We start from the raw sequence: 144,179 nt of genomic DNA, 5'->3' as shown, positions 1-144,179 counted from the left end.
GCATTTGGACACTTAAAGGCACGCTGGCACAGTCTGCTCACTAGGTTAGACCTGAGTGAAAGAAACATCTCCATAGTTATCTCTGTCTGCTGTGTGCTCCATGTCTGTGAGACAAAGGGGGAGAAGCTCCCATTGGGTTGGGTCATGAAGGCAGATAGGCTGGCTGCAAATTTTGAGCAGCCAGATACCAGTGCAACGCTGAGAGCCAACTGAGCACTGCACCTCAGGGAAGCATTGAAAACCGTTCTTTCAATGAGACACAGTAACAGTAAAGTACGTCACTTATCTGTGCTGTGCCTTCCCTTCCCATCCCCCACCCATCCTGCAACAATCGCAGCACTGTGACAACCCCCCTTTCCCCACCACTAATCCCTGTGCTCTCAATAAATAAAGAATAATGAATTTTAAAGCAGTACATTTTTATTGGTGATCCTTAATAGTGGAGGGAAAGGCAGACAATTTAACTGTTCGCTTGCATTGTCATTGGACTGTGAGGGAATACAGAACCAAATTTGACTGTGCAAACAGCAAACAACACACATTCCAGTTTTTAAAGAGGCCGGCACCTCTTTCTGTTCCCCTCAACTGGCGTCAAGTGGAGCACATACTGCACCCTGCTCAACCTCCTCCTAGACTGCTTTGAGAAGGGGACTAGGAAAAAGTGCATTTGTTGAGAGTTCTTCAGGGGTTGCAGAGGGAGTCTATCCTGCTGCTGCTCTTCCTGAAACTCAACCAGATGCCTCAAGATGTCTGACTGATCCCTCATTATACTAAGCATATCATCTTGCGTTGCACGCTCATGCTCCTGGGCTGCTTGCCTGTTTTCCATGACCATGTTCAGTTTCTCTGATAATAAAATCCTCCAGACTCTTAGCTCTTGGTCAGCAGACATAGAGGCGTTCATTATTTCATTGAACATGTTATCCTGAGGGGTTTTTTTCCGCCTTCTAATCTGCAACAGGCGCTCAGCAGAAGTAGTAAAGACTGCGCTTAAGGCCACGGTGTCCACTGAAAGTCAAGCAAAGCACCAGGTATCCATTGTTATCTGGTCCCATAGATGAAAAGCAATGTTACAATGTAAAAAGAACTCTCCTTTATATGCCTAAGGGAACATTAGACCTGCATACCAGTCTCTACCTATTGCATGGGTCGGAGTGCCGTTCCAGCCATGGTAAGTAAGGGGCTGGTGCATCCATTTTAGGGAAATCTCCATAGCACATGCTTCATAAGTCATGCTTCCCCAAGCAGCAGGATTGTTGGGCTCCCCTTGCCCTCCCAAAAATTGGATTTGGAAGAGCAGTCCAGAGGGTGTGGTGTGGATAGGGCTGAAGTGTCCCTGGTGAAAATGTATGGGCATCCGTTTCCTGATCCCTAAGACCCATAACAACATCCTGTCTAGGGCCTTGCAGTTTACAGACCCAAGAAACCATCCATAGCAGGGGAATAACAGACACTGAGTGTATTGGGTGGGTACTGTAAACTTACACCATCTTCCCTAGGTGGCCATGAGTGATATCAGTCTCTTGAGGGTAACACAGGCTGAAACGGAGGATTTGCTGCAAGCATCTGGGTATAGGCCTGGCCCTTATGCTGCTATGCTGTCTTCTGTGATGATGCCTGCACAATTAATAACAGAGTGGTGGGGGAAAGCGTCCTGTCGCAGTGAAAGAAATAAGGCTGCCCTCCCAAGAAACCTTCTGCAAAGGATTGCAGAGTAACTACATGAAAGTTTCTTGGAGATATCCATGGAAGATTCTCGGAGCATCCCTGTGCACATAAATATTCTTTTCGGGGGGGAACCCTATGCTTAAGTGGACCAACAACAAGGAAGCCCATCCACACCACCACACACAGTATTTTTTCCACTGTAACAAGAAGCTGGACTGGGGATATAAACACAGAAATGAGATTTGCAGTACAGATGTGCCTTCCCCAGCATCTCGGTCAGTCATGCTTTCCTGCACCTGGCTGGGCTGCTCCGGGGTAGCAAACAGCTTGTGGCTTTCAGGGAGAAGGGATACGCCACTTGCCTGCCCCTGTTCTCCTCATCCTCTTCCTCCTCCTCATCCACAGACTCATTCTCATTCATCCTGAACTCGGATTCCCCTGAGGTATATATGCTGCATGGTGGTACAATGGTGGGATCATTGCCAAGAATCACATGCAGCTCTTTGTAAAAGCACGTCTTTGGTGACGAGCCAGAATGATTGTTTGCCACCCTAGTTTTCTGATATGCCTGCTTCAGTTCTTTGATTTTTAACACGGCACTGCTGCGCATCCCTCTTGTGGCCCTTCTCCAACATGCCACGCTATATTTTCTTGTAGATATCCAGATTTCTTTCGCTGGCTCAGAGCTGAGCCAGAACAGACTGTTCACCCCATAGACTGATGAGATCCAAGACCTCAGGTCAACTCCAGGCTGGAGAGCGTTTGGGACATGCAATCACCATGATCAGTTCTGCTGCCAAGCTCTCTCCATGCTGACCAAAGAGGAAATGGAAATTCAAAATTTCCCAGGGCTTGAAGGGAGGGGCTGTTTCCTGGGTACGTGGCTGGGGTGCAGCGAAGTGCGAACGTCCAGAGCAGTCACAGCAGAGCATTGTGGGATAACCCCCTTCCCAGAGGCCAATTACGTCGATTTATGCAACGCTCCGCTTACAGTGCCATTCATTCAACCCATACAATTCAACTTCAGCATTACGCCTCTTGCAGAGGTGGCGTTATTAAGTCAAACTTTCCTGTGATTTAGGTTGGCAGAACAGACAGTGGAGATACATATATTATGTGGTTCACGGAAGCCACATTCCGTCAACCTACCTTCGAAGTGTAGACCACTCCTCAGTCTCTGGCTCCCAGTCAGCAAGTAGATCTAGTAAAGAGAGAAGTTATTTAAAACGCTATTCCCTTTACCAAAATGTTTTCCTGACCCCAAAGGGTCAGCCATATTTGCCAGATCAATATAAGTTTGGATCTTACCCAAAATATCATGCTGCCAGCCAATCGTTTAGTAACGAAACTAAAGGTTTATTATACAAGGAAAGAAACAGATGTGAGCAAGGTCTGAGTGTCTGAATGGCACTCCCCTGCTCAGTCAGCTGAAAGGGGGGACACTTTATTTGCATGGGCTTTGTATTTGCATGAGTACAATTAAGTACTTAGCATGATTTCACTGTATCTGAATAAGCACAACTAGGTGCTGAGCATGATGGGAAATGGTCAGTCTGGCTGGTATTGGGTTACAAATCATTTTTGTGTTAACTGCAGGGGTAAAGAAATGTTGTCCTTCAATTGTATGAACAAATGGCAGCAGAAATCTGTTTATGTAAGCAGGGGAATGGGCCCGCTATTGTGGGGTTCTTTCCTTGATTGTACAATACCCCGGTAGAGTTGGTTAGGAAAAGGATCTGAGTCCCTGCTCCCACTCCCTTTACCCAGAGGCCCCACTTGACCTTGAGGGCTCCTCTCCCACTCCCCTGTGTGGTGGGGTGCCTGTAACCCCAACAAGGCTGGGCCCAGGATTTCTGGGGCTCGACCTCCAATCTTGCAGTGGTCCCTTAGGGCAGGGATTCGGGTGTCCCCACTCCGAGGTACTAACTCTGCACTGGGCACTTCCCTGACCCACTGATCATTGCATACAATACAAAGCAATACAATTTATTAAACAAATAGCAATCAAATTAATTAAAAAAATAAGAAAAGAGTAAAAAGGTTAAAGGGAAACATCCCAACACTGCCCCCTGGCCTGGGGCACCACAAACAGCGTCTCTGGGGTTCACAGTCTGTGTCACACATTGCAGGCCCACTATCCAGGCCCTGGCTATGCTGCAGGAATGCAGAGTCAGCCCCCTGCTCTGCCAGTAGCCACACACTCCCAAAGTCCCTTTTGTTCTCCCCAGCTGCTCACCACACCCAGCTCCAGAAGGCTCCTGCCCCAGCTCGCTCTGCTCCATGCAGCTGTGTTTTGCTTTCTGGGATGCCCCTCTGTTCTGCTGCTGTGGGTCGGGTCAGTTTGGCTCCATTCAGTTTTTCTGTGCTCCTCTTCCAGCTGCTGGCTGCTTTTTCCTTAGCTCCTGGGTCAGTTCTGCCCCTGCAGGCCTCAGTAGGCAGCTGCAGCTCACATGGAGGGCTGGGCTCCCCCCACCCTCCTGGCTCTCTCATTAGCCTGCCCGACCTGTCAATCAGGCTGACCTGAGTTGGCCTCTCTCCACTGGCCCTGGGGGCTGTCCACTCCAGGGTCCTGTTTCCTCCAGAGATGGCCAATCAAAAAGACCCACTAAGTTTCAGTAAGGGGCTAATAGACCCCTTACATTTAGCCTGTTCTGATGAAAAAATTCACTCTCATCTAAACAGAGTTCAACAAGAGTGGTGGATGGATTCTCAAGCATTGTAAGGAGAGCAGGGAAATCTCTTGCTGAGACTGTACTAGTCCTGGCAAAGGACTACCCTCAGGCATGGAGTAACTATCCCCTCCCATTCTTAAAAGGTAGAATTAATGATTCCTCTGGGAGTCTTTTGTTTTGTTAAAAGCAGGGACATTGCTCCTGTGTCAGTAGAAGGTTTTCCCACAAATGAAAGCTGAAATCACTAAAGGAACTGGGAAACCTTGACTGATAACCAGCAGAGAGGACCCAGTAGGGTCTGCAGATGGTGAGAGCCAGCAATGATTGGCACCTGTAGATGGTGGGAGCCAGCAGATGGAGGCTTGGTGAGACCTGCAAATGGTGGGAGCCAGCAGCGGTCAGTGCCTCCAGACAGCAGGCGCCAGCAGCTGTTGGCACCTGCAGATGTCGGGAGCCAGCAGACAGTGAGAGCCAGCAGAGGTCGGTGTCTGCAGATAGTGGGAGACAGCAGTGGGGGACTCAGCGAGGCCCGCAAACTGCAGGAGACAGCAGTGGAGGGGACTGGTCAAGTCCGTATCCGGCAGGAGCCTGGAAAGGTGACTGACTGAGCCCACGACTGAAAGGAGGTGTGACTACGATGGTCAGTAGGGCAGGGGAAAGCGAGAAGGGAGAAGCGAAGGACATGCCCCACGCACTCTGGAATGGGGTGGGTTTGGCTCATTGTGTTCATGAATTCTGGTTGCACTGTTTTCCCAAACCAGTGCTGTTACTTCCTTCCCTTTATTACAAGGTTTACTTCTACACTCAGACTCTGCTTGCGAGAGGGGAAATATTGCCTTTTGGGGGCACCCAGGGATAGTGTGTGATTTCCCAAGTGACTGAGTGGCGGCTCGAGCTGGTTTGGTGTTTATCATTGACAGGAACCCCTAGATAAAGAACCCGGCCCTTTGCTGCTGCAGACTCAAGGGTTACATGAACTATAAGAGAAATGTTAAATGGTCAAAGCAATCAGATACATAGGAATGACTAATGTCCATATATATCAGATTCTCAGTAGAACTGTGGAGTTTGCAGACTTGTACAGTTCCTCTGGTGTACATCCAGTACCTGGATGGGTCTCAGTCCTTTGTTTCACAGCTTCAATTACAGGTTAGTTGATCCAGAGGTAAGAAGCAGGAATAATGAAGACCAGTGGTTCTCAACCTTTTTTTCCCGAGTACCACTCCGGTCAGGTACAGTCAGGTCAAGTACCGCTTCACCTGACTGTACCTGGCCCAAACTCGGGAAATAAGCGGGGAGAACATTATGCCCTCCGCCGAAGCCCTGCTGCCATTTGACCATTTTCGGCGGCGGCAAGGTGAGGAGGATTCAGCGGCTGCAGGGTTTCCTCGGCGGCACTGGGGGGGGAAGATTTCGCGGTGGCAGGGTTTTCTTGGTGGCGCTGGGGGGAGGGGGGGAGGATTCGGTGGTGGCACTGTTTCTCGGCGGCGCTGGGGGGGGGGGGGGATTCGGCGGCAGCACTGTTTCTCAGCGGCGCTGGGGGGGGGGGGATTCGGTGGCGGCACTGTTTCTCGGCGGCACTGGGGGGGGGATTCGGCGGCGGCACTGTTTCTCGGCAGTGCTGGGGGGGGGATTCGGCGGCGGCACTGTTTCTCGGCGGCGCTGGGGGGGGGATTCGGCAGCGGAATCGGTGGCGAGTTTTGCCTCGCGTACCACCGAGCCGTCTTCCGCGTACCACTAGTGGTACGCGTACCACCGGTTGAGAACCGCTGATGAAGACAATATATGGATGGTGCTGCTCGCTTTTATGTCCCTTTGTCATGTGACTTGTCTCAGACACAGCCACGCAGCACATGCCATGGAAAAGACTTAGAGTCCCCTATCCCTAGGCATGTTCTTACATGCCCTACTGACTCATAAGGTGTAGACCTTAGGTTCTCTCACTGGATTAATTGTACCTGTGAGTTCTCTTGATAAGCCATTAAGCAGGCTTAGTGATGCTGCCATCCTGTCTGGGGTGTCACCCAGAAACATAGCACAAGTGTTTGGATACAGATATATCATACATATTTAGAACTCAATACAACACTGATATATACATACATATAAACGTGCTTATCAATCTTAGTGAATTTTAACTTTTCCATTAGTATCTAACATGCATATCTCATATGAACTATTGTAATTTTGCAATATTGATATCAATAATATTATAAATGGTCACCCCTAATCCAGACAGCATCACAAGGGGCTTGCCTTATACCTACAGTAAACCATGCCATGTACTCATACACTACACATTAAAATCTTTGCAATGCATGGCATGCAATTTAATATGTCCTTTAGTTCCTTTGTGGCAAGGAGAGCAGTTGCTGTGATAATTAGGATTATGAGTTCTGGGCAGGAGGCAAAATCTTTCATCCAAATCACTCAGGTGTATTTTTTTTTTTAAAGAAATTTTGCCCTTAATGATATTTTTTCCCTTTTGTTTTGGAGTTTGCACCTAGAAGCTGCAGTTCATCCTTAACAAGTAAAAGTAGTTTTATTTGAAATAAAAGGGCACTGTGATATGAGATGCCAAGCTGAAGGAAGTGCAAATAGTAAACAAGCAACATAAATGTTTTTGCTTTCTCACGACCAAATTCTGTTCTCAGTATAACATCTGGCTTAAATTCCTGGTGTGAGAGAACTTTGTGTATAGCACCTGGAAATACAGAATCATGTGATTTAATTAAAACATTGGGGTAGATTCTTAACACAGTTACACTGGTGCATAGCTAGAGTAAGTTGTAGATTTACATTCATCTAAATGGGATCACAGTTTGACCCAATACTTTAAAATGCAGAACGATCACATCTTAGTTATCAATGGCATGTAACTGAGCCTTACATAAGCAGTTTAGTATCTAGTGTATCCTATATATAACCCTTTCTATGACTGCCTTCTGGATGAAATGGCAAGTCTAGAGGTGTATTCCCTGAGTTTGCAAGAGCCCCTTAAAGTCCCACCACCAAATGGAAGGCGTGGTTTCCTCTGAAGGTGTCAGACTCTCTCTGGGTACTGTTAGCTCCCTCCTACGAGAGACAATTAATGTGCAGGATTCATACATTTCTTTGAAGAGCACTATTTTTGCTTTGGAACATACCAAGTGACAGGTATTTTCAAAACAAAATTAGGTTTCCATTCAAGGTTAAAAATACTCACTAGTCCCCTCCCCTATGTCAAACTGCAAAGCTGAATACTGCTATGGTATCAATACAGCGAGTATATTTTTCAGAAACAAAGTATAAACATGTAGCTAATGCACTTTGTTAAAGTCTTTTGTTTCCTTTCTTGGTTATGGTTATGAGAAAGTGTTTGTTTAAATGGGAGGCGGGAAGGTGGATGAATAGATTCCCCAGACTCCTCTCCTCTGCCAGCACAGCCACTCCTCTCTGCATGTTGTGTAACACAGGGTGAAAAGGAAAATAAATGTGGATCCTCTTTTTAAAATATTGGCAGCATATCACTGCTTCTGCCTCCTGTAAATGTACACTTAAGGCATGATCAACAGGAGTTTTGCCACTGACTTCAGCAGAAGTCAGAATTAGGCTCTCAAAACAATCAGAAAAGTCTTTGATCTTAATTTTGCTCTCACACATGAATCCAATGTAACTCCACTGTGTCTCTCCTAGTACTTTCATATAAATGTTGAATAGATGGTGGAGAGGATGATAATCTGTGGAACTTCACAGATGAGAGCTCTGGTGGTAGAGGTAGAGTTGTCCACCACAAGCCACTGGCATTATTAAGATTGGAATGGTCTGAGCCATTCTAGTGTGCTGCTGATACCCCCTGCTGGGTCTCTGATGTGCTCCAGCAGGAACTTATGGTTGGCAGTATCTGATGCTTCAGAATGATCCAGTACAATGAATATGGACGTCGCCTCTTGTCCATGGCTAATGAGAGATCATGCAACAGTGTGAAAAGCAGCACCATCTCTTTGGTGCCTCTACATTGCCAGTGTGAATCCAGGTTGGTAGTAATTAAAACTTGTTATCATCTGAAAGCTGTTTGGTAGCATATGGGAAATGAGTTTTGTGATCTCCGTTCAATTTCCAGTGGATAAGTGCCCACATAAAAAAGCCACCCCCATAACTGTCATTAATTGGCAAACTTATTGAGAGTCTCTAGGGACACCAAGGATTTGAATAGACATGGAGACTGAACTATCCTTTCACTAATATAATTAGTACATCCAGACCACTGTTATGGACGTTGGATACATCTATACTTCAAAAACAAAACAAAAAACAAAAAAACCCTGGCAGTGAGTCTCAGAGCCCAGTTCAATTCATGCAAGGTAAATGTGGCTTTTGCTATGGGGCTAAAAACCAGAGCATAGATGGGTTATGAGACCTAACCCCCACCTCCAGATTTCAGAGCCAGAGCACCCACCTGAGCAGAATGTCCACACTGCTATTTTTAGCCCTGTAGTACAAGCCCCTTGAGCCCAAATCAGCTGACCCAGGCTCTGAGACTCACTGCCACAGGGGAGTGTTTTTTTATTTTGGGGGGGGGGGGAGGAGAGGGTTGTGTGGTGTAGACATCCCCACTGACACTAGAGTGCACTGTGGAGAGGGACCCACACAACTTGCTGTTTCTGCTCTGAAGGTAAGTTGAGTGCTTCATTCTCTAGCCATGTAAAACCAGCATTCTTCACAAGCACTAAAAATTCACACACAAACAAAGTAGCAGACTTGATGTTGATCTACTCCCTTTCCACTTGTCTCCGGTTTCCAGCCCTTAGGTCTCTCACGAAAGATCTTCTAGTTACATTAGGGAGTGCAAAATAGACAAATTACTTTCTAACAGCCACATGGGTGCCATCGCCAGATCCCCATCAGTCTGATTCAGAAAATAAGACAACTGTATTTCTAAGTTCTGGATCCCTTTGAACTGAACTTTATTTCAGCTCTGTCAAACATCTGTGGATGATTCCTCAAAAGCTCTGGCAGCTGGCTAGAAAGCAGATGCAACTGAATGCAACTGTGTTCCAAATAGCTCATTTGTATGAGTGACTCTGCTGATCTGTCTACACACTATATGCCTGCTGTTTGCCAGGATGAATTGGAAGGGAGATCCAGGAGAGAGTGTTCGAGGAAGGCCATGGCACAATTCAAAAGCATTTTTTCTTGCCACTCCTCTCTTTTTATATAATTGCTCATATTGCTTGAGTTATTTCTCCTTCGCCATGTGAGGGCAGTGCTGGTGAAAATTAACAAAACAGTAGGCACAGCCCCAAGTATTGATTTTTTGAATAATTTCTTTAGTACTGAATATACAATCACACACTTTTTCAGGTATCATGAAAGTCAGATTATCTAACTACCCCTGAGTATTAATCCATGAGTATTCATACAGATAAATTCCAGAAGGGTAGCCGTGTTAGTCTGCACACAGCAAAAGCAATGAGAGTTCTGTGGCATTTTAAAGACTAACAAATTTAATTTCAGCAGGCATAAGCTTTCGTGAGCCTCAGCTCACTTCCTCAGATGCAATAGGTAAAAATGATACAGCAAATAGGTAACATATAGGAGGCATCATATACATATACAAGCACATAGAGAACAAGGGGTAGATGGATAAAAGCTGGGTACTTGAGGCCTAATGGCAACCATTGAGTAGGAGGTGAGAATGGGTGATCAAAGCAATTTGCTTCTTGTAATGATAGAGCCATTCCAAATCTCTGTTTAAATCCAGTTTGAATGTGTCAAGTTTGCAGATAATTTCTAACTCAGCAGTTTCTCTTTGAAGTCTGTTTTTGAAGGTTTTTTTGGAGAAGTATGGCAACTTTCAGGTCAGCGACAGAGTGCCCTGGGAGATTGAAGTGTTCTCCGACTGATTTATGGATGTTATTATTTTTTATGTTTGATTTGTGTCCATTTATCCTTTTGCGTAGTGATAGTCCAGTTTGGCCAATGTACATGGCAGAGGGGCATTGCTGGCACATGATGGCATATATAACATTAGTGGATGTGCAAGTGAATGAGCCCCTTATGGTGTGATTGATGTGGTTAGGGCCAGTGATGCTGTCACTAGAGTCGATGTGTAGGCAGAGCCGGCAACAGGGTTTGTTGCAGGGATAGGTTCCTGGGTTGGACTTTTTGTAGAGTGTATGGTTGCTGGTGAGTATTTGCTTCAGGTTGGGGGGCTGTCTGTAAGCCAGGATGGGTCTGCCACCCACTGCCTGAGCAAGTGAGGGATCATCTGCTAGGATAGGTTGTAGATCCTTAATGATGTGTTGGAGAGATTTTAGCTGGGGGCTGTAGGTGATGGCCAGTGGTGTTCTGTTGTTTTCTTTGTTGGGTCTGTCTTGTAGTAGGTGACTTCTGGGTACCTGTCTGGCTCTGTCAATTTGTTTCTTCCTCTCCAAGTGGGTATTGTAGTTTAAGGAATGTTTCATAGAAATCCTATAGGTGTTTGTTTCTGTCTGAGGGATCGGAGCAAATCTGGTTGTATCTTAAGGCTTGGCTGTAGACAATGGATCGTGTAATGTGTCCAGGGTGAAAGCTGGAGGCATGAAGATACGTATTGCGGTCAGTTGGTTTTCGGTATAGGGTGGTATTAATGTGACCATCCTTTATTTGTATTGTAGTGTCCAGGAAGTGGATTTCTTGTGTGGACTGGTCCAGGCTGAGGTTGATAGTGGGATGGAAATTATTAAAATTCCAGTGAAATTCTTCCAGGGACTCTTTCCCGTGGGTCCAGATGATGAAAATGTCATCAATGTAGCGTAGGTAAAGAGGTGTTAGGGGACAAGTTTTGAGGAAGCGTTGTTCTAGGTCAACCATAAAAATGTTGGCATACTGCGGGTGCCCATAGCTGTGCCACTGACCCAGGGCACTCTGTCGCTGACCTGAAAGTTGCCATACTTCTCCAAAAAGACTCCAAAAACAGACTTCAAAGAGAAACTGCTGAGTTAGAAATTATCTGCAAACTTGACACATTCAAATTGGGTTTAAACAGGGATTTGGAAAGGCTCTCTCATTACAAGAAGTAAATTGCTTTGATCACCCATTCTCACCTCCTACTCAATGGTTGCCATTAGGCCTCAAGTACCCGGCTTTTATCCGCCTACCCCATTGTTCTCTATGCGCTTGTATATGTATATGATATCTCCTATATGTTACCTATTTGCTGTATCATTTCTACGTATTGCATCTGAGGAAGTGAGCTGAGGCTCACGAAAGCTTATGCCTGCTGAAATTAAATTTGTTAGTCTTTAAAGTGCCACAGAACTCTTGTTGTTCATACAGATAAAGTATTTCTATTCTGCTCTGGTACTGATTTATAAGCAGTATGATCTGCATTGCAACTGGCTTGTCTATGACCAATGACATCTTTTCCAGAAGAGAACGTTGTTTATTTTAGAGATGTTCTTTTCTTGAATTATTTTCTTTAAACTGTTTTGTTTCATTTTGTTATATTGATCTTGGTAACCAATCTACCCTACTGGGGAATAAAACATCAGCAATATTTTTCTTTCCATTTTTGAGCTAAATCCAGGGTAACCTGAAACCCAATTGCCTTTTTAGATAGCAACAAAGAAGGGCAAATAGTCACAAATAATTCTCATTATATCTAATGCTTTTGCATTTGTGTTTGCAGTTCTTTTTATTTCACTTTCATGGACATTTGTGTGAGCAAAGTTCGGTAGGCATGAATGATAATGTAGAATGAATTTCAGGCCCATAGCAGAGATTTATTATCTCCAGATTTGTTTCTTGCTTAATGAAATTCATTCTGACTGAATCAGAGATTTTTTAAAGGTCAAGTCATTCAAGTAGTAAACAGAAACATTACCATGTACATAACAAAAAGGCACAGTCCCTGCCCCAACGATCTTACAATGTAAGAGACAGACAATAGCTGACAAGAACACACTGTGAGATCAGGAGACTAGTGATAACTTAGAACTACTAGTATTAGTATTAGGATGCTGATGATATATTGATGTTAGTGTTTGTTAACCTAATAGAAGAAGTGTTTTTTCAAGAGGAATTTGAATGAGAGAGGATAGGACCTGGTGTACTGGAATACGAGACTTTTTCAAGCATCAGAAGTAAATGATGAATAAGAGTAGGAGAAGGAAGTGGAGGAGATGTTGAAGCTGGCACCATTGGTAAAGTAAAGGAATGTGGTGAGGTGTGATAAGAAGCAACAGTAGAGAAGTAACAGGGTGGAGTTGTGCAGAACCTTGAAGTGGCAGATAAGAACTTTAATATTAATTTAGCAGATGGAGGGATTTGACATTGTAGGAGTGTTGGGCAGGAAGAAAAATTTTGGCTGCTTCTTTCTGGAAGGGACCAAAATGGGGAAGAGGGAGGCTAGTTGAGATATCTGGAGTCTGAGATATGGGGCCATGGGAGAAAGAAGTGAGTGATTTTGGAGTGGCAGGTGTAAAATAATTGAGAGCAGTGCTAGCAGAGGGAGAGAAACTGAACTTCATCTTGAAAAAAAAAAGGGCATTTTACTTCTATTTCTTTTTGCTAGCATATCAAAATATTCTAGAAACTATTGTTCTGCTCCATACTCTAGCGCAGGTCTTCAAAAGCAGCAGGAGTCGTGGGAAGCTCAAATAAAACTTTATTTTCTGTGTACGACAAAGGCTACTGTGATCTGAAGTTTCCCTGCTGTGACAGAAAGGAATCCAACTGTCCTAATGTCTTAGGCCACTTTCAGTGAGAAACAACATGAACCCCCAGGCAGGGACTAGCAATTCAGTGCAGCTAGAGAAGAAAAACAGCAGCACTGTATTTTGGCTGAGAGCTCAGTAGAACTATACCGGTGCACAATCCATATTCTAAAATAAGGAACAAGGGCGCTGTGAGCTTTCTTGTAGCTTTCTCTACAACTTTACTGACAGGTCAAAAAAATGCTCTTTTTCTGTACTTTCTCTTGTCCCCTGGCCTTTTTCTTTTAGTTTTTGAAATATTCTTTAATTCCATTCCCTGATCCTTTTGTGTGTGTAAAAACTCCTTTCAGATGAATTATCTACTCTGTTACGTTAACTGCAGCCATCAATAGGGCTGCAGGTTTGCAACTAAGAGGAGAATTTGACTCAGTCGCTTTAAAAGTGCCATTCCTCAAGGTAACATTAACGCATGACCCATTTAAGCTAAGAATGGACAACAAAGTGGACTGACTAAAATAATAGACCCATCTTTCACATACACTCCTAAATTCAGACTGTTCCTTTTCAGAACTTTCAACAAAGTCTGGTTGATTTTTCTTTTTTTGTTTTGGCTATTTTTCATTTTGACATCCTTCTGTGCTCCTGCTTCCAGCCATGCTGTTGTGATATTTAAGGGGGAAAATTCTGCTCTCGTGAGATTTTTCAGTTCATTTTGACAAACCAAGAGGTTTAGATTAAGATTGTCTTGTACAAAAGCATGCTGTGAGATGCAAGAAATTCAGGTACATTTCCTGGCTCTGCTATCGATGTTTGATATAAGCTTTGGCAAATTAGATTTCTCTTGCATCAGTTTTCCCAATCTATAAACTATATTCAGCTGTCAAGAAAGAGACAAATTCAATCAAATTTTGGGGGTGTTTATTAATTTAAAAAACAAACAAACATTAACTTAAATGCAAACTAAGTAGCTTTTGGCAAGTTACCAAGAAAGTCCTAGGTATTGCAACATTTCCATTACATATTGTAAATGTACCTAAAATCTATCTTTCCAAACCTTCTTCTGAATATGCTCTTAATCATTCCTTTATATCAATGTAAAATGTCTATCTGGAGTTCTAGATGCCATAACATCTTAATTAAACACACACACACACACATCCATTTAGATCTATTATTTTAAAAGTACCACAAAAGATATCTCACAATCCAGCACAAATAAACCCCTTCCCTTCAGCCCACCCTCCACCTCAAACACGCTATGCCGTAGGAGAAAGGGTGGGGAGAAAGAGAGTGTGTGAGTTATTCAGCTGTTCAGTGGCAGGAGAGCTGATTAGTTAGGTCTTCAGTTTCTAAGTATTATGCTGACATCAGTTCTTTACATGAATTGTGACATAGAATCATAGAGTTGAAAGGGACCTCAGGAGGTCATCTAGTCCAACCCCCTGCTCAAAGCAGGACTAACTTCAGCTATATCATCCCAGCCAGGGCTTTGTCAAGCCTCAGCTTAAAAACCTCTAAAGATGGAGATTCCACCACCTCTCTAGGTAATCCATTCCAGTGCTTCACCACCCTCCTAGTGAAAAACTTTTTCCTAATGTCCAATCTAGACCTCCCGCCCTGCAACTTGAGACCATTGCTCCTTGTTCTGTCATCAGCCACCACCGAGAACAGCCTAGCCCCATCCTCCCTGGAACCCCCTTTCAGGTAGTTAAAGGCCGCTATCAAATCCCCCTCATTCTTCTCTTTTGCAGACTAAACAAGCCCAGTTCCCTCAGCCTCTCCTCATAAGTCCTGTGCTCCAGCCCCCTAATCATTTTTGTTGCCCTCCGCTGGACTCTCTCCAACTTCTCCACATCCTTTTTGTAGTGGGGGGCCCAGAACTCGACACAATACTCCAAATGTAGCCTCACCAATGCCGAATAGAGGGGAATGCTCCTACTAAAGCAACCCAATATGCTATTAGCCTTCTTGGCAACCGGGACACACTGATGACTCATATCCAGCTTCTTATCCACTATTACCCGCAGGTCCTTTTCTGCAGAACTGCTGCCTAACTCGTTGGTCCCCAGTCTGTAGCTGTGCATGGGATTCTTCTGTCCTAAGTGCAGGACTCTGCACTTGTCCTTGTTGAACCTCATCAGATTTCTTTTGGCCCAATCCTCCAGTTTGTTTAGGTCCTTCTGTATCCTATCCCTATCTTCCAGGGTATCTACCACTCCCCCCAGCTTAGTGTCATCTGCAAACTTGCTGAGGGTGCAATCTACCCCATCTTCCAGATCATTGATGAAGACGTTGAACAAAACCGTCCCCAGGACTGACCCCTGGGGCACTCCGCTTATGACCGGCTGCCAGCTAGACATGGAGCCATTGATCACTACTCATTGAGCCCTATGCTCTAGCGTGTTCTCTATCCATTTTATAGTCCATTCATCCAACCCATACTTCCTTAACTTGCTGATAAGAATACTGTGAGAGACTGTATCCAAAGCTTTGCTAAAGTCAAGGTATATCACGTTCACCGCTTTCCCCACATCCACAGAGCCAGTCACCTCTTCGTAGAAAGCAATTAGGTTGGTCAGGCATGACTTTCCCTTGGTGAATCCGTGTTGACTGTTCCTGATCATCTTCCTCTCTACCAAGTGCCTTAAAATGGATTCCTTGAGGACCTGCTCCATGATTTTTCCAGGGATTGAGGTGAGGCTGACTCACCGGTCTGTAGTTCCCTGGATCCTCTTTCCTCCCTTTTTTGAAGATGGGCACTATATTTGCTTTTTTCCAGTCATCAGGGACCTCCCCCAATTGCCATGAGCTTTCAAAGATAATAGTCAATGGTTCTGAAATCACATCACCCTCAACACCCTTGGGTGCATTGCATCCGGCCCCATGGACTTGTGTATGTCCAATCTTTCTAAATAATCTTGGACCTGTTCCTTTAGCACTGCAGAATGTTCACCTCCTTCCTATTCTGTGCTGCCCAGCGCAGCAGTCTGGGAGCTGACTTTGTCTGTGAAGACAGAGGCAAAAAAGACATTGAGTACCTCAGCTTTCTCCACATCCTCTGTCACTAGGTTGCCTCCCCCATTCTGTAAGGGGCCCACACTTTCCCTAATCTTCCTCTTGTTGGTAACATATCTGTAGAAACCCTTCTTGTTCCCCTTCATGTCTCTTGCTAGCTACAACTCTAACTGTGCTTTGGCCTTCCTGATTTCATTCCTGCACGTTTGAGCAGTATTTTTATAATCCTCCCTAGTCATCTGACCAAGCTTCCACTTCTTGTAAGCTTCTTTTTTGTGTTTAAGTTCACCAAAGACTTCTTTGTTAAGCCAAGCTGGACGCCTACCATATTTGCTATTCTTTCTGCAAATCGGGATGGTGACATATTGTGTCACATTTTATTTTTTCACTGGTGCTCATGAAACTACTGAAACAAGTTGGGCACAGCATGCAATCCTGTTTGCAAAGGACTCACAGCTACTTTCTTGCTTTAGATTTAGTTAAAACAAAAATTTAAATACTTTTTTTTCCAACCAAATTTCAGGCTAAAAGGGAAAAAAACTCTGCAGATGTTTTCCTACAAACAATTGTCTGACATAGCCAGCATCTTCTGTGCAGCTGGGGGGAATTCTAGGCTTATGAAGAGTTGTCTTGACATCCTAACTGATTCAAAATGCCAGCTTCAATGAAAATACATGCTTCTTGCCGTATCACTGTTCAAGAGTACCCATTTCTTTCTGACTGATTTGCTCTCCTTGGGTCTGATTCAGCTCTCATACTATTAGAACTGTCTAGATTTACTATTTGTAGTACAGTATTACCTAGAGGCCCCATCTGTGATTGGGGCCCCAGTGTGCTAGGCACTGTACATGCACATGGTAAGAGACAGTACCACTAGTTATACATGTGTGTAACTCCATTGATTTCAGTGGAATCAGGGGCATGCATGAGAGGGGATAAGCAGGTGGGCAGAGCTTCTCCAGCCCAGGGGTTGCAGAGGGAGTTGACAGATCCTCTGACCCAGGGCTGCCACAGAGGGGAAAGCGAGTTCCTTCAGTCCCAGAGCAGTTCAGTGCCCCCTCCACAGCCCTGGGGCTGCAGAACTCCCTCTCCCTGCTGCTGTTTAGGGGCCAGAGGAGCTCTGTGTCCCCCCCCACCCCCCAAAGGGATCAAATTTAAATTCCTGTGCACGCCCCTGCAGTGGAATTACTTCTGATTAACACCAGAATTATTGTCTTTCCGTCTTTGGTGACTATGCACTGGGTCCATGTTTCCTTTAGCCATAGAACAAACCCTTTTCCTGCACATTTATTCACCCTGCACACACAAGTAAATGTTTCTGTGTCGATCTGTGACTTTTTCTTTTGAAAATTTATTCCCATATTCATCCTGCTAAAGGGTATGCGTGCTGGAGGGCATGATTCAAAGCACAAAATTCCACCTGCACCAAAGTGCCAACTACAGAAGTTCTTCTTCTCTCACTTTCCTAACAAACAGTTGTGCATTGTTTCTGCTGCAGAATGGCAGCTCTGTTTTCTCATCAAAAGCAGTTTCATTTCACATGTCGGTGAATGATTTCTATATATCGGGACCTGAATGCCCTTAACCCCTGCTAAAGTGAATGGGATCTGAGGGAGCTCATTATTTCTCCTAAAGCCCTTAACATCTCTCAGGTTCAGGTCCACAGTCTGGGGAGTCTTTGGGAGTCCTATGGACACTATGGCCCACTCCTCAAAAGTATTTCAGTTCCTTATTCTCATTGATTAAAAATCAGTTGGAATTAGCAGCCTTTGAGGATCTGGTCCTATATAAATATCAATTGTTAATGTAATTTGTTGTGATTGGTCTAACAATAACTTCTAGACCACTTCATTTCTGCTTTGTTCTCGAATAGACTTTGCCCTTCTGAGCTTTGCTTCTTGTGGATGTGTGCAGTTCATTCTGAATAACATTACTATTGCTTGCTTCCTGTGTCGGATACTACGCTGGCTCATTCATGAAAAGCATTTTCAGCCCAGATGAAAGGCTTCTTCACAGGTCTCTTGACATAACAGCTTTCCACATGTTTTTCTGCTACATTTCTTGCAGGTATTATTGGTTTGCTTTAATGCAGCCAGGCCAAACTGTGCCCTTTAAGCCATTTACTGCAGCTACTGCTAAACCTGTGCCCATCTGATAAAGTTGCAGAGCTATCAACATTGATAAAATTAAATTAAAAAGGAAATGATTTCAGCTTTCAGCACTGAGTCCCATCTGATCAATGTATAATACAAGTTGTTATAATATATAAACCATTAGAGTGTTTCACTTAACAAATACATCTTTATGCCAGATTTCAAATTAGTTGTAATACTTCAGTGAGGAAGTGTTTTACATTAAATAATATATTATATGCTAACGTTAAGAAGCAGGACCAGATTTTAGCTGGTGTAAATCACTGTAGCTTCATTGAAATTAAGGAAGCTATGGTGATTTATGCCAACTGAGGTCTGGCTAGTAATGTGCTAGGAAGAAGATGTGTAGTTATCTTAATTACAATATAGTTAATTTCATCATTGTAAGAGATGGCTGATTTATTTTCTTACAGATCAAAGGTATCACAGAGACAGTGCTATAAAGTATTGAGTTATCTTAATTCCCAGTGCAGTCAGTGAGAGTTGAGCATGCTCTTCATCTGACAGGATCAGGCCCTAAATAACAGTATCAGTCATAGATTCCCTTGAATCCCACATCATTTTATTGATCATCAATTGTTTCTTCTGTATTGGGTACATGTTAATTGTTTATTCAAGCTATCATTGTTATATGTAATATTGTTGTAGCCATATTGGTGCCAGGATTTTAGAGAGACAAGGTGGGTGAGATAATATCTTTTATTCATACAATAAAACATATTACCTCACCCACCTTGTCTCTCTTCAAGCTCCTGACTGTTGCTTAAAACTGAATTAGATTTCTCATGAATCAAGTTGACCTAATTTGAGCTGACCAGTATTTCATCCTACAAACAACCAGAAGTTCACATAAAAATGCTTAAGGCATACCTCAGTCTATAAAGTCAACTCAGATTTTAGATGGAGACTAATTATATTAAGTCATTGGTACAGTCTCTTCCTTGTACCGGTGCTTGTGGTTAACTGGAAAGGTGTACTTATAAGTCTTGTGTAAAGTTCTGGTTTAAGTGAGATGGGACACAGCAGCTAGTGTAGAAGGAGTATCCTGTTATCTGACATTTGGTACAGGTTGCCACAGGGAATCACCATCCCTACGGATGCCCTAAACTAGGCTTGAAATCAGTCCAGCCACAGTTTAGGAGATTAAGCAGGTCTGGCAGCAAGTGTTATAATCCCAGCTCTGACAGATTCTTTCTGTAGCATTGGTCAAATCACTTAAAATTTCTACTTTAATTCACCCATCTGTAAAATAGGACTAATAATAGCTACTTACCTTTCTCATAGAGATATTGTAATTTGAAAGTATTTATATTACAGCATTCAAAGACCCCAATCAGATTGGGGCCTCATTGTGTTATACACTGTAGAAACACACATCAAGCCCCTGCCCCAAAGATCTAACAAACTAGAATGGGTCAGAGATGGAAGGTAAATAGGAAATCAAAGAATGGAAGAAGAGAATAAGCATGGAAAGACACACACAGCCTTTTGCTAAATTAATGTAATGTATCTCTGTGTCTTTATTTTATTGTACTTCCCTGGCAGACATCCTACATCTCTGTTACATTTAGGGAATGACTATTTTGAGCATTTACATTGTACTAGTATTGCCAGCTCCTCTGGATTCTATACCTAAATAACTGTAGAAAAATTCAGGAGGGCCAAACTCAGCAGGAGCTCAGCACCTATTGAATTTGTCCCAAAGAGTACAATCTAAAATTACAAACATACATAGAAAACTCACTGGCAACTGGAGCCTGTTTGCCCCAAAATACTGGCTTAACTGAGAATTATTCCTTGAAAAATGTTTCTAAATGTCAGTAACTATGCATGGATCCCAACACAAGCCTCTCAGTTTCAGTTCTTCTGCAGTAAGAGAGACTGGTGGCGGTCCAAGTTATTTGATGGGAGAGCCCAAAGATCCACCACACTAACCCTCTCCAAAATCATAATGCCAGCAATTTTTGCCCCTGACCCAGAGTGGTTTTAACTAGTAACCTAATAGTGAAAGGCTTTGTTGCCCACTACAATGCCTTGAATCATTCAGGCTCTGGATTCCCACTCCCTAGGTCAGCCAAAGCTGAAAAAAGAATGAAGAGGCAGAATGCACAGCCACTGTGGGGAACACCTCTCATCAGCTTGCAGTTGATCTAGGAACAGCAATGGTGGGCTCTGAATAGTCACATTCAGACTCCCTTGGCTGAACAAATGTCTACACCACAGAAGTCTTTAGGGATGGGACACAAAAACTGAAGAGGAAAATGGAAGGATCCTGAACAGAGTATGCCATACCCTTCCCAAAAAATCAAATAGGATCCAGAAGTAGACAACTTTAGTAGGTAACAACCTCTTTCGATATTAACTATTCTTGTAAATTTTGTTGCTGATTATAATTAAAAATGCCATCCAACCCCAATATATACAGCTAGCAGTGCTGTAGCAAGTATTACCTGGAAAATAATATCTAAAATAATTTGCCTATACTGCTTCAGAATAGTGGAGATTAATGTTCAAAACCAGTCATTCTCTTAATTTATCCATCATAATGTTATGATTAAGTAATCTGGCTGTTCACTTTGTTTACTGTTTTATTTCCATTGCTAAGGGATAGGTAAATTGGAAGTGCTTTCACTGGCCTTTCAGAATCACAGATTAGTATATTACTTATTTATCTGAGTCTGTCACTCCATGCTGAAAACTTGATAACAATTTTCACCTCCACTGCATCATACTTGTGTGGTGTATCGTGTGTTTAATTTTAAACTCCAGGTGTTTTTTTCCACTTTGCTTAAGAAGATGCTTGAGTAGTTGATATTGTGCCCACATAAGCAAAAAGTATTTCATGGTACAACTTCCAGCATAATTGCAGGACCCTTTACACAGTATTGTAATAATTATTATTAATTATTATTTCCCCAGAATCAGTGACCCACATTACAGAAACATTATTTATTGACCTTACCAAACCTGAATGTTATTTTACTGACAATGGCTTAACCAAATAAATTGAAACCTTTTTTAAATTTAAGTACAGTGCAGGTTTGGTCAAGGGAACACCTCATCTTTCAAAACTATCTTCTAGAAATATCTATAGAAAATGTTCAACTGTTTATTACTTAGGAATCTGAACAAGATCAAGTCTCAGTTCTGAGTCCCACAGTACACCATGCATAAACATTATCAGGCAAAGAATATAATTTTAGATTTATAAATGTATAAAAGCTGGGATAATGATTAAGTGTCACTTATTGTTATCAGTGGTGGACTACAGTATAATACCCTGAGTAGGATGACATCTACAAATCCTCTAGGCAGGTTTGAGAGTGTACAGCAATATGCTTTATACAGATATTTTACAGTGCAATCATTAAGTAGCAGCTTCACTCCAAATGGTAAAAGGAGAAGAAACCAAAATAAATGTATACAAATATTTAGGCATCTCATGTATTGTATTATGAAGATTTCAAATTCATTTTAAGATAGAGATAGGCCACCCTTGAAATGCTTGCCTGACCTGGTACCACACAAATACATCTCAGGTAATCCACCGAAGTGTAGATGCAGAAGTTTGTTGCAAAACCCAAAAGTGCCAATGGGTGGATTAATTACCTTTTTATTAGCTCTAAGCCTAAATACAATAAAATTAAAGGGAACAGAAAGCTCAAAGTCAGAGAAACATTGCTTTGAGAGAATCTTAAAATACTGGGGAAGTTCCATAGGACTGGATAAAAAGTAATGTGTCAGTATATAAAAAAGGGTAAATGGCATGACCCAGGTAACTTCAAGCTGATAAACTTACATCAGTCTCCAGCAAAATCATGGGGAGAACGAGATGGGATGCAATCAGCAAAGAATTAAAGGATGTTAGTATAATTAATGCCAATCCAAATGGCTAAATGAAAAATAGGTCTTGTGAAACAACCTTCGTATCCTTGTTGTAGCCATGTTGGTTTGGCATATTAGAGAGATAAATGGGTGAGGTAATATTTTTAATTGGATCAATATTTTTAATTGTTGGTGGAAGATAAGATTTCAAGCTTACTCTTCTCCAGGTCTGGGTAAGGTACTCAGCATATGTCTATACTTAAAATGCTACAGCAGCACTCCTGTAGCACTTCAGCATAGACACTACATACACTGATTGGAAGGATTCTCCTGTTGGTATAGGTAATCCACCTCCCAGAGAGGCAATAGTTAGGCGAAGGAAGAATGCTTCTGTCAATCTAGTGCTGTCTACATGGGGATTTAGGTTGGATTAAATATACTGCTCAGGGATGTGTATTCTTCACACCCTGTATTCCAGCTAAATACAAGGTGAACCAGACTGTTTGTTTAGTAAAAGGAGTGAACACATATTGTAAAAGACCATGCAAGGTGAAGTGAGCAATTAACATCTCTGCAGTCATAGGACAAAGGAGGGTTAGTGGGTCGTAGATTGTTGTAATGAGCCATAATTCAGTTTCTTGATTGAGTCCATGATTTTTTAGTGTCTAACAAAGTTATGAATTTAAGTCCCAGGCTCATCTTTTGAAAGTGTTGTGCAAGTTTCCTTTGAGGATGAGAACTGACTGGCATGATCATTTTGTGAAAAGTGTTTGCCAATGGGTGATACAGAAAAATGATAAAAGACAAAAACACTGTATCAGTTCATTCAAACACATAGTGATTGTCTCATTTCATCCACACAGTTGTTATTGGGACATTTAGTGCACTGAATAAGGTGGTACACATGTTGTGACATGCATGTGTAGGACCGAGGGATCTTGAAAGGTGTGTTGGGTGGGTACTGATCATTGTAGCTGTGGAGATGCGTCTGCATGTTTTGCATCTGTTATGGCAAGCTCTGGTGTCACTTTGAGTTGGTATATCATGGCCTGGGAGGAACTTGCTTCTGATGATGACCTTGGTGAGATTTGGGGTTGTTTGATGACCAAAAAGGGGGTTTGGAAAAGATTTATTTCCAGATGGGGTCCCCGTTAAATATGGGTTGTAATTGTTTGATAATACCTTGTATGGATTCCAGTGTGGGATGGTAGGTGGCAACTAGGAGTGTGCAGTCCGTCCCCTGTTCCTCCATACACACATCTTGAGTGAAAATCTACCTCATTGAGTCCCATGGGAGTTTTTCCATTGATTTCAATGACTCAGTATTTGAGCTCTTTTTTTATTCCCAGGTGGGCAGTGCAATCCTGATTCCATATTCAGAATGATCTAAATTGCAACAGTAACTGGTGGAATCAGTGCATACTGACTGTAGCTTTTTGACAGGGATATTGACCTTTTGTATCTCTGACCCATGTCAGGAGATTAGGACCAAGAAATAAAGTCTCTCTTGCCAGAATTCCTGTGTGTCACACTATGGAGTGGCTGGATCATTTGCCTCATCCCTCTAATTCTGCATATGCTGTAGAGGCTTAATTTACAGCACAGCATATGTAGGTTATAGTCTCATCATTTAGAATGGACAGTGATGAGGGACACCTACATGAAAGACAAACATACCAAATTAGGTCATTGCCAGAACAGGTGTAGTAAGTCACTTATGACCCAACAGCTGTGGCAGAGCCAGCTGATAATCTGTGTATTACAAACCATTTGAAAAGCTGCTAGTTTCCTGAGGGTCAGAGAAATGTTGGATGTTGCTTTGATGGAGGCAAAATACTGTATCGTGTTCAAATCAAAACAGGAGGAAGCTACTACTTTGCATGGCTTCCTGTAAGATATATGCAATGTTATCCCAAAGGAGAAAGCAGTGTGCGTAGCGAGGTACCAGCTCTGTGAAGTTGTGTTTATTTGGGAAGCATTTCCAGTAATTATTAGGAAAGGGTTGGAGGAATAAACTTGCAAGACATTCTCATGACTCATGAGGTTATAAAATTAAAAATGTGCTCTTTAATTGCATGGAGTCAGATTCTGCCCCTCCCCCACCCTTTGTATCACTCCAACAATGAAAGGGGCTAGAAAGCTTGCTTAAGCAGCCAGCTAGGGATTCTCCCAGTGTGTGGGAAACCTATGGCTAGTGTAGAGCCAGCATAGCTTGCTGCACTCCATTTCATCCCAGTCCCTCTGGTAGTTTAGAAACCCTTAGGTTACTCTTAGTTGTGCTGGGAGCCAAAACAAACCGATCACTGACCAGTCCCAGAATCAAAAAATGGCAGAAAAGGTGGTGAAAATCTCCCTTGCCCTCAACTCCCAGCTTTGCCAAACTCTGCTCCAGTGCATCTGAGGAGTGAGTCCAGGAATGCCATAGCTATCAATGAAATTGATTTAATTCCGTAAAACAGCTGTTTATGACTTTATAAACAGAAACAAATAATGACACAATCTCTAAACCAGTCTCTTCTCTACCATAGCACTCGTGAGGGTAAGAAACATAATAAGGGGTTTCAAGAGTAGGTAGCTACCTTCATGATTGCTGGTACACTAACCTGAATACTTAGTACATCTCAAAATTAACTTTTAAGTGTTTTATCTGTTTCTAGGTGCATCTCCTTTAGAGATTTGAATTTGGGTTGGAAATAAAAACTTCATAGAATCATAGAATCATAGAATATTAGAGTTGGAAGGGACCTCAGGAGGTCATCTAGTCCAACCCCCTGCTCAAAGCAGGACTAACCTCAGCTATATCATCCCAACCAGGGCTTTGTCAAGCCTCACCTTAAAAACCTCTAAGGATGGAGATTCCACCACCTCTCTAGGTAACCCATTCCAGTGCTTCACCACCCTCCTAGTAAAAAACTTTTTCCTAATGTCCAACTTAGACCTCCTGCCCTGCAACTTGAGACCGTTGCTCCTTGTTCGGTCATCTGCCACCACCGAGAACAGCCTAGCCCCATCCTCCCTGGAACCCCCTTTCAGGTAGTTAAAGGCCGCTATCAAATCCCCCCTCACTCTTCTCTTTTGCAGACTAAACAAGCCCAGTTCCCTCAGCCTCTCCTCATAAGTCCTGTGCTCCAGCCCCTAATCATTTTGGTTGCCCTCCGCTGCACTCTCTCCAACTTGTCCACATCCTTTTTGTAGTGGGGGACCCAAAACTGGACACAATATTCTAAATGCGGCCTCACCAATGCCGAATAGAGGGGAATAATCACTTCCCGTGACCTGCTGGCAATGCCCCTCCTAATGCAGCCCAATATGCCATTAGCCTTCTTGACAACCAGGGCACACTGCTGACTCATATCCAGCTTTTTATCCACCGTTACCCCCAGGTCCTTTTCTGCAGAGCTGCTGCCCAGCTCGTCGGTCCCCAGTCTATAGCTGTGCATGGGATTCTTCCTTCCTAAGTGGAGGACTCTGCACTTGTCCTTGTTGAACCTCATTAGATTTCTTTTGGCCCAATCCTCCAGTTTGTTTAGGTCACTCTGTATCCTATCCCTACCCTCCAGGGTATCTACCACTCCCCCCAGCTTAGTGTCGTCCGCAAACTTGCTGAGGGTGCAATCTACCCCATCCTCCAGATCATTAATAAAGATGTTGAACAAAACCGGCCCCAGGACTGACCCCTGGGGCACTCCGCTTGTGACCGGTTGCCAGCTAGACATGGAGCCATTGATCACTACTCGTTGAGCCCTATGCTCTAGCCAGTTCTCTATCCATTTTATAATCCATTCATCCAACAGTATCAAAAGCTTTGCTAAAGTCAAGGTATATCACATCCACGGCCTTCCCTACATCCACAGAGCCAGTCACCTCATCATAGAAAGCAATCAGGTTGGTCAGGCATGACTTTCCCTTAGTGAATCCGTGTTGACTGTTCCTGATCACTTTCCTCTCCTCCAAGTGCCTTAAAATGGATTCCTTAAGGACCTGCTCCATGATTTTTCCAGGGATTGAGGTGAGGCTGACCGGTCTGTAGTTCCCTGGATCCTCTTTCCTCCCTTTTTTGAAGATGGCACTATATTTGCTTTTTTTCCAGTCGTCAGGGACCTCCCCCTGTTCCCACGAGCTTTCAAAGATAATAGCCAACGGCTCTGAAATCACCTCAGCCAACTCCCTCAGCACCCTCGGGTGCATTGCATCCGGCCCCATGGACTTGTGAATGTCCAATCCTTCTAAATAGTCTTGGACCCGTTCCTTCAGCACTGTGGGATGTTCGCCTCCTTCCCATTCTGTGCCACCCAGTGCAGCAGTCTGAGAGCTGATCTTGTCTGTGAAGACAGAGGCAAAAAAGACATTGAGTACCTCAGCTTTCTCCACATCCTCCGTCACTAGGTCGCCTCCCTCATTCTCTAAGGGGCCCACACTTTCTCTAATCTTCCTCTTGTTGGCAACATGCCTGTAGAAACCCTTCTTGTTCCCCTTCACGTCCCTTGCTAGCTGCAACTCCAATTGTGCTTTGGCCTTCCTGATTTCATTCCTGCACGTTCGAGCAGTGTTTATATAATCCTCCCTGGTCATCTGACCAAGCTTCCACTTCTTGTAAGCTTCTTTTTTGCGTTTAAGTTCGCCAAGGACATCTTTGTTAAGCCAAGCTGGACGCCTACCATATTTGCTATTCTTTCTGCACATCGGGATGGTTTGCTCTTGTGCCCTCAATAAGGTCTCTTTAAAATACAGCCAGCTCTCTTGGGTTCCTTTCCCCCTCATATTAGCCTCCCAGGGAATCCTGCCCATCAGTTCCCTGAGGGAGTCAAAGTCCGCTTTTCTGAAGTCCATGGTCCGTATCCTGCTGCTCTCCTTTCTTCCTTTTGTCAGGATCCTGAACTCGACCATCTCATGGTCACTGCTGCCTAGGTTGCCACCCACTTGTACTTCCCCTACCAAATCTTCCCTGATTGTGAGCAGCAGGTCAAGAAAAGCACGGCCCCTAGTTGGTTGCTCCAGCACTTGCACCAGGAAATTGTCTGCGACACTCTCCAAAAACTTCCTGGATTGTTTGTGCTCTGCTGTATTGCTCTTCCAGCAGATGTCAGGGTGATTGAAGTCTCCCATGAGAATCAGGCCCTGTGAACTGGAAACACATTACAATGTTTTTTTAGGAGAATAAAATTCCTTCCTTTAAGAAGACCTTGCAGAATTCAAGGAATGTGGGTCTGTGTCCAAGCAAGTTGACTGACACACCAAAAATAAAGTAACACACACAAAAATGAAGCCCAAATAATTCAGATTCTCAAAAATGCAAAAACTTTCCTGAGTTTTTAATTCTTGCCTGATTTTTAAGAGAATCAATTTAATCTGGCTTAGTTCTGCTCTAACATTTTCCAGGTGTGTGGCTGTACTGACATTGCACATGTTTCCCATTGTAAGTTAAATAAATAAATGGAACACTATGAAAAAAATAGTCAGCATAAATATTCTGGGCTGGATTTTCAGATAGATTTTTGACACAGGTGAGGGAAGGGAAGCAAAGGTGACTAGCCACTTTTACTCCTCCACTGATGCTGGGGGCTGGAAACAGATTTAGAACCAGCTCCCTACCCAAGTTAGAGCAGCCATACAGCTGCTCTGACTTACAACACAGATAGAATCCTGTGGGGTTCCACCACCCATGACATGAGAGTGCATAGTGTTCCAGCTTTGCCCCTGGTGCCTCCACATGACCCCTCTTCATGGGTAGGGAGATTGAGTGGCATAATCCTGACTTTATACATTCCCCTGCCCTGCACTATTAAAGCAGTTTTAAGTCTGCAATGCACCAGGAGAGCAATGCAAAGTGCGCTTAGCCAGGGTTGAGGATATGGCTTTGTGTGAAGTACAATATCAGTAATGGAGAGTGATGAAGAAGAGTGGCGGCTGAGTTTTCCAACAGAAACTCAGGTCTTTATGTGCCAAAATCAGAGAATAGCACTGTCTGAACGTTGATAAATGACTGCATGTGTTACTGCACATGGAAGCAGAACTTCATTTTGGTAGTGACGTTGACAAGTGTACAGATCATCTCAGTACATGGATTTTAGATGGCAAATTTCAGCATTTTGCAATGGGAAAAGAATCCTACTGGTGCTCCAAACAAAGAACTAAGGTTGTCATTCCCATATTTACAGTGCGGACAGTGTATCCTTTAAACACTCATTGCTGCCTGTGCTATAGTTCAGGTGGCAAACAGTTTCTGAAAAGCAGATTTTCAGAAAGTGAGGTCACTGGATGACTTGCCAATTCTGTAGCTAAAGCAAAAGATTAAAATACACAGAAGAAAATATTGTTTATTCCCTTTTATGGGGAAATATATAGGAATTACTTATTTTAAATGAGAATGAATAAACATAGGCTCCCTTTATGCATAAAATAGCACATGAATAGATCAGTCTCTAAACTATATACTTCCCTATTTGTTGTTACTGACAAAGATGAGTTATCACACTCTCTAATTTATACATGTCAGAGAGGTAAAATCATATTCTTATCTTCTAATTGTCTCCTTGCTTTGTGTTATGTGCAAAGCATACAAAGCAAGAATTCAGTACACTTCAGTACCCAATGCACTCTGAAGCCGTACTATGTCTCCCGAAATCAAGCATTAGCACTTCTGCACAATAACTTTGTGCTAGAAAAGCATTCTGGCTGTTATACTGAATGTGACAGATATTGCAACCCCACATAATACCTTTGGGGACCATAGTATTACATTTATGAATATTTTATGTATGATCATGTTTGACTCCATGGAGTAGGATTACCACATTCTTCTAGGATCTAACACAGAATGGGGTGATTACCCCTGTGATTGTAAACAACTCCAGAGACGTTCCACCCTCTGGGGTGGTTTGCATAGATTGGTTCAGGCTGCATTTTCCAGAGACTAAGAAACAAAGAAAGGGCTTTTCATATAAAAAGATAAGCTTGAACTGACTCATGACTTTCTTTCTGATCCAACAAATGGACAGACCCTTCTGTCTAGGGCCCAACCATTGCAGAAAGGTCAGAAAGACTTTGGCCTATTAGAATGATGCGTGGGTGACTCCTGATATGTTTAGTGTGCATTTAAATCTGTTTATTATTTTTATTATATTTTTTCTGTAGTACTTTTACCTTACAAATAAATGTCCTTCCTTAGAAAGAGCTGCATGGTAACTTGTAATACAAGTTACAGTTAATACAATACTGGCAATACACACTTCATAGCCCTCGAAGAGAAGGCAACACATTGGCACTGGCCATTAGCTAGACTGGTTTGCTGGGGGAATATCAGTATAAGGCAGGGGCAGTGCAGCCTTTAAACCCCTGGAAAGGAGCAGGACATGGGTCCCTGCCCAGAGACAGGTGATGCCCAGAGTCCTGGAACCTGACTGGGGACCCCTGGAGTGGACCATGAATGAGGAATACAAGTGCAGATACCCTGACAGAATACACAAACATCCTGCTTTGCCACATGTAGCTTTTGAACTTGAATAGGGTTTACTTATTCATATATCATTACTAAGAATCCTTTCCAAGCTCACAGCTCATATATATTAGTGTGGTCATCTGAGCTCTGGGAACAAACTGAAAAGCCTGAGTGTGAGCTGAGATGCAGAGTTTTTTCCTGTATGCTTTGCAAGCCAGAGTTATGGGAGGCTTTTTCCACTTTTAGCCTTCACATCTCTGTTGTGTTTGGCTTTTATATCCACTTGTCACCTTAAAAATGAAAACAGCATGTTCAAGATAGCACAAATAGTATATTCATGAAAATATATAGTGACAATATCCTTCCCTACCCCACCAGCAGTTCTATTTGTACTTATTGTGGGAAAGGGTATTCTAGTCTCTGTTTGGATAGCATTCTTCTCAGCCACTAATGTTTTACCACTGTAAATTAAGGAAGATAATCTCTTGTACTAGCTATATTGTCTCTTATCTATGGGCTAAGTCATGGCTTTGCAACAAGCCGGAACCACAAGCTGCCTCCTGGATTTCCCCTTGCTTTGTGTATGGAAAAATATACTCTGTCAGGTATATACCTGGTGCAACGTATGCTCTCCTACCTGGTACAGCTACCCATGATATGGGTAGTCTGATCATTCCAATTTATACCCTGTTGCTCCCCTGTATGGCTGTGCAAGCTGGGCCATGATTTAGCTCTCAATTTCCATAGTGCCCAAACAATGGGGACCCATTCTCTACTGGGACCTTTGTGGGCTGCTACTATAATATAAATGTTTATTACTATCAGTGCTACTGCTACTAATAATAATCTAAAATGTGGAATAGCATTTGTTGCAATTGACATGCACAACACACTGAGGAGCCTTTTGATTTAGAGGCAGATTGTAAGAAACATTTCATATTGGAGAGTGAAACATCTTAAGGAGACCCGTGACAGTCTCTGTAAGTGTTTGTGTGTTGTCTGATTATTTACAATGGCACTATATTTCTTTTGTAGTACTAACTTGATAGTCCACCCAAATAAAGCAAATCAGCTAATACAAATACTCCACATTCATGTTATCCTACACATATTCTGAAATATCACCCTGGATTTGACTTAGCCAGAAAAAATAGGTCACTGTGAAGCCCTGACACTCTTCCCCTCGGAGGGAAATTTCCCCTAGATTTTAAAATCAGCAAAATTTGTGAAAAAAAGTTTTAAAAAATCATTATTTGCACAGTAGGAAGAAAACTGAAGGAAAAATACAGAGAAGATAAAAATATCAATACTTTAATGTATTTTGAGTTTGTTTTGTGAAATAAATCCAAAATATTTAAACAGAAAATGTAAGTGAATGCTCATGCTTATCAGATGACAGACTGGAAATATATGTGCAGACATCATAGGAACATAGGAATTGCCATACTGGACCAGACCTGATGTCAAGCTAGTCCAGCGTCCTGTCTCTGGCAGTAGTCAGTGCCAGATTCTTCTGAAGCAAGTGTAAGAATCTTGCAGTGGATAAATATGAGATAATCTCATCCTGATCTAATAGCTAGAGATTGGCTTAACCCTTGAATCATCATTCTTTCCAAAATGTGTTAGTGTTTAACTATGATAACTTTAGATATTCTTATTACCCCTGTAACTGCCTAATCACTTTTTTGAATCACATTAAGTTCTTAGCCTCAATGATTTCCTCCGGTGATGAGTTCCACAGTCGAATTGTGAGTTGTGTGGAAAAATATTTCCCCATTTATCAGTTTTGAATTTGCTACCTTTTAATTGACCCCTTGTTCTTGAGTTATGAGACAGGCAGAAGTTCCTGACCTGCCTTTTCCATATTATTCATTATTTTATGTTTTTTTCACACTCCCTTTTATTTGACTTCTTCCAATCCTCTGGACTAGTGGCTGTTTTTAATGAGATTACATATTTTTGTTAGCAATTCAGCAACCTCATCCCTGAGCAGCTTCAGAACTCTTTGGGGTATGACAGATGGGCCTGGTAACTTACTGCTTTAAATTATCAATTTGTTTCAGTGCTTCTTCCTCCCAATCTGAATGTCTGAGAGTACTTCATTTTTATTATCAGAAGATAGCAAGCATGGGGTAAGTATCTCCTTACAGGCAGACTGATGCAAAATTATCTTTTAGCTTTTCGGCAATGTCCTTATCTTCCTTGATTGCTTCCTTCAACCCCTGATAATACGGCAGCCCTGCTGATTCTTTCCCAGGCTTTCTGCTTCTGGTGTACTTAAAGTATCACTTGTTGTCCATTTTACACCATTAGCTATTTGCTCAGTCCATTCTGGCCCTTCTAATTTCCCTCCAACATATTGCCTGCCGTAATTTATGCTCCTGTTTATTGGCTTCACTAGCCTGGTTAGATTTCCAAATTTTGAAGGATTTCTCTTTAGGTTGAATAGCCAGTTGCATCTTCCTATTTAACTATATTGGCTTACTCCTCACTTTCTTGGTTCCCTTTTTCTGTAGACATGCCTTCTGTGACTATTATAAAACAAAATAGGGAAGTTAATGTTGTTTCCCTTTCTGGATGCCCCACTTCATTATAACAAATAATTATAGGTGAAATTCATGAATCCTGCATAAACTCAAAGCATTTGGGTTTTCTGCACACATTACCTGAAGGTTACAGAGAATAGAATCTATTCCCCCAGATTACATAGTGGTTAAACCAGCCTATGAGCAGGTCCAGTCACCACTACCTCAGTCCACTCTCCCAAACTCTGCATCAAGTTGTTTGGAACAGCACTGGAGTCCCAATAACCATCACACAAGAACTGCAGCGGCATGCATGATTATCTGCTCTATCTGCAGTCCTCCAACCTCCACAGCAAGTTTAAATGGGTCTGAAAATACTGTACTGGTCTTCTGCAGTGAGATGAATTCCACCTGGTATGAACATCTCTCAATACTACTTAATTACAAAGTAGGCCATTCCTTTTAAACTTGTTTGCCCTATCTATGGAAACCTGTTGCTCTGTGAGATGTTGCCATCACAAATGTTGAAATGGAGGACAGACAACTATGCATGTTAATAATTGCACTTCATCTCCAGTCTCCTGTGCTACAATATTTGTTGCTGCCCATTCTTAAGTCTTTGTCACAAATTTAAAGCCCCTAAATATCACATTTATCCCTGTTGAAAAGTCTAGCCTTCAGTATGATGAAGGCTCTCTATAGATAATCTGGGATTGGAAGGGTGTGATTTCTTGCATCTGGGTCATACTGGGGACAGGCACTTAGCTGACAATTTTCAAACCTGGGTTCCTAAAGTTAGAAAAAACGAGCTGTGAGTGCTTGGCACTTTTGAAAACCAAGCCACCGCTGTTTCAGTCTCCACGTATGGACCGAGGAACCTAAGGTTAGGCACCTACAGCCATGTTCCAGACAGCCATCCTGGAAAGGGACTTCAATCTGCCACCTCTTATACGGGGGGATGAAACCTGCTACTCCTTTTAAAAAACTGTGGAAAACCCCAAGGCCCTGTAGGCACACTCAGGATGCACAATATGTTTTTCCAATTTACTTTTTTCTCTTGCTAGGGCCTGACTGGGACATCTGCTCCACCAAGCTTCCCCTTCCAAACAAGCACCAGTTCCAGCATGCTGCTCACCAACAAATCCCATTTTTTCCTTCCTTCACTTAATCAAGGGCTCTTCTGGCACTGCCATGGGCTGCGGGGGGATTCGTTGTGCCCGGCGTGGGCTCGCTCCGGGGCGTTTCCCCCTCCCCCAGCAGAATCCTTCTGGGAAGCCAGGTAGTCCCTCGCGCCTTTCCCCTGGTTTGAAGCAGGGCAATCAGCTGGCTCCCCTGCCTTGCACCTGGAGGTAGAGAAGCGGCAAAGGCGGCGAGAGCCGGGGCTTGTCTGCAGCCGCAGCGGGAGGTTTTGGGGCTAGCGGCTCCTAGGTGAGCGGGGTTTGCAGGACAGCAGGGGAGCTAGAGATGTGTTGAGGAGTCGGAGCAGGGCTAGCGGCAGGCTGGGCATGGCAAACACCTGGGAGCAGGAGAGAGGCAGAGCGTGGGGGTGGGGACTGGGAGGTGGCTGGGTGGCGGCTCCAAGCTACGAGAGGAGGAGGGTCTCCTGAGCGCTCCTGTCTCGGATTAGACAAGAGGCCGAAGGAGGGCGGAGGGGGGAAGTGAAATCCACAACAACAACAGGCACAGCGTAGCGAGCAGCAGTCCGCAGTCCGGGCGGGCCAGGGCAGGGACCGGCTCCCGCTCCAGCTGGGCCGGAGCATGGAGCGCAGCGGCACCCTTGTGCCGCAGCAGGAAGCGGTGGAAGCCTGGCTGGACGATCACGGAGACTTTACCCGCTCTTACTTTGTTAGGAAAGCGACAAGGTGAGAGCGGCGGGGGGCGAGGCGAAGGCAGCGCCTGCTCTCCCGTATCCGCGCCCTCGGATTGCCTCCCTCCTGCCCTTTTAAAAAAGACCTTCCCTTCCTCCTTCCCTCCCTCCCTCCACCCCCTCCTCCTCACCCGCCCAGCCGCTGGCAGAACTGAAACCAACACACAGCCAGCTCTGTTCCGCTGCCACCGCAGGGCACGGGCGAGCGCTCCCCACTCTGACCCCGGGACTTGCTGTGCCGGTCCGAGCGCTTCGCTTTCCATCGCGCCGCGCTGGCTTGGCGGCGATCCGCGAGGCCAGGCGGCCCAGGTCCCGGTCCCGGCCCCGGCCCCGGGGGACTCGTCATGCAGGGCCCCGGGAGGTTTATGGCTCGGCCTCACGCTGAAACCCGAGCTGTGCCCTACGTCCCCCGCGCTGTATCTCTATGCACCTATATCAGGAGTTCCCAGCTTTATTTTATTTATTTTTTTGCTGGGACCCCCTTTGAAAATGTTTCAGGCTGTGACAGCCCCACCCCTACAAAAGTGATGATCCCCCACGCCATGCCATCCTCACCAGCATGCATGGGGGCTGACAGCTCGTCACCCTCCCCCACGGGTCATGCCCCCCAGTTTGAGATCCCCTGACCTACATAGTTCGCTTTGCAGGAGCATCCAAAAGGGACGTTCCCTGCCTCCCTTCAGAACTAGACAGCAAAAGGCCGGGACCCCCGGCAACATCTTTTTGGGGCTGAGGGGTGGGGGGGAGGACTGTCACTCGCTAATTTCAAAGGGTCCGCAGAGGGGGCAGGTTTTGACATCTCAGCGCGGCAGTGCACAGAAAGGCGAGGCAGGGGAGGGGGTGAGTACCGGGTTAAGTGCCAAGCGGGTTGTGATGGCTCGTCAGCCTAGTTCTCCGCGCTGGCTGCGTTTGGGGCAAGAGCTAGGGCGGGGGCTGTCAAGGGAGGAGAATGGTCGGGGGTCTCTCTCCAGTGGGGAGAGTGCGGCTGGGAGTGGGGAACGAGGGCACAGGATCTAGAGGTGCTACTGCATTTGGGGAGGGAAGTAGGGGCAAGAGAGAGTGGTGCTCTGTGAAGGAAAGGGGTTGCACGGCGCAACCTTTGGGGAGGGGCGCAAAGACCGAACATGTGGGGGTATCTGCAGCTGGCTGGAGGGTTTTGCAGGGTGCGCATAGAGGGAGCGGGAGGGATTGAAGGGCCTGGGGGTATCAGTGGCAATTAAGGAGGGGGTGGGGAGTCAGGGGGCCTAAGTGGTGCTCAGTCGTTTCAGGCCAGGTGGTATCTCCACATGGACCTCGAACTCAGTGTGATGGGGAAGGAGGGGGAGCGGGGTGGCTGACGGAGAAGCTCAGCATGGTGCAGGCACTGGAGAGAAGTTCCTAGTGAGACTTGGATGCTGCAGGCTGGGGAGTCCTAAGCAAGGACGGCAGGGATATTCCCCGCCAGGGGGCAGTGCTGCGCTGAACACCGCAGGGAAGCCGGGCGGCTGGGACAGCGCTGGCGCTCAGAAGTTTTCCTATGAACTCTTGTAGGAGCGTGGCTTTGATTTTGTTTGTTTATATTTTTGCAAAGATTTAATGTAGCGATCGGAGGCGCTCATCTGAGCTTACATCCCTCTGCCTTGCCATGTTGCCTTTTGGAGATAAGACGAGGTATAACTGCTCCTCATTGTCACTGACACCTCCGCGGCGGGATTGCTGGTTGAAACGGAGTAAATTCAACTATTTTTAGAAGTGGGAGTCGGGTTTCCATTTTGAATATTTTCACCATAAACAAAGCCGCGGGGATGCAGGGTGCAGGCGGTTTGCAGCTCCAACGATATGTCGGAGTGCAGGGCTGGTTAGTCAATCCTGTCAGTAGGTCTTTTTGACTGCACGCACCATCTCTGAGGATTCATTCCTGTTCCTGAGCTGCTTGCACCATCTGCTATCGCTGCTGGTTTACTTACCTCCCAAGTCACTTAACGGGAATGGATGGGTTTTGAACGAGTTTTGCTGCTGCTCCTCTCTACATGGGATGGGGCGGTAAGAAGAGAGATCCTCATTAATTATTGACTTGCAGCTAGGGAGAAGGTTTCAGGGGTCAGTCACCTGCTTCCCTGTGACCATCTGTGCGAGGTCCCTTCTCCTCCCCTCCTGCTGCTTTCATATCAGACAGGCTGTCAGCAATAAAAAATGTGCTACCTTAAAAAAACAAAACAAAACCCTAAAAATGAGTTTTTTAAAAAGCTATTTAACTAATATCTTCATGGGGATAATTGGTTGGTATGTGTGTTTAACTTTTATATTTTGCAGAATACTAGTATATGAGTGAAAGAGAGTTTATCGATGAAATATAGGGTGGTAGCATTTTAACTAGCTTTGAGAAGTAGCATTTTATCTGTTCAGCCTGCCACACTTCCTTTGGAAACTGGAAGTAGCACTGAACAAATACAAATGCTAATTAATAGTAACCTTGTGTCGATTTTGTTTTCCCCATGGAGTAGGGCTGTTTTTTTGTTTTTTTTTTAACGGTCAGAAACAGCTATATGTTCGTAAAGGTCTGAAACAGGTAGTGGTTCACAAAATACAAATCAGTCAGGTACCTGTGACTAACTGAAATACCCCTACATTTTACAGAAAACTCTGCTTCAAATGCTTGTTTGGAAATTATCATGTGGGTTTTTTTAATAGGGATGAAAACTTCAAATTATTTTCTGAACTGTCTGCCAGTTTGACTTGAATGTAATAGCTTTTTTTTTTTTTGTCCTGAGCTTACTTTATAAGTAGGCGTCTATAAAACTATATAATGGAGTCCATGTCAGTTTGTAGTTGAAAAGGCAAGTTTACAATTTATTTGATGGCCTGGCTGGTTCTCTTTGTATACCCTCAAATTGTGCTTCATAAACCTTAAGAGTTTGAAGCAATCAGTATATTTGATAAGAGGTATAACTTTCTATATTGTGGAGTTATTTTGGAATATGGCATGATAGAAAACCCTGAACTTGATTCCATGTTTTGTTGTTTTTAAAAAATGGCATCATTTGTGCTATAATAATAATTACATTGAACAGAGGTGATTTCAGTTTACTTTTCACGTTTTGTTTGCTTAACGTTATGCATGTTCTGTTTGGTAAATGGGATTTCTCTGAGAGCATTTATAAACTGTACTTTTAAAATCTAATCTAGTCCTGCACCTTTTTTGTTTGTTTAATCAGTATTATATGGACCTTAAGTTAATTTGATAACTCATGAAACACAGGCACATCATGCTTTAGTCTGAATTCATATTGCTATGTATAATTAACTTTATTTTGCTGAATGTGGAGGAGTTTTTTTTATATTTTCAAATATGAATACAATTAGCAAAAACAGAGAATTCAGCTCCATTGTTTGTTGCAAGGTTAAGAATAAAAATTGTGAGAATAAACATTGAGAGTGTGGTTCAAAACCCACTGAAATCAGTGGGACTCTTTCCATTAATTTCAATGGGCTTGGATTAGGATCTAATTTAGCAAGTATTTGTGACATTAAAATCAATTATAAAATATTTTACTCTCCCGTCATGGATTAATTTGTGTAATCCCTTACTCATAGGGAAAAAAGATGAGTTTAGGTGGTTCTATCCCAAGTATGCTATAAATTAGAGCCACAATATCATACGTATTTTCTAAATTACGGGGGATATTTGTCTATTTTGTATAGATCACATTGCCATTAATGAATTTCTGTGCATGATTTATGGAGAAAACACTCTTTCTAGAGAGCAACATTTTAAAATAAAATATGTATTTCAGTTGATAATTATTTTTAATCTACATGGTTATATTCATAAACTGGGAACTACTAAAATGGCAGTTGGAAGCTTTGTCAGTCAGTATTCTGGGCCCACATGAGTATGGGCTGCAGGACTGGGCCACCTATGTGCTAAATTGGTAGAGCATTGTTATCCTTTTTATGAAAGTTAATTGTATAGTAACAGTTTAAACCTTATATCAGTTATGGCTGTAGGCTATGGATCTAATCCTGCAAGGTGCTGAGCCATCTTCTGCTAGGCTGCTCAATTCTTTTCAGGAGGTGCTCAGTGACTTGCGTTCCACAGTCCACACTGATTAGGTGGATGGATGAATTCTGTAATGCAATATGTTACATTCTGATTTGAAAGTATACAACCTGGGGCCTTATCCTGCAAACACTTATTCAAATCAGACGCTTTTACCCACACAGGCATTTCCATTGACTACATGTGAATAAAAACTAGTCACTTGATAATGTTTTACGGTATCACGTACTCACAGGTATTTTATTACTTTGTTTTGTACCAGGAAGCAGAGGTATACAGGAAGTGTATGAATAAACAAATATTAAATGTGAGTTTTTATGGTACTTCTGATCAAGGTTCAGAACAATGGTTCAAATTTGTCCCTCGCACACTTAATGAAGCTACATCGGGACAAATGTGGCTGTTTGTTTAGGCCTGTTTAATTTTGGCTTACTCAAACACACAATTTTTAGTGATTCGTACTGTACATCTGTCAGTTTGTTGTGCTACTTCTGCAAGTTCCTATGTCCCTATTAAAATTAAGCTTCTTTTGTGACTTTTTTTTCCCCCCTTTCAAAATTTTAGAATTTTATTTGTAAAATGGCTTTTCAAAAAGTGGAGGAAATAGTTTTCAAATTAAAATGAACTCTTTTCATTCACATGCTATGCTAGAAGTTTCTTTTGATGACCCCTTTGTTGTAGCCTTTTCATAATTAATATTCAAAATTATTCTTCAGATGTTAGGCATGGTATATTGAATGGTATACAAGTTTGAATGGTTGATTGGACTAATTTGCATTCCTTGTAACCACAAACCTGCTTTATAGTTAGGGATGAGTCATTAATGGTATCATCTTCCTGATGTTATGCTTTTTGTATTGCATAAAACTATTATTCAAGTGGTTTGTCATACCACTTTTGTCCCTCAAACTGCACACTTAAAACTCTCTTTGAGAAACCAATATACTACGTTCAATATTTCTGGTTTCCTTTATTGTTCCTCTTAAAAAGACTGAAGTGACTTTTCTTTCTCTTTTCACTCTCTCAGGCAGTGCACCATTGAATCAGTTCAGGGAAAAATGGTGCTCCAGCTATGGGCATCTTTATTGGTCCATACAGGGTTTTTTTTTTCTTTTTTTCTGGCTTCATAAAAGTATGGCATGAATGATAAATGAAAATTATTAAACTAAGTTTTGCATTTGTCCTAGTGAAAATGAGGCTCTTTACTATAAATACTTCTTGGGTTATTAGACATGGCTGGAAACCATTTACAGATTAATTAAGGGAGAGTTTTAGGAACAATACATTTCCTTAGTAATATGGTAGTTTATTGCTCTTTGCTGAGGATTCCAGAAGAAAGGACAGCCTGTTGAGAATTCAGAGATAACACAGGTTGCATATATCTGTGATATGTGAAAGGGAAAGCACAGTTTACTTCTCTGAATGACAGCTTCAAGTATTCCATTGGGGTTGGTTTCTCAGTTCAGAAGTCTTCAATCTCCATGTTCAGGGAGGTATTGGAAAATGTCTTTCATCTCGAGCCATCTATTTGGTGTTTTAGCTTTCTAAGCTTATGTTATATATCTTGTTTATTGTATGTCTATGATTAATTTGTTTCTGTATAAGAGAAAATTTATGCATTTTTATAAAAAGTGTACAGAAGTTCAGACTGTCAAACAGATTCTGAATGTGTGTTTGGCAAATGTATTTTTGAATGACCAAATTTAAAAATACTTTAGTAGTGCATTCTGAAAAAAATAAATCCTAAGAATAGAGAACATTTTTACCGGAATGTGTCAAATAAATCCCTGGAGTAACCTTCTTGACGTTAGTCATATGATACCATTCTGATCACAGTATATTTTCTCCCATTTGCACGTTGTTCTCATTATAGGTATTTACAGAATTTTGCCTGAGAAAAGAGTGAAGGATGGGGCTCTTTTCTGTAAAAACCATGAAATTTGTTTCCTTGTAAAACTAATGATCTTAAAATTCCTTTCCTCTAAGTAGCCCACACATCCTTACGCACTTATCTGGAACCTCCTCTCCTCAAAGAAATGTATGCACTATGCCTTAAGACCATTGCAAAATGTCAAGGCCCCTATCCAACAAACGCTTAGGCATATGTGGAAAGTTACTCATATGAGCCAAGTTACACAAATATGCAAATAAGTTACACTTGTGCCTACTTATTTGTAAAAAAGGGGTTTAAAAAAGCAGAAGATCAATGCAGTTTCAAAACTTCCTATAACTTCAGAGGAAACAGGGTTGACAGATCCCCCGCCCCCCCCTTTTTTTGTTTAAAAAAAAAGGGGGGGGGGTTGTGGGGTGGGGGGAAAGTGCGCTTCTGCAATGCAGGTACAGGCAATTCCCTCTTTGTTTTTGCTGGAAGTTTTGTTTGCATTAGGGCCAGAGGATCAGACCCTGACTTTTTGGTACAAGTAAATAAAATGGGGGGAGGAGGGAGTATAAATTCAATTTGAAGGAGATGGGAAAATGGGATGGATAGTCAGAGAATCTGTACCATTGGGCTAATGTTTCTCAGGTGTAGGAGTTCACAAATTTTTGCTACTGGCTTCTACTGAAGAATCCGCCCAGATGTCAGCTACTGATGGTGAATGAAGTCAACTCCTGTGCAGCAGGCTAGCACAAAGCTATGCACTACTTAAATCACACTTAAGTCTGACTGTGGGACTTGACTTAAGTGGTGCATAGACATTGTGTTGGCCCTCTGAACAGGGTGAAATTTAGACTGTGTGCTCAGAATGTTTTCCTTTTGTATGTTCATATTTCATAGGGTATTTGCATGTTTTTGAATGTTTGTCTAAAGGTGAATTGTGTGGAGAATGTAGGATCCAGCTCAAGTACTGCAAACAATGCAGCCCAACTTTATACAATATGTTTCCTGAGTTAGACTAATACTGTACAATGTATATTCATTTTGAACATTAAATTAAAGAGAAGGTATTTTGCTGTCATAGATAAATATAATTACCGAAGTCACACAATGTAAGTTTCCCTCTTCTTTATTGTCCAAGAAACACACATAAATTTACATGAATAATTTGTGATTTATATGAATTGTTCAAAAAAGAGCACTAGGTGCAAAAGACTTCATTTACATAGTGCCAGAAAAGAAATCTTGTTCAAATGGCTGTGTGAGTAATTCAATGGTTGTCATTTCGCATTAGGCCTGGCACCAGCCACAAAATGTTTACTTAGTTAAATAAATGGGATTTTTTTTTTTGTTTATGGGCTAAGGGTGAATTTATCCTGTACAGAGAGCCAGCCCAAAGCCTCTGTACCACTTAAATCCTATGCAAGTGGGACTTAAGTAGTACATGGGGTAAATTTCACCTTTAAAATTTAAACTTTTCCACTAGAGTCAGTAGCAAAGCTCTTGTCGTCATAGGAGAGTGAATGGATCCCATAGTTATTTCGAGTCTGGAACAAGAAACAAAACACATTAGCAGGAAAAATAAAAGGTTCCATATTATTATTTAAAACCTTGACCTTTGTATTGCTGCAGTTTTGCTGTGCCTTTTTTGTATTGTGAATAGAAAGTCCCTTCTAGGGCTGGATTGCTATTTTTTTGGGGAAAAAAAAAGGTTGGGCCTATAGTTTAGTTGTAAAAGATAATAAATGATCACGAAGACTTACGCTTTTTAGTATTCTTATTTCAACCAACAAATCAAACTGTATGTATGGGTTAAAAATAATACCAGCATCAGGAAAGATGTAAATTATTCTCCAAACCTGAAAAATCATTAATTTCAGCTCTAACATGAATACTGTATCTGAATCAGGAGCCAGAGTTCTTCAATTACATTCATATTTGGCAAAGCACTTAAACGTGTGTTTAATTTGAAGCCCATGAGTTGTCCAATTCACTACTCACACGTTTAAAGTTAAGCATATGTATAGGAACTTTGCTGAGTTGGGCATATAAATGGACGCTATCATCTTTAAGATCAGACTTCCATCTTAGTAAGCAAACTTTTTTGTTGTCGTTGTTACAAGTATCACTGAATGGATTAGAACAAAATACTTTTCTCTGTTGTTTTTAATATACATTTGTGAGCACTTTGCATATTATTTTCATTATTTACCCTATCTAGTCATAGTTTTTCCTGTCTTTCACAAAGCAAGAGGGGTGAGGAAAACATTTTTTAAAAGTATGAAAATATAAAAAATGCAACTGTTGGCCAGGGAACATGGGCAGGTTTAGTACCAGAAACTACATTAAACTATTTTGTTAAAAGTCAACTAGATTTCAAGTTGATGGTGATCCTTGAAATGATTTCCATATCTAAGTTACATCAAGAAACTTTCTATCCTTGTCTATTTAACTTCTAAGCTATTTGGTACAGGGGCAGTCTCTCATTACTGTACAGCACCTAACAGAATGGGGCCCTGATTTCAGCTGAGACCTCTAGATGCTGCTGTAATACAAATAATAAATAATGAGAGCTTGGGTTATATAGTCTGTAAAAATGAACATACATATATAGAAGGATACAGGGATACAGTTTTTCCCTCTAATATTTTATTCTCCATTTTCAAAAGTAACCCCCATTTCCCCTAAATTCCTTCATTCCCCACAAAATCCTCTCAAAATGTTTTGTGTTGAAAGATGTTATCTGGCAAATTCAATTCTTACCGTACTCTGACATTCAACATTTTATAACAAGAGGGAGGAGTGGATGTGACTAAATGCAAAGGACTGCTTTTATTTATTTATTTATTTATTTATTTTAACAGTCAACTATTCCCCTTCGTGAACTCTGGGATCAGTTATGGCTGCCATGGTTCAGGCTCACTGGAAGGAAAGGATGTAGGCCATCAGTAGAGAGTGCGTGTGGCTGTAGATGCATGCCAAACAATATTTAAAGGTCTACGCTGGGGTGAGAGCATATTTTTAAAGGGTTTATAGTAAGCATGCTTCTTGTAGCACCTAGTATTAGTATTTGCTCTTGTTAATACAAACCTAATCTCTGCTGTCACTGCTGCAACTTCTCCTCCTAAGAACCGAATTCTGCAAACACCTATGCCTATTGAAGACATCTTGAAAACACTACTTATTCATACAAGTATTGACCCTTAATTCAGTCCATTTCTCATCACATTTGTCTCATAAATAGTGATTTTCGTTTATTTCCATTAATCTCCCTTGTAGTTCAATAGGTGTCTGGTATTGATGGACCTTACTTATATGGCTTATTGTAGGCTGAGAAAATAATTGTTTTACTTGTCATGCATGGCTAAATGGGAAATGGTACTGCAAAAACAAGGCAAGTCAATCCTCTGATTTTTTTAAAAATAGATTAAAAAGAGTACGTTTTGCATTTCATCCAAAATGAAACATTTGTTCTTCCACACTTGCTTACAGCTGTGTGAGAAAACGAAGCTGAATAATGTCCTTATGACAAGAGTTATTCAGAGTAGGTGAATAAAAATTGTTCTTATTCCAGTTTAATTTAAACAGATTTATTGTTGCCTAAATTCTCCAAATGCCTAATCAGTTTTAAAGTGTAAGAAGAACATATTTTAGGAGAACTATAGTTGCAAATTTTTCTCTCCTTAATCCACACAATTTTGTAAAAATCACACACTAACTTGTTAGCAGGTTACTAGACCACCGTCAAAGAGACAGTTAGGGGGGAAGGTATATGTTTATCTAATTATGCATTTCTACAATCAAGCTAACAGAATGTATAATTTGTAGTCTCTTTCAATTTCAAAGTGCTTTACAAACATAGGGCCTAGTACTTCAAGCTTTCATTCCAATCAGGATCGGTCCTTATTCAAAGGCAGTGTGAATACTTGCATGAGAAAGGGCTTGCAGAGTCAGGTTCTAAATCCTCCCACAACTCCCATGAGAGAGGTTTGAAATCCCTATTTTACAGATGGAGAAGACGAAATGGAAAGGTTAAATTACTCCAGGGCCATGGGGTTAGAGCTGGGATTAGAGGTTTTTGTTTGGTGGTGGTGGTTATTACATTAGTAAACTTGTGCTATGGCTCTTTACAAACAAACAAAGTGACCGGTCTGTTCCCTGAAAAACCAAATCCCTGCTGTAACCAATACACTGCACCTGATTCTCCACTGCTTTACACCTGTGCAAATTGGGTGTGAAACACTACCAAGTCAGAATGATAACATTTTATGCTTCCTTTCATCACATTTTAATGATCACACAGATGCAAAGCAGTAGAGAATCAGGGTCAGTGTGCCTCCTCTAATAAACTGTGGCTGTTCAGTAGGTGAGTACAAATTTATCATAGACTTACAGATGTATTGAGTTCAAATATATGAGTACATGTGGCTGACTAATGAGCAGATTAGGAAGGCTTTCCACCTTGTTCTTTGCTTGTATAAATGCTTTTAAAATCTGATTTTACAGTATTTCTAACCCCAAATGTTCAAAAATCACGAGTCAGGTCCCACTCAATCTGAGACTGGATTAAAAATCATGAGGTTTTTAACAAAATAATAAATTGTTTTTTTTATGCCTTCTAGTTTCTGAGCCTTCAGGGTGTACTCAAATCACATTTTCAAACTTTTCTTTGCAACCAGCAGGGCTATAAACTTATTTTTGTTAATGAAAGCTGAGGTTTTCAGGTAATCACTTCTCTTCAGGAGCTAAGGCTTAAAGAAAAACATGAACTATCACAAGATTCATGCTAAAATCACAAGAGCTAGGAACACTGAATCCAGGAGAGCTCTGAGTCATCTTATACAACTATTTATTTATTTAATCACCTGTTTATTTCCTCAGGGTATATTTTTGGCCATTTCCATCATTCTTTTTCTTTAAAAAAAAAAAAATCCATTTCCTCCTCTGTTGAAGAGAACGATTAGATAGATGTTGGCTTCTTCTTTGGTCTCTTCCTGAAACAGCTTGCAGTGTAAGTTTGCTGACACGCCCCTACCAAAGTATGATTTCATGTATTACTGTAGTACAAAGTCTTCCCTCCCACATTTTATTGTCATCTGTGGGAGCAGAGCTCAGCATTTTAAGTGCCATAAAGAAGTCCTTCTTAAAATCAGAGTTATGATAATATATTAATCATTCCTCCTCTTGATGTAGTTTTTCATATGAAACTGTCATTTCATGGGCCATTTGGGTGAAGTCAAAACTCTTGTTTAAAGAGAAATTATGATGACACTGTAATGAAAACAGATAATTGAGAATAGTTATTAATAGAGTAAATAAACTCGGAGTGTACTTCCTTTTAATTTTTAAAAATAATTAACCACAACCCTCTCTTTCTTTCACAACAGCAATGGAATCATTTATTGGTCATTATTATCTGACATCATTTTTCCAGTAATCAGACTGGTTTAATATTCATGGGTGCTTTAAAATAGATGTTGATGTACACAATAATAATAATTTAATAATTACACCCAAAAGTGTGCTAGGCATTTCACAGAGGAAGTAAAAACACATGGAATGAAACTCTGTCCCCACTGAACTCAATGGCAACACTCCCATTGATTTAATGGGGCCAGCATTTCATCCAAGGTACCTGCCCAAAAGGGCATGCAGTCTAAGGCCCTGATTCTGCAAAAGATTTACAATTGTGCTTAACTGTATGGACTGTTAGTCCCATTGACCTTGATGGGATTATCTCACAGTGCATGAATATTAAGCACATGTGTAAGTCTTTGTAGTGGCAGGACCAAAATACTTAATTAGGAGCCCAGATAAAGACTATCAGATTCTACTTTGTTATATTGGTTCAATTCTATTTATATGGAGTTACATTGGTGTGGTTAAGAACAGAATTTGGCCCAGCAGCTCTATTAGGTAACTTTTAACCAACCACAGCCCTGAGGACAAAATATATTATTCTCTCATATATGACATTGAAATCCTTACTGATGTGTATTTTCTGCTATCACATAGCTCCTTTTTCCCAGAAAAGTATTCACTACATAGATCCTCCACATTTTAAATCTACCCTCATTCAGTGAATCAGTTTTTAACACATCTGTGTAGTTCTTAGTCCCACTCAGGACTTCAAGTCATATGTGACTGCAGTAAGTCTACACCGCAAAATTAAGTCGACTTAACTTACGTCGACATACTGCTACCACAGTATTTAAATCACATTTGCATGTTCACACTATGCTCCTTGTGTTGGTGGTTTGTGTCCTCACCTGGAGCGCTTACACTAATTTAACTCTGTGTGGGGCATTGTGGAATGGCTTCTGAAAGGCATCAACAGTCGATGTAAGCAATGCAGTGTCTACACTGACACTTCATCTACCTAACTACATCAATCTAAGTGCTATGCCTCTCGTGGAGGTGGAGTTAAGTCGGTGTAGTGAGCAAGTTACATCAGTGGGAGCTACATTTTGGTGTAGATGCTTAGAGAGGTCAATATAAGCTGCCTTACATTGACATAACTCTGTAGTATAGACCAGAGCTGGGAAAGAGGCAGCACGACTCTTTCAAACCATCACAAGGGAAGACAAATACGCTGCTTTTTCAGGTTATGGCTTATCGTATAAAAGCAATAATATCTATGGCTTAGAAGTATATTTGATATAAATGACTTTAGAGACTAATCAATCCCTTTAGCTTTGCTTTGTCAATCATGTTTAGCAGCCACCTACTGCTTTGTATTTTACAATGCCGTCAAAACCATCCTTTAAATAAGGAATATATGTATACAGAGTTATTCATATCTCATGTATGCAAATGCTTGTAACTAAAGCTGGTTGAATACCTTTTTAGAAGACTTTTTCCATCTAAAAGGTGTCTCAGGTCCGGGATGAAATATTGTGGGAAAGAGTCCCACCCCAGAATAGCCCTGGATTTATCTTGGTCTGTCTTGTATCTCTCGATTTTATTTAATAAAAAATAAAAATTAAAAAAAAAAAAGGTCTTGTTTTCATTCTGATGTGGAACAAAACCATATTTTGAAACCTCAAAATGTTTTGAGGAACAGAATTCTTGTTTTCCAGCTAGCTTAACTTGTAATAGATCACTGACCAACTAACAGGATTCATTTCTATGCTCTCAGTCAGCTGCACCTTTGAAATTTGGTATGTTCATTCTGTGGTATGCTTAGTAAAGAAAAAAATCCCAAATTTGAAATATGACCCCTGACTTTTCCATCACAGGTTACCAAACCAGACATTTTTACTGGGCTTCAACTGTCCAGGTGCCCATACATTATGATCTGCAAATCACATATTAATTTAATCTATGAACTAGTCATCTACAGTATGAAGCGTTCACTTTGGGAAAATGATGATCAGCTGAGATTGCAAAATGCTGTTTCAGATTTTAGCCAAGAAAGTTTCTATAAATGCTTTTTGGGTACAGGATTAGAAAAATCACTTTAATTTCAGAGATGATGCATGTTTTCATAGGTGAGGGGGCCGGGTGACTGTATTTTACAGTGTGCATACCTTGGGGATCCACTAAAGACAAGGGGCAGCCACGTGCTGGCCTTCCTGATGACCCTTTCATTAAAATGATAAATCTAAAGTGTCACTGCATTTAAAATTCAAAGCTTGCAGCGGGCAAGCAAGTGCAGTCCCAGACTCTGATTGCCACATCTGCCTGAAGGATATACTGCACTCAACTTGAGGTAAATACATTTTCTCAAGAAGATTTTTTTTAACTAGCTGCTCTTTGATATTATGGACCTGGCTTGGTAATCCTCTTGTATGTAACTCTCTTTGTTGTTCATTACAAGAGTGGAAAAATCATTCAAGAGGAGCTATCTCAAGGACCAGTCCTGCAACCTGGGTGGTTGGCCCCTTGCAGGATTGAGCCTTTGTTCAGTAATTCTGGATGGTCTCCATGTTATCTATTCCAAGTTTTCACTTGTGTGTCTCAGTCCAATACCCCAAGTCTCTTTTCATAATTTTGTTTGTTCTGTCAGATCTTCAGCTTCCAAGGAAGTTTCTCACTACTATCTGGCATGTTGGCATTCATTGCTGTAAGATCTGTATGGGATAAAGTTCTGTACAAATTGGACTTTGTAACACTATTACTGAATTCCAAAAGCAGCTCTTTTAGAAACAGAGGCACTGAATAATGTGCCAACAGCTTAGTCCTTCTCCACATTTAGAGGGTGGAGGGAGGGGAAACACTAACTGAAATACCAGTATGTGTGGTACAGGTGTCCCAAATTTTAAATACCCACTCTGTCATCCCATTAAGATCAATGGCATTAATCACATGGATAGAATCACATCTGTTTGTAGTGTTTGCAAGATCCTGACTTTAGTGAGCAACTAAGGAACATTCATGTACTAGAAGCTCATTATATATTTGAGAAGTGTGTATGTGAGTATGCGGTTAAAGACTATCAAAATGTATGTGCTCAAGGGGCAAAATTAAGTGGCATGTTAAACCTAAACTGTATCTGACTTTTTTGAGTATTTAACTGTACAAGCTTCAGTGACAACACTTGGATCAGTAAGGACCATTCAGGTGAGTAACAGTCTGAGGAGTTAGGATCTGATCTGGCACTATTGAGGTTGAAGGGAGTTTTGCCATTACTTTCAATGGGAACTGGATTGGAAATTTAGTCCTTAATTTTTTGTTTTTGTTTTCCTTCAGCATGATTTTCCCTTATTTTGGGATTAAAAAATGGTCAAGCTGAATTTTTGGAATATTGAGTATCCAACCAAAGTTGGACGTGAAATATTTAAATTTATTGGTCAGAATTACAGCTGGTCAAACTTTTTTGGTTGAAAACGTTTTGCTGAAAAATGGCCTTTTCTTTACATGAAAATTTTCATGAGTTGAATTTTTAAATTTTTTTTCAGAAAACTGAAAAAATAATAATTTTCATTTTTCCCCACGTTTTCCACCCCACTATTTTTCAATTCGTTCTAATTAGAATGATGTTTTGTTGGTTATTTTTCATAAAGGTTTCTAACAATTCAGATTAATGAGGTGTTATGCACAAAATGAAGGATTCCCTCCTCTTGTCCCCTCGCAATGTATTGTGTGTGGTGGGTATGGTTACGTGGCTTGTTTGGGGTGTTTTGGTTTTGGGTGTCTTCTGTTTTTGGTCTCCTTCCTCTGAAGCATCAGGGACGGCCACGGCTGGAGATGGGATATCGGGAAGGGTGGGTGGGCCAGGGCTCTGAGAGGGCACTGAACATTCTCTCTCTCAAGGTGGTTGATTGGCTGGCACGTTCTTTCTCACATACTCAGGATCTATCTGATTGCCATATGTGGGATTGGAAAGGAATTTTATCCAGGTCCGATGGGCAGTGACTCTGGGTTGTTTTTTGCCTTCCTCTGTGGCATGGGGATATATGGGTCATTTGCCAGGATTATCTAGATATATCTCATTTAATCAATTCTTTGCCATTGCAGGGGCCTTGGCCATTGGTGCACCTCGGTCCCTCCTAGTGACACACAATAGTCCACTCTCCTGTGGGTGGTAATGCTTTTCTCTAATTTCAGTTGCTGTGTTTGGTTTAGGAGTGCTGGATGGTGTTGGTGGCCTGTTATAAACAGGCAATCAGGCCAGATGACCTGATGATCCCTCATGGCCTTAAACTCTATGACATGAAGCATTTGATATTAGCGTAGTCATAATTTTCAGTTTTTAAGCCCCGAAAGCTATGTCATAAGTAATGGTTTTCTGCCTTATTCAGTATCATTTTATTTAATCAGAAATATTTTCTTTTTTTAATAAGACATAAGATATCAGTGCTCGAGTTAGTCACAGTATTGGCTAGAAATGAACAACAAGTTAGAGAAGCAGGTGTTTACTAAATGTTTTTTTTTTTAAGTCTTATTGCGTAAAAGGGCTGATCCCTTTCAATAATTATTATTACTTGGGGATTAACTCCTAGTATTTATTACCGTTCACTTCTGTTTTACAGAGAAATGGTCAATGCATGGTTTGCTGAGAGAGTTCATACCATCCCCGCCTGCAAGGAAGGAACCAAACACCACAGTGAGGATTGCTCTTGTCCTGCTCATCAGACTACCCAAGCTGAGACCCCCAACCCTGGGACACCTGCAAGGAAAATATCAGCTTCTGAATTTGACAGGCCTCTAAGACCCATCATTGTCAAGGACTCTGTTGGAACCGTGAGTTTCCTTTCTGGCTCTGGAAGAAAGGAACAGATGCCTCTGCAATCTCCAAAGATTGGGACTGATGCCGGGGATCAGTGCTCAAGACTATTAGAACTAGTGAAAGAGATTTCTACTCACTTGGATGTCACAGCACTTTGTCACAAAATTTTCCTGCACATCCATGAGCTCATAGCTGCTGATCGCTATTCCCTTTTCCTGGTCTGTGAGGATAGCTCCAATGAGAAGTTTCTTGTCAGCAGGCTGTTTGATGTTGCAGAAGGTTCCACCTTGGAAGAAGCTTCAAACAACTGCATTCGTTTGGAATGGAACAAGGGGATTGTGGGACATGTAGCAGCTTTGGGCCAGCCTTTGAACATCAAGAATGCATATGAGGTAAATAGGGAACTTTTGTGTAAATAAAGAGGCCAGATCCTCAGCTACTGTAATACATGCACTTCATTGGAGCCACATTGATTTACACTACCTGAGGATCTGGCCTCAACTATCTCTATATATAATATATGCACATTTGGCTACTTATGATGTTTGAGGAATGGACTTTTGAGATTAAGGGTCAAGTTTTCATCCTGGCCTTAACCAGGTCTCCATTTTTCCACCTACAATTATTTGCATTTGTAATTCAGCTCACTTAGAAATTTGTTTTTGATTGTACCAAGAAATTGGGTATTTATATGTCAAAGTGGGCTAAATAATAGGGACAAATAATTGTTTGCATTTAAAAAAAAAATATAGGCCAATATATAAAAATCTACTTCTAAGAATTGTAGGAATTCTAAAGCTGGCCATAACTGGGCATAATGGGATGAAACTGAACAAGGAAAATTTAGGCTGAATATCAGGAAAAAAAACCCTGATAATAAGATACATTGGACTGCAGAAAAGTCTCCCAATTGAAGTGGTAGGAATCATTATGTGAATGATTTAAGAATAGGTTGGGCAAGCTTCTAAAATGATGTAATCTGCTGTAACTGTCATCATACATGAAGACCCTGATAGGCCCCCATCCAGGAAATATTTAAGTAAATGTTTCGCTGTAAGATCATGACATCAATGGGACTATTCACGTGTTTAAAGGTAGGCAGATACTTAAGTGTTTTCCTGGATCGGGGTCATTGTATTGAACTTGAAATCAAATATTGGTGAATTAAAAACCTTCCTTTTAGAATATTTTGCTGCATTTTAGTGAAATTTTAAAAAAGTAAAAACCAAAACCGAACTCAAAATGAAAAGGAAAGAAAATGAATCTCATTCCATAATTTATACTTGGAATGTTTTGACAGTCTGTGTTAATTTTCATTGCTCTGTATGTAAATGCAAGGGGAATATATTTTTTTAAACTCATGGTACGTAGTAACAGACTGTACCAGTGGTTTTACACTCTAACAATTATTTTATCAAATGTAAAATTAGGATTAAGGCTGGGATTCAAAGGAGTCTCATTGAGTTTCAATGGGATTTGGTTGCTTAAATCCCTAATGCTCCTTTGAAGATCCCAGCCTGGATTATTCAAACATTTGGTTATAGCAAAAATGTTATATCGCCAGTGTTCATTTTGAATATTTCCATCTTTTTGCAGTAATAATAAGGATGTTATGCTTACACAGTGCAAATCAGATTTTATTAGGGTGTTACTTTTTCTTCTGGCCCACCTGCCCTATGCCTCACTCTCAAGACCATCCTTCCTCCACAAGCACTAGCCTGCCACAAAGTTGTGGTGGCAGAGAAGCCTAGGACCAAATGCTCTATCTTTTCCATTCCTATCTTACAAATGCTGTAATGCTTAAAGTTTGCCAGCTCCCTATTGGGCTGATTGCATTGAATGATGAATCACAAATTGGTGATGGGAATTTGTTGTGATTGCCACTGTCTGTTTTTAGGTACATTATGAATAAGTCTTGTAGAGACAACAGTCAGTTTTTAGAAAATGGTTATTCTTGCATTAAAGCTGCTCTCTGAAGCTCATGGGATTGATTTTTTTTCAGTAAGCAGGGGGGAGAGTTTTAGGAAAGCAAAGGATATTTTTGGTGTATATTCTATCAAAACCCATTCTCTGATTTCCCCTCCTCTTCCCCCTTAGATGGGGTGTTGTTCATTTTAATCCCAAAATGGAAATCCTAATCCTATTCATAAAGTTTACTTAGCCATGCCCGCGTGTCTTTTTGGCGTGTTTTGGAAATTTCCTCTGAGAACAAAAGATATACTAAAAATGGTTATGTGTGAATATCCGGTCTGGACAAATAGCTTTTTCTAAGCTTGCTGCATTTTCTGACACTTTGCATTTATCTACTAGTGCTTATATTCCACATAAGCAGTTTATTTTGTATAGTATTGCTAGAAATTCACTCAGTAATAACTTAAATTTACATAGTCATTGTCTCATAGTGGAAACTTTGTAACACTGAGTAACAGTCAAGCCAAATGTTATAATTCCTCAATGGTCCTATAAACTGGGGAATTAAAAAAGACATTATTTGAGTAAGAGAGTACTTACTTCCACTTTTTTCCTCTTCCCCTCTCCCCCCCCTCCAATCAGGATCCCCGATTCAATGCAGAAGTTGACCAAATTACAGGGTACAAGACGCAGAGTATTCTTTGTATGCCAATAAAGAACCACCGGGAAGAGGTAAGCTGCAGTTCCTGGATCACTTTATACAATAGCATTTGTAGCTTTTGTTAATGCCTTAAACACTTTTCAGCTGTAAATCTCACAGTATAAAAGTTTCCTTTTTAAAATGTCATGTCTGCATATCATTCCATGGGAGTGTAACTTTTTCTTTTCCACTTCACTGGTGTAAACCAGAGTTGTTGAGAAGAGCTTAGGCACAATCATTATTTTTAAACAGTATTCCTATTTCCAGTTACATAACAAATTCTGCATTCCTCATACACCCAAGACTTCCAGCTCTGTTCAATAAAATCAATAGGCATTTTGTGGGTGGAAGAAACGCAGGAACAAGTGGTAAAAATAAATAAGGTTGTTCCAAACTATTGTTGTACATTCATGATCAGTAGCTATCTTTAAACATGTAAAATATATGCCAGTAGTGCCCTAGTTACAGACCTAGTTACAGGTTGCACTGCTACAGACTGGGGACCGACAGGCTAGGCAGCAGGTCTGCAGAAAAGGACCTGGGGGTTACAGTGGACAAAAAGCTGGATATGAGTCAAGAAGGCTTATGGCATATTGGGCTGCATTAGTAGGAGCATTGCCAGCAAATTGAGGAAGTGATTATTCCCCTCTATTCAGCATTGGTGAGGCCACATCTGGAGTATTGTGCCCAATTTTGGGCTCCCTGTTACAGAAGGGATGTGGACAAATTGGAGAGAGTCCAGCAGAGGAAAACAAAAATGATTAAGGTGCTGGAGCACAAGACTTATGAGGAGAGGCTGAGGGAACTAGGCTTGTTTAGTCTGCAGAAGAGAAGAATGAGGGGGGATTTGATAGCAGCCTTCAGATACCAGAAAGGAGGTTCCAGGGAGGATGGAGCTAGGCTATTCTCATTTATAGTAGATGAGTAGGAGCTATGGTCTCAAGTTGCGGTGGGGGAGGTATAGGTTGGATATTATGGAAAGCGATTTCACTAGAAGGGTGGTGAAGCACTGGAATGGGTTAAATAGGCAGGTGATGGAATCTTAATCCTTAGAGGTTTTTAAGTTGCAGCTTGACAAAGCCCTGGCTGGGATGATTTAGTTGGGACTGGTCCTGCTTTGAGCAGGTGGCTGGACTAGATGGTCTCCTAAGGTCCCTTCCAACCCTAATCTGCTATGATACAGTCCCCTATTAGGTGAGATTGTCCTCTCCATTGTAATAAGGGACTTTTTCCTGCAGAAACCTGTGATTATCTTATTTAGAATGAAAGATGATCCTCCTTTTCCCTCTCTTCTGAATTAAAGACTCCTCAAATGTTGTTTTATATGCAGCGTGAAAAGCCAAAGTAAATCTTCTCTTTAAACAACACTGTTTAGTCTTTGCCACTGTAAAATGGTGACCATAACATTCTACTGAACACCTTGTAAGTTTAAGATATCGAGTGGGGGCTCCCTTTCATAATTTAGGGCAACATTTTCAAAATGATGTGCCTGAAGTTAGGCACCTGTATCCACATTTTAGATAACTAAATAAAAGAAAACTAAATTTAGAGAAGCTGAGCACCCACAATTCATATTACCCAAAATTGATTTACACTAGAATGCATGTGATCAGAATCAGGTCCTCAGGTTCTCTGCACAGCTTTCCCCTCCAGTCCTGTGTCATTTCTCACCACAGTACTCCTTTAAGGTCTGATACTGCTACAACTAGAGTCAAGGGAGTTTTGTCATGGACTTCAAAGCATAGACAAATTAAACCTCTATTGGGTGGCAACAGTTAAAATCTTATCAAGAGGAAAATGAGAAATTAGGTGAGGAGTGACATTATGCTGAGGAAAGTCACCATCAGGCATCTGAGTAGAGTGAGCCTGGTTGTCTTCTCGCACTATTGTAATTCAGGAGTGACTCCAATGAAGCCAGCGCAATTATGCTGGTGTAAAATTAGTGTAAATGAGCAGAAAATCATGCTCATTGTGTTTTATGTATTGCCAGTAACAGAGAACTTAATTCCTTCCAGCATCAAGATTCAACCTCATACTGGGATTTGCTGTCGGCTAATTCTTCCTTCTTCAGCAGAGTTCACAGTGTGTGTGTTAAACAGTTCACAATTGCAAAAACTGATTTGAAGATACCATTTTTTCTAACCCTACCACTCTCCTGGTTCTGTTGTGGTGTAAGACACTGATCTGTCCCCCACTTAACTCTAGTTTTCATTTTACCTTGATTTATCTCATTCATTTGGGTCTAATGGTCCTAGCTGATCCAATGATTTAAATGTAGGATTGCTCTCTTGCCTCTCCTATATCTGACTTCTGTTTCAAAGTGTTTTTTCCACTGCTCCAGGCCTTGTAAGGAAAGTGTTTCAAATTTACAACCCAGCACCTCACATCGATCGTGCCCATGATACTGTTCTCTCAGTCAGACATTGCTCCCACTTCAAAGTGCCTCCCTGTCTTAGTTGGCAGCAGCTACAACTGGCCACGAGCCACCCAGTGAGCAAGTGGGAACGCTGCGTGCAGTGACATGTGACTGAGAGATTGGTGCTGGATGTATGATTGATGCAAGATGGAGGGTCTATGTTTTGTCCAGGTCACGTTCTTCCTTTATGTGCATTGGAAAAATACAAGAATGCTATAAACAAAGAACTTGGAATCATAAATTCATTACACAATTCAGCTGGCCACAACACATGAGTGCTTGCTCCTTACTCTGGTCATGCATGAGAAGGAAGTAAGTACTATACAAGTATTCTCTGCTCATATACACCAGCACTGACTTATTGGGCTGAATGAACCTGTAACTGGCTATTTGCAGATCCTGATTAAAAACTTTTAGCTAGGTTTTCCTTTCTAAGTGCAACTAGATGAAGTAAAGCAGATGCCTCTTTATTATGAAATTGGAAAACAAATGGACATTAAACATTGGCAAAGGCTAAGGTGGGGGGAATGATGATGTGTTACTCACTCCTGTATGCTGTAAACTGTAGGTTTTAAACTATGGAATTTCTCTTGGGGATTTTTTTGTTATTTTAAAGTCTCTTACCAGAAGTTTCTCATCACCCTCACTGTAATGCTCTGCTGACACATTTCTGGAATGAGGTTTAATTCAGTGAATCTCAACCCCTAAATTACCATCTGCTTTCAGCTGCTTTTTCTATTAAAAGCAAACCCTCCCCCCACAAAAAAGAAACCACTCGAGTTCCTTTGTGCCCCAACTTAAAAAAACAAAAAACAGACCAAACCTTCGTAATAATATTGTATCTCGCAGCTCAAGAAAGGAAGCTGCTTTAGTCCAGAATGTGTCTGGTCCCAGTCCGCATATGTAACACAGAAGTGGACTTTTCTGCGTCTGAGACATCTGAAAACAAATTCTTAGAAAGAAGAGTAGGTCTTTTCTACCTTGAAACTTGTCCTCTGGAAAATAGATATGGTACATTTGTTTGTTTGTTTTATATTATTGCTATTTTTAAAGCGAGAGTCAGTGCTTGAACTACAGAAATATCATGGTTGAATGTCAAACCTCTGGGCCGGTTGGGGAATGAAGATTTTTCCTGTAGAGGTGAAAAGTAGGCTCATATTTGTCCGAATTTCCATGTGGAACCTCAGCTAAGGAGCCACTTAAAAATAACACAAGATGAGGAGTAAGCTCTTCAAGAAGCAGATCCCATTGAGAAGGACCAAGGAATCTGTAGTGGTCTTACCAACAAAAAGCACCAATATGCAAGAGCGAGACCCCCCTCAGTACTTCGTAGACACACACACAGAATGGAAATAGATATTAATAACAAAAAGTAAACTTTTATAAAGCTGCTTTACTACTTAGGGTATGTCTACACTGATGGTGGCAAATTCACTGCCGTCAGATCGATTTATCCGAATCGATTGAGTGGAAGTGAAGACCTGCTCGATCGATCCAGAAATTGACTTAATAAATCCACCCCTGGAAAAAGAGTAACACTGCCTTGATGGGAACGCATTTCCCATTGGCGCAGCATAGAGGAGATGGCATGCAGAGCAGACTTTAGGAAGTCGACGTAAGATACGCAAGCTACTCTACATAGCTTGTATATCTCCCATCTACTGCTGCTGAATTTGCCGGTAAGTGTAGACCAGACCTTATTAATTTTAGCCGCCAGACCCAGTAGAAACTAGGCACATCAGGCCCAGAATTGGAGAACACTGCTGTATATACTCTTCAGGCTCAGAGCAACGGGACTGCTAGCTCTGCTTGTGACAAGCTCCTATTTTCCCCATGAAGAATTAGAGAAGCAAGCCGACCAAGCTTTGAGTAGGACTTGAGGGAGTTTGAAGCAAGTTCTTATATCTGCAGGCCACTGCTACGCAATCTCTGGTAACTAAATGGAGACTGTCCCATCCTACGCAACAAACATTGCCACATAGTTTGCTTTGGCATTCCAGAATATGCTATCTGATGTTTATAACTATTTCAAAAAACATCACGAAGGAGGAAAGATGAGAAACCTGACTCTTTCTCTACAAAGGGAAAAACAAACAAACTGGCCATGAGTTAATCCATTTCAAACTCTGTGTTTAAAACTGTCATACAGTGAATGCAAATCCATTTGGTTCCTTCTGGGTTTTTTCTTCTGTCAATTTTCTAATGACAATAGATAACTTCATAACATGATATCCTCTTAGTCAGTATGGCTGGTTTTATAAACTATGAAATGTAAGAGAAAACACGCAACAAAACTCTAAAAATTACTGAATTTTTATAATCAATGGTACAATGACCACCAGTGAAAAGTTGGTTTTAGCCAACTGTTACTATACACTTACCACAGTTATTTCTTGTTTTTGTTTATATTTATTTATCTGTTGGCCACAACTGTAGCTATAGACTTTGATTATTACCAGTTCAGTGATATGCACTGCAATACATCAAAAGTATTCTTCACTGCAGGATAGAAGCTACACATGTTACACAGCTCTGTACATGTGCTGTTTCAGATCAGCCATGATACAGCAAATAATTTAAATACATGCTTAACTTTGAAGACAATAAGACTACTCACGTGCATGAAGTTCAGCATATGTTTAAGTGCTTTGTTAGATTGAGGGCTGATGCTGAGCAATCATTAAGTAGTATCATTCTTGCAAGTAGCCCCATTTAGTTCAGTGGGAATAAGGTACTACTCAACAGGAGTAAGGGTGGCAGAATCAGATTCTCAGTGTTCTGTCCTAGGAAAGGAGTATGGGATAACCACACATTTCATATGTGACGTTGGACCAAGTCACGTCTCCTTTTTGACCCTCAGCTGTAAAATGGGTATTTAACTTCAGGGGGGTGTTATAAGTTTTTAAATGTATTAATATTTGGGAAGTGCTTTTATATGAAGATATCAAAGGCACCACATGTATTGTAGATGCGAAGTATCACTTCTCATAAGCTAACTGCAATGGACAGGCAAACAAATATCTTGTAGCTGGAGAGTTTGTGATTTATAAGCAAGAGAGCAGAAGCCCTGGGATGGTGGCAGCTCAGAACCTTAATCGGTACTGACTGCATAGACTGAGTCTCAGAAGATTATTTTCCATCCTTGAGTTACAGCTTTGGTCATCTAAAATGACCCATGGATGCCTGAGAAACACAGGACTGTCAGTGATTTGTCTTCTGGCATCTTTATGCTAAAGTAAGTGGGTTGCAATTGAGTTTGGTTTTGGCTGGATTCATAGATCTGAAAATGGACTACAGCAGTTGATGTAAATCATCATCTCCACTTCTGAGCACTTCTCCATCTAATTCTCCAGACTGGTATATGACCATTATAAATCTAGTCCTTACAGAAACATCCTGTACAATGGCATAGTAAATGAATTTTTTTCTATGGAATTGCAATTTGTGGAATTCTCAAGCACTGATAGAAATCTCAGTTAAATTCATAGTTGTTAAGAAAGGAGATAATTCTTCATTAACGTCTATGCAGTGTCCAGAGCAATTTCTATAAAATCGTATTTTGGTTTCACCCTTATTAAATTTATATATAAATTTATATAGGATTTTCCCATATGGAAGCTTTGAGTTGAATTAACTGAGGCACGAATCCCAAGCACTGAGCAGAAGTATGTGAGATTCAACTTCCTGCTAGGTAGATGTTTCATGCTGTCAAAGATCAGTAAAATTGTTTGGTTTGTTTTAATTTCGTTTTTGTTTTTTCCTAGTCTTCTGTCACTGGGCAGTGCTTCACAACAAATATAGGCGCTATGGTATTTATAACAGCTTTGTTGTGTGTGTCTTGCTGACCTTTATTTTGTAAGGCTTAGCCAAGGGCATTAGTGACAATCAGCCTGGGAAGGTAGTTCTTATCTCCCTCCTACAATGTAAACATAGTTGACTTATGCTTAATGCCCTGATGTTGACATTGCCTAATCATATAATCATAGAGTTGGAAGGGACCTCCGGTGGTCATCTAGTCTAACCCCCTGCTCAAAGCAGGACTAACCTCAGCTAAATAATCCCAGCCAGGGCTTTGTCAAGCCGCAGTTTAAAAACCTCCAAAGATGGAGATTCCACCACCTCCCTAGGTAACCCATTCCAGTGCTTCACCACCCTCTTAGTGGAAAACATTTGCCTAATGTCCAACCTAGACCTACCCCACTGCAACTTGAGACCATTGCTCCTTGTTCTGTCATCTGCCACCACTGAGAACAGCCTAGTTCCATCCTCCCTGGAATCCCCTGTCACGTAGTTAAAGGCTGCTATCAAATCCCCTTTCATTCTTCTCTTCTGCAGACTAAACAAGCCTAGTTCCCTCAGCCTCTCCTCATAAGTCTTGTGCTCCAGCCCCCTAATCATTTTTGTTGCCCTCCACTGGACTCTCTCCAAATTCTCCACATCCACTGGACTCTCTCCAAATTCTCCACATCGTTGTTGTAGTGGGGGGACCAAAACTGGACACAATACTCCAAATGTGGCCTCACCAATGCCGAATAGAGGGGAATAATCTCTTCCCGTGATCTGCTGGCAATGCTCCTATTAATGCAGCCCAATATGCTATTAGGCTTCTTGGCAACCAGGGCACACTGCTGACTCATATCCAGCTTTTTATCCACTGTTACCCCCAGGTCCTTTTCTGCAGAACTGCTGCCTAGCTCATCAGTCCCCAATCTATAGCTGTGCATGGGATTCTTCCTTCCTAAGTGGAGGACTCTGCACTTTTCTTTGTTGAACCTCATTAGATTTCTTTTGGCCCAATCCTCCAGTTTGTTTAGGTCCTTCTGTATCCTATCCCTACCTTCCAGGGTATCTACCAATCCCCCCAGCTTAGTGTCATCCACAAACTTGCTGAGGGTGCAATCTACCCCATCTTCCAGATCATTAATGAAGATGATGAACAAAACCGTCCCCAGGACTGACCCCTGGGGCACTCCACTTATGACTGGCTGCCAGCTAGACATGGAGCCATTGATCACTACTCATTGAGCCTTATGCTCTAGCCAGTTCTCTATCCATTTTATAGTCCATTCATCTAACCCATATTTCTTTAACTTGCTGATAAGAATACTGTGAGAGACTGTATCCAAAGCTTTGCTAAAGTCAAGGTATATCACGTCCACTGCTTGCCCCACATCCACAAAGCCAGTTACTTCTTCACAGAAAGCAATCAGGTTGGTCAGGCATGACTTTCCCTTGGTGAATCCGTGTTGACTGTTTCTGATCACCTTCCTCTCTTCCAAGTGCCTTAAAATGGATTCCTTGAGGACCTGCTCCATGGTTTTTCCAGGGATTGAAGTGAGGCTGACCGGTCTGTAGTTCCCCGGATCCTCTTTCCTCCCTTTTTTGAAGATGGACACTATATTTGCTTTATTCCAGTCATCAGGGACCTCCCCCAATTGCCACGAGCTTTCAAAGATAATAGTCAATGGCTCTGAAATCACATCAGCCAACTCTCTCAGCACCCTCGGGTGCATTGCATCCAGTCCCATGGACTTGTGTATGTCCAATCTTTCTAAATAGTCTTGGACCTGTTCCTTTAGCACTGCGGGATGTTCACGTCCTTCCCATTCTGTGCCGCCCAGTGCAGTAATGAGCACCTGTACTTCTTGACATGCCAACAATTAGCTAACACACATTATGGTGAAGAGGATTAGAAACGAAAGTGTTCTTAATTAAAAGCTAGAGTCTTTGTAAATAAATATCTGAGCAGGACTGCATGCTTTTGTGGCCATGAATCAAGCTCAGCCTCTGCAGAGGTAAACAAGCAGAATAAACCTAAAATCACACATGCCCTAATTTCATATGGATTGGGCCCCTTCTTTTTAAATTAGATAGTTTTACCATTCTTTGGTTTAGTGAATCATCTTTTTTGGTGCTGACTTTATTGAATCATTAAATATTCTCAGGAAGCAAAAGAAAGTTTTTAAAGTTCATGAAAAGGAAATGATAGTGAAAAAGGGCAATAGCTCCCTTTGTAGCAGTTTTTACAGAATTAGACCTGAGAGTTGAATGTACAAAAATGCTGCAAGAAGCAATCCAGATAAAATAATAATCATAACACAGCTATTACCACTGCAGAAATACCTGCTGTGTTCCATGGAATCCTGAGGTGGAGCACTGTCCCTGCTAGGGATGAGTCAGCTGTCCATTTCAAACCAATAGTGACTATAGTGGCAATATCAGACAATTAAAGAAATTCTCATTCATTCTCTCTCTCTCCTCCCCCTGCCACCTCCTTTATAAATTGAATCAGGTCTTATGAAAGGGGATAACTGACAATCCGGGAGCCAAAAGCCCTATGTCTACTGAACAAGTAGCAACAATAGAAGCTTCCCCATACTGCCTGTTATGCTTGGGTGAGATGAAATGGGCTTGGAGGGTGGTTCTTGCCCATTTATTTCTTGGTCTCCCTTCTGGAACTGGTGAAGAGGGACCTAATTGAATTTCTGCCACTTGTGAAGTTGTATTTGTTTGTGGGGTTCGGTTGTCTTCCATGAACAGGATAGCCACTACAAAACAGGTAGCCTCTGATCTCTCTCTTCACCTCTGTCCGGCCCTACCTCCTACACTGTGCTCTAGTGATGTGTGAAGGGTTTGCAACAGCCTGGGGGACAATTCCCCTTCTATAGGAGCTGCATAAGGTTGGCATATGCAGCCCTGTGCTTTCCTCTCTCACTGCCAGAGCATAAGGGCTGTGCTGGGGCTGAAAAAGAGAATGACCAGCACCCAGTATTGCAGCTCATTGGCAATCCTCGAGTGACTGTCATAAATTGCCAGTTATTTCAGTCCTTAACCCTCCCTGGGTCTCGGAGCTTCCAGTGCTAAATCCCTCTATGTCCACTTCTGCCTGTTATCCCTCATCACCGCTCTTTCTAAAAGCCTATCTCCCTCACTACCAGTGCTTTGGGAGTACAAGAAGTAGCTGGGATGTTTTTGTGAGCACATCACGAAAGTAACAGGAAAATGAAAAATAGCTAACTTGGCTTCTGTTGCTAAACTATTCAGCTTTCAACACCATTCACACCACCTGTATATTAAAGAATTAAGGCAGGTAATGTATTGGGCCTAAGCAACAAGACATTGTTTAATAAAACATGTTTTCTTCTAGTTGCTGACTTGTTTAAACCAACACAGTGTCTTCAACAGCTAAAAAGTGCTTGAGTCTGTGAGATTGTTAGTGTGTGCAGCATCCTTCAGGGCTTACAGAGAGCAGAAGAGGAATTCTATAGAGTCCGAATATGTAGATTTTTTTCTAGATGCATTATGGATTCCACTCTTCCAATATATCTGTAATTCAGGCAGGCTTCCCACATTTTTGTGTTCACAGATTCTGAGGCTGGAAGGGACCATTCTGATCATCTAGTCCGTCCTCCTGTATAACACAGGTCATAGAACTTCCCAAAACAATTCCTAGAGCAGATCTTTTAGCAATATATCCAGCAGCATTGTTGCAATCACTTTGGGGCCAGATTTTCATCAGCTGTAAATTACCCTAGCTCCATTGAAGTCAGTGGTGCTAACCCAATTTACACCAGCAGAAGATCTGGCCTATTTTCATCGCTTGCAAGAAATTTTTTTTGAGCGTGTTTTTTTTTGTGTTTTTGTTTGGTTTTATAGTATGCTTAGATCTCTCTAAAATACAGATCCTATAATCTTCATGACCTGTGTGCTGTCATGTGAAGCACATTTGTCTTAATTACATAATTACTACAGAGACTGGAACAGTTCATCTTGAGTTTTATAGGTCTCTTCCTAATTGCCTGGCTGTAGGCGCATTTCCTATAGTTTGACTAAGTAGCTTATCCATCTGATTTTTTTTTTCTCACTGGCCAAATTGTCTCAGAAATCAATATGGTTTGGTGGGATATCATAGAATCATAGAGTTGGAAGGGACCTCAGGAGGTCATCTAGTCCAACCCCCTGCTCAAAGCAGGATTAACCTCAGCTATATCATCCCAACCAGGGCTTTGTCAAGCCTCAGCTTAAAAACCTGTAAGGATGGAGATTCCACCACCTCCCTAGGTAACCCATTCCAATGCTTCACCACCCTCCTAGTAAAAAACTTTTTCCTAATGTCCAACCTAGACCTCCCCCTGCAACTTGAGACCGTTGCTCCTTGTTCTGTCATCTGCCACCACCGAGAACAGCCTAGCCCCATCCTCCCTGGAACCCCCTTTCAGGTAGTTAAAAGCTGCTATCAAATCCCCCTCACTCTTCTCTTTTGCAGACTAAACAAGCCCAGTTCCCTCAGCCTCTCCTCATAAGTCCTGTGCTCCAGCCCCCTAATCATTTTGGTTGCCCTCCGCTGCACTCTCTCCAAATTGTCCACATCTTTTTTGTAGTGGGGGGCCCAAAACTGGACACAGTATTCTAAATGCGGCCTCACCAATGCCGAATAGAGGGGAATAATCACTTCCCGTGACCTGCTGGCAATGCCCCTCCTAATGCAGCCCAATATTCCATTAGCCTTCTTGACAACCAGGGCACACTGCTGACTCATATCCAGCTTTTTATCCACCGTTACCCCCAGGTCCTTTTCTGCAGAGCTGCTGCCCAGCTCGTCGGTCCCCAGTCTATAGCTGTGCATGGGATTCTTCCTTCCTAAGTGGAGGACTCTGCACTTGTCCTTGTTGAACCTCATTAGATTTCTTTTGGCCCAATCCTCCAGTTTGTTTAGGTCCCTCTGTATCCTATCCCTACCCTCCAGGGTATCTACCAATCCCCCCAGCTTAGTGTCGTCCGCAAACTTGCTGAGGGTGCAATCTACCCCATCCTCCAGATCATTAATAAAGATGTTGAACAAAACCGGCCCCAGGACAGACCCCTGGGGAACTCCACTTGTGACCGGTTGCCAGCTAGACATGGAGCCATTGATCACTACACGTTGAGCCCTATGCTCTAGCCAGTTCTCTATCCATTTTATAGTCCATTCATCCAACCCATACTTCTTTAACTTGCTGATAAGAATACTGTGCGAGACAGTATCAAAAGCTTTGCTAAAGTCAAGGTATATCACATCCACCGCCTTCCCTACATCCACAGAGCCAGTCACCTCATCATAGAAAGCAATCAGGTTGGTCAGGCATGACTTTCCCTTGGTGAATCCGTGTTGACTGTTCCTGATCACCTTCCTCTCTTCCAAGTGCCTTAAAATGGATTCCTTAAGGACCTGCTCCATGATTTTTCCAGGGATTGAGGTGAGGCTGACCGGTCTGTAGTTCCCTGGATCCTCTTTCCTCCCTTTTTTGAAGATGGGCACTATATTTGCTTTTTTCCAGTCCTCAGGGACCTCCCCCTGTTGCCACGAGCTTTCAAAGATAATAGCCAAAGGCTCTGAAATCACCTCAGCCAACTCCCTCAGCACCCTCGGGTGCATTGCATCTGGCCCCATGGACTTGTGTATGTCCAATCCTTCTAAATAGTCTTGGGGTGTACAAGATATGATGGGGTGTACAAACTCTACACTGGACAATAAGGGGTTAAGAGATTATTTTGGGCTCAGCCAGACCCACCCTGCCACACCTCCAGCAATGCTTCATCTGATGGAGGAATTAAAGGAGAAAGGGAAAAAACCACTCATTTGGGTAGCAGAGCTGGAAGAGAGCAAAGGCAGACCTGCAGTCCACAGTTTCAGTCCAGCAGCACAGTGCAGCAGGAAGGTCTCTGACACAGCTGCCCCAAAAAGGCCTTCCCAGAAGGAAGGGAGGACCCATCCCAGAAATATTCAAAGTGAGGAAGTACCTGCCCCTCTTCCCTGCCTGTGTACCCTGGACAGTGCTAATCCCTCTTACTTTATTTAATTTGGACTAACCCAACAGAGGAAAGCCCTGGACTTAGCTGATGGGGGGTAGAGGAGAGGTTGATGAGAGGAAGGGGCCCAGGGAGGGCAGCCTTAAGCAGCCTCTGTTGCTTGCCAGACCATTCGTAGCCCCAAAAGGCCCTGGGTCAGAGCATAGTGCAGTGGGAGGGCCTGGGCTTCCCACCCCACAACCCCCTTGCTTGACCACTAGACCACACTTCTGTACCAAATCCTGAGGGAGGACCATTACAGAATGTAAATGAGGACACAATATCTATCTTACATGAAGAAATGGCAAATGCCTTTAAAACATATTTAAAAGTTTAGTGTCACTGAACCAAAAATTGCTAAAGTTTGTCATCCACTTAGAATTTTTACCATCATTATTCCTTTTTCTTCTGTTAAACACCTATTATTGAAGGGCTTTCCAGGGATCTAAAAATCAAGCAAGTTCATTTGGTATGCATCCTTCTCTCTGTGAAAGAGAAACCTGCAGTGCTAATGAAGAGAGACTCAATGGTCTGTTTAGTATATGCTAACACAGTCCTTTTACTGTTTCCTCATGGCTCTTTAAGCACCACAAGCTTTCCTTTCATAGAAGGAAGGTGTTTACTCAGGATAAAAGTGCTCATCTTTCAGATGCCTGCTTATGAGCTTATTAAAATTGTCTTAGCTCCTTGTAGTTCAAAGCTAATAAAAATACAAGAAGGCCAGGGGTTGAATAAAAACCTGAGCCATCAGCCTGTGCGCCTGTAGGTTATTGCAAGAGCATGTGAGGGGGCTAAACAATTGACTTACTGTTCAGAGGCTGCTGCAGTATTTAAGGAAAGCTGTACCTCAGTACAGCAGTGTGAATGCTCATAGGATAAGAGACATCGTTCATAGTGTATAAATCATATGCACAGTCCTGTCCCCATTAAAATCAAGGGGAGTCTTGCTGTATGGAGAATTGAGCCTCATGGAATGGACATTACAATAAAGTCTTTATTTGAAATGGATCTTTTTGAGCCTAGAGCTGGCAGTGGTCCATCTTGAGAAACAATGACCTGATTTGTGACACTGATATTTTGGGAAGGCTCATGTGAGAGACTGTAAATTGTCTTCTTTCCCATTAAGAGACAAACTGTTTTTCTATCCTCCTTAAGTACTGGCTTAACAGTTGCATTTAACTGTTATTCATTAAAGTTGTAACTCTTCATACATGTGTACAGCAAAGTTCTTTTGATGTGGTCTGTACTTAAAAGCAGGATAGAAAATACCATTGTTTTAACCATTCACTGGACTTTATTCAGCTAGGATCATAAAAAAAATGCCATTTTTCTGGCGCATGGCCATGACTTTTTGCAAATGAGCCCAAAATTCTGAACTGAATTAAAAACATAGTTCTGAATAAATTTCAGTGCTTCTTATTATGTAACTTTGCAGATTCTCATGCCAAATAACATGGGCTCCTTCTACACTGGTGAATTCCATAACCCTAATTTGCCACCAGTACTGCTCCACTGCAGATAGTAATGATGGAAAGATAGGGCACATGACGCAGCTGCTTTTACCATGTCTCTGAATAGTAGGGTGACCAGATGTCCCGATTTTATAGGGACAGTCCCTAAATTTGGTACTTTTTCTTGTATAGGCACCTATTACCCTCTACCCCCCACTCCCCCTCTCGATTTTTCAAACTTGCTAGCTGGTCACCCTGATGAATAGGATTAGATGACACAGTGACAAAGTGCCTGGATCCTATCCTGCTTTTCAGCTTCCACTCTTGTTAAATTTGCTGTCACTGGTGGAGCTTTATCAGTAGTAATTTACAGCTATACATTTTCTTGTGTAGCCAAAGCCAGAGCAAATTTTACTTTTGACAGCCCTTTTAGATCACAATTCTGGGTTAGTTTCTATTGGCATACCTGCTCTGAAGGCAGTGGATCTATGCCAACTTACACCAGCTAAGAACTGAGACTCCAATCTTATCTGTCTAATAGGTGCTCTATGAGAGAGACTGAGTAATTGATTACAGTGGCATGTAAAACATGGGGAGGGTAAAAGGATGTAGGAAAGACCTGTAGATCTATATTTGTATGATTTGTAATAGCAGTAAATATAATATGAGTCAAAGGACTTTTAAAAAATGAAATGGCAGAATCATTAATTATAACAACCTTTGGGCTTCATTCTCTTCTCACTTACAGGGCTAATCAGGAGAAACCCCACTAAAATCAGCCTGTTTGCCTTTGCTCCTTCAGTGTTACCCGCACACACTAGGGCATCCCATCTTTTCCCAGTCCTTAGGGCTCCATGTATAACCCTGTTAGTTTAGGCTCCCCCCACCCTTTTGCAGTCCGTAGGGCTCCGGGTGAAAGGCACCTACCCTTACTCCAGTTCATAGGGCTCTGGATGTATTCTTCTGCAGGTTTGCAGGACCTTTTACCAGTGAAAGAGCAATACACAGTAATATCCTTACCCTCTATTTATTAACAATTACCAAATGTAATACATATGCTAAGCATACAAGGCTACACTAACCAAGCCTGATCAGGCAAGTAGCCTTTCCCTGTTGGCCAGGCAAGGTCAGTCTCGTCTGGGTTCTGGTTGCTGCACATCATGGTCGTGCAGAGGATTCAAAGTTAAACTTATGACACTGTCATCATTCATGTGGCAAAAGATCACTAACTCATAAACATGATGATAACTGTTGGTTCAGGAAGAAGCTAAGCTAGTTTGTGGGATGGAACAATCTTTGTCAGCACACAGAGAGCTGCAATAATTGCAATGGGAGCCCAGATAAATACTGTCCAAGTGAATGATTTCCTTGGACGAATGTTTTCTATCCTCACATTTAGTCCAGTGAAAGTCTGTATTTAAAATCCTTTGTTTTTGTTGGCTTCTGTCATAGACCCCAGTTTCCAAGGATGTCCATGTCCATGTCCATGTGTAAAAGGCAGGGCTTTAAATTGGTCACAAGATGAGGACTGAGCAACCCTGCAATTTCATTTCTGCCCTGGCATCAGAATCGCATCCTGCAGTAGAGACCTGGAGTCAGTACTCAGCAATGGTCTCCTTTCCACCCTCCCCTGTGTGAGCTGTTTAGCCAGTTGCTGGCCAGATGGATTTTTGGATGCTAGGAGGGTTTACAGGACCCACATGTGGCTTGGTGCAGCTGTGGAGAAATAGCTTTATATGATCAGAGGATACACTGAGTGGGGAGCAAGTAAAGGGAAGCCAATAAAACCAGAGGGGGAACCATTATAAAATCCAGGATGGTGATAGATGGTGGGACTGGGCCAGACGATTAAAACGCAAAGTGAATTGCTAAACTTGAAGGTGGGGGTTGTATCTGAGTTTCCTTTGGCTACTAATCCATTAAGGGTATGTCTACACTGATGGCGGCAAAGTTGCCACTGTCAGATCAACCTATCTGGATCGATTGAGCGGTCAATGAAGACCCGCTCAATCGATCCAGAAGTCGACGCTGGTAAACCACCCCCTCAAATGACGCAGTGCAGTGAAGACGCTGCATAGAAGGTAAGCACAGCCGTCTATGGGAGTTATGCAAGCTACTCTGTGTAACTTGTGTAATTTCTGTTGACTGCTGCTGAATTGCCAGGTAAGTGTAGACCACGGCTAAGTGATTTAGTGGTAAATGGAATTAACTCCGAAATTTTTGAATGCACAGTTTTGAATTTTCCCTCTCCCAGCCTTTTGAATCCCCTTCCTTTGTTTGACAGTATGTGTGTATGTGGGAGGGGGAGAGGGGTTCCTGCCCCAAGGCGAAACAGAAATTTGAGCCTTTATATGTCAGTTGCATGTGTAAGATATCTGCATGATTAAATATGGGATTTTGTTATCCTGTAAGTGCAGCTACATTGGAAAATTAGGCTCTCAAACTCCTGGACATGATAAGAAATAATAGATCAGATCCTGGCCCCTTCAGTGTCTGCTTTGCACAGGTCTGTTGGGTTCAAAGCAGCCACAAACCCAGTTTAGCTTCTCTCTGAGAATTACGCTGGCATAGGACTTGGAACTGTCATCCCTTCACACTTGCCAGCCTCAGGCTCACAGCAGAGCTGTGCTGGATTATGGATCTAATCCAACAAGTATCACAAAGAGCAGGTGACTGCAAAACTAAACTACTGTTCCTTGTGTTTTACCCTCCCTTTGAGGTAGTGTGTACAAGTGGGATGTTCCTGTATTGACCCATACTGTGAGAAATACATCATGCAGTCTGCACAGGCCACCTGTATTAATAGATAAACATGCATTAGCATTTAGAAATCAATTTAATTTTCTTCAGTTTTAGTGCTGTTTACAGAATTCTGTTAGTCAAAGTATGTCTGAACATGCCCCAGTAGGTGCTCAGGGCCCGCAGGGGGAGAACTGAGACCATTCAGCACCCGCAGGAGGCACTCTGCAGCTTGTTGAATTGAAACCTTACTTAGCAAGGAAATTTCCACCATATTTTGAGCAAACATGTTGCTCTTTCAATCTCATTCTGCACTTTTTATCTAAATCAGCATGCTGCATCAAAAGGTTACTTTTCTGGCTGAATTTCTTTTCTGCAGTAGTATCCAAAAGATGATAAATTCAGATCTTAATTGACCTTATCTGGAGGATTATATTCTGTATTCTAAGAAGTAAAGTTTAATCTCACAATACAGAGTTATGTCAAGAAACTTGAAATCAAAAGTTCACCAGAAGTGTTTTGGATACAAAAAAGATTCAGTTAGGAATTTAAAGTAACTTGAAGTTAAACAAGCTTTTATAAAAATTGGAAATAAATGCATACTTCTCTTTGATTTAAAGGAAGTTACAGATGTTTCAAGCATGGATTCTGGTGTCAATGTTAACATGTTAATATGTTTTTTAGGAAAAGCCTAACTTTTAAAAAAATTCCTTAGTTTGAAGAATAAATGTGAATCTGGTAAGAATATTATGTTTATTATGTTTATAATCTCTGTTGATCATTGTTTATCAGCAACAAGAAAATATCCACAAATTATTTGTGTTCAAATTTGGGAGAAAATACATTCCGATTCTAATAACACAGTCCTGGATTCTGTCCACGCCTCCAGGAAGCAGGCTGTGTGCAGGGAGTTCTGTCAGAACTGAAGGGAAAGAATCCTCCACCTTACAAAAATAGCAGAGTTGCTCCATGGCCTCTACTACAGGCTTATGGTTGCAAAAGTGTCTGTAGCTGTTGCTACTCCCTGGGAATAGCTTGGTTCTGTGTAATCACAGATCTACTCACCTCCTCTTCCTGAGATCTGTCCCTGTCTTATCCCAACAAACACCTTGCGTGCTGACCTGTAAGGGGTCCTCACTGAGCACAGGGAGTGCAGACCCCGTATACAGGCTCCTTGCCGCCAACATCCCAACTTCTAGTAATAGATCTGCATTGATTCCCTTCCATGGCTGCAGAGGAAGAGGGGAAGGATTTGCCCCATAGGGACTAGGGCCATGCTTCAGCAAGGTACTACAACATGTGCCTATCTTTAAGCACCTGAGCAATCACACTGAAGTCACTGGGACTACTCACATACTTAAGGTATGCAGGTGCTTAAGTATCTTGTCGAACTGGGGCCTCGTCTAGTACAATTCAAACAGTTACATCAACATGATCGTTAGCTAGCCTCAAAAGTGATTTTAAAAAGTAGCTTTTGAGTACTGCACCTGCCTCTGCATCCTACGGCTAATTTTTGTGGCAATCACATCTTCTTATTTTAAAACAATGTTTTTATTATTTATAATGAGCATTTGTGTTGGTGTAGCGCAGATGAGCCCCAGGCATGGACCAGGACCCCATTGTGCTAGGTGCTGTACAAACACAGAACAAAAAGAAGGTCTCATTCTCTTGTGTGAAGGACCCGTACAAACAACAGGGGAAGCTGAATGACTGTGTGTGGAAAATGTCATCAAGTGCACAAAAGAAAGAAACTGGAAAATATGGGAACAAATATCTACACTCTTTCTCTTATAGCAATCTTAGGTGTCAGTGACAATAGTAGATAAAAACCTTCAAACAGCAGTATGATTTTGTTTTTTAGTTGACAACATCCAATACTAAGGAGCTAGCCAGTCATTTGTAAAAATAAATGAATACCATGGATCTAACTCTCTAACTAGCCAAATGTTGAATATAAAAGTACCTGTAATCAGAGCTTGTCATCTTCTGTAAATATTGCAGACAGTGCAGAGGCAGACTTCTCATGGTTACCTAATTGTTGTTTGTTTTCATTGCATTAGGTTGTTGGTGTGGCTCAAGCTATAAATAAGAAATCTGGAATTGGTGGGATATTTACAGAGCAAGATGAAAAGGTATAAGGGATGTGTGGGGGTGGGGAGGAGGGGAGGATACGTGTGTGTATCAGTGGTTTTCTTTTATGACAGCTAGAAATCTTGAAGTTATCCAAACGGCACTAATATTTGAATAAGTAAAAAATCGTGTGATGAAACTATAATTCTTTCTTTCTGAGATGTTGCAGAAATGTCAATGTGAATCAATTTAATTTCTGGATCAGTTTGGTTTCTCTCTTCTATTAGGATTCAAAATGTTTCCATGCTTTATTGAATGTATTACAAAGGGGTGTAGGCTTAACAGCTAATAAATGAAGTCATCTTATCTCAAGGAATGTCTCAGTGGGCACTCAGTAGCTGCTTAACATTAAAACTAAAGCTTTGCAAGCAGCTTTTAAAATTACTACATAACTTAATTTCTGTGTACACTAGCTGTAGAAAAAATAAAGCATTGGATAAATTACAGTCATGTCTGACATAATCGGTAGTGCAGAAAGCACATAAATTCAGAACTCTCACATTGCAGCCACTTTCAAAATGCTCTCAGACTTCACATACAAACTGTGTTGCACCATGAAAGGTTGAAGTCAGGCTGAAGGAGTTGACTTAAGCCTTGGCAGTAACAAAGTAAGAATTTACTCCTTCCCTGTTCCAATGGAATGCATAATGAACATCTGCAGGACATCAGAATTCATCCCTTTCCTGCAGAGAAATGGCTCTTGGCTTTGCTATTTAAGCAAGATTTGATTTCCACTTTTAAAAATATTTAATTCCTTATAGAATAGATGCTCATTTTGTGAGTTCAGTTTTTAATTGTGAGATTTTGGTTGATGTGGGTTGAGTTGGTTCCTCAAAACTGATTCTTATTCCAATACAGTTTTATCAGGATAAAACACAAAGATCAATCACTTTTTTCCAAAAAAGATGGGAGATTCCTGATGAGACGCAACAAGAGATCAAGACCAACCAAAGAAAACATTTTATGCACGATTGCCAAAAATAACCTTCAACATACCAATTACTACCACAAAGTGAAAACAAAACACACACCCTGCAGTGTGTGTATCTTTGAGTAGATTTCAGGGATTTGTTTTGGTTTTTGCCAAAGCTTAAATTTAATTGGGAGTATTCTGCTTAAACAGAACTGGGGGATTACTGAATAAGTTGCATAGATAATAAGGCACGTACTGTTTCTTCTTTCTGTGTATTTACAGGTTGACCACAAAACTACACCTAACCAGGTTGATTTGATGGACTTTTATTAAAAGATATAAACAAACATATTTATATTGAAGCTGAAAGTTGGAAAGAGAAAATAACAAAAACCTCCTAGTTCTTCAGGCACAACCAGGGGATGTTTTGGATGTGAAAATAAAACGTTTAGAAACAGAAAAATGACAAGAACTTTTTGGGTGTAAATAATAATTTGTCAACTCTAATCTGCTGTGAAATAATTTTAGGTCTATACCTTCATTTCGTTTGGGACTCTGCCTCTAGCAAGATACTGGCGATATGACAAAGAGACATTGGTGCTCTTAGACATGCTCTTAATTAATTCTTGAGAGTTAATTATCTTTTTTCAGGATTTTGCTGCTTATCTGGCATTTTGTGGAATTGTTCTTCACAATGCTCAGCTGTATGAGACATCACTGCTTGAAAACAGGCGTAACCAGGTATGACCAACAAGTTTATTCCAGGGATGTGGGAATTGTGATGGACAGGTAATAGTTAATGCCTGTTATCTACAGCTTTTGACTTTTGTCATGTGGTAGATGTTCCTTGCTTATTTTAATTATTTATTTGTCTCCTTGTGAGGCTTCCTGTGCATCTCTGTTAAAACCCTACTATCAGCTGTCATGCATAATGGGCTGGTAGCACTATTGAGTAGATTTCGATTTTTGGTTTTAACTAATGCTTAAATTTAATTGGGAGCATGCTGCTTTACTACCTGATCTAGAGAGTTATTCCTGGACTCTGTGCACCTGATGGAGGGCAGGGCATAAATAAAGTTCCTTCCCCATCAGTATCCCAGATTCTGAATAAAATCAAAAGGTGTCTCACTGAATGTATTCCAGACTGTGAGGCTTATAGAGCTCAAGCATTTCTGCCAAAGATATCCTTACAAAGTGATACATCAGTGGGTTCATTAAACCTGTTAGACTCCCTTACATTACAAACAATCGCTTACTGTATCTGTAGTAACAGTGGGGAAACAGAGCAGATCTCTTTCTGTTTGTTTCTAATTGTGCATCTTACAGCCATCCTGTATGTTTGAGTTATTTATATCACTGAGGAAAGTATCTAGATCCACACAACATGAAAAAGGATTGTAGAAGCAAATGGGCAGAAACTGTTCCAAAGTGTTCCAGTAGCATAGAATTTCAAAGCTGTCTTTTAGTTTTCAGATCAATAAACATGTCAGGCTGGATTCTCAGACCTGATTCCATACCCTTTGTGCCACCTGAGTGGTGCAGGGGGAACATAATCTGGCCGCATCTGGCTGGTTGAGAATTCTCCCAGCAGCAGCCCCCTTAGCCTGCCAGGCTACAATTGGACATTATATCTTTGTGAAGTTTCAAAGGGGGGCAGGAACTCATTAGGATATGTTAAAATTTTATCAGATGACAACTATGTATGTTTGGAAATGATTTTTATATCACTTAAAGTTTAACTGTAGTTTTCACTATGGTGCAAGTTAAATCCATTCACACACAGTACTGACAAATATTAAAAATACACATGTACATACCATACTGACCCTCTCTGAGGACAATAAAATATTGCCCTAAATTTAAAATAGGTCCTGAGATTTTGATATATTGAGAGAAGCAGATTGCTCAGGGCCATATGCACAAAAGAAGGAACTGTTTTAATAGGAAGCCAAATTACTGCTGTTGATCTTGCATTTTTATTCTTTGTTTGCTGAAGTCCTTATCCCCATGGAAATGTCAGAGCCTAAAAACATTTTGTCTTTCCAGCTGGATACATTGGGCAGCTAGCTACATTCTTTGTCTCTCTCATCAAAGGTGTGCACAATGGATGCCGTTAATGACATCCCACATAGACTGTTGCCCTGCAAAAACTTAACTTTGGTTATATGAATACATTTTAATTTATCAGACTGGGTGAAAAAAATCCGAGAGAGTAATAAATATAATTATAGTTTAACTCATAGCTATTAGAATTTTCTCAAAGGGTTTCACTTTTTGTCCAGGTGCTTCTTGATCTCGCTAGCTTGATTTTTGAAGAGCAACAATCTTTGGAAGTAATTTTGAAGAAGATAGCTGCAACAATAATCTCCTTCATGCAGGTGCAGAGGTGCACCATTTTCATAGTGGATGAAGATAGTACTGTGAGTATCGAGTGTGACTTCATTTAAAGCAGGGGTTCTCAACCAGGGGTACATGTACCTCTGGGGCTATGCAGAGGTCTTCCAGCACATCCAGATATTTGCCTAGTTTTACAACTGGCTACATAAAAAGCACTAGCAAAGTCAGTACAAACTAAAATTTCTTATAGACCATGACTTGTTTATACTGCTCTAACTATTATACACTGAAATGTAAGTACAATACTTATATTCCAATTGATTTATTTTATAATTATATGGTAAAAATGAGAAAGTAAGCAATTTTTCACTAATAGTGTGCTGTGACACTTGTATTTTTATGTCTCATTTTGTTAGCAAGTAGTTTTTAAGTGAGGTAAAACTTGGGGATACGTAAGACAAGTCAGACTCCTGAAAGGGGTAGAGTAGTCTGGAAAGGTTGCGAGCCACTGGTTCAAAGGGTGTAGTGCTCTTGTTCTTTGTAGGCCCTCTGGGTCAGATTCTCCACTTCCCTCCTCCATTCTGATTTGATAACATTTTACACCCTCTTTGAACAATATAAATTGCACACAAGTGCAAGGAACTGGAGAATCAGGCCTCCATGTAAAGGAGAGGGAAGATGGAAAGGGCAAGTGTGCTCTTCTGTTCACAGTAGCAGGTTCCTTCTGTCCACACTTCTTTTACTAGCCTTCCATCACTGATCCGCTGCAACATTTTTTTCTCCCATTCTCGTGCCTCCTCACCTCTGTTTGTATGATATCTGTTTAGTTTGGATGTCAGTTTTTCGAGGCACGACCCCTCTCTGGGTCAGATTCTGTGGTGTGATACAGCCATTTTGCACTGCCGGTTGGTGTAATCTGTCCCTTGGGTCACCTGACTATCCCAGGGACAGTTACCCCCAAGGTAAGTATACTTCTCCCTGATAGAGAGTTGGCACGGGCTGTTACACCACTCACTCATTCTGCAGCTGGTTTAGCAGGAAAAAGTGGAGTGGCTGGAGGAAAAGTGATGTGGCCTATACAACCTGCTCTAAATGAGACTTTAGCTTCACTTTGGGACCTTTGTGGCCATTGCATCCCAACATATGTTAGAGCATCCCTCACATAAAGTGCAGGAGAAACTGCTCTGCAGAGCAGTACTAGCATCACTGGAATGTAAGAGAGAGATTAACATGACCTGTGTGCGCATTTCCACGTGCGCACACTCTCTCTCTCTGATTTATGTTTTGTGTAGTTTAGCCAAAACCCAGGATCTGGCCCAATTCCTCTTTGCCTCCATTTTTCATTTATACAATGGGGATAGTGATAATTCCCTGCCTCACAGGAATGTGAGGATAAATTCATTGGTGTTTGCAAAATGCTCAGATACGACAGTGATTAGAAGCCATAAGGAGATCTATCATTACATTTAAGGCTCATTGATGCTCCTGGGACTCTATACATCCAAGCAAAGTGATGTGACAGAGAGGTTGATCACAAACACTCTTAGTATGGAGCTGGGTGAATGTTAAAATAGAAACTTTGCTAACATTTAGCTCCAGAGCTATTTGTAAACATGCCTGCTCTCACTTTGAGTGAACGTTCCCTGGAGATGCAAGGGACTTCAGTGACACAGGGATGCTAAATTTCCCTATTCTGGGCCAGAATTGCTATTGGGGAGGGGGCAGTGCTGGTGTAAAATACAATGAAATATTTCTCTCTTTTCGCCGTAAGGCAGACTCAGTATAAATAATTGCAGCTGACTTTCTCCTTATTAGTATTGTTACTGTTAATCAGGATTATGATTACTAGTTTCCATTCAATAAGAATCCTTTTTGTATTCGTAGGATTCATTTTCTAGTGTGTTTCACATGGAGTTTGAGGAATTAGATGATTCAGCAGATATCCTGAAGAGGTAAAACAACTTGTTCTGAATTTCTGTTCATCACAGGCAAATGGAAACGACTGAAGAGACTTTGCTTTTAATAACTTTTCATTATAAATAACTTTAATAAACAGAATTAGATAGTATATTATTTTCTATAGTAGGCTAGGCTTTTACCCTGAGATATGCATGCACCGTTCACGCTAGCTTCAATGGAGTTGGTCACGCAGTTGAGTCTGAGGGCAACTTTGTTTAATTTTCTTCATTTCATGCAGTGTTTTCAAAGTTTAATATTCATGCACAATGTGTGTGCTCTATACCTTTTTCTTTTACACTGTGCAATTAATTATCTTCCCAAAAGCCTATTATCCTTCATTTTTAATGTAATTGTTCTAGATTTTGATAACAGTTTTAACATCACAAGCATTTTCTTCCAAAGAAAGAGAAATTAAAGCAATTCAGAAAATTACACCACCCATCTCAACCAACTTTTCATGGCTCCTGTCAGCCCCTTAAATATGGCTCTAAGCCCAGAATGGGAAGTACGACACATTAATGCAGCCTCTTTCCATGAGTTTAGGAGGGATGGGAACCTAGAAGAGCATACCTGGCTTTCCTATGCCACCCTTTGCTTGCCCTGTCCTGCTCTGCAGAGACTTGCAGAAGGGTCATTGGCAGTAAGCGGCAGTATGTGAGCCAAAATACACTGCACTATGGACTACTGTCCTATCCTGCATACGCACCATGTCATTCTCCAGCTGTAGAGCTGTTACAGAACTATTGCCACCCTGCCACTTAGTGGAATGTCTTGCTAGCTTACACTTTCAAGCAAGACAGGTATCTGAACCTTAGGGAAAAGCCTGAAATTTTTGGATGTGGTTTTAGGTGCTGAAAATAATCTAGAAAATGAAGTTAGAATGCTGCAGCTAAAATTTCACATAAGCAAAATTATTTTCATATAGACTTCCACTATTAGGGAGAAAAAGCACAATATTAACACAGTTTCATTCCATCCCCTGTAGTTTTTGTGAGTTCTTAATAATTTAGTATTCTAGGAGTTCTGGTTAGGCCTGGAATTCTGATTATATGCCTTTGTATAACAGTGGCACCTACTGGCTGAACTTGTATTATTACTACTATTTTATTAGTATTTATAAAAAACTGCATTAGTACCCAGCAATCTCAATCAAGATCGCACCCCATTGTGCTAGGCACTATACAAATACATAAGATAACATGATCACCACCACAACAAGCTTATAAATATGGCCTTGACCCTGCAAAGACTTAAGCATGTGTATGACTTTAGGCATATGAATAGTTGCATTGAAATCAGTTAGGGACTACTCTGGTGCCTAAATATACATACATGCTTATATCTTTGTAGGGTCACATCCTAAGAAAGAACTTGCAGGTTGAGAAAGAGCTTGTAGATTAAGAATAGCTGTACCTAAAGACTATCCTGTAGGCCTGTGTAGATGTACAAAAAGCAAAAATCCAGTTCAGGTAGGTACAAACCTCTGGTCTGGAATTTACCCATGAGAACCATTGATGAGAAGTGTGAAGAGCTTTGCTCAGTTGAGGAGAAGGCAATGCTCATAGTATTAGCCATCTGCATTTAATTAGTGCTGTACTTTTAATCAAATGATCTCAAAATAGTGTACAAAGCTGGGTAAGTATTATTTCCATTTTATAGCTAGGGAAACTGAGGCACAAGGCAGCGATTGGCAGAATCAGGAATAGAATCCACCATTCTGACTTCTAATCCCCTTCTCCAATAACTTCAGGACACCATTCACTTAATAATTCAATCTGGGTAAGAAGAAAAGATAGGCAATAACTGGATTAATGTGCCCACATTAAATAGATTCTGAATTTAACCTGAGTTAAATACAGAAAATGATGGAATGTCATCCATTTTCTAACTTTTTCTATTTACTACAAAAATGTTACTTTATATAACACTTAAGGTAACAAAAACCATGAGATTAGGTCGTACACAGGACAAACTATTGGATGCACAAAGTACAATGTCAAGATTGAGCATTGTGTGCTCTGACTGTTTCACATATGCAGTTTTCATACATATATTTGAAAATTCAGCCCAAAGAGTGTGGCTCAAACTGGCAAAAATTATAGGTCTATATTGGAACTTGGACTACATGCCAGCACAAAAGAGTAAAAATGGAATGCTTGCATACTCCCTTCCCTAGAGCAGGTGTGTGGTGAATGGGCAGGCGTTGGCTCCTTCCAGTCATACTTTCCTACTGCTTGCTGGTGTAGGCATTTGAAAGTAATTTACTGCTTGTATAGGCCAGCAGTGAAGTCTTCTCTCAGACTGAGAGCAAGGGGAAGCAGCGAGGGAATTTTGGTCTCCTGAGTCAGAATTCCTTCCCTGAAATATTCCTGAGGCAGCATAGCTATATGCCTCCCTGTATGGTGGGCTGTCTTGTGATCCATGCAGCCAACTTAAGACTTACGCTCTGTTCTAAGGCCACAGTTTCAGGGGATATAAAAGGCACAATGACACGCATTAGGTAGAATAAATTATTGCACAAGGCACACTCTGATGCTCCTCACGTCATCTGTGATCTGAGTCAAGCCAGATCTTCAGGCCAGTCTTCAAAAGTGTGGGGTTTGTCCCCAAGTAACCAAATTTATTACATAGAAAAGAAGGCTTTCTTGTCTCTAGTGTTGTGCATGGATTCTTTGGATATATGCATTTACAGCTGAAAAATAATCAAATCCTACTCCCAAGTCTAAGGAAAAATACAGAGGCCTATTGGGAACAGGTATACCAATAGGAGATGGGTACTCTCCCAGAATGGGTGTGTAAGGGCTAGGATAAATATCAAAGTGCCTTAATTAAATACATAAGCACTAAGCAATTAGAAAACAGATGATTGATTTTGTAAAGTTACTTTAGGCTTTGATTTGAGGGAAACAGATGTTCTAGGTCAATAATGCAATCCCCATGCAATTAATTGTTCATTCATTCTAAGAGCACATTTTACATTAACTTAAAAGCAGAAAATTCATAAATGTTGCCATCTGCTCTCAGTTTAAAAATGAATTTCATCTATTATTGATTTTCAGATGTCAGATTTTTAGACGTATATTATTTTTGAAGGTTTCTATCCAGCTGGGTGAGGTAATATTTTTTATTGGATCAACGTCACACACCTTGTCTCTCTGATATCCTGGGACTGACATGGCTACCATTACACTGCATATATCCAACTGTCATTCTTTTTTATCTTTCATTCACGTAGACTGCATTGATTCATTTATTTCCGAAGTTTAGTATTTTTAATACATCTCTAACTATCCTAATATTTAGGAGTGTAATTTCCTCTGGATAGTTACACAAGACATAATGCAGCATTAGAGCTTATCTACATCAGAAAATTGCACTAGTTTATCTTAAATAAGTTTTTTTAACCAATTTAGTTAAATTGGTGCAAACTGATGTGTGGATGCTTATATTTCAGTTTAAATCAGGCTTATTTTAGTTGAACTTAAATCAAGTAGTGACAGGTTTAAACTAAACTGCAGTAAGCCATGCTTAAACCAAAATGTCTGCACAGGGGTTTGCACCAATTTAACTAAAACAGACAAGTTTTTAGCAGAACCACAAATATATAGAGAGAACTTGTATTGATTTTAATAGAAATCGCATGCATGGAACACTAAATACACCCACACATCTCCTGCATTTCATTGTATTTAATTAAACAAAATAAACACACGCCTCAGAGACAATACTTACAGTGTTACTCTGAGAATATTGTTAAGTGTTTGGTCTTCTGTAGTGACATGGATATAGCATGGAATGGCTGGACATTATCATCTATGTTAGTTTAATTTAAATGAGATGTGGGAATGCAAAACTGGGCTGTTTGAGTCCTCTCTATCCTATAGCATAGCCTACAATTCTATGGTGGGTTGGAGATGGTGGTGGATCTGTGCTTAGGAATTGAGCTCAGCTTCAGCTGAGGGTTATTGATTGTACCTTTCCCTTTGATTTACACATAATATATTTTACATTTGCTTAGCATTATTACATGTCCCTGTGTCACACAAAGAATACCATGAATAATATCTGTCTGTCCTTACTGTTCCATCAGGGACTATGATGCAAACAAAATAAATTATATGTATGCTCAGTACGTCAAGAATACCATGGAGCCTCTTAATATACCAGATGTCTGCAAAGACAGAAGATTTCCATGGACAGTAAGTAAACTGAAATTAAATTTGGAATCTAGTAATAAAAGACCCAGGTGACTTTTTTTTTTAAAACACCTTTCATATATGACCAAATCTTATGTGTGCTATCCTTATTACTATTATCATTGCTGTATTTATTGACTGCTGACACTCAGAACTGTTTAAACTTAGAGGAAGATACAGTCCCTACTCCAAGGAGTTTACAAACAATACAGTGCCAGAAGGTGGATTCCTCACAAAGAAAATCAGTATAAAAACAAATATAACCATACTTATTTACTAGAGAATATATGGGGAAGAGGAAGAAGTATGTAAGAAGTATGTTCTAAGGAGGGTTTGAATGAAGAGAGGGTGGAGGCTTTCCACACCAACCGTGATGATTTGCCACCACAGTCTGCTGTACGAGTTGGGAGTGGACTCAGAAGTTCCTTCTTCCACTTTTGGTCTGGTAGACGTTAGGCATGATACAGATGTGAACTGTTTGCTGTTCTGGGGAAGGCGCTACTGCACTTCTCTTCAACACCTCATGCTTCCCAGTCCACAGAGCAGCATCAGGGAGAGCTAGCTTGTGGCAGGGTGTTCCAGTGACCACTTGGATAGAAGCTGGAGATTTAGGAGGGAAAGGACAATTGGTACGAAATAGACCAGTCTGGTGGAGTAGCCAAGCAACATCTTTAATGCCTTGGCATCCTTGTCAGCAAAAAGCAAACTTGTCACTGCCTTTTACTCCCAGAACAGGGGCTGGAAAGCTGCCAGGTCATAGAATTATAGAATCATATAGTTGGAAGGGACCTCAGGAGGTCATCTAGTCTAACCCCCTGCTCAAAGCAGGACTAACCAGGACTAACCTCAGCTAAATAATCCCAGCCAGGGCTTTGTCAAGCCGCAGCTCCAGTACTTCACCACCCTCCTAGTGAAAAACTTTTTCCTAATGTCCAGCCTAGCCCTCCCCCAGTGCAACTTGAGACCATTGCTCCTTGTTCTGTCATCTGCCACCACTGAGAACAGCCTAGCTCCATCCTCCCTGGAACCCCCTTTCAGGTAGTTAAAGGCTGCTATCAAATCCCCCTCATTCTTCTCTTCTGCAGACTAAACAAGCCTAGTTCCCTCAGCCTCTCCTCATAAGTCTTGTGCTCCAGCCCCCTAATCATTTTTGTTGCCCTCCACTGGACTCCCTCCAACTTCTCCACATCGTTGTTGTAGTGGGGGGCCCAAAACTGTACACAATACTCCAAATGTGGCCTCACCAATGCCGAATAAGAGGGTAATAATCACTTCCCGCGATCTGCTGGCAATGCTCCTATTAATGCAGCCCAATATGCTATTAGGCTTCTTGGCAACCAGGGCACACTGCTGACTCATATTCAGCTTTTTATCCACTGTTACCCCCAGGTCTTTTTCTGCAGAACTGCTGCCTAGCTCATTGGTCCCCAGTCTGTAACTGTGCATGGGATTCTTCTGTCCTAACTGCAGGACTCTGCACTTGTCCTTGTTGAACCTCATCAGATTTCTTTTGGCCCAATCCTCCAGGTTGTTTAGGTCCTTCTGTATCCTATCCCTACCTTCCAGGGTATCTACCACTCCCCCCAGCTTAGTGTCATCTGCAAACTTACTGAGGGTGCAATCTTACCCCATCCTCCAGATCATTAATGAAGATGTTGAACAAAACCAGCCCGAGGACCGACCCCTGGGGCACTCCGCTTGTGACCAGCTGCCAGCTAGACATGGAGCCATTGATCACTACTCATTGAGCCCTATGCTCTAGCCAGTTCTCTGTCCATTTTATAGTCCATTCATCCAACCCATACTTCTTTAACTTACTGATAAGAATACTGTGAGAGACCGTATCCAAAGCTTTGCCAAAGTCAAGGTATATCACATCCACCGCTTGCACCACATCCACAAAGCCAGTCACTTCTTCATAGAAAGCAATCAGGTTGGTCAGGCATGACTTTCCCTTGGTGAATGCATGTTGACTCTTCCTGATCACCTTCTTCTCTTCCAAGTGCCTTAAAATGGATTCCTTGAGGACCTGCTCTGTGATTTTTCCAGGGATTGAGGTGTGGCTGACCAGTCTGTAGTTCCCTGGATCCTCTTTCCTCCCTTTCTTGAAGATGGGCACTATATTTGCTTTTTTCCAGGTCTTCTTGTTACACTTTCGAAAAGCAGGGTTGTTTATCATACATTTGTAGGAAACCTCTTAGATAGCGGATGAGGGAGAGGGTAGGAGCGGAAAGGGAGTGTATTATTGTCAGCAGATGGGGTTCCACCATACTCTCTCCCTTCTGGGGTCAAGCAGCAGACAGGGCAGAAAGTGCAACAAGATGGTTCCAGTAACTGGATAGTAGGGGCTGCTGGAGAGCTGTGCAATGCTTCCGCTTTCAGCGATGCATGGTTTTGTCACCATGGGAGTTGAGAGTGCTCGACACTTTGCAGGATAGAGCCCGTGACTAGCCCCATTTAATGTCTCATTGGGGGTGGGGGTAGGAGGGGACGACACAAAATGGATATCCTGGATTAGATAGACAAAGAAATTGGTGAATATTTGGGAGAAAATATAAAATACATAAAAGAAATACCTTGGGAGCAATTTCAAACAGGTGTTTGTTTAGGACAAGCCTAATGATTTGGCAGCAGAATTTGAATTTTCTGCTCATGCAGAAATGCATTGTTCCCTAGGCTCTAAATGATTTATTATGCCTGAGAAAAATGTTGACATGTATTTACTTGTAGATACATGTGCATACATGGATAAAGAGGAAACAATAGTACTGCTGGAGAGGAATTCTAGATAATTATTTCTTCAGCACAATGACATTTAAATAGTATATACTCCTTTCATATCTGTTCTCTCTCCCTCCATCTCTCCAAACAATTGATCATAGATCTATTTTCTGTAAGCATTGTGCATTGTGATCTGATCCAAGGTCCACTCAAGTCTATGGAGAGACTCCATGGGCTTTGGTTTAGACCAGATGTGAACGTTACTTTGGGCCATAGTTCCTCCTCCTACCACTTAACTAGCTTTTGTGAAAGCCCTCCTTCAGTGTCTCTCAACTGCAATTTCTGGAGAGTTGGGAGGGAAGGAACATTTGGAACAAATGATGGTTGCAGCTTCGAAAAAGGTTAGTGCTTTAAACACTAAGCAATTGGGGAATCAGTGGAGGAGACAGGAGAGGAAACAGAAGAGCAGCAAGAACAGAAGGAAATATTAGGGAGGGACAAAAGAGAGAGTGGGAAGGAAAAAATGGAATGAAAGTGATAAAAATGACAGTGGACAGAAGGGAAGGACATGTATGAATAGGGAAGAATGAACGAGTAGAAAACAGAGATCTACATGGAGTTGATAGGATAATTTTCACCACTGACTGAGGTTAATGGAAAAGCCTTCCTTGTCAGCTAAGCAAATGGAAACGTTTTGCATGGCTAACACACCTTGGAAGGGGTAGCAGGCAAGGTCACACTCCAGTCCCCAGTGGCATATAAAATAATCAATGTATGTGTGTCATTGTGAGAAAAGCAAGCAAATCTTTGGTTGATTGCTCATGTTCAAAGATGGAGAATTGGCATATGGGGATGAGAGAGGAAACATGAAATCAGGGCTCCATGCCAGTTTCTTTTTTCTTCTTCCCAGTTTGGGCTGTAGGACTCTTGATAATCCCCCCTGAGCATTATCAGCCTGTTTCTCACCAGCACTCTGCACCTGTTGCAAGTTGTTGCACTTGTAATTATTGAGCTTACCCTTGAGTATTCAGACAGACATCCTCAGACCAGTGTAACTAGACTATTGAGAAAGTGTATAAAGTGCAGCAGCAGGTCTTTGAAGAGATGTGTTTGTGCACAGGAGAGGAGAATTGGGACAATAGTTGTTATGAGTGTAAATGAAAATATTGCAGACAAGAGCAACACAGTATAGGTCACTGTGTTCCAAGCTGTGCTCTGTGAAGAGCTAGCTGTCTTCAGGGGGCTAGTGTTCCTCCTTACTTCCAGTTAATTTCACAGATACCGAGGCTCTTAATTGTAAAGTGCCTGGAGTCATGTAAAGCATTAGACATGACATCATCCCTTTGAAAGTTTTCTACAAAGAGAATAGCATATGTTCTCCTACACTTTAGGCAAAATGTTCCTTTATTTGTGCAATGATCATGATTGTAAGGCTAAAGAGAAACTAACCCAGGCAGCCAAGAATCAAAGAAACTTCAGAGCTGAAATATTACCATGCTAATATTTTTTCCTTCCCTTATATGGAATCGGACATTCGGCTATACTTTGCTGTCAGTTATACCCCTAGGACTCCAGTATTAGGTGTAACAGAGCAGAATTAAGTCCATTTTCTTTTATTGCTATGGAGTTGAAAAGTATTTTTTTCAAACAACTTCAGTGTCCTTCTGAAGGTGCTTATTGTACGCTGACGGTAGAACACATCCAGGTTCAAATGAACATACCAGTGAAATGGCTTTTAAGGAACTACCACATGCTAATCTAGTTATATTGTTATTCATTCCTTGGGCCATAACTGTGGCCCCGTGAAAGTCCCTTTGCCCTGCCATAGTGGCTCAAAGGAACCTTAAACCCATGCTAAAGGGGCTCCTAAGAATTCTCCCAGTATGAGGGAATCCTCAATTGGCATAAAGCTGGTGTAGCCACTCTAGCTGTAATGTCATCCACTTCCTCCCTCTGGTGAAAGGGGTGAGTAGGGGGCATACCAGAGGTGGGAGATCCTTAGGAATCCTCATAACTGGGGAAGTGGGAAGGGATCTTAGACCCCCACTAATTTCTCCTCAGCCACCCTGAGGTGAAAATCTGTCCCTACTGTGCAATACAGTCATTTTCATTCTAATGAAAGGAATTATCATTAAATGAAAAAGTGGACCCAAATGACTGTAAATTCATCTTGAAACTCTTATTACTCATTTATTTATTATTCCCAAGTCCCCATTGTATTAGATGCTGCACAAACACAAGTGAAGACATAGTCCCTACCCCTAAGAATTACAGTTTTATAATCTGCCTTCCTTGTATGACCTGCCAAGCAGGGCTCATGAATAGATCTTGCTGTAAGTTTAACAGTATTCTTTATTTCCTTAACAGAATGAAAATGCAGAAAACGTAAACCAGCACATAAAAAGTTTGCTTTGTACACCAATAAAAAATGGGAAGAAGAATAAAGTGATAGGTATTGCCATTTTGATTTGTTTCCATTTCTACCTGCACGTTGCATGCCCAGTCGTTAGATGCATGTTATGATATTTTCTTTAACTGTTGTCTTTATGTGAGATAAAATGTATTTATATTATACTACTGGTATGTAACTGTGTAGGATTTTTTTGGATACTTTGTGTATAATTGCTATACAGAAGCATTTCTATATTCCAAAGTAAAATCTCAGCAACATGAAATCTAAAATCACAGGAGAAAATTCTTAAACACAATGAAATAGTTGTCATGCTTTTAATTAAGGGCACCATCATACTCCTATCTGTCTTTTTTTTTTTTTTTTAAACCTGCTATAGGTTTTTTCTACTTTTCTACTTTTTCAGTTTGCTTCCTTTGTGCACTTGACAGTGCTTTGTTGGTAATTATTTTAATTCTATCCCCTGTGGACAGAGTTCCCTGTTGTTTGTGTGGGTCTTTTGCATGGCAAGAGGAAAGAGAAAAGCTTTCTTTAAAAAAAAAAAAAAAAAAAGATAATATGATTATAAAAACCTGAGACACCTGGCATGGAGACTAAGGGGGAGGAGAAGCACCTGAAACTACTTTCACCTTTTTTATATTTTGTCTAGATTTCATGTGGATGGTGACTTTTTAACACTCACACACAATTAATGTAGCAAGTCAATGTTGTATTGAGGAATAGGAATGACAGTCTATGGGATTTACAATCATATCCAGCTTCTTTGTGCCACTCAGCTGGTGCAGAGAGGCCAGAAACTGATTACAGCTGTTCAACAGAAAATTCCCCTGTTGGAAGGGAACTCCCAGAAGGTGTATGTGTGCTAGTGTTGAAATCTTCACCTATCAATGAACCACCACGCTTCTGGCATGGTGGCATTTTGGGGACAAGGAGTGAGCAGCATGTTAGAGCTGCTCTAACACTCATCAGGGCTGTGGCTGGCCTGATTACAGATATGGAACTGGTTCTCAGGAAGCCCCCACGCCCAGAGCAGGAAGTAGAACTCAATTACAGGAGTGACTCAAACCTTAAGGGTCACACCTGAATTTCTACAAAGTCCCTTACACATAAGAATTCCCATTGTCCTCAATGGGAGTTAGGACTGATTGACCTCAGTGGGAATTCACTTGGGTAAGGGCTGAGCCAAAACTAAGCAAGGGCCTCAGGATTTCCTCCGTAGTTATTTCACATGGTGCTAATCTAAACTAGAAGTAAAGATGCATTTTTAAAGCCACTAACATATTTTAAAAAACTCTAAGGTGGACATAGAAAGATGTATTATAATCTGTCAAGGTAGACTCTAGTGGGCAGCATGGGATTCATCTTGACTAACATTCCTGTTCAAATACAGCTGGCAGTGCATATTGAGATTTAGATAGCTTGGAAGCCATTGTATGGATTTTTGCATAAGGCATACTTGAAAATGAGGAAATAAATGATGGGATTCTGGATGGCACCCCAAAGAGGGTGTGATGTTGGTCTGTAGGGGAACCACGCTGAGATAGCTTAAACAAGACAAAACTGCAAAGAATTGGGCAGGCAGACCCCCCATTAATGGTGGTTATTCTTCCATAAGATACATCAGCCCAGCAACAAACAGCTTCTGATCACCTCACTGATTATTCTGAAGATAAAAATACAGTTCCTTTAAAGTGCTCCAGCCCTTTGACCTTTACCCAGACACCTAAGTCAAATAAGATGGGGATTACTGAAAATCTTTATCCATCATATATATAAAAGGTTCTACTAATCCCAAAGGACTTTACACATTACCAACCAGGTCAATGAGTAGTTCAGATCTTACCCAAATACATACTTAAAGCCAATGCTTATTAACTAAACCAACATTTATTAAAAGAAGAAAGAGTATTGGTTTAAAGATCATACAGATGAGAATAAAATTTCATAAATTAGGTTCAAAGTAGAAATGATAACTGAGTTGCAAAGTTCTTATTTTGCAAAGTCTCTGGACATTATCCAAACAGCTTGGGGGGTCATCAATCCTTGTTTAGAGCTTCTTTGTTAGAAATCCAGGCCAGAGAAATGAAGCAGGAAATGAAGACAAAAATTAAGATGTTTTAGGGATTTAAATACCCTCTGCCATGTGGGTGCATGCTCATAATTTCAGCTTGTGGAAATTCACAGAAACAAGATGGAGTCCAGGCCACATGAGCAAGTTACCTGTCTTTGCATGCTTTGTTGAGTCATAGGAGAAGGCATTACTTATTAACTGGTTGAAGTGTCCACAGGAAAGCTCACCATATGGGGTCAAGCTCCTTTTATGGCTCATTCTGAAAACTAAGTATCCTTTGATGGGCTATCAGTTGACATTGTTCATTCACAAAGTAACTAGACTGGATACAAACAAGTGTTATTACAGGAGCAAACACATTTGAAATCCAGATAAAAAGTCATATTTATAACTTCAGATACAAAGATGATGCATGCATATAAACAGAATAATCATACTCAGCAAATCATAACTTTTGCATTGATACGTTACATGATACACTTTATATAAGATTTGTTGCAATTATGTAATAGTGGTAGCAACAATAATACATATGGTCATATTTTAACCATACCATGTCACATTTTATTCATTCAGCATCACAGAGGAGCAGCACAGAACTCGCAGACCAAGGGATGTGGGAAGCTATGGTGGTTTTAAACCACCTTTACACTCTTTCAATCCTGGGCTGCAGTGTGGGTGCTGATATAATTTAAACTGCCTTGGGGGCCTATCTAAGTTACAACGGTGTCCCTATGGGCTGAAGCCATACATGTAGTGAGCCTGACCCTGACTTGCCCTTCTTGTTCCCAGCCACAGCTCCACCCCATCATATTTTCTTCTTCAGGGCTTGCAAGGGGTTATCCGAGAGCTGTTTTTCTTCCTCAGTTCCTGCATCAGGAGAATCTTCTCCTGGCCAGATCTGGGTATTTGGAGTCTCTTTACATCACTCCAGAACTTTCAGCCAGAGTACAAGGCTCAGAGCCTAGAGGAGGACTGCACCCTAGGTGTTCTTAGTCATTAAAGTCTCTGTACTATAGGACCTTTAAAAAAATGTTTACAGTGTGAAAATTGTCTAAATAGAAAAGTGAATCAAATGAGTAAAAGGTAGAAAGTGCATCTAACGAATGATCCAGTCAATAGGTAGTGCCAGAAGTCACTCTCCAGACTCATACTGCATGAAGTGCCTGCCAAGCAGTTAGATATTAATAATTCGGCATCTAGATCCTTTAGCTAGTGGAACAGGCCAAAGGTATTTAATGACACTTTGTCACATTTTTTCATTTACTATTGATGTAGTCTTTTGGTATAGTCTGTAAAATGTTTTATTACAAGATCTTGTTTGTTGTCTGAACAAAGCTGTAAAGAGAATCTACTTCTACTACTCACCCGCACACTTGTGTAAACCTAGAGTAACTCCATTGAAATCACTGGAGTTGCACTGATGTAATATACTGTGAGTAAGCAATGAATCAGCCCCAAAAAACAGAAGAATGTATATAAGTGGGTGAATATAACAAATGTACAGTCTTATGTAAAGCTACAACAGGATTTATATTTCATGCATTTATGGGGTGACTAGACATCCCACTGTTAGGAGCTTTGTCTTTATATACGCAACAACTCTTCACCCTCCTCCTGCCCAAAAAGTCCTGATTTTTCACGCTTACTATCTGTCACTGTATGCATTTGAGATATTTATTTAAGAAGTCCATGGTTTCAATCATTGTAAAGTGAGATGGTTGATGTGTTTTGCTTGGTGGGTACAATTGTATAATCATTTCATGGGATCCACATAACTCCAGATTATGTCTCACTTCTTTCTGCTGTTTCTCCCATTTAGTGTAAGCATCTCCATTATTGCTGTAGGTCAATGACGCATTCTGCAAGTGAGCAGTTAGTTTTCTTTTAAAAAAAAAATTGAAATAGGAACAAAAATAAGTTCGGTTTTTATTTATTTTATTGCATTTCACCATGATGTTCATAATGTCTCTTAGTTTTATTAAGGAGCTAAAACCAGGAAAGGTTGATTTGGGGGTTAAAATGAAAGTCTTTTTAAAATGAGCATTTGTCTCCTGCCACCATGTTATTTTCTTGATAAGTTATTACACTAAGATTAATAGGGGCAGCTCATGTTCACAGTTTTCCCTGTGGCCTGCATATTACTTATATGACTCTCAGAGCATTGACACTTAGGTTTGGTCTACACTAGAGAGTTTTGTTGACCAAAGTCAGCTTTTTGTGCCAAAACTGGTGGTGTACACACTGCAATCACTTCCTGCTGACCCAACTCCCCTGATTTTGTGACAAAATAAAACCACCTTGACGAGAGACATAAAGCTTTTTGCGCCAATCTTTTAGCAACAAAGCATCAGTGTAGATAAAAAGCTAGGGAGTCAAACCATCACTGTGGTGCAGAGCCAAACACCTGCTGCTTCTATCAGGAGCTGGAAGCCACCCTCAGCAGTGACCCCACTTCCACTGCCAAGAGACACATGGATACCTCTGTGGGCCTGGAGGCAGCAAACACTGGACTCAACCCCGATGAAAAAGTCATGGATGATGCGGAGTGGGGGACCTGGTCATTTATTGACATGGGGAGCCAGGACTTCTTCTTGACCCCGAATGGTTTGAACCAGTTCCAGCCCTCCAGCTCTAGCATGCAGGAAAGGGAGGCTCTGGTAAGTGATATTTTTGAGCTGATGCTTCTTGGTTATATGAGGTGTAGCTGTGTTTGCATGTGCTTCCCATTCCCCTGTTCAGCTAGGCAGTGCAATAGAGAAGTGTGTTAATGCACACCGAGATTTTACGGGAATCCTCCAGAGAGATTTCTAGGAAACTTTCCTGGAGGTATTTGCCAATCCTCTGCTGGAAATTCCTTGTCTGAACTGCTTTGTTTCTTCCCCCATTGTAAGAAATTTTCGCATGCCAATTGGCAATCACTCATGCAGGGACCAAAGCAGCACCCAGGCAAGCAGCAAAGAGGCCTGGTTCGAAGCTGCTCGCATGGAGGAGATGCACCATAGCATCTCTGCTTACTTTCAGGAGTGAGATATTTGGCTTCTATGGCCCCTGCTGTGGAAAATTGTGGCACAATTTGAAATTTTGTCCCTATCTACCTGCATCAATACCCCAAACAACCACTCAGAACCTTTTCTCCAGCTTGAGTGTCCCCTCCCCTTGGGTACAACTCACCATGTCCTAATTGAATGTCGAGCTGTGCAATCAGTGAGAAAGAGGTGTATTTTACAGTAAGGCATCAATGCTGTTATTGCACTCACAATAGTACTTCTGTTCATTGTTTATTGTACTTCTACAGATGTGGCCTTGATGGGGAAACCCTCCACACCTGTCGAATGCCTGTGGCTGATAAGAAAACGACCATGGAGAAGCAAAGAGGAAATGTTCCAAGAATTCCTCCAGTCCTCTGAGGCAGGGGAAAAAAAGAAAAGAAAAAAGGGCATGGAGGCACATTGTGTCTGAAAATCAGAAAATTCATAGGCAGGAGAGGAGGGAAAACCAGGAATGAGTGATAGCAGGTCACGATGGCATGATAAAAGCCATGGAGGAGCAAACGGAGCTGCTATAAGTCACTCATAATGCTGCAGACTGAATTCATGCATGCTTTCCCCCCCCCCCCCTCCTGCCGCAGCCAATATAGAACTGCTTTCCAAGCCCTCCCCAAACTCCATCCACACATTCCTACCAAACTCCCAGCCCATCTCAGTACCCTGTTCACTCCACTCCTTCAGACAGCTTCCAGAACGATAGCTAGACTTACACCCTGCTGTCACAGCTCACATTGTCCTTCACTGCTTTTTCCTCTCTAGCCCAGCTTTTTGTGTGTTGCAAATAATTGTTGTTTAATAAAGACATACCTGGTGAAGAATAAACAATTATTTATCTTTTTCACATGGTGATTGCAGCTCACATTGATACACGTGCAAGCTGGATAGCAGTCATAGCATGGCACAGTGCTGTTTACAAAGGCACCTTATTGGTGCTCATTGTGAAAATAGTTCCTCAAGGCCCCCCTGATTTGAATGGTCCCCTGTTGTGCCCCCTAATAGCCCTGACATCTGGTTGTTCATACTCAGCTGCAAGGTGATCCACCTCTGCGTTACACCCAGGGGGAAACTTTTTCACCTTTACCTTCATAAATATTATGGAGCACACACAGCAGGAGGCCATAAGCATGGGCATATTTTCCTCATTTAGGTCTAAATGGCCATAAAGGCATCGCCAGTGAGCTTTTAATTTGCCAAATGCACATTCAACAGTCATTCGGCACCTGCTAAACCTGTTACTGAAGTGCTCCTTGCTGCTATCCAAGTTGCCTATATGAGGCTTCATGAGCCATGGCGGTAAGGGGTAGGCTGGGTCTCTCAGGATCACTATAGGCATTTCAACATCCCCCATTGGACTCTTTTGGTCTGGAAAGACAGTCCCTGCTTGCAGCTTTCTGTATAGGCCAGTATTCCTGGAGATGTGTGCATCATGCACCTTCTCTGACCAACCCACGTTGATGTCCGTGAAATACCCATGGTGATCCACAAGTGCCTGCAGTACCATAGAGAAGTACCCCTTTCTACTGATATACTCCATCGCAAGATCATCCAGGGCCAAAATTGGGATATGCATGTCATCTATCACCCTGCCACAGTTAGGGAATCCCGTCACTGTGAAGCCACCACCTATTTCACACACATTTCCAAGACTCTCAGTCCTTTGTAGCAGAATGCAATTAATGGCCCTACACACTTGTGATAACACAGCTCCAGTGATAGACTTCCCAACTCCAAACTGATTAGTGACCGATTGGGACCAGTCTGTAGTTGCCAGCTTCCACATGGCAATCACCACACGCTTCTCCACCAGGATGGCAGCTCTCATTCTGGTGTCCTTGCGCCGCAGGGCAGGTGCAAGCTCCTCACAGAGTTCCATGAAGGTGGCTTTGCATATTTGAAAGTTCTGCAGCCACTGCTCGTCATCCCAGACCTGCATAACAATGTGATCCCACCACCTAATGCTTGTTTCATGTGCTTTAGAGCAGCGGTGCACCGTGTGCAGATGCTCTGTGAATGCACAGAAATCCAATGGTTGTTGCATGGCACACTGCAGGTCAGGCGCCTCGGATTCCAATTCTAATTGGGAGCTTATGATACACTGCATGACCAGTTCAGAATACTGACAACAATGGTGGAGAGTGGTGCAGGATCCATCCTTTCAAATAGAGATGGCGGGCGCTTAGGAAACTGGAGCCAATGAAAAATGCCATGAAACGTAGTCAGAAACTCATGGAATGACGGCACAGAAATCACTGCATCATGGGATGTTGAGCCTGCACCCTTGATGCACTGCAACCTTCTCCGCCTTTCCACAACCCCTAGCGGCACAAGGTGGTGAGTTGCACAGTGGGTTAGCTGCCCACAGTGCATATTTCTCACTGTTGATGCCAGAGCACTAAGTGTGGACATGCTTCGGTGACACAATGAGTGCTGTGTGGACAGATACAAGTGTTTTAATTACAGCGCTTTTTGGTCATCACTGTAACTTGCATCGACAAAACTTTCTAGTATAGACCAGGCCATAGTGTCTGCTTCTCCCTTCTCTTTCTTGGATTCTGCTGTCTCTGTAACATCACAGTGCAATGCTGTCATTGGTCCCTTAGGATAACATTTTCAAAAGAGACTTAGAGAGTCACTTGGGAGCTTAAATCCCATTGACTCTCAAATGGGATTTTGGTTCCTAGATGTAAGTCACTTTTGAAAGTGGGACTTTGGTTCATACAATGTGTCTGCACTTCAAGCTAGAGGTGTAATTTCCAGCTTAGGTAGACAAACACACGTTAGCTTTAATTTAATTAGGGTGCTAAAAATAACAGTGTTGCTGTAGCAGGATGCACTAGCTACCCGAGAAAGCATATAGAGTCCTGGATGGGAACATACTCAGGACATTGAGCCTGGTTTACCATCTTCATCACCACAGCTACACTTCTGTTTTTGGCATGCTAATTCGAGTGCATGTACACTAACCCAACTGGAAATTCCACCTCCAGCTTGAAGTGTAGGTGTACCTTAAGGTACTTTGGAGCTTTTGAAAATGTTACCCCTGGTCTGTAGATTTGCAGGGGTAGGAACCATATATATATGTACCTTTCCCAGTAGCAGGATGTTATACAAGACTATATAATGGGGACAGTTGCTGAGGGAAGCATGTAGCGAGTTGGTTTCTGACAGCAGTTGCCATCCAGCTTCCCCATCTCTTAGCCTTGCACACCATCAAATCCTAGAGTCCCCAGTGTGCATTGTTTTGCAGAAAGGGGCTTCCAGTGACTACATTTGGGAAATGGGGGAATACTTCATAGTCAATGCTCCTACCTCCATATGTATTTCTGGGCCTCAGTTCATGGAGACATTGTTCTTAGCCGCCAGCTCCATGCAACTGATGGAAACAGAAGGTCCTCAGAGAGGAATTACCTTTAATTTGTCTAGTTCTCAGGATTCACATTTTATACCAGCTGTTTTTATGGGACTTGTAGTGTGCTGGATGATCTCTTGTTCTGAATACTCTATTGAAACACAGAAGGCTGAGTTGAAGATTGAAATGATTTGGGCTTAACTAGGGATTTTTCCCTGTGCTTGTTGCTCTAGGACAGACTTTTCACTCTGATCTTATACAGGATTTTTTATTGTTGTTTTCTGTTCAAATTCATGATTAAAAGCCTCAGGCAGGCTACATATGTAGCATTATGGTATTTTTTATTTTTAAGCTAAATATCTCTGGCAGGAACAGTACATGTTTCTGGGAGAGCAGCTTTCTCCATCTGCAACAAAGCGAGAAAGTCTTTCTGTTTGGTCTCCTTTTGGGCTTGCATACCCTTTGAATATGTGCTGAGGGCATTATAGAAACCTTCTGTGGTTTTATAAGAATGCCCCCAAAAGAATTTGGGCTTCTTTAATTCTGATGTGTATGGACCCACTGGTGCCTCATGGAAAACTTTTGAAAAACATTCTGTTTAGACAGTGCTTTAGCAGTATATTTGCTGTAATTCTCTCCCCCTGTTTTTATTAATAGAGTCATTTACATGAAAACAAAGTCTATGTTTTCAGAATTCATCTGATTCTCTGTCTTATTCACTTCTGGAAGTCATAATCCCCTATTCATCAAATCACAGTTGCTATGGGCATTATTATAATGTCATAAACAGCACTAGACAGAGAGTTGAACGTGAGATCTATGAGATTGTCCCACACCCTCAAAAGAGTCTTATGATAGATCAGTTCCTCTTCCACAGAGAGAAACCAAGCCATTTCCCAATGAGTTCTTATTTGTTGTTGTGGATTATCTATATTGCTGTAGTGCCAAGGGGTCCCAATCAGGGAACCATTGTGGTAGGCATCATACATCACTAAAAGATTTCACTCCAAAGAGCTTACAATTCAATTGCAACATTCCTACTGATTTGAGAGCAGGATCTAGCCCTGGGAGAACTTCCCAAAACAGGGCGTACTTTGGTAAAAAAGGGACACTGTTACTGTGATATATGTAGGCTGGAAACTGTTCTGCATACAGAACCTTTACATTTCAAATAACTCTTTCTGTATGTAAGTGCAGTGATCGTTTTGTTCTCAGAGTTGCTACAGAGAAGTTGTTACAGAGAAGGCAAAAATGCATTATTCTTGCACATCAAGACTTCAATATTTCTTGTTATTTTTCCTTAATCTAAATTGAGTAATTTTAGACTGGAAGTGTAGATTGCTAGCAATGACAGGAATTTTCTGTAAACATTCCATAGTGTATACAAGGCCTTAAAATAGGTTCTGATTACACCCGCTATGGATATAATTGCAAAATAGTTTCCATTATGATTCCCACCTCCCACCCACCTCTCCTTTTCAGAAGCTGAGAGCAGCTCTGACATTGTTGAGGATCTGACCCTAAAGCTGCACATTATAAGTAACAAAAAGTCAGTGATTTAAATTCTGCTCCCATTTACAGTGGTGTAATTCCAGAAGCAAGAAAATACGCAAGTTACAGTGCCAACAGCAGTGTTGGGTGTCACCCAAAATAGTGTTTTGTATTCCTGTTTTACTGGTTAAATATATTATTGTTTATACCATTCAATCTGTGGCATAAATAGCACTGAATATGCAATATGGCAAAACTGTCTTCAACCATAATTTCTGCATTTCCTAACTCATTATCATTTTTAATTGTGCATCTGTAACTTTACACTGGCATAATTATTTACATTAGATCAGGCAAGTGTTTGCCCTTATGGTCAAAAACGTTAGCAGCATATACACAGAAAGTTCTGTGTCTCTGTTACCAAACTAAGTCAGTAGAACCTGGCGATAACATCTATAGCTGTTTATTTTTTAATAATAAGCCATCTGCATTTAGGGCTTGATCCAAACCCAACTGAAGTCAACAGGGGGCTTTCCAGTGATTTAAATGGGCTTTGATCAGGTCCTTTACTGGCGAGACCACATCTCCATAGAATCATAGCAAGTACACTTGAACTTTGTGCCTGCACTTGAAGTATTTTCAGTTTAGTTTATTTTTTTAACTTTCCGGTACTGTTTCAAATAAGGAAGTGCAAACTTTATGTACCACTATCCTGACATTTAAAACTGTTCTTTTGGCGTGGTTACAAAAATCTAATTAGCCTCTGAAGGACAAATTGTCTTTAGGGATTAAGTCAATCTAAAGTACTATTAATAATAAGTCAAGAAGAAAACTGCGCTGTAGAATTTTGCAAGATAATGGAGGCTATACAGAGCTATATATCTGCTTTTGTAGCTCTTAGTAAATACTTTTACATCCACATAGTAATGTAGTATTTATTCTTTGGTGTATCGAAATAATTCTACTAAAGTCCTTTTATAGCATTCTAATTTGTGTCCTGTATGTATTTCCTTTAAAAAATGCAGTGAGTATTTGTTTTATAGACTAATAAGGATTTGAGCTAATATCTTGTTCTGTTTTGTTTCATATAACAGTGTGGTATTTTAGCAATTGCTATATTACTTCTTTTCATTCTTGTGACTTGACATAGGGGTTTGTCAGCTTGTAAATAAGATGGAAGAAAACTTGGGCAAAATCAAGGCTTTCAACAGAAATGACGAACAGTTTCTGGAAGCCTTTGTCATCTTTTGTGGGTTGGGGATCCAGAATACACAGATGTACGAAGCTGTGGAGAGAGCCATGGCCAAGCAGATGGTGACATTAGAGGTGAGCGCAAAATCTAGGTAATTCTTATTTGGTTCAGTAATAATCTAGTTTTAGGCCAAATTCCACTTTCCCTACTCAGGATCTAAAACTACTCATATCTGTAAAGTGAGCAGAATTTGGCCCACTGAGTTAACAGGAGCTATACCTATTTGCTGCTTGTTTCCATATTTGCCTGTTTGGTATTTTATTTGTTGTTGAATTTTAACTGCACTCATGGGATTCAGTGGTAGACATGAATGCTGCCTTCCCTAAACACCATGCTGCATACTGGATACAGTGATCAACGTAGTTGGTTTGTCCAATTGCATAGAGAGAGGAAGTGGTTTGGGGAACTAAGGGTGTCCTCTTGTCTGAGGTTTTCTGTGATGATTTTGGCTCAGTCCTCTAGATGAATCAGTATATGCAGTAACAGCAGGATTATTGTATGCTTTCTGCAACTTCCTTGAACTTCATCAAACTATATCAAGCATGAACGTCATCTGGTCCTAGCCTTTGAATTGTTTATTGTTAGGTTTAATGACCGCGGTGTTGCAGGAGGTTTTAACAGGAGATGCTGAATTACTTGGAAGATAACTATAAGCCTAAAAGTTAAATTTTGTAGACTTTGGATCTGTCCAATATATAAATAAGAGTGTTTGCAAAATTTCTAAAATGTGGATTATGCACCCAATAGCCTCTCTAAAGGACATTACAACTCTCATGTAAACCAATAGTCACTTTAAGTAGGGCAGATGATTACTGTACTGCCAAGTAATTTCAGTGCTTTTTAAAAATAAGTTTGGGCCATTTATTTACATCTCACATCAGTGACTCTGTGGTTTATCAATTAAAAAATAAAATTCTGTATAGGTTGTAAAAAATGTCTTTTTTAAAAAGCCAGAGCTGGTCTCTTAATTGCACATATGATTAAAGGAACCCAACACAGTAACAGTTTCCTCTCTTTTGTTCACACAACTAAAAAATAATATATGGGTTTATTTTGTTAATTTAAAACAAAAAATATTTTCTTCTGGACTGAAACCTCCTCTTGCAAGTTTTACCCAGGACAGAATTTTCTTTTATGTCTGAGTTATAAATCCCTGAAAGGACTTATTATGGGAACAATGTCATCTCATAATTATAGCTGTGCTGTGAGCTCTATTTGTCTTTGAAATGGGGTATGAAAGCTTTCCCTAGAGAGAGGTTTTTGGTGGGGCTTTTTTGTTTGTTTTTTTTAATCGAAGCTCTTTGCTCATTTATAGAAACTATATAGATTTTCTTGGCCTGGCTATCTCAAGAAGCTGCTATGATGCAGGAGACTGATAAATTGCATTATCATTCCTGATTCTGCAGTGCATTGTGTATGAGTGCATCCCTGTGCTCATGCAGAGCTCCATTAAAGTCATTGCAGCATTGGAGGCATAGTCTGAACCCTTTTCTCATTTAAAAAAAATGATTCCGTTGTTTTTACATTGTATGCTTTTATTTGTACTTAGATTTATTCATTCCTTATCCCACAGGTCCTCTCATATCACGCTTCAGCCACTGAGGAGGAAACAAGGGAGCTGCAGGTAACAGCGGTAATTGAATTTTCTATTTAATTTTTTATAAAATGCTTTGTTAATATATGGAGCAATGAAGGACAGTCCTTTATGAGTACATGATTCCTAAACATGCAGGGTAACATTTTCAGAAGTGCCTGTGTTACTTAGGAGCCTAAGTTACAATGAAAATAAATCTGTTGCCGAGCTTCAGCGGTACATCATGGGACATGGAAAGACTGCAGTGCATCATGCGAAATGTAGTCTAGCAAGGTAGCTAGACCTATACAGAGAATGGGGGGCATTGGGGTCTGAAACTACCGCTTCCATGAGGCACCATAACAGCTCAGGCAGATTTAGAATGTAACATCAACCCAAAATGAAATTTTTTGATATTTCTGGATCAAAATTTTTGATAACTTTTCATTCGACAAAATGCTTTTTATAGTTCAAGTTTTTATCTGCTTTGGGATGAAAACAAATGTTGAAATATCAGAATTTCCACAGGACAGAAATGTTGTTTTTCTATCAGCTCTACCTAAAATAATACAACTACTGTATTCCTCTACTTTGCTCATTGTGTACTTCCATAGTTAACATCCACTACCCCATGAGTAACTGTATCTAACAGTTGAAGGCATGTTTCATTCTCACTCTCCTCCAGTCCTGGGACCTCTTGCTGATGCCTGCTGTTTGTCCTTTCCTGAAGAACTCAACCACCACATTCTTCATTATACAATTGAAGCTCGTTATCATTAGAATTACTTCAAATTTATCTAAGGCCATCCCTCTATCTCTTTTCCTTTCCTGTCTCTTCTGTGTCTGGTAGAGTACTCCTGTCTTTGATACCTACTGTCCTAGTCCCTAGAAGGCAATGATTGTGTTTTCTTTGTTGACTACACTTTCTTGGGCCACTTTTCCCCAACAGAGACATCAATCAGGATAACATGCCTCTTCTTTCTAGTGGCTTCCATTCAGGGCTTGCCTTTTGATCACTGATTGGACTGCTGATCTCTGTTGGGTTCTTAGTCTGAGGACAGAATACTGACAGCAGGCACAACGGTTAAAATAGCTCTTTTGTGCATTATCTTTTCTTCTTACAGCTTTTAAGCCTCCCCTCTCAAATTATCTTATTTTTTCCTGAAGATGCCTTTTGTCTCTTTCCAGTTTCTTTCTTTGTGACTTTCTTTTCAATGACTTCATCTGCCATTCAAGCCCCTCCATCTTTCCTCCATATCAGAGAGCAGCTTATATTTCAACATGAGTGTCCCTTATGTTCTTTCATCAGTTGTGTATGTCCTACACCAGACTGATTTTGATCCTTCATTTGCCATTCTTAATAGTTCATCAATGACTGCAAAGTGCTTTGAGAGCCTCAGATGGAAAGTGCTATGGAAGTGTAAAGTATTATTACTGTTATGGCAAATTATGTTTCATACTTTGGAGTGTCTCTTCACTTCTTGGAACCTTTAGTGTCAAGGGATTCTGTTATCTCAACAGCTCCCATGCTGCACTCTCCTGTTTGCTTCTCAGCTAACTTTTTCTCTGTTCTATATTTTGCTCCCAACTCTGCCAATGCCTTGGTTATGGCTTGGTTTACCTAACTCCTACACATGTCAAACTTTTGTTTGGATTCACTCCAATGCTGGCTCCCCTCTCTGACACCAAGAATAAGTTTGAGGTCAATGGTAGTAATTGAAGTCAAGAATTTTAAAACAAAAGCCAAGTTTGCTAAATTCAGAAATGCTTCCTAGATTTTTTTATTAAAACAATGTCAGGGACAAATTTGGCCTTCCGTCTGAGGCTCACAGCTCCCATTGACTTCAACTGGAGCTGATTTTTTCCACTTTCCTTGAACTTGGCACTTATGCTGTTAGTCTCGTGTGCACTAGAGAATGTAAAATAATAACACCTATTAGGTGGCATAACAAGCTGTGCTATAGCATAGGCCTTCTGCGGAAGCTGCCCATGGCTAGTTTCCTCCCAACCATCTGGTGGCTGTCTCAGAATTGAGAGACCAGTAATGAACTGTTTCCCCTCTGTAGAAATTGTAGTACCCTGGTTGCTAGCCTGCTCGACTTTCCTATTGCAGGCAGTAATAGACCTCTGTCAGTCTTGCTACTTTGTGAAACAGATCTTTATTTCCAGTGAGCCTTCTTTAAGTGAATAAAAGAATGAAACTGCACACAATAGTGGTAGATGATGTCAAAAAGAAAACGTGTATTCTGTTTTGTATTTCATCATTTGGGATTTGAATAATATTCTAAATAATCACTCTTTTTATTGCATTTAACATCTTCTTGGAGGAACTATTATTTTTTTAAGAGAGAAGAACCCCAGCAAAATCAATAGACTTTCTGCTAGTCATAATTCATAATGTGATGAGCACCATGGAGCATGCCAATGTTTGCTTGTTTATGATGATTTGTACAAAAGAGAGAGAGAGAGAGTTTTCTGTTCTGTTTTTATATACCAAAGCTCTGGTGCCTCTGTCATAAGTTAAAAACACAATCAAACCAGTACAAACAAAAATAACTACAGCCTCCCCAAAACCACAAATGGAAAAATATAAGACACACCAACCACAGACACCAGTCTACAGAGCATTCACCTTCACTCTCCAAAAGCCTGGAAAAGAGATTGAATCTGCAGTATGCACTGAAAGCCAGCATGTTTGTGCTATTGTGAGCAAGGGTGGGTGTTGACTCCAGAGTGCCGGGTTCCTGATAGAAAAGGCCCTGCCAGCAGCTTCCTCTTTTTTAAAGTTGGCCAGGTATAGGGGATTCCAGTTTGAGTGCCTCTGCTACTGACTGTAGCTCTGGCAGCCTCACACTGAGAGGTGTGGTTTCTCACCTAAGGTGATCCCAAATGCCTTAGATCTTTATAGATAAAAGCTGGCATCGCTCCAAAAAAGGGGAGAAATTATTGGAATTTTTTTCCTTCAAAGTTTGAAATGTCATGAAAGTTCAAAACATTCTGACTAGTTCTAAAGCTGGTTGAAAAATGGAGAAATGTGTTTCGTGAAAAATTTCTCAATTTTTCCAGTTTATTTTTTGAATTTCAGTATTTCACACTGTGAACTGTAGGTCATTGGCAAGACGTGAGGCTTCAAGGGTATGTTTCTGCACTGCAGCTGGGAGTGAGCCTCTCAGCCTGGGTAGACAGACTCACACTCGAGCTAGCATGCTAAAAATAGCAGGCTGGATGTTGTGGCTCCAGCAGAGATTCAAACTCGCCACCTGAGCTGAAGCCTCCAGGGTTGGGTGCCCTATGAGCATCCACTGAAAATCACAGAGCTCACAGCAGGAAAGCCCATTTGCCAAAGAGGCTGCCACCTCCTGCACTAGTATCAGTTTCTGAGTTGATTTAGGATGTAGCCCCATGTCAAGCACATTGCAGTAGTCTAATCTCAAGGAGGCAATGGCACAAATCCTGGTAGCAAGGTTCACAACCAGAAGAAATGGTCTCAGTCTCCTGGCAAGGTCAAAGAAGCTCTCCCAGTCACTGCTTTCATCTAACAGCAGCTGGGATCCAATAATGCCCCAGATCTTTAACTGGAGTCACAAATGGTGGGCTCACACTCTCAATTAAAGGACCAGATATGATCCTTGCCATGCCTTCAGTTGCTTATCCCATCTCATCAACACCACTTCTATTGTAATACTATCTGGAGGCATACTGAACCCAGCAGATACGAGTCTGTCTAAAATGATTTAAGGTCAGCTTCAATCAGCTAGTCCTCATCTAGGTTTGTATCCCTACCAAACATCGGGTAAGGCATTTGGCAGCCTTATGTGTGAGATGAAGTTCAGATAAAGAGCTGGGTGTCACCAGCATACTGAAAACATTGTACCCCAAGACTCATAACAAATTCTTCCAATGGCTGCATATACACATTTAACAAGAGGGGGGCACAAGATAAGAGCTCTATGACACGCCACATGAGAAAATCCTAGGTTTAGAAGAATGGTCGTCCCAAACTCCCTTCTGAGACCTCTGAGAGAGGATGGAAGCCATGGAAGAGGTTGCAGATGAGCGAGGTAATACACTGACCATACAAATTGCTGCAGTGCATTTAAAAAGGAAAACTGACACCTAGGACAATTGCCAGGTGGATGTTTTCATCTAAAATGATTGTAGACCTCCAAATACCATGCCAGTAATTTTCAAATAGTTAGAGGTGTAGTATTACAGTCCATTATATGATGCATCAACAGAAGCTTTATTCTTAAAACTGGGGTAAGACCTTGCTCTTTCTTTAAAAAAAAAAAAAAAACCACCTTTAAAAATCTGTAGTCCCCAAACACCATTTCTGATGTACACTCATGAACGCATTTTTTCTTAGTTCAATTACATTTTTAGCAACTAAATAAAACACTTTGAAATGGCAAAAAAACTGAACTGTCATCATGTTTATCATATTTTTCTGAAGCCATCTGGTGATTCTGTATATTGATGGAGTTGGCAGTTGCTTTTGGGGCACTGTAAGTCAAACAACTCTCAAAATCAAGTGGGTCATTTTAAGTTGGTTGGAAGTCAATGTTCCTGGGCCCAGTTTTAACTTAAATACAGGGTAAATGTTTGTTCCGAAATCTGAACTTATACTTTGCCTTAGGAATGTGTATTTCTGTCTAGGGCAAGGAAGAACAGCTCTGTTTCTACTTTTAATCTGTTTAAGATCCTGATCTGGGAAGGCATGGGCATAAGTCTGTTCTATTTTATGATTGTACTTAAGCCCATGCTTGAGTGCTGTCCTGAACAGGGTTACTTCCCTGAAGCCATGTGTAAATAGTCACTGGAAGACATGCATTTTTGCACCCATCTTCATGTGCTGAGCTGTTAGCACATTGGAGTCATAGGCGGCAGGTAGCTAGGGCTAGAGGGGACTCAACCCCCAAATGTGAGCCACTTTGCCACTGCCTGGTTGCCCAGCAGCAGGAGAAGCGAGGAAAGTCATTGGAGCCCAGTAGTAAGCGGTGAGGTAGGTCTACAGGGCCCAAGCTGTAGGCAGAGTCCTTCCCAAGTACATCAAGTGCCCAGCTAGCTAGGCTCCATTCCTATCGTGGTGGTGATGAGTCTGTTCCTTTCCTTCCAGCAGAGCTGGGGCTGGTGACAGTGAGGAAGAAAGGAGTGGGTGGGACAGAAGGAACAGAGATGGAGGGAAAAGGGGCTGTGAAGGAGGGAAGCCAGATGCAGCCATGGCCAGCTGTGGCTACTAGCACTGCCACAGAGCTCCCTGTGATCCCAGACCCTAACCCCTCCCACAGCCCCTCCAAATAATCCCCAATACCTGACCAAGCCCCCAACTCCTGCCTAAACCCATACAGCCCCCTGTTGCCCCATCCCCAAATAAACCCAGACTCCACAAAACCACATTCTCCTGCCACAGTGCTCACCCATCCCATCACCCCTCGTCTCTCCAAATAAACCCATCCTTTCACACAATCCTCCCAAACAACTGCCCCAGAAATATCACCCTGCCCAAACCCTCCCTCCAAAGCCCCACATACCCTCCCCCACCACTGTTCACCCCAAACCCCCAATAAAACCCCTGCTTAAAACCTCTCCTACTTCCCAATCCCCAAACCACTTCCCTCCCCCCAACCACCCCTTTCACTCCTGCCCCCTGTCGTTCTACCACCCCTTACTCCCCTCCAGGGAACTTCTGCTGCCCCCCAACATCCAAGTCCATTTCCCCTAGATATCACTTTAAATGTCCCCACCTCCTGGCTGCACCAACCCCCTCTTCCATCCAACAATTGCTCCAGTCCCTTATGGCTCCTCCAGCAACTCTCTGCAGCGCTCCTCACCCCGTTAGCCCTGGCATCAGCATCCCATTTTCACTTTGGGGTGACTTTGGGTCTGGTGACCATTCTCCTCCCTCCTCTGCACTCCCTCACCTTGTCTGCTTTGGGTGGGCAGATGGTTACAAGCCCACCACAGCAAGAGTCAATGGGCTGGAGTGGGGAGCCAGGCCCAGCTCTGCAGGAACTGCCCCTGCCGGGATGAGTGCATGGTGGGTTCACTCTCCAACACCCCCTTGTAACATTTCTCAAGGGTATCCAGGAGCGTGTGGCATCTTAGTGTGAAAGAGCCTTACCTATACCTCCCAGGGGTCAGCTTTCTGACAACCCCGGCCACAGGCAGCACAAGTACTCCCTTCTCAGCCCTATGGTCTCTGCTGTTCCTCTGCAGGCAAACAATAGACACACACCAGCCCTTGAAACCTTCTGAGTGCCCCTGTTCCACTGAGCACGCACAGGACTCATAAATTTCATTGCTAAAGTACACCCCAGCTTATCAGTTTTAAGTCCAACTCATCACTCCCCTTAACACACAGCACTTAGATATTTTATAGTGAAAACAAGAATAAGTTTATTATCAAAGAATAGAAATTCAAGTGATGGAAAGAAGAATATTGGAAACAAATGGTTATCTGTAAAACAAAATCATAACATGCTAGAGCCTAAACTTAATTCTTACAGGATGGCTTACCCCAACTCCTTTCCCCAGTATTTTCAACCAGGTTGGCTGAGATCCCCCTTTCATGAGACCAAGCCTGCTGGTGACTTGTCCTCACAGACTGAAGGAATGCTGGGGGTTCATCTACACTCTAGCTATGGTTCCAAAAGTTCATTAGCTTTTCTTCTAAATGGACCCTGCTGTCTTGTTTAGTCCTGAAGCCCCCACAATCTGCTGATTAGCATTTTGCTCAGACTGTGAATGGGGATCCCTTGAAGACCATACAATACTCAAATTGCAGATGACCAGCCAGAGAGGTATAAACATCTCTTCCCCTTCCTGACAGGAGTATATGGATCACCTTTTGGTGACCTGCCTTAACAAACAGAACATAATTTTTAGTATCTCTCCATACCTCCTCACATTTTTTCCATACCAGCATCTCACTGTGATGTCCAGTGTGTCACAGGCTTTCATTAGAGAACTTACATGAACATTCTTTGGCAGACTAGTATGTAGACACCAGACCCAGGAGATCTCTGTAACCCTTAAGTACTCCTATGCCCTCTGCCAGTTGGCATCAAGAAGTCCTTGGGTCCCACACTCATCGGGGCCTCTCCTCCACACTGGGCCAGGATAGAGAGAGCGACCCGTACACACACACTGGAGAACAAGGTCTGACAGTTTCACTCAGCTCCCCTCAAAGATAATTTCACCAGCTGCCTATGATTGAAGTCCCTACCTGGGGCCTCCAGAAATTATCAAAACACATACAGTAAGCAACAGCAGTTATAGGCTAGCTCACTGCACTACAGTTACGCAGAGAAAGGTAGTGGTAGTTCCTCTTTTTTCCTTCTTGATCCTGTGCCGTTTTGTCATTTTGCTGAGGTGGAAAAAGTGAGCATCTTGAATGAAAGAAGTGGGAGTTTGGGAGGTTAATGCTACATTTAGAAGATAAAGTGTAGTTTAATAGTACAGGCTAGGAACAATTGTTAAAATGTCTTTCATGCAATGAAAGGGGGGTGAAGGGACTCTGTTGTCTCTGGGAACTGAAAGGAGAAATAACCAGGTTACAGTGTTGGATGTATAGCTAGAAAATTGTTTCCATCACTCGGTTGGGGAGAAGCTTGTTGCTCTTCTTCCCATGTGGGCATCAAAGGCAGGAGATCAATGAATAGAAAGAGATAAATTATAGAAGAGGTCAGAATGCAGGCATGAGAAAATGTTGTGCTGTGCTCCTGCTGTGTACATCCATCCTTTTACCTCATGAAAGGTCTGGTTGCAAAAACTTTGTGTTTGCTTCACTTGGTATAGCTAGGGGGAGAGTTGATACAAAGCTGGAAGGATGGTAATGATATAGCAAGCCACTACACTCTGCATTATTAAAATCATGCAAATTCCAACCCCTGGAGACAGTCAGGCTCATATCCTCTGTGTTATATGCCTCCAGACAGTTGAAATGTCTCACAGGAGGGGATGTTAATTTATTGAGGAAAAAGATCACAATCTCCCATTCTGAGAATCAGAAAATTACACTGATTGCAGAATTACTTTTTTTCCTCTTTAACTATTTTGAATGAGGTGTCATGAATGTTATGATGTAATGTATTTATTATCAACATTTTAGAAGTGGAAGAGCTTGACAATTCAAGAGAGGCAAAGTTAAATAGTGGTCCTAGTTCACTAAATCATTTTATTTGCACTGAGAAACTATGTGAAAAAGCTGTAGCATTTGGAGTTATCTTTTGAGTAGCCATTAGGCTTCCCAAGTGGTTGTATTATTTCCTACGGAGAATATTGGCAGCATGGCCCTTTCACCTACCAAAGACCCAAATATGGGATACTAGGTGAATCCAAAATTAGAGACACAACTATTAGGGAAAGAGGTTTATAGTAATGTAAGATCCTTTTTTAGCTTAAATACCAGTTTCCATAACCTCAGTTTCATAACTCTACATTTTGGATGTAATACACAGCAGAAAAGTGAGAAGAAAGCAAATGTGGCTGTGAAAGAACGATGTCATTTCTACCCAGAGAGAGCTGAGCAGCATGATTACAAGTAGTACTAGTGTTACTAGAAATATGCCTGGACTTCAATAATTACAAAAGTAAAAGACCTCCTTTTTTTCTTTCACTGTTTTGATTTTTATCTGATTCTTAAAACACTTCAATAGATGTATAGCTGAAACAGCTGAAAGGGAATTGCCTTGGAAAATCCTGCCTTTTTTATTTGTTACAAAGAACTGGTACAAGCTTTTGGATTATAGTGCCAGATTCTGCATCATTCATCTTGTTATTTATTTCTAACATCTTGAATGTAAAGGCCCTAAAGATGCTGCAAAGAGGCTTATTTAATGAATTTCACAGCTGTATAAAGAAACTAAAAATGTGAAACATGGAGACATAGTTAGTGCTAAATGTAGTACCAAATTTTGAAAGTTAGGTTGTCCTGGGTGGAGCTGAAATTTTCCATGCCAAAGGTCCACCTCGCTGTGATTTTTTCCCCCAACATTTCAGCAGTACAGTTTCAGCCATTTCTGAGAATGAGGTTGGGGAAAATAGATAGTTTGATCCATTTTAAAGCAGTTTCCAGCTGTTCTTTGTTTAGGTCTAGTGCTTCCAGGATTTAGAGCAGGAACTTGAAATTTGGCAGGATCCTATGGTCACAGAAGTGCCTTTTGCTGTCCCTAATTCACAAGCCTCTGAACATTTGCATATTTTCAATAGAGCATGTTAGAAGGTTGCAACTAAAACCTGCTTAAAGATCAATGGCATGATGTTGTCCTGTGTAACTTACATGATCCAAGTAACCTTTTTTATAATTTTGGCTTGTGGATAAGTTTGCATTAATTTTAAGAACCAGACAAGAGTATCATTGAACAAACCAGGACAGAGACAGATAATCGAGTGAATGTCGTCACCAGCTTTCAGTACAATGCAATACAATACAGTACAATACACTGTAAATTTTAGCAGAATACTGATGTTCTCCTGATGCAAAAAGATGTGATTATTCCATACTTTCTAACTATCAATGTTCAGTTTGTTTTCTTTTATTTTCCCGCAGGCGGCTGTTGTGCCATCTGCACAATCTCTCAAGCTAACCGACTTCTATTTCAGTGACTTTGAGCTTTCCGATTTGGAGACAACACTGTGTTCAATTCGAATGTTCACAGATCTTAACTTGGTGCAGAATTTCCAAATGAAACATGAGGTATGGATACTGCACAATGCTTATTTACATGTGAAGGGAAAACATCAGACAACTATTTAAAAAATGGGTGTATGTCTGTGTTTTATATGCTCTTCAACACACCCACCACGCCCAATTTTAGGATGAAAGACTAATTTGGGGGACGGTAGCTGGTGTGATTGGTAGTGAGATACAGAGTCTTTCAACTAGATTATTGGTTCTCTAACTAGGGGGTCGTGACGTGGTTATGTAGGGATCACGAGCTGTGAGCCCCAACCCCAGCCAAGCATGGGACTGTTAGCCTCCATGCTTCCTCTTAATGGAGGAACATGGGGGAAAGGGGCAAGCGGTGATACACAGATACTGCTCAATCCCCCCCAGGAGACTGTGAGGTGAGGGGGCAAGAAGCAACGCCAGGGCTTCCTGCATCCAGGTCACTTTCCCCACCTGGGCAGTGCTGTGAGGTGAGCATCAGGAGCTGCTGTTCTCCACCCTCCCTTTACGTTGCCCAAGTGGGGAAAATGACCTAAAAGCAGGGAGCCCTGACATTGCTCCTCACTCTCCCCCGCCCAAAGCCCTCTAGGATGCGTGGAGGAGCAGCTTTTGAGGTGGGAGTGAGCAGCAATACCAGTCACTTTGTGCATGAAGGTCTGTTTCCCCAGGTGGGCACAGGAGGGGGTTGCAAGGGTTAGGAGCGAAGGGGGAGTGGGGAGCCCACAGAGGTTAGGGGTGAAGGGGGAATGGGGAGCTTATGGGAGCCAGGGGCAGGCACCCACGGAGATGAGGGAGTTGCATTCACAGGCTTGTTATGTGAAAGGGGTCACCAATACAAAAACTTTGAGAACCACTAACCCTAGATCATCAGTTCCTGGATTGATATAGTTTCAGATTATTAGAATTTAAGGTTAGAAGGAACCACTAGATCATCTAATCTGGCCTCTTGTATATACCACAGGCTGTAGAACTTCACCCAGTTACCTCCGCATTGAGCCCAATTACTTGTGCCTAACTAAAGCATATCTTCCAGTTCAGATAGAAGCTGGCTGAAAGTGAGACCGAAAGTCCTTACCATCTCATATAATGAGTTGGACCGAATCCGGTTCCTAATGTACAGGTGTCTGCATCATAAAAATTCCACCACTACAACTGGCACCCATGTTGGGACCCTTAACAGAGACACTAAGGCATTAATGGACATGGAAAATTGAGCCATTTTTTCTCATCAGCCCTGATCCCTCCATAATCAGATTAAAGCATATTGGCAGGGTAGCAGCTTACTTTGCTCTGGCCTTTTGCTCATTGCTCTTTTTTGCAGATGAATTATGTTAGTTTTCCATTGCTGTCCATGTGACACATTTTGCAGGAGCACTAAAATTCTCTTAAAAACAAACTGATGTCGAGATCCTTAACTGGCATAAATCAGCAGAGCTCTTTTTAGGCCAACAGATTTACATCAATTTACACCATGTGAAGATCTGGCTTTTATACCTTTCGCTTTCATAAAACTACTGAAAAATCCATTTCTTTTTGTTCTCTAAAACACCTTACACGGTTCTGCATAAATAATAACAACAAACAATATGATAAGCATTAAAAGCCTTTATATCATATTACATGCTTTTCAAGGTCCATGTGTCTCTTCTTATGCATTGATCCAATCTGGTATGAGGAAAGAGCTCATATTCCTTTTCAATCCACTTTTCCAAACAACCCTCAGAGATCCCTCTAATTTTAAATGAAACAGGTTCTGGTGAACACGTAAATACTGTGAACAAATTCTTCACTCAGTTACATCAGCATAATTCTGGGTCTACACTAGTGTACCTGGGATAATAATTTAGCCATTGGTTCATATCCTGGACTGGTTTACTTAATACAGGTGTCCCCATAATAAATAAAACAAAGCTGCAATTGCCTATGAATTTTTCAGCAAACAGTAGGTTTTGGAAGTGGGAAAGCTAAGTTAAGAAACTAAGTAGGTAGATTTTCCTTATCCATATTGTCACATAAAAGTGTGTCAAAATTAAATTTTACTGAAGACAAGTAAAATGGAAAATCTTTCCACATTAAATTTTCAGTAAGTTTTTTGTGTGTGAAAAGAATAAAGTTATAATGTATTTTGCATGGAACTGAATGATACTGTTTGTTACTAAAGGTTCTTTGCAGATGGATTTTAAGTGTGAAGAAAAATTATCGAAAAAATGTTGCATATCACAATTGGAGACATGCCTTTAACACAGCCCAATGTATGTTTGCTGCTTTAAAATCGGGTAAACTTCAGGTATGTTTGAGTGTTTTCACCCTAAGAGTCTTTTAATTAACTAAGTACTGTAACACTTGCACAGACTCAATTTTGATTTCAGTAAGACCTGTGTCAGTCTGGAATGTCTCCACTGAAGTCAATACATCTTCTTTGAAAACTTCAGAACTTGACATGAGAATCATAAAAATCATAGAATCATAGAATATTAGAGTTGAAAGGGACCTCAGGAGGTCATCTAGTCCAACCCCCTGCTCAAAGCAGGACTAACCTCAGCTATATCATCCCAGCCAGGGCTTTGTCAAGCCTCAGCTTAAAAACCTCTAAAGATGGAGATTCCACCACCTCCCTAGGTAACCCATTCCAGTGCTTCACCACCCTCCTAGTGAAAAACTTTTTCCTAATGTCCAACCTAGACCTCCCCAACTGCAACTTGAGACCATTGCTCCTTGTTCTGTCATCTGCCACCACCGAGAACAGCCTAGCCCCATTCTCCCTGGAACCCCCTTTCAGGTAGTTAAAGGCTGCTATCAAATCCCCCCTCATTCTTCTCTTTTGCAGACTAAACAAGCCCAGTTTCCTTAGCCTCTGCTCATAAGTCCTGTGCTCCAGCCCCCTAATCATTTTTGTTGCCCTCCGCTGGACTCTCTCCAACTTGTCTACATCCTTTTTGTATTGGGGGGGCCCAAAACTGGACACAATACTCTAAATGTGGCCTTACCAATGCCGAATGGAGGGGAATAATCACTTCCCACGACCTGCTGGCAATGCCCCTCCTAATGCACCCCAATATGCTATTAGCCTTCTTGACAACCAGGGCACACTGCTGACTCATATCCAGCTTTTTATCCACTGTTACCCCCAGGTCCTTTTCTGCAGAACTGCTGCCTAGCTCATCAGTCCCCAATCTATAGCTGTGCATGGGATTCTTCCTTCCTAAGTGGAGGACTCTGCACTTTTCTTTCTTGAACCTCATTAGATTTCTTTTGGCCCAATCCTCCAGTTTGTTTAGGTCCTTCTGTATCCTATCCCTACCTTCCAGGGTATCTACCACTCCCCCCAGCTTAGTGTCATCCGCAAACTTGCTGAGGGTGCAATCTACCCCATCTTCCGGATCATTAATGAAGATGTTGAACAAAACCGGCCCCAGGACTGACCTCTGGGACACTCCGCTTGTGACCGGTTGCCAGCTAGACATGGAGCCATTGATCACTACTCGTTGAGCCCTATGCTCTAGCCAGTTCTCTATCCATTTTATAGTCCATTCATCCAACCCATACTTCTTTAACTTGCTGATAAGAATACTGTGAGAGACAGTATCAAAAGCTTTGCTAAAGTCAAGGTATATCACATCCATCATCTTCCCTACATCCACAGAGCCAGTCACCTCATCATAGAAAGCAATCAGGTTGGTCAGGCATGACTTTCCCTTGGTGAATCCATGTTGACTGTTCCTGGTCACCTTCCTCTCTTCCAGGTGCCTTAAAATGGATTTCTTAAGGACCTGCTCCATGATTTTTCCAGGGATTGAAGTGAGGCTGACCGGTCTGTAGTTCCCTGGATCCTCTTTCCTCCCTTTTTTGAAGATGGACACTATATTTGCTTTTTTCCAGTCCTCAGGGACTTCCCCCTGTTGCCACGAGCTTTCAAAGATAATAGCCAATGGCTCTGAAATCACCTCAGCTAATTCCCTCAGCACCCTCGGGTGCATTGCATCCAGCCCCATGGACTTGTGTATGTCCAATCCTTCTAAATAGTCTTGGACCTGTTCCTTCAGCACTGCGGGACGTTCGCCTCCTTCCCATTCTGTGCAACCCAGTGAAGCAGGCTGGGAGCTGATCTTGTCTGTGAAGACAGAGGCAAAAAAGGCATTGAGTACTTCAGCTTTCTCCACATCCTCTGTCACTAGGTTGCCTCCCTCATTCTCTAAGGGGCCCACACTTTCCCTAGTCTTCCTCTTGTTGGCAACATACCTGTAAAACCCTTCTTGTTCCCCTTCACATCCCTTGCTAGCTGCAACTCCAATTGTGCTTTGGCCTTCCTGATTTCATTCCTGCATGTTCGAGCAGTATTTTTATAATCCTCCCTAGTCATCTGACCAAGCTTCCACTTCTTGTAAGCTTCTTTTTTGTGTTTAAGTTCGCCAAAGACCTCTTTGTTAAGCCACGCTGGACGCCTACCATATTTGCTATTCTTTCTGCACATCGGAATGGTCTGCTCTTGTGCCCTCAGTAAGGTCTCTTTAAAATACAGCCAGCTCTCTTGGATTCCTTTCCCCCTCATATTAGCCTCCCAGGGAATCCTGCCCATCAGTTCCCTGAGGGAGTCAAAGTCCGCTTTCCTGAAGTCCATGGTCCGTATCCTGCTGTTCTCCTTTCTTCCTTTCTTCCTTTTGTCAGGATCCTGTAGGGCTGGAAGGGATCTTGAGAGGTTATCTAATCCAGCACCTTGTGATGAGGCAAGACCAAATATACCTAGACCATTCCTGACAAGCGTTTGTCTAACCTGTTCTTAAAAACATCCAGTGACAGGGATTCCACAAACTCTCTTGGAAGCTTATTGCAGAATTTAACTACCTTTATAGTTAGAAAGCTTTTTCTGATATCTAACCTAAATCTCCCTTCCTGCCGATTAAGCTGATTACATCTTGTCCTACCTTCAGTGGAGAATTGATCACAATCCTCTTTATAACAGGCCTTAACCTATTTGAAGACTTTTATCAGGTCCCCTCGCGATCTTCTTTTCTCAAGACTAAATATGCCTATTTTTTTTAACTTTTCCTAATAGGTCAGGTTTTTTAAACCTTTTATCATTTTTGTTGCTGTCTTCTGGACTCTCTCCAACTTGTCCACATGTTCTTAAAGTATGGCGCCCAGAACTGCGCACAGTATTCCATCTGAGGCTTCACCAGTGCCGAGTAGAGTGGGACATTACCGCCTATGTCTTACATATGATACTGATGTTAATACATTCTAGAATGATATTAGCCTTTTTTCAGCTGTATCACATTATTGATTCATATTCAATTTGTGATCCACTTTAACCCCCAGATCCTTTTCAGCAGTACTACTGTATAGCCAACTATTCCGCATTTTGTAGTTGTGCATTTGATTTATTTTTCTTCCTAAGTTAAGTACTTTGCACTTGTCTTTATAGAATTTCATCGTGTTGATTTCAGACCAATTCTCCAATTTGTCAAGGTTGGGTTGAATGCTAATTCTGGTGTCCTCCATAAATTTTATAAGCATATCTCCATTCCATTATCCAAGTCATTAATGAAAATATTTAATAGTACCAGACCCAGGACAGATCCCTGTGGATCCTACTAGATATATCCCCCAGTTTGACAGTAAACCATTAATAACCGCTCTTTGAATACGGTTTTTTAACCAGTTTTGGACCCAATTTATAGTAATTTCATCTAAACCACATTTCCCTAGTTTGCTTATGAGCATGTCATGTGGGACTTTGCCTTACTAAAATCAATATGTATCACTTCTACATCTTCCCCCCATCTACTTGGCCAGTAATCTTGTCAAAAAAGGAATTAGTTTGGTTTGACATGATTTATTCTTGACAATCCATGCTGTTATTTCTTATCACCCTATTATCATCTAGGTGCTTACAAATTGCTTGATTAATAATTTGTTGCAGTATCTTTCCAGGTATCAAAGTTAGGCTGACTGGTTTATAATTCCCTTGGTCTTCTTTGTTTCCTTTTTTAAAAACATGTGCTATGTTTGCCCTTCTTCAGTCATCTGGGACCTCACCCATCCTACATGAATTCTCAAAGATAATCACTAACATTCCAAGATTGCTTCAGCTAGTTCCTTAAGAATCCTAGGGTGAATTTCTTCAGGCCCTGATGATTTGAACATATTTAATTTATCTAAATATTTTTTAATCTGTTCTTTCCCTATTTTGGTTTGTGTTCCTTCCCCCTTCTTGTTAATATTGTGTTAAGTAGCTGATCATAATTTACTTTTTTAGTGAAAACTGAAGCAAAATAGGCATTAAATACCCTAGCCTTCTTGATGTTATCTGTTATTAGCACTCCTTTCCTGCTAAGTAGAGGACCTACACTTTACTTCATCTTTCTCTTAATCCTAATATATTTATAGAACCTCTTCTTATTGTCTTTTATCTCTTTTTCTAGTTGTAACACATTTTTTGCCTTTGCCCTACTTACTCGTGCTTTTGAACTCATCCATAGCAATTTGTCCGTGTTTCCATGTAGGATTCCTTTCTGATTTTCAGGTCACTGAAGAGTTCCTTACGGAGCCATATTGATCTCTTACTATTCTTCCTATCTTTCCTTTGCATTGGGATAGTTTGCTGTTATGGCTTTAATATTGTCTCTTTCAGAAACGACCAGTTGTCCTGAACTCCTTTTTCCCTTACATTTTCTTCCCATGGGACCTTACTTCCAGTTCTCTGAATTTGCTAAAGTCTGCTTTTTTGAAGTATATGGTATTATTCTCCTCCTCTCACTCCTTCCTTTCCTTAGAAACATGAAATCTCTAATTTCATGATCACTTACACTTAAATTGCTTCAGAAACTTTCAGATTCACAGCCAATTCCTCCGTTAGTCAGAATCAAGTCTAAAATGGCTGACCCCAGTTATTTTCTCCACCATCTGACATAGAAGTTTGTGTAGTTATATTTATTGCTGCAATATATAAAGTTATTGTGAATTAAATCCTATAGATTCGCACAACCTGGACATCTACAGGATCATGTCCTTTATTTTTAAGTTAACTAATTGCATGTTTTGAGTTTTATGCTTATATCAATCACTGGTCAGGAAAGTGCAGAAGAAAAGAGTCAACTTACTACAATGTTTTTCTTCACAAATACCAAATATGACCTTTTTAAAATTCAGGAACCTTTGTTATTAACTGGTTTGTGTCATTTTACAACAACTTCTGTTGGGACAAATAAGTGTCTCTATTTAGAGCCAAAGCTAACACTAATAATGAGTAGAGGCAAAGCTCTTCGTAGATAGGATTCCTCCATGTTCAGCAAAAAGTGAATGCGTCATTTTCACTTTGTGCTTAGCTTCCACAGACAGGAGATCTCTCATGATCTTAATAGCTTGGGGCCAAGTGTTTTTGGAACCTTCTTAGCTCCCATTGCTTAGTCTATAATCGCTTCATTGCTATACACATTCCAGCCTGATTAACAAGAACCAGAAGAAATGGCATGGGCCCTGGAATCAGAAGTGGTCTTGAATACTCTCAGTATTCTCTGGTTCCAAAATGGGGAGGAAGAGCAAGCACTGGTACACAGATCTGCCTAAGAGAGTCACAAAGCCAGCTATTTCCAGACTTGTTTGCTATCCACACTAGAGATCGAGTTCATCACCTGTAGAAGTAGGAACAGCCCCTCTGAATATGAATGAATATGACTCTTCAAATAGTATATATGACAGTTAGCCATATAGCCATCAGTTGGAATGGAGTGAGATCCAAATTTTCAGTTCCTTATTGTTGTGCAGTGTTATTCTTCTCATATTCAGAAGATACTGTGGTTCTTTAGTTTTTCCTAGCTTCTGTTTCTCACTGGCCAGATTTAAATAAACTTTCTATCAAATGGTATTAAACTGTGTTGGAATTATGAAATGGCCAGGGACGAGTAGCTGTGACCTCTCCCCTTCCCCTGCTTCCTGGCAGATAACCCTGTTCTGGGTTATGGAAACATGTACATTAAAAATGAACCAGAGTGTGTTTGATTTTGCTTTCTGTGATCCTTAAACTACCATCCCTTTATTGGCCCAGTGATCAATGAAACATTTGATCTGGCTCTGTCGTCTGATCACTCCAAAGATAATTAACTGATGGGGTTTTGACTGAAATATATATATATAAGCTAATATAAAGTGGTATAGCTCCATTGAGGCAGTGTTGTCTGGTGGATAAGGCTCTCAGGAGACAAGGGTTCAGTTCCCAGAATGGTCCCTGGTTTGCTGGGTGACCTTGGGAAATCACTTCCCCTCTCCGTGCCTCAGTTTCTCCATCTATTAAAAAAGTGGGGATAATGATAGTGATCTCCTTTGTAAAGTATTTTGGGATCTACAGGTAAAGGGCACTATATAAGAGCTAGGTATTGTTGTTATGCTTTACAGCAGATGAGAATCTAGCCCATTATTTTTAATACACCAAACTATTCTTTAAAAGTCTAATTCATTTGAGAAAACTAATTGTCCTATTATGACTAAAACCATATAAAGTTTTAGAAGGTATGTGTTGACAAAAAAAGAGACATAATGCATTTAGTATCAAATCCCTATTGCAAAGCTAACAGACATCTTGTTATTTCCTGTTACATACAGAAGAAGCTGACTGACTTAGAGATACTTGCTTTGCTGATAGCAGCACTGAGCCATGATTTGGATCACAGAGGGGTGAATAACTCTTATATACAGAGGTAAGCAAGTCTGTTGGGAGGGGAAGGAAGAGCACAGATTTTTTTTTAAATTTCACTGAAATTAATTTTAAAAACCCAGAAAATTAGACAGAGTAGAACCTTGCTATGGTGCACTAATGACAGGGAGAACCTTTGTGAATTAATGAGCTTTGCAAATCAATAAATCTGAGAACATTAGGATAAACACACCGTGACTAAGTAATTTTAACTGATCAGCTATCCATGTTTCTCATGAATTCTTTGAATGCCAGGTTGCTTAAGCTAAAATACAGATTTAAAACTTCTTTAAAATGTATGTTTAATTAATCAAAACAGAATGTAAAGCTAAATAAAAAATTACAGAAAGTAAAATAAATCTGGTCATTTAATAGTCTGTAACAAGTTCAAATGAATGAACTCAGCATAGAATGTTAAAACTTATTAAGAAGTGAAAGTCTCATCTCATAACGTTAAATGCGTTCTAATTCCATACTACTGTGTGGTGTTGATTTTGGTACCAATATGGAACTATTGATCCTTAATTCATATTCTTATCAATTTGCCCATCAGCTTTAAATCATTTTGGAACTGTCAGTGACAATTCAATCAATATAAATTAAAGATTAGAATTGTAATTACAGAAACATCAGTCCAATTGCAAATCACCTTTGCAGATAATGATAATGCATTGCCAAACCATGCACACACAAATATCATACACTGACCCCAAATAAAAACTTTGGGTGCAGTTCAACCATTTGCACTTGGCCAGAACAAGGCCCATTCACCACTAAAATCCCATTTACCCCCCTCAAAGAGACGATTGTATGTGCGAGTTATGTGCAGTTAACAAGTCTCTGCTGTAGTACATGGTTCCAGTTTCTCAATATTTTTGACATTCAAAAGAATATTTACTTCACCACATCCTTGAAACACCTCATACAAACATAGGAACTGCCCTACCAAAATGGACAATGGTCATTCTATTCCAGTATCATGTCCGTGCTTGGTGCTTCAGAGAAAAGCCGTCAGTCTTCATAATGCATCTGCTGTCACAATGTATTACGAAACCTTGGGTTGAATTTGAACTGATGTCCTTTATATTAAAGACTCCCTTTACCAATCTCCTTTAAAGGCCATGGATGCAATCCTGGCCCCACTGAAGTCAAAGATACGATTTCCATTGACTTCAGTGGAGCCCACGTTTTTAATGGGTCATCTAAAATGTGCTCAAATATTTTGAGTTTGCACATATTTGTGCACATTTGCAGATGCAGTTTGGGAGCCCTTTCAAAAACTGGCCCTAAAAGGACACATTTTGTAAAGAATTCAAAAGCTGAAACTTCACAGATAAAATATTGTTGACAGTGTATTCTAAATTAGAAACCATCCTTACACAAACCATCTTAAAGCACTCTACACCCTTGAGCACTGTAGCTACACTGACCCTAACCCCTGGTGTAGATGCAGTCCACGTAGCTACTTTCACTCAGTGATAGAAAACCCCCTTTTATCATCTTCATCTATGCTATAGGGTAGGCTGTGGAATAGGTCCGGCACTATTGCTATGCCACAGTAGTCCCCGTAATGTAGACATGGCCTTGAAAATCAATGAGACTTATGCTCAAATGTGATTTAGGTGCTTTTGAAAATTTAATCCACTGATGTCTAAATATTTAGGGCTGGATTCAGCACCACCGAAGTCAGAGGATGTTTTGTCATTGTGTTGAATGGGAGATAGATGAGACCTTTACTTACTGCTTTGATTAAATAAATAGTTTGAATAGAAAATATAGTTATAAAAGAATTACTGAGATATCCCAGCAGTGTCTGATTCTGACCAGATTTGGGGAAGAGAGATAATATGCATTTCTCAGCATCTCTTTCTGACAGAGTTGGAGAGTAGTGCTGAAGCTGACTTTGGAGGAAGTGACTTACTGTGCCCCACAAGACTAAAGTAAAGTGCTGTCAAGATAGCCCATAGAGGAGGAAAGGTGTGTGTGAGGGAGGGAAGACTGGGAATAATGGGAGAAAATATAGAAAAATAAGTAAAAACTAAGTAAATTCCTGCCTATTGGGTCTCAAATACTGGGGCTCAGAATTGATCCAGGTGTGATATATGAGACCAAAAAAAACCCACCCTAAAATGCAGTCATTTGTCCTACAAATGGGGGAAATCCAGTAACGCACAGACCAACAGTAATTGGAACCAGTTAGCTATGTTTTTCCTTAATTTATTTTAAAATAAATTTCCTGGAAAACATCTGGATATGCGTCATCTGCTCTTCAAAAATGTCCTGGGAAAAAGTTATAGACAGTGAAACCCAACATTCACACATGCCACAGAGTTGATTACAACTTAATAACATTTTTTCATTATCAACAGTTCCAGGGATTTTGTTTTTAAATCCCTCAGGCTAGTAGAAACCAAGTAAAAAGTAAAAAAGTTTACCAGAGATTAATCCTTTCTTTCACTTGGGAGAGGGGGAGTAATACTTGGCACAAGGTTCTTTTCTTGAGCAATAGGGTTTTTAAAAAAATGAGGGAATTGTCCTCCTAGCACATATTACAGGAAATGGACTCGGTTATAGAATCTCTTGGCAGATACACAGTTTTTTTCAAACTAGTGTGTAAAGAAGGCAAGGCAATGAGAGAAAGTTGTATAATCAAATAATTGTATTCATAAAGAAGTTGTGTCCTTTGGCCTGGCTTGTGGGCCTGACAGAAATGCCATGCATGCATGGGTCATGCTAGGAACTTGAGTTTATTCCCACCACTGGTGTCTTTCTTCCTAGAATAGCAGGGTCTGTGAATGCTGAGGAGGCAACACTCTTAGCCCCAATTTGGTACAGTAGTTGGGAATGTAACTTGTTTCTTCCCTTAAATATATATGTGCATTTCTGCTCAGGATGAAATCCTGGCCCCACTGAAGTCAATGGGAATTTTGCCAGTGACTTCGGTGGAGGCAAAATTGCCCTAGATGTATTGGCACCCATCCAAGGATTCTCTCTCTCTCTCTGTCTCTTTCACACACACATACACTCTCTCTCTCTCTCTCTCTCTCTCTCTCTCTCACGCACACTCTTTGCCCCGTAATCCTTTGCATTGGTCTCCTAGGAGGGCACAATCTTGCAGTTCCAGTTAATCATGTGAGTAAATTTTCCTCATGCAAGTAGCCCCATGGAACTGTATGTTTAAGTAAGGATTACTCACGAGTAAGGATTTGCAGGATCAGGTTATAGGTGACTACAGTGCCTGATACAGGGTCTGCAATGAAACAGGCTTCAGAGGAAATCCCGACTAGGCCTTAGCTGAAGGGATGTGGGCAGTGATGTGGAGGCGGAGGTTCAAATGATTAAAAATAGGAGATTGCAAGGTTCAGTAATAGAAGCAAAGAACCCCATTATGCAATGGGGCAGAGGAAGAAAATGTAGAAGCAGTTTCCCTATTTTCCCTATCAGAGAAGCAGTTTCCCTATTTTATCCAAAACTAGTAAGCACAATAAGCTCAATATTTTATATTACGAAATAGGATTAAACTTTGCATCCATACAGTTCATTTCATGCTTTTTGTTCTATCAATGATACAATGAGGGCTGTACAACTCACACTCCATTTTTCCTTGGATTTTTTGTTGATCACAGGAGAAATAATGATAGCTCAGTGGCTTGTTCATTATAAATCAAAGAATTTATTTTGGAACAGAATGAGAGAGATGATTGGTGTGGGGTCAGTAAAATAGCAAAGTAGGTATTGACTCTGATCCAAAGCCTACTGTAGTCAATAGTAGCTTTTCCATTTACTTTAGTGGGCTTTGGATTAAGCCACTGTTGCCATTTGCTACTTGCAAGCTCAGTAGCTGCAGAAAAACAGCCTCCCTAGAGAGCTTATTCAAGAAGTTACCTGACAGGTAAATGCAAGTGTATAAAAAAATTCTCTTTTGAAGTTTCCTGTCTCATTGCCTTTTCTTTTTCACTCTTAGACTCTTGTCACTTAAATAATCTTGTATTATTTTCTCATTGCTTGTGTGTTAGTGGCCTCTACAGATACCAGTTTAAATCAAAACCAGAACTTTAAAGCTGCCAGCGTATTGAAAAAGTAATTACATTGTTTCTGCATTTGTGCTCCCCTAGCCATCTCTCTAAATGCATTTATTCTGTTTGACCAGTCACATGGAAGATGGGGAAAAGAGAACCAACAGGGAATGAAGTGGTGAGGGCAGGAGAATAAGTTGTGTTGGATACTGCTGCTGGGTGATTGGTGCCTTTAAGTTGGTTTCTCCCTGTGATGTTTTTACTCCTCAGAAGTGAACACCCACTGGCTCAGCTGTATTGCCACTCAATCATGGAGCATCACCATTTTGATCAGTGCCTGATGATCCTGAATAGTCCGGTAAATGCCTTGCTTCTGTGTGTGCACTGAAGGAAGTCCTAGTCTATTTCACTTTTATTTTTAGTTTCTGGATAGATTCCAGAATTATACATTCTTAAATGATCTTTATTCCTTTTTGGGTCAAAAAGGCAAATACAGCATTTTGAAATCATAGCCCCACTTCTGAGAGGCACCAAACCCTTCCAAATATTTCCTGATAAGGGAAGCCTTGCTATTCTCATTCTGAGTACATGCTTCCTTGGACCAAAGAAAAAAAGAAGCTTTGTTGGCACTCTTGTGACCTCTAATGAACCCTTGTGTTTGAACTGGCAGTACTGCTTGCCTTTTAAGGTATATCCCTGCTTACACATGCACACAACAGTTCTGAAAAATAATAAATGTTGGCTACAGATGGGCCAGAACAAAAGCTAGGAAACATATAGACGTGATCTCTTCCCATCGTCCCCAGTATACTTTGGTTTTGTGGATCTTACATATCTTTTTGTGCAATGATTTATTTTTCATGCTGTTTTGTAATGGAATGAGTCTTATGTGGTTATTTACAGTATGTTAGATTAAGCCCCCAAATTCCTAAGCAAAATTATTTGTCTGTTACACTCTCTCTACTGGAGGAAAAAGAAGAAGCTCCAGATTGTGGCTTGTGGCAAATGAACTCTTTGGGATGAAATAAAGACTTGAAAGGGTCTTTGCTTCCTGACTGCTCTGTCTTTTGTATAGACCCTCATAAAAAATACTATAGTATTCTAATGTACAGTCATTTACTGTAGTGTTGCTACAGCACTTTTGGCCATTAGTCAAGAATACTGTAGTATGTTTTTATCAGGCACATAGGGGGGATGTAAGAGAAAGCAGAGTAGGAAGAAGACATCAGTTACAAGAAAAGAACTCAAGTGATTCAGAATCTAGACGGGAATGTAATAAATTGGTGATATGTTCCAAGTTTTATTCTTAACACTGTTTTTTTGGGTTTTTTTTTGTTTTTTGTGGAAAGGGAAACCAGATTCTCAGCAACCTTTCCATTGAAGAATACAAGGCCACACTGAAAATGATAAAACAAGCCATCCTTGCCACAGACTTAGCACTGTACTTTAAGTAAGTTAGAGATACATTTGGCTGAACAGCTGCTGTCAGGTGTTTGGAATTGTCAGACTGATTGTGAATCTTCCTCTTGTTTTTACTGGTTTTAAGGAGAAGGGGAGAGTTTTTTGAACTTCTAAGAAAGAAGCAATTTAACTGGGAAGATCCTCTGCAGAAGGAGCTATTTTTGTAAGTAAATGGCAGATGTTTCAAAACCAAACTGTACTATCAAGTATCAGGTTTTCCACTCCAAGCTGCGATTACTTTCAGTAGAGCCAACATAAGTCTGTTGAATCTAGGCTTGTACAAGCTGACACAAGTCAAATAGGTCACTGAATGAATGCCTGAATCTGAATATTGTTAAGAGTTTCAGGAGTTGTCTGATGAACTCTCATGAATGACTTCTTGTAGCCTTCCTCCTGAAACAGTCAACAACTGCTAGTTATTGTTAGTGATGACAGTGATTTTTATAATGTGGCATCTGTACACTAGCATTTCTATTATTCCTAAAGTGTAGGACTACTGACAGAATGCTGTGTTGTTTTTTGCTGTAGGTGCATTGTCTTAAAGCACTGAACTGTTGTAATCTATAGCTGAAAGATTCAGGGAGGGTTGCTTGTTTTGAAGCAAATTCATTTCCCATAAAAGAAAAGAGATTGAAGGACAGAGACACTAAGGACAGAGAAGAACACACCAGCAGCACTGTAAGATTCCCAGGTTGCCTCACTAGCGTGCTGTTACCTTTTCCAAGGTACTGCCTCTATGGGCAGACTAGGGCATATCCATAGCTCATTCAGTCTCAGCCTTCCTCCTGAAACATCCAGCAGAGGTGCTATAACAGTCATTTTTGTAATGTGGCGCCTGCCCATTAGTAAACAGACTGAAACCTGCTCAGTTCACATGGGCCTTTCCAGTGGTAATGATCTAAACTGATCTGATCCAGATTTATTCAGGTCAGATGACACAAGTGAAAGGCACAGTAGCTCATTACTATTCCTCAGTCATCTAGTCCCCCATTAAAGGATATTTTTATCATTTTACTGTAATTTCATCAGTTACCCTGGCTTTGATTTGGTTTTATATTGGATATCATATTTATTAGCTTCTAGACTGAATGGCTGCATGAGTTTCATGTTACAATAAATCATTAATTTTCTTTGTTTTTACAGAGCAATGCTGATGACTGCTTGTGATTTGTCAGCAATAACAAAGCCATGGCCAGTTCAACAACGGGTATACGCTTAATTTAAGACTTTCTAAGGGTTTGCTATTCTTTAAATAGCTTCTGTTTCCTAAGCCTAGCCTTCCACTTTGCAAAGGCATTGGTGGAAAGCACAGCCTTAGGGAGAAATCCTCAGAAGGTAGAAGACTTTCATGTACATATGTATTTATCATCATTTTGATTGTGAATGGCTGGCTTGATGTTTTTTTCCAATTTGTTTGTACTGTTGTGGTAAACACACATATAAATGCAAGAGCATTTTTGTGCCTAGATCTGTATGTCAAGATTTTCAAAAGTGACTATTGATTTGGAGTCTCTCATTTTTTTGCATTTCCAATTTAACACACTTTACAGCAGGGATGGGGAACCATTTTTATGTCAAGGGCCTGATGGTGGCCCTGGCGGTGGGGGAGAATTCAGCGGCGGGGGAGAATTCGGCAGCGGCGCGGTTTCACAGCGGCAGCGGAGTTCCGTGGGGGGCGGGGGGCAGTGCCCGCCGCCGAAGTCCCCCGCCGCCGAAAAGGGGCAAACGGCGGCAGGGTTTCGGCGGTGGGCACTGGCCCCCCCCCCCCCATAGAATCCCGCCGCGGCCCTGAGGTGATTTTCAAAGAGTGGGCATTCATCACTTGCTGAAAGCCAAAGATCAGGTATCTCTCAAGCTGGATACCCACAGATTAAAGTGCCCAAAATCACTAGATGCGTTTGAAAATCTTAGGTGTAACCTCTATTTTAAAGATTTGACTCTTGCCATTTTTGCACTTCACTTTACCCATCAATAAATTAATCCTTACGTCACAGGATTGTTGTGAGTTGAACCTACTAACTTATATAGAACAAATTTTGGAATAGGGTCTGTACAAGTGCAAAGATTACAATATCTTAAGAGCGTCTAGGACACACTGGGTCTGATTTGGCTCTGATTTCTAACCCATGCAACTCCACACAGGTCAGTGGAGTTAGATAGCTGAAATGTATATATATGTAATAAGCTCGTTGTTTCAGAACTGATGTGCAACAAATGCTAATTGTTTGTTATATCTGCTTGTGTAATGAAATCTTGGTACTAAATAGTTAAAACATATTCAGTCCTCGTTTGTTTACTCCTGAAAATGTTTCACTTGACATTGTGCTATTTGGCTGAGAAAGCTTAGCGGGCTCAACTCTATTGAGATTTTGCATTTAGGCTCATTTAAACCAGTTGGGACTTCACACAGACATATGACTGCAGAATTCTTTGCAAGATCCTTTATTCCTTTTTCATTCAGAGCAGACACCCAGCAATAGCACTTTCTGTTTTGACCCTAGGGAGAAAGTGTAAATCCAGGTCTTTAAAACTAACGAACAGTGTGTGACATTTCTTACAGATAGCTGAACTTGTAGCTACAGAATTTTTTGACCAAGGGGATAAAGAGAGAAAGGAACTCAACATAGAACCAACAGTAAGTAGCGGTGTGGTGACACCACTTTCAAAATGATTACTGCCAACAGGACTTCCCTTTTTTAAAAGTTATTTTTGGTGGAATGAGTATGGAACAACTTTCTTCCCAATCATTCTGCTAGCTGATGGCTATTTTCCTTTTATGGTTCCCAAACATCTGCAACTGACCATTTACCTTCCAGACAATAGTGCAAAGAGCATGAGTTCTTCCAAGGGAGTGCTGCTAAGCTTCTAAGGAAGGGAATTCTTAAAGAGCAGTGCACACTTCATCTCACCCTCTTAAAGTGGGCTTGAAACCTCCACCCCTGCTCTGCACTCTGCCACTCCAGGAAAAAGACTCCAGAAGTTGTTCATGCAGCAAGTTATTTATTTGACAACATATTGCGCCTGCTACCCTTCTGTGCTTCCCTAAGGTGTTACTACATAGTTTCCGACCGCTCGTGGATATTTTTTAAACTTATTTTATTTTAATAGAGAGCTGACTCACCGTGTGTGTTTATCATGAAAATTGTGTATTTCTTTTTGTTTTCAGGATCTAATGAACAGAGAGAAGAAAAATAAAATTCCTAGCATGCAGGTTGGATTCATAGATGCCATTTGTTTACAGCTTTATGAGGTACTCTGTTTAAGAGGGGACTCTATTTATGGATTGTACAATTATCTAAACCAGAACTGAGCACTGGCCCCTGCAACAAATGCAGAGGCTGACGTTAGAATCAAGTGTGCTGTTGTTCAGCGGTTGAATGACATATGAGAAATGCTTGCTTGTTATTGGTTCATTAGTCAATCAGGTCAAAAGACTATTTCAATATTTATCATTAGGTTGCTTACTTATTTGATTGAAATGGTTTGTTGTAATCATTACAAAACCAGGTGGAAAGGCATTGTGGTCTCGTGGTTGGACCTAGGGATTAGGAGTTGGATCCCTGGGTTCTACTCCTGGCTCTGCCACCAAGTTGCCATGTGCTTTTGGGACAGCCTCTCTGTGCCACAGTATACTTGTCTATAAATGGAGAGTGCCCATCTACCTCACAGTAGGAGTGTTGTGAGGCTTAATTAAGGATTGTAAAGTGCTTTGAAATCATTGGGTGAGAAATGGTGCACAAGTACAAACCATTATTATGTTAACTTGGATATCACCAAGTTTCAGATTACACGCAACATGACAGAACCCATTGAAATGTTTTACATCCTAGCTACAAACTGCACATTTCAAAGATTAGGTTATGTACTAAAATTTAATTTCCTATCTTTGAGACTAGATGAAAACCTTCTCAGGTTGTATCATGTTTTCTGGATGCATTTATTGAGATTGGAAACTTGGGGAGCAAATAGGAGCCTAAACCCAAAAATCTGTCAGTGGGAGCAAGATGACTCCATCCATTCATCCCTCATCCTCAATGCCCACTTCAAAGCCATTCTACATGAATGCACATCAGCATTCTGGGGGGCTGGATGCTCTCTAATGCATCTGAAATCCACAGGACAAATGATCAAGTTTCTGAAGACAGGGTCAGCAATCATGTGTGCAACTTCCCATTTTGTGCTTTGGAAACCCAACATCAGGGGATACTGTGGCAGTTGTTATTGGAGAGCCCCAGATAGCTCCTTCCAGGGGAAGGCTTACAGCTGTAGGGGACTGAGTGCTTGTGCACTACAGCACCTGCAGAAGATCTGTTCTTCGTGTGCTTGCTCATGTCGATTCCATTCTAGGTATGTGCGTGCCCATGTGCACAGTAGCTGGAATTTTTTTCCCTTAGCAGTATCTGTAGGGCCACCTCTGGAGACCCATGCTTATGCCATGGTATATAAGGTGCCATTGGCCCTGCTCCCTCCCCCTCAGATCCTTCCTTCTGCCCGTGACGGTTGCTGGAACCTGTATCTCTCTTGCTGTCGCAAGTATTCAGTTAGCCTTTAGCAGTTTTAAGTTTTGGTAGTATAATTAGTAGTTAGTGTCCTGCTTAAGACTTTATGCCACAGTGGGGCATGCCCCATTCCCCAGGGTTCAAGCCCTGTGTGACTTGCACCAAGTCCTCCGGCTCAGCGACCCCCACGACAGCTGCCTGAAGTGTCTGGGGGAAGAGCACAGAAAGGACAAGTGCAAAATCTGTAAGGGCTTCAGATGCTGGATGAGAAAGGACAGGGAGATCTGGCGGAAAGCCCTGCTTAGGGAGGCAGCGCTGAGACCAGCCTCTGAACCCTCCCGTGCCGACTCGGCACCAAGCACATCAGCCTCAGTACAGAGTACCCCGCTGGCACCGAGCTCTTCTCAGCGCCGCTCCTCTTCTCTGTCTCCAAAGAGGAGTCAGAAGAAACAGCACAGAGAGAGAAGCTGTTCCCTGGTGCCAAAGAGATCGGAGAAGGGGGCTCTGGGTGCAGGACCTTTGTCAGGCCAGCGACTTGAGCTGAGACACCATAATCAGGGGTCTCCACCCACGGCACCATTTCCCTTAAGGGAACCACCCGCAACCCCAGCAGATGTAAGGGGACACCTCTTTAAACATTCCATCGACCCCAGAGAATTTCAGGCCACAGGTGCTACTGTTGCTGCCAATCCCGAGGCTCCTTTTGGCATCACTGTGGAAGGAGAAGCTAGCGATGGCTCCCCCACGACACGCACACCGGTGAGTATCGTCAGACCTGTGTTCACCGGTACAGAGGAGGTCTCCACCATCAGGATGCCAGTAGCCTAAATTATGATTGCGGTCTCCTTCATCGAGACGCTCAACCCGATCTGAATGCCATTCATATTCGCCGCAGCACTGGTCTAGGGGATCCTGGCACCAATCCACAGCGTTTTGATCTCCAGCACCGCACCAGCACCCAACAGGGTGCCACCATTCCAGAGGTTCAAGACATTGGTCTCCCTCCCTGCGATGCTGCTCCCCAGTGCCGCACGGCAGCAGGGAGGCACCTACAGCCCCCTTGTGGTCACTGCAGGAGTCCTACTCTTTGGATTCCAAAGAGGACTACCCCAGAGCCAGTCACCATCAGTGACAGGGGGCATAAGAGGTGGGGACAGCCCCTCCTTCCACTGGATGGCCCCGGGGCAGTAGCCAGTACAATGCCCTTATTGGAGCCCACGGGCATTCCCCATGGCACCAAGCCCCTAATCGTTCCACTCCTTGGGAAAAGTTTCTGTGGTACCAGCAGCACAGGAGGAGGCTCAGGACTTGGCATCCAACCTCAGCACTTAGCCCTGACTGCCCACATCGGTCCAGACACAGGAGGAAGTTCTACCCCCACCAGTTCTGCAATCTTTTTCCTCATTCCCGGATGAAGCAGTCACCAGCGCAGAGCCCTCAGCCCCATTAGACAACTTCAGGGCTCACGAGGAGCTCCTGAAGATGATGGCTTACAACTGGAAGCGGAGGAGCTCAAGGACACTTCAGATACCCCTCTGATGTACTGGCAGCTGTGGCACCAGCCCAGGTCACTCTGCCCATACACAAGAGAGTGCTCAAGGTGGTTATGGCCCTAGGCAGACACCATCTTCGCTGCCACTGACATCTAAGAGAGCTGAAAAGAAGTATTATGTCCCACCTAAGGGATTTGAGTACACCCTCCACCGGGGTCACTGGTTGTGGCAGCGGCCAATGAGAGACAGGCAGGGCCAGCTGAGCTATATTCCTGAGAACAAAAACTCTCAGAAACTCGACTTGTTCAGCCGAAAAATTTATTCTACAGCAAGCCTCCAGTTTCGAATTGCCAACCAGCAAGCACTGCTGAGAAGGTACACTTTTAATCTCTGGAGCTCGCTATCCAGGTTCACTGAGGTGTTGCCACAGGAAAATTCCCAGGACTTTACCACTATCTGGAAGGAGGGCAAGACAATGGCTAGAGTGGCACTGCAGGCAACATTGGATGCAGCTGATTCAGTGGCAAGATCTATGGCCTCAGATGTGTCCATGCGCTGTTGTTCGTGGCTGCAATCATCCGGATTGTCCCAAGAAGGGCACCAGTGCATCTCCCCTTTGATGGCTATGCACTCTTCTCAGACCAGACGGATGCTAGGCATCATGGCTTGAAAGATTCAAGAGCCATCCTGCGCTCATTGGGCTTTTACAAACCACAGGCCTCGAGGAAGCAGTTCCGCCTGCAGCAGCAGCCAAGGTTTCAAGCCCCTTGCTCCTCCTCCTACAGGAGAAGGGACAGAGACAGGGGTTTCAAACGCCAATGCCCTGCTTTAACCTCTGCTTCATCTCAGCTGTGGACCTCACGACACCCCAGTGGCCAACTGCAGCCATTTTGAGGGTACCCAAGGACGACACTCCAGTCCCTGAACAGGATCGATTCAGTTCTTTCCTGAACCACCTTTCCCCCTTCTTCCCAATGTGGGCCCATAGTATATCAGACTGATGGGGCCTCAAGGTCATCTCAGAGGACTATACCCTTCAGTTTTCCTCGCCTCCACCCCAACACCCCTCTTGCCCATTGAAGAAGGTGGAAAAAGGTGGAAGAAGGTGGAAAACATTCTGAGAGTTGGAACCATGCAGGAAGTTCCTCCAGACAAGTGAGGGAAAGGTTTTTATTCCTGCTACTTCCTTATCCCCAAGCAAAAGAGGTCTCCAACCTATCCTAGACCTACGGCGTCTCAACAAGACGTCTCAACATCTCAAGAGACTGAATGTCTGCATGGTCTCTCTAGCTTCTATCATTCCCTCACTGGATCCCAGATACTGGTATGCCACCCTTGACCTAAAGGATGCGTACTTCCATGTCTCGATCTTTCCCAGCCACAGAAGACTCTGCAGATTTGTGGTGGGCCATGCCCATTACCAGTTCATAGTACTACCTTTTGGTCTTTCTTCCGCCCCAAGGATATATATGAAATGCCTGGCGGTGGTAGTCATACACCTAAGATGTCAGGGGGTACACATTTATTCCTACCTGGACAACTGGCTGATCAGAGGGAAGTCCCAGTCACAGGTATGCCACAACATAGGTCTCCATAAGGTCCACCTGTCATCAACTGGGCCTGTTGATAAATGAGCAGAAGTAGATGCTCTTACTGGTTCATAGGAGTGGTTCTTAACTCTACTCAAGCCTGAGCCTTCCTGCCGGAGTCTTGTTTCCAGACCACGTCCAGCCCCATCGGCAGCATTCGTACCTTTCCCCTCACAACAGCCCACACTTGCCTGCAGCTGATAGGTCACATGGCAGCGTGCACATATGTGATATGGCATGCCCGCCTAAAGCTCAGACCGTTACAGTCATGTCTGGGCTTGGTGTACTCCCTGAGCAGGTACAACTTGGTTACAGTGCCCCTGCATGTAGTGGTCTCCTTGAGCTGGTGGGCCAACCCTCAGTCAGTGATGCAGGGCGTGCCCTTCAAAGGCCTCACACCCTCGGTTACCCAGGTATCCGATGCCCCGAACTTGGGATGGGGTGCTTACCTCAATGGCAACCTCTGCACGCAGAGAACTTGGTCTCCGGCAGACCGCAATCCTCATATAAATGTCAGGGAGCTCAAGATGATACGCCTAGTCTGCCAGGTATTCCTCCCCTACATGGAGGGGTGAGTGGTCCAGGTTCTAACAGACAATACCACCGTGATTTCCATTCACTAGCATTCATTGAACTTCTGTCAGAACGCTATGTTTCTGTGAGACCTCTCCATTCAGAGCAACTTCCACATCATAGCGTCCCACCTGCCTGGGGCCAGCTCAGCCGATCCATCTTACTTCGCCACGAGTGGTTGCTCCATCCTCAGGTGGCAGATATGATCTTCCAGAGTTGGGGAACTTCCCAAGTGGACCTCTGATACCAGGCTGAAGAAGAAATGCACCCAACCTATTCTGCTCGATTCACGGGGCCAACAAAGGGGCGCTGTCCAATGCTATCATGGTCAGGGAGCCTTATATACGCCTTCCCACCAACACCTCTAATCCACAGAGTCCTGGTGAAAATCAACATGGACAAGACAGAAGTGATCTTAATAGCTCCCACTTGGCCAAGGCAACATTGGTGCAGCACGGTGCTGGAATGCTCAACTGCCCCATTGACAAGACCTTTTGTTGCAGAACAACAGCCTGCACCTACACCTGGATTTAGTATCCCTCCATCTGACAGCATGGAGGCTGAATCGTTAAATACAGATGAGGGATGTGCTCATCCCAGTCCAGCAGGTTCTGATGGGCAGCAGAAAATCCTCTATCAGAACGTCCTAGTTAGCCAAATGAAAGAGCAGCAGATCGGAATATCCTGTCTCTGCTGGCTTCAATACAATCTATTCTGACTAGTTATTGTGTCTCAAGGGTCAGGGCCTAGCAATCTCATCAATAAGGGTTCACCTCGCAGCCATTTCAGCTTTTCACCTGCCGATCCAAGAGAAGTCGGTGTTTTCCCATCATATGATGACCAGATTCCACAAAGGACTGGGAAGACTTTACCCCCATTACCTCCATGGGGCCTGAACTTAATTTTGTCAAAGCTAACAGGGCCCCCCTTGGAACCCCTAGCAACCTCTCCTTCTCGCTCCTTTCTTGGAAAGTGGCTCTCCTGGTGGCTATTACGTCAGCACGTAGGGTCTCTGAGATAAGAGCACTCATCTCAGGACTGCCATACATGATTTTCTATATGGATAAGGTACAGCTGTGGCCTCATCCAGTTTTCCTGCCCAAAATAGTATCCCAATTTCACAACAACCAGGACATATTCCTGCTGGTATTCTATCCTAAACCGTGTAATTCCAGCGAGTAGCATACATGGCATATCCTTGATGTTAGGTGGGTGCTAGCCTTCTACACTGAAATGACCAAACGCTTTTGTAGAACCACACAACTCTTCATTGCAGTGGTGGAAACGATAAGGGGATTACCTGCCTCCTCTCAGAGGATCTCCTCATGGATTTCTCCCTACATCAGGCTCTGCTATGAGCAAGTGAACTTACCTTCGTTGTAGAACATCACAGCCCATTCCACCAGAGCTCAAGCCTCGTCAGCTGCTTTTCTGGCACAGGTCCCGGTATAGCACATTTGTAGAGCTGCTGCCTAGGCCTCGGTCCATAATTTTATGTCCCATTACACCATTGTCCAGCAGGCTCAGGATGATGCCAACTTCAGGAGGGCATTGCTACAGACAGCACATCCGTGAACTTCGAGCCCGCTTCAAAAGGTACTGCTGGTAACTCACCTAGAATGAAAATCGACATGAGCAAGCACTCAAAGAAAAAACAGTTACTTACCTCTTGTAACTGGTGTTCTTCCAGATGTGTTGCTCATGTCCATTCCATGACCCGCCCTCCGTCCCCACTATAGGAGTTGATGGCAAGAAGGAACTGAGGGGACGCAGAGCCAGCAGCACCTCATATGCCGCAGCATAAGCACAGGGCTCCAGAGGGCGCAAGAGCTATGGATACTCCTAAGCTAAAAAAAATTCTGGCTAACATGCATGTGAGCATGCACACACCTAGAATGGAATGGACATGAGCAACACATCTCGAAGAACAGCTATGAGAAGTAAGTAACCATCTTTTACTTCTGCAGACACATTATGATGCATACAGATATAGGGGTCCACAGGTCTATGGGACTGAACATGTGGCCTTTTCCAAAGGGGGAAGGAAACCCAACGCCCAACAAAAGAGTTTTAGGAAAGTCTCCCAATCTGAAACTCCCAGAGGAACTCTGGGTCTCATGTCAACTAGTTATCAAAATATATTGCGCTAGATTGTGCCCAGCCCCTATGTGGATGTTCAAGGGAATGGAGAGCGCAAGGAACTTCCTTTTTGTGCCCATGCTTCATAACAAAATTGCATTTGTTGAGCACACCAGGGAACAAGGTCTGCTCCTGGCTAGTGGCAGTAGCTACCCAAATGATGTACACAACCACCTCCCCTGCACTGATCAGGTTATAAGAGAAGTGCACTCCACCCTCTATGGGGATGTTGCACTTCGCAAGGCCTTTGGGAGACGTCGTATCTGCATGAGACACAATGGCACCTAGAGTTTCCCTTGGAGCAGTGCAGATCCATGCTGTGCCCAGTGCAAGGCTGTGCCTGAAATGCACAACTGAGCCCCTAAACCTCATACAGTAGGAACTGAAACTCTGTAGCAGGATGGCAGCTTCTAGGATCCCATATAGGAATGCAGGACCATACATGTGAAGAGTTATTTCTGCTGATTCATCCTGGCAGGTGGGTCCTGTTAGCTTCACCCAAGTTAAAAGAGTGTTTGGTGTACCTATGTGGAGCAGAGAAAACTAGAGCTCTAGGATCCTACTGGTAAATGCATGGAACAGCCCAGCTCTGGAGAAAGCTTAGGCTGGGACATATATTTTGTTGTTGTCATTCAGGTTAACAATACAGGCAAGGCCCATGAAAGAGCTAAGTTTGGAGTAGATTTACTCTGTTTGGAGCAGGGTGGTGACTCCATCTGCTTCCTTAAATGAACAACACGTAATGAAACAATAAATCATTTCATATAAACGTCACTTGGAAAATGAACAAGGAACCTGCTCACTCTCCAGTGTTCCAATACTAAGAGTGAATAATAAGCTCAGCTGTAACTTTAGCCTGCCCACTAATTGGCTCTTTCATTAGCTTTCATCCTGTCCCCAGGAGTTTGTCACACATGCTACAGGAGGTGTGTGCACAGGGCAGCACTGAAAGTCTGGTTTACCTTTTTTACCAAAAATCAATCAAATCCAAGTGGGTGGGCTTGATGCAGGAATCGCTGGGTAAAATTCTATGGCCTGTGTTATGCTGAATGTCAGACTAGATGATCATAATGGTCCTTTCAGACCTTAAAATCTATAAAGAACAGCGAAAGTGTTTCACTCATTTCAGTGACTTCAATGCTGACATTTGATCAAACTGTTTTAGCATTTTTAAACCATTTAAATGTACACAAACAAAATAAAATGGCATAATTCTAGTGAATTGTACCTAATGGGCCTGATTTTCTTAGCTCAGTGATGTAAATCAAGAATTATTCCATTGAAGATAATAGGTCAGTTCCATTAATGTCAATGGAAATATACTGATTTACACCAGGATATAGCCCAGTGGAGTTATATTAGTGTAAAGCTATCATAAGCAAAGGGAGAATCAGGCATCACCATCTTTTCTTTTCTGAATGAGAAATTCCGTGAATGAAATCCTGACTGATTTAATCACATACGTGTTAACTTCAGATTCCACCCCTTGTGCTTTGTGTAGTCAGTAATATGTCTAACAGATAGTGGGCCCAATCAACCACAGGACCCTTACTCATGTGAGCAGTCCCACTGGATTCCAGAAGATAATAGAAGTAAAGGACTCACATGTGATTGGGAATGAGGAAGAAGGTCTAGGTTGAATATTAGGAAAAACTTTTTCATTAGGAGAGTGGTGAAGCACTGGAATGGGTTACCTAGGGCGGTGGTAAAATCTTCGTCCTTAGAGATTTTTAAGGCCTGGCTTGACAGAGCCTTGTCTGGGATGATTTAGTTGTGATTGGTCCTGCTTTGTGTAAGGGGTTGGACTAGATGACCTCCTGAGGTCCCTTCCAACCCTAATCTTCTATGATTCTATGAAGAAAAAAAATCACAAAAATGTTAATGGATTTTACATTGCATTTTTTAATCAAAATTTTGTTTCAGTGGAAATTTCTTGACCTGTCCTAGTATCTATCCGTTCTATTCTGTACCCAAACATCGGAGTCCAATTCTCTTTCCAAAACTTGTTCTCTGCTTCACTTTTATTAATCCCTGTCCTCCTAATACAGTAACTTACTATTGCCTGGTCAAAAGTAATTGAGAATGGCTATTAAACACAGCTCTTCTCTAGACCTTTCTTAATCAGGTGCTGAATATATTGGTGCCAAATGTCCCTTGGATAACTCTGCTGAATCAGCAGTTACATCAGCAATGAAGATGGCCAAATTAGCACAGTCTGCATAGGTCAAATAACTGAATTTATCCTGGATTTGGAGTGACAGGGAGCCTTGCTTTAAATCAGTTTTCCAACACAGCTCCACTTTCTAGTATGAACAAGCCCTATGTTTCAAACATATTCTACTGCCTCCAATGGGCACTGTGACATTCCCCCCCCCTCCTACAATCTGGACTGGTGTCACCCCAATTCCTCTCACTTGAGCCCCGATTTACCCTGCTTTTGCTATGTGAACCACCCACTCCTGGGTCAGCCCACGCCCTGCCTCCTGTGAGTAATTGGTTCCTGACCTAGTGAAGGAGCACTTCTGGACAGCGATTCATGGGATAGACTCCCAGCAAACACCCCCAGTCCCAGATGCAATCCTGAGAGCTGCCATCTTGCAGGGTTCAGTGCTGTACTCTGCATCCTGCGAGCACATTTACATTTGTCTATTGATTTATCAAATACATTGATATGCACCAGCTCTGTCACTCTAAGTGAGGTCTCTGCAGACACTCAATCCACATGCACTGTTTTAGATAAAACAAATAAATAAATGTATTGACTACAGCAAGATTAAGTGGATATAAATCAGAGTAATATAAATCAAGAGATTAATAATGCGTTAAGGAGTTGGTCACAATTAACTAAAAGATAACTTGCATCCTAAACTAAGTCTAATATTTCAGTAGATTCTCAGTCTGTGAAGATAGTTTACCCACAGCTGGCTGCAATACCTCTTGCAGCCAGGACACACACATCCCACCCCACCCCCCGTGGGTAGGTGCTAGTCCTTGATGTTGCTTGGGAGATAGATTCCAGGGACAAAGATGTCTCTTTCTTTTAATAAGTTTCCTTGACATGCCCTGGGGTCAGGTGTTTGTCCATGTCCGGCAATGAGTGTGATTTTTCCCACTTGAGCCAAAGTGCTCAAAGGTGCTTAGGCCAGTCCATTGTTCCTGTATGCATGCCTCTGCAGGGTGTGTACCTTCAGCTTTGTGTTTGTCTGCATCTATTCAAGCCCTGTGAGACATACATTTGGGATATGACGTAGCAGAGTTTCATATAGGAAACATGCTACCATAACAATAATGTTCAGTATATCACAAGCATTTCAAAAACACCTTACATGACATACTTTACATCAGACAATACAGAGTTACACTGTAAGGGGGAACATGTATAATACACAAATCACACCATAAGGGTGTACATGGGGTACAGTATGTCACAGGCACAGCTTAAGGTGCAGGAAAACTGTGGTTTTTATTATACATTACCAGTCTGATTTCTTTTATTTCTTACAGGCCCTGACACATGTATCAGAAGGCTGCTACCCTTTACTGGATGGCTGTAGAAAGAATAGGCAGAAATGGCAATCCTTAGCTGAGCAACAGGAGAAGAATCTGATTAATGGAGAAAGCAATCAGCCCAAGCGGAACTGAGAAACTGTTTTAGAAAATACAAGTTCGAGTTTACACAGAAGATACAGTAATCTGGGGATACTATTTTGCTATACACTGTAGGGATTTGATGTATACTTTGCCACTATTGTATTTAAAAACAAATATATATGTATCCCTCTCCACCACAATTAAAACCATAGCATGACCATTTTTATGTGAATAATGTATAATGATTGTATATTCCTTATATTTCATTTAGGTGAGGAAGAAAAATAGTAATGCAGAGTTAGTTTACTCTGCTCAGTTCTACAGAGAGGTACAAGTGCAGTTGTTGGACTGCCTTTGCTTTAAAAAGCCTTTTACTTTACAGATGTACATAGTTGTTTAGTGTTTCATGAGTGGCAAGTACCTTAAAGATTACCATATATGGCACTTTTCGTCCTCTTATTTTTTGTTATGTAACTGTAAGTAATAAGCAATGTTGTTTTTTTTCTCTTGCAAGAAGCCTAGAGGCTAAAAGGAGCTTGGAGATTGAAATTCCTTCTAAAGGCCTAATCCAACAGCTGTTATGCAGACAAAACTCTCATTGAAATCAATCAATGAGAGTTTCATCTATATGGGAATGCAGGACTGAGCCCCCATTGACAAAGCACATAATATACTATACCAATGCCTTTTGTTTTTACAAAAATGTTTCAGCAAAATCGGTCATACTTTTTGGAGAAATTTTTTAAAAAATACTGTGAATTACTAGACAATCAGGGACCTACGTGAGATTTGCAGTGGAAGTGCCAAGAAATTACACAGAGATGGTGAAAGCTGCTCAGCAGGATAAAAATATACCACAACTCAGCAATGTAGCTAACAGGCTGTCTGGAAGAACTCGTCAGATACAAGGCTGGGAGAAACAGAGAAGTAAACTGAGATAAACAGGATCACTACTGTGTGGCTGGTAATATCTGCATACTGAAGATGAGTTTAAAGTCATCATAATCAACAAACTGACACAAGAGAAGGAAAAGCACAGGAGAATGTGATTGTGAAAGCATGTGATGAAAAAAGAGGCTATATCAAGAATGTGATTCAGAAAAGAGGATGTTTCTGGAGATTGTTAGTGAGTCTGATTCACTAGATCAGTAGCACTAAGAAATGACCATGACCACTTTGAAAGCTTGCTTCAGATTGCAGATGGTTTTATATGTTAACTTTGGAAAATAGAATGTTTTTATTTTAAAAAAATAATTTTCAGCGCTCATTCTACTAGGAACAGTTTTTAACCAGATGAAGTCTTAAAGCAATAAGTGAAAGGAAGACTGAAAGTGAAAACACGTGAGAATACTGCAGGGATTTACATTTTTTATATAAGACATAACAAGCAGTCGGACAGGGGAAACTGAAAGCCAGTGGACTTGCAGCAGATATGGGGGAAACTTTTTAAACAGAGGAAATGCCTAATAAATTTTTTTTAATAGGCCACTGGGCCTGAATTCAAGAAAGCATATGAACAAGTCAAATCCCAAAATGCTAGAATAAAGGAAGCACAATTTCAATTGCCATGTGTAGCCATGATCAGAAGATTAAAAATGAGACGGGGCTCATAAGACTTCTCAGTAATGAAAATGCAATTGACTGTGTAGAACCCACAATGATAATTTTCATATCTATAACAATATTTTTGTTACATACCAGTGGTAGTGCTGGGCAAACCTCATATATGTCAAGAGTGTGCATTCAGTTTGCCTGAACCATGTAAGTCCATGCAATTTTAGTTGGAAACCTTGCAAGAAATCTTTTTCCCCCCCATGAGATTTCCAGTACCATCTGCTTACAGTTCATCTGGAAATACTGTGAAAACAGCCTCTGTTTATCATCCCTCCTGCTTCAGATCCTAGAAGGAATCAAAAGAGACAGAGGCCACTCAAAAATGAAAAATGACAGAGGAAATGTTAAGTAAATGCTTCAGAATATCTTATAAAATGTTCAGTTTGATTCTAGAAATAAGAAAATTTAGAGAAGGCTGTTCTTTTTGTTTTCTGCAGCATTTCAACCATCCCAGTAGCAACCACTCCAGCATTTCAACCCCAGCATTTCAACCACCCCAGTAGCACCCCAGTAGCAACTGATTTATTTTAAGATCCCTTGTGAATATCAGTACATTATTATTGCAGGCAAATTTGAAAACATTTTCCTGCGGAAAAAATATATATATATATTTTTTGTCACTCAAGTTTCATACGTCTGATATATAATTTAATAATGAAGAATTCTGGGTGTATTATTATACGCAGTACTCTGTGTGTCAATGCATACATAATATGTGTGTGTGTGTGTATAGGCATAAACAGTCATCACTCTTAAATTTGTCATTACTCTTTAAATAAATAGCTAAGATTATCTCAGGATGTGCACTATTCCTGTATTTTCCTTTTAATTATAGGAATTTGCATACTGCAGTTACTGAAGTAAAATATTTTCTTATCTAAGCCAATTATTTTATATATAATGTGTGGATAAAATATTTATAGATTTATTCTTGTTAATGTGGTTGACAGCAAACTTAATTGGGGATGACAACAAATCAGCGATAGTGATACTACTGCTAGTGATACAGCATTATCATTAAGAGTCCAACTATTATGTATCTTATCTGCTATACTGTGTATGTGTACAGCATAGCTTTTTCATGACTTATGTTTTTTAAATCATGCAAAGGAATGCTGGAGCCATGTCTCTGATATAACAAACATGTAAATAACACACAGCCATAATTTTTTATTTCCACTGATAAATATACACAGTGATATAGCATTTGCATATATTTAAGTTACGCATACATCCCCACAAAATCTCTCCCTATAGAGGAAAGCAGATGTTGGAAAAAATGTAGAATTCTATTCTACATAAGTCTGCCATCAAAATGTTGTCCTAACATACACATACCTGTATTTACATATTTAAAAGACCACATACAAACTCATTAAAACTATTGGTTTAGGACCTTAAACACATATTTTATGTATTTTAGGCAAATTCAGAGAATAATCAGGGCATTTATATTGTGTTTCAGTCTGCCGGAAAGCCAAGTCAAGGTCACAGTTTTTGTTTCAAAGCTCTTGCATGCTTGGTTTGTGTGCAGATAACATGTTTTTCTTTGGTAACATAGGTGACCATATAAGAAATGTAATGGTTCTCTGCCTGAAATACATTATATTTGCAGATGGAAATTTTCAAAGCCATTTAGTGTATTTAACCACACAGCTATCATTATTTTCATCAGGAGTTGTGTGCCAAATTCTGCCCTGATTTACACCTGGTGCACCCAATGAAGTCAATGGGAAATATAGACAATGTAAATGGGATAGAATTTAACCCTCTGTGAGCCCAATCCTGCTCCCACTGAAGCTGTCAGGAATTTTGACATTGACATCTTTGGGAGCAGGATTAGGCCCACTGTATTCCTTATATTGCTTTGAATCAAGATAAGAAAGACTAGTGCTAAAGTGAGGCCAGGTTTTGCCCTCAGATGTGCACACATACTCCCGTTGAAGTCAATGGAAAACATGCTCTCACATTCCAGGGCAAAATTTAGTCCCTAAATACAGACCTTTGTTTCTTCTTTGCTTCCCCATTTAAAAAAAAATTCTTATCACATATTAACATTCGCCAAAAGAGTGAGTGGTCCTGCTATTCTCTTTGAAAAAGAGGGAGGATATTAAGGAGGAATAATGAAACCTGTCTATTCAGCAAGTTACCATCTTTTTAATATTAATTGTAGAACAAATAGGCTTCCTATTATTTCACATCCAGTAAAGCAATCAAGGAAAATTACATGATAGATTCTTAATAATTATTTATTTGTACTGTTGATTATAAATCAATACCATCTCATCAACCACTCAGTTTCTAATGTCTCCCAGCAATCTGAAGCTAAGTGGGTCACCACATGCTGCTTTCAGATGGGAGTGCTGACAGGTTATTGACAGGGAGTTCTCTCTCTCTCTGAAACATTCAATAGTGGCAGATCTGTCTCTCTCTTTACAACAATGAATTCGCTTTGTCAGAAGCCTATTTTTGCCTAGTGCACATGCAACCCAAGTGCATGCAAAAGTGAGATTTTGAAAATCCAACCCAATATTTTTCATTTGGGGATGGCTCTGAGATGCCATGTTCAGGTGTGGAATCTAATTCAGATCTAAGATTCTTCAGCTTCACGGGCATTTGGTCCCAGCATTCTGGTTCAGTCCATTACAGATAGAGAAATCTAAAGTCAGGTAGGTAAAATCTAGATCTGAAAAGTTTATGGGGCACTGAACTAGTGTTTTGGTTTGATCTCATTGCAATTATGAATCAGGATTAAAAAGGAGGGAGTGCTGATTCATGCAAATGATTAATAATAAATTATGAAGCTGTAAGGAAGTATCTCTTAAAAGACCTGATCCTGTGGGTAGAGTTTTCATTAGCTTTAATTGGTAGTTTAGCCTTTGTAGAATAGTCCCATACATCACTAATCATGTGCAGTCTACATTCCATAGGCACTCTGCTATTTCTAGAGTCCCCTGGTCTGTAACACTCACCATCATTAGAACGCTCCAGGCACCTGTATTGCTGTAAATAGAAGATGGGCCTCAGCCTTTTTGTTTGGACACTCATAGAAATGAGAGGCATCATCTGAGTCAGGTCTGGGTATTAGTGACATTTTGCTAGATACAGCAAATTGTGACATCAGGCTATTTCTGCGTTCAGCATTGCTAGTTTAATGAAAATTGCATGGAAAGGCTTGTTTTTCCACAGAGGTCAGTTTCAATGGAGAAATTCGTATCTAAGCACTGCCTGTAAATGTATATTAATTAAGCTTTCTAACCAGTAGCTGGCTTCTGCTAACTGCCACACCATCAGCTCGTCCATTCTATGATGTAGGATCTGATTAATTTACCTGTTTTCTTACCTATACCTAGGAAAAGCCTGGACCATTCCAAATTCTTGCCCTCAGTGACACCTGCACAGCCTATAGTGTATTCAGCTGGCCTCCACTGACTTGAATGGTACCACACAGGTGAAGTTAGAATTTGATCCCTCTGTGTATAAACACGCTAGACACGTGCACGTGTCTGCTAAAGAATGTAGTGTGAAAAGCACTGTAAATAGTTTTAAAATAAATTTCTATTATAGTTTAATAAAAGGAATCATAATGAACTGTCACTTGCCACTAAGTGTGTCTATTTGTATTCTACCTTTTCAAATATTTTAACAAATATATATAGTTTCTGGGCACAGTATTTTTGTACTAGGTTAATGGCATTACTGTGTATATTATGTTCAGCTTTTAAGTAGCATTAAAGTCTCTTGCGGGTTGACTTGTTCTTGTCTCTTCAATTTCCCCCCCTACACAGTTACTCAGCATAACACTCTTAAGTTAAACAGAATTTTTTGTCCTAGTTATTGTATAGTTGATAAAAGAAAGAATATACAGTAGGTAATTTTCTATGATCAAACTGATATTCAGCTACTTATTTCCTCATTCTCTTCTTTGTACTGTTTTTCATGCTTTGTAAAATAAAAAAGGAAGATGTCAACTATGTTTTGCTCTTTGGTCATTAATTTTACTGTGGGTAAATTTTCAAAGTAATGTCATTGTCCTGATCCAAGAAATTGCCTCTAATAGTTTAGACATTGTTGTAAAATTAATTATATCTGTTTATAAACCTCTGTTGATTCTGGAGATCCTGCTTTGCAGCATTAGAGAATTTTTGCCTTAGTATCAGGAAATTCCCTGGACATGAGGTTTGACATAAGTGAAAACCAGAGGCACAGTGTTTCCTCCTTCTCCCTCTCCCCTCCGCTGGAAAAAAAAAAGAGAAGAAACCTGGCTGTTATTTCCCACTAGAGAGCACTCCAGTTACACGTACCAGGACCTATCACAAGCTGTCTGACTTTTTAAAAAAGAAGGCTTGGCAAATATAGCTGCTGTAAAAGGTGCTGTGTGAATAAAATTATTCCCCTATGGGCAAGTCATATAAAAGAAGAGTCTAACTTAGTGAGTTTTTTTAAAAAGGGTGAACACACTTGGATTTGACAGCATAATCTTAAAAATTACATCTTGTGCAAACTGCTGAGTCTGGGTGCTCATTCAGGTCAACAGGCTTCTCAGCACTTTTTATTCTTTGTCTTGTTAAGTTTTGAGCAGCAACATTTCTGGCTTTGGGATTTTTGCAGCTCTAGGCAAAACAGGTGAGTATGCATGCACACCCCTTACAAGAAGTAGTCACTTTCAAATAGTCATTAAGTGCCAAATTTTTGGAGTCTCTCTCTGATTTGGAGCTGCACACAACATGACACGCTATTGTCAGTTTTCTCAAGTTAACCCCCTTTGCATGTGCACTTTAAAATAATGCAATCAGGCAAATCATAGCAAACTATATTCTAACAAGTGCACAGCCACTTATGGTATGTCTACACTGCAACTAAACACCCACAGCTGGCCCATGTCAGCTGACTTGGGCTCATGGGGCTCAGGCTATGGGACTGTTTAACTGAGGTGTAGACGCTTGGGCTCTGGGACCCTATGGGGGTGGGTCCCAGAGCCGAGTGTCTTCAGCCCTGTGAGCCTGAGCCTCTGCCACTTAAAGGATAAGCCCCTTTAAATATTACCAATATGACTCTCCAGTTGAGCAGTTCTGGTTCCATCCAGTAGAGTCCAGTGGTTTACACACATCAGTTTGTTACAATCTCTACATGCTTTAATAATCTTTATAACGATTTAGTGCTACACATTAACCATTTTCTGACATAGTTTGAATCAGCCATTAAACTCATTACCTCCCTCTAGTAATCATTTAACAAAACTTAATTAACATGATGGATGGGATATTCAAAAGCCATCAGTGTTGCCTTAACTCTGTTCCCACTGACTTCAATAAACATTTTACCATTGATTTCAATGGGAGTACAGTTAAACCAACACTGAGTTTTTTTGAAAGTACCATTCTATGCCTATAACATCTCAGTTCACACACACAAATTAAGCAACTTTACCTATATGTGCACACACAAACCTGAGGAAAACTTGGTTCTAAACATATTATAGCCCCTAACATTGCTGAGCATTATGGATTTTCAGTGACTGATAGGTAAGCATGATTGTCTTTCTTAGCACCTACCTTACTCCCTGGTGTGTAACACTGTAAATACACATGGTTAGAGCCCTGCAAAGCCGTGGATGTCCACTGATATCCGCTGCTCTCCTGCCGACACAGCGCTATGCACACTGACGCTTCTGTCGGTGTAACTTATGTCACTCGGGGGAGGAGGGGTGTTTTTTCCCCACCAAAATCTGTGCGACAAAAAAGATTGAGCACACCACAATACACTTACCCATTCAAGAGCAGTGTTGGCACACTCCAGAGAGAGCTACACACAAACATAACTTGGCATATAAGGGATGAAGAAGAAGAATGGTGGGCCAACTGACTGCCTAGGCTGCACTTGGAGGAAGAGGAAGGGCCTGGATAAAGCCCATGAACTGGAAGCAGAAGGGGGCTGCTGGAAACTAGACTGCAGTTACTCCATGGGTAGAGGGAGTTGTGAGGCTAGCAAACTGGGGGCTGTCAGAAGATAAGGAAAGGGCTCAGGGAAAGGCAGTAAGGTCTGAGAGAGAACAGACTTTGGCTGCTGACTAGAGGATCCTGAGAGAGGGCAGGCCTGTGTTCACCTGCCAGCTTCTGAGGAAGTGGCACCAGCTGAGCTGTGAATGGGAAGAGTGCCTGAGCCCATTCTTAAGAGGGGACCTTGATACCCCAGAAAGGGGAAACATGCTCAGTGACCTGGCCGGAGGGCCGAGGTGTGCAATTGTGGGAAGGGGCATTGACCTCACAAAAATAATCCCCAGAACGGCCAGGAGGAGGGGGTCATCCTTGCAGTGAGTGGAGACCCCGTCACAATGTGGTGAAGAATGCAGGCATGCGATTACCTTGATATAAAAGAAGGGTGAAAGACTGATGACCCCTGATAAAAAGGGAATGCAAGA

The 144,179-nt window shown here is 41.6% G+C and overlaps 1 protein-coding gene across 4 annotated transcripts; it reads left to right on the top strand.

Annotated features, from left to right (window-relative positions):
• The first annotated feature begins 33,605 nt into the window (after positions 1 to 33,605).
• PDE5A (phosphodiesterase 5A) lies at positions 33,606 to 141,728 on the top strand. Of its 4 annotated transcripts, none has more exons than XM_067549363.1 (21): positions 33,606 to 33,836; positions 49,731 to 50,319; positions 52,481 to 52,570; positions 71,033 to 71,104; positions 72,667 to 72,756; positions 74,298 to 74,435; positions 76,237 to 76,304; positions 80,402 to 80,510; positions 85,596 to 85,680; positions 96,750 to 96,925; positions 98,425 to 98,484; positions 107,975 to 108,121; positions 110,256 to 110,381; positions 116,693 to 116,787; positions 121,070 to 121,157; positions 122,158 to 122,249; positions 122,346 to 122,423; positions 123,404 to 123,467; positions 124,821 to 124,895; positions 125,427 to 125,510; positions 136,058 to 141,728. In XM_067549363.1, exons 1-21 carry the CDS (start codon positions 33,733 to 33,735, stop codon positions 136,193 to 136,195), a joined length of 2,568 nt encoding a protein of 855 aa, XP_067405464.1. In that variant the 5' UTR covers positions 33,606 to 33,732; the 3' UTR covers positions 136,196 to 141,728. The 4 variants fall into 4 exon arrangements, 3 of the variants coding, with proteins under 3 accessions (XP_067405464.1, XP_067405455.1, XP_067405472.1); XM_067549354.1 differs by having other exon boundaries at positions 33,607 to 33,836; positions 122,149 to 122,249; XM_067549371.1 differs by lacking the exon at positions 33,606 to 33,836 and adding an exon at positions 35,487 to 35,491 and having other exon boundaries at positions 122,149 to 122,249.
• The last annotated feature ends 2,451 nt before the right edge of the window (positions 141,729 to 144,179 follow it).

Source organism: Emydura macquarii, unplaced genomic scaffold, assembly GCF_026122565.2.
Source record: "Emydura macquarii macquarii isolate MOO-44397 ecotype Brisbane River unplaced genomic scaffold, CSIRO-AGI_Emac_v2 contig_267, whole genome shotgun sequence".
Lineage (NCBI taxonomy): Eukaryota > Metazoa > Chordata > Testudines > Chelidae > Emydura > Emydura macquarii.
This window is presented reverse-complemented; position numbering and strand designations above follow the sequence as displayed.

Coding starts and splice junctions, on each gene's coding strand:
- PDE5A (XM_067549354.1), top strand. CDS start 33,733: ATGGAGCGCAGCGGCACCCTTGTGCCGCAGCAGGAAGCGGTGGAAGCC. Junction 76,305..80,401: donor TCAGCAGATATCCTGAAGAG/GTAAAACAACTT, acceptor CTGTTCCATCAG/GGACTATGATGCAAACAAAA. Junction 123,468..124,820: donor CATGGCCAGTTCAACAACGG/GTATACGCTTAA, acceptor CATTTCTTACAG/ATAGCTGAACTTGTAGCTAC.